Source organism: Neoarius graeffei, chromosome 1 (assembly GCF_027579695.1).
Source record: "Neoarius graeffei isolate fNeoGra1 chromosome 1, fNeoGra1.pri, whole genome shotgun sequence".
NCBI classification, from domain to species: domain Eukaryota; kingdom Metazoa; phylum Chordata; class Actinopteri; order Siluriformes; family Ariidae; genus Neoarius; species Neoarius graeffei.
In genome coordinates this window covers 5,177,457-5,321,635 of record NC_083569.1, presented here as the reverse complement: position 1 = coordinate 5,321,635, position 144,179 = coordinate 5,177,457, and the positions used below count along the sequence as shown (strand labels likewise).

At 41.1% G+C, this 144,179-nt stretch overlaps 2 protein-coding genes across 4 annotated transcripts; one reads left to right on the top strand and one right to left on the bottom strand.

Moving 5' to 3' along the window:
- Nucleotides 1-39,180: 39,180 nt before the first annotated feature.
- On the top strand, nt 39,181-65,052 carry shha (sonic hedgehog signaling molecule a). Its single transcript, XM_060921183.1, has 3 exons — nt 39,181-39,772; nt 55,260-55,521; nt 63,121-65,052. Exons 1-3 carry the CDS (start codon nt 39,482-39,484, stop codon nt 63,771-63,773), a joined length of 1,206 nt encoding a protein of 401 aa, XP_060777166.1. The 5' UTR covers nt 39,181-39,481; the 3' UTR covers nt 63,774-65,052.
- An 8,472-nt stretch (nt 65,053-73,524) lies between these two features.
- rbm33a (RNA binding motif protein 33a) lies at nt 73,525-139,833 on the bottom strand. Of its 3 annotated transcripts, none has more exons than XM_060928567.1 (19): nt 139,644-139,833; nt 119,856-119,943; nt 117,507-117,555; nt 117,342-117,415; nt 116,875-117,094; nt 104,366-104,494; nt 104,099-104,267; nt 102,170-102,378; nt 99,516-99,840; nt 97,998-98,059; nt 96,681-96,828; nt 96,214-96,509; nt 95,846-96,097; nt 95,461-95,754; nt 94,916-95,389; nt 85,328-85,489; nt 85,057-85,236; nt 84,603-84,691; nt 73,525-75,961 (listed from the first exon to the last, which is right to left on the bottom strand). In XM_060928567.1, exons 1-19 carry the CDS (start codon nt 139,660-139,662, stop codon nt 75,913-75,915), a joined length of 3,288 nt encoding a protein of 1,095 aa, XP_060784550.1. In that variant the 5' UTR covers nt 139,663-139,833; the 3' UTR covers nt 73,525-75,912. The 3 variants fall into 3 exon arrangements, with proteins under 3 accessions (XP_060784550.1, XP_060784552.1, XP_060784553.1); XM_060928569.1 differs by having other exon boundaries at nt 99,543-99,840; XM_060928570.1 differs by lacking the exon at nt 84,603-84,691.
- Between the last annotated feature and the right edge of the window lie 4,346 nt (nt 139,834-144,179).

Below are 144,179 nucleotides of genomic sequence, written 5' to 3'. Positions count from 1 at the left end.
TATTAAAGGCAACATTTTATTCACCATTTTTCATTCTGAGTAAAATTATATAAAAATTATTTCTTTTTGTAGTCAAGAACATTTTGTACAATTTTTACAAAGGGTAAAATTTTACCTGTTTTTTTCCCGTGATGTGTTTTTCCACCAATTGTAAAAATTTAATTCACCTTTCTCATATGAAGTATAACATTTTTATCACAACTTTCTAATTGAGAATATTTTAATTAGCACTTTTCTAATAAAGAGCAAAAAATGTTTTTGTGTTTTTTTTTTCAAAAAAAAATCCAAGAGTAAATTTTTTTACACTTTTTTCTGTGGTAAAAATGTGTTAATGGGGGCGTCGTGGCTCAGGTGGATAAGGCACCATACCATAAATCCGGGGACCCGGGTTCGATTCCGACCCGAGGTCATTTCCCGATCCCTCCCCGTCTCTCTCTCTCTCTCTCCCACTCATTTCCTGTCTCTACACTGTCCTATCCAATAAAGGTGAAAAAAGCCCAAAAAAAATGTGTTAATTTTTTTTGTCTACAAGGGAAAATTTTGATTTGCGATTTTGCTATTCAGATTACTTTTTTACTCAGCATTTTACCATAAAAGGTAAGACTTCATAATTTATTTTGCTGTTGAATGCAAAATCCTGTCTTTTTTCTATCAAGAGTAAAATATTATCCTTCCATTTCACAGCAAGGACAAAAAGTGTTATATTTTATTTTCCCTTGAAGAGTAAATTCCAAATTTTTTCCCCTACAATATTTATTTATTTATATTTTATTCAAGGTTAGATTTTTTTTCCCATCAAGGATAATTTTTTTTGTATCCCATTTTTAATAACTAAGTGATTTTTCATCAGGGATAAAATTTTATTTGCTTTCGTCTTTAAAACTTTTATCTGCTTTATCTGTATTTTATTGTTTATTTTCAATGTATTTATCTCTTTTCACTTTTCTCATTGAGAATACATTTTTCATTATCCCTTTTCTAACAATGCACTTTTTTAAACATGTATTCATCACGGGTAAAACCGTGGCAGCACGGTGGTGTAGTGGTTAGCGCTGTCGCCTCACAGCAAGATGGTCCTGGGTTCGAGCCCCGGGGCCGGCGAGGGCCTTTCTGTGTGGAGTTTGCATGTTCTCCCCGTGTCCGCGTGGGTTTCCTCCGGGTGCTCCGGTTTCCCCCACAGTCCAAAGACATGCAGGTTAGGTTAACTGGTGACTCTAAATTGACCGTAGGTGTGAATGGTTGTCTGTCTCTATGTGTCAGTCCTGAGATGACCTGGCGACTTGTCCAGGGTGTACCCCGCCTTTCGCCCGTAGTCAGCTGGGATAGGCTCCAGCTTGCCTGCGACCCTGTAGAAGGATAAAGCAGCTAGAGATGATGAGATGGGTAAAACTGTATTAATTTTTTTCACATCATGGGAACATTTTATGTCCTTTTCTGTGATACGTTACTTTTTTCTCGTAAAGACAAACCGTGTCTTACCCAGCCTTCATGTTTCTAAAGCCCTTCGTATTGTGTTCGTTCTCACACACATCTAACACACATTTCTAAAGCATTAGCATGTCGACAGCATTACAGTGTCTTGCAGAAGTATTCATCCCCCTTGGTGTTTGTCCTGTTTTGTCGCATTACAAGCTGGAATTAAAATGGATTTTTGGGGGGTTAGTACCATTTGATTTACACAACATGCCTACGACTTTAAAGGTGAAAATTGTTGTTTTATTGTGACACAAACAATAATTAAGATGAAAAAACAGAAATCTGGAGCGCGCATAGGTATTCAACCTCCCCCCCCCCTCCAAAAAAAAGTCAATACTTTGTAGAGCCACCTTTTCCTGCAATCACAGCTGCAAGTCTCTTGAAATATGTCTCTATTAGCTTAGCACATCTAGCCACTGGGATTTTTGTCCATTCCTCAAGGCAAAACTGCTCCAACTCCTTCAAGTTAGATGGGTCGCGTTGGTGTACAGCAATCTTCAAGTTATGTCACAGATTCTCAATTGGATTGAGGTCTGGGTTTTGATTAGGCCATTCCAAGACATTTAAATGTTTCCCTTTAAACCACTCCAGTGTAGTTTTAGCAGTATGTTTAGGGTCATTGTCCTGCTGGAACGTGAACCTTCGTCCCAGTCTGAAACATCTGGCTGACTCTGTTCTGGAAGGACCCTGACTCTGCAACACTACTAAGCAAGCAACATGAAAACCAAGGAGCCTCCAAGCAGGTCAGAGAGAAAGTTGTGGAGAAGTATAGATCAGGGTTGGGTTATAAAAAATATCCCAAACTTTGAATATCCCACGGAGCACCATTAAATCCATTATAGCAAGATGGAAAGAATATGGCACCACTACAAACCTGACAAGAGAAGGCCCCGCCCACCAAAACTCACAGACCGGGCAAGGAGGGCATTAATCAGAGATGCAACAAAGATAACACTGAAGGAGCTGCAAAAATCCACAGCAGAGATGGGAGTATCTGTCCATAGGACCACTTTAAGCCGTACACTCCACAGAGTGGGGCTTTATGGAAGAGTGGCCAGAAAAAAGCCATTACTTAAGAAAACACGTTTGGAGTTTGCCCAACAGAATGTGGCAGACTCCCCAAACACATGGAAGAAGATTCTCTGGTCAGATGAGACTAAAATGTAACTTTTTGGCCATCATGGGAAACGCCATGTGTGGCACAAACCCAACACCCTGAGAACACCATTCCTACAGTGAAGCATGGTGGTGGCAGCATCATGCTGTGGGGATATTTTTTATCTGCAGAGAGAGGAAAGCTGGTCAGGACTAAAGGAAAGATGGATGGCACTAAATACAGGGCAATTCTGGAGGAAAACCTGTTTGAGTCGGCCAGAGGTTTCAGACTGGGATGAAGGTTCACGTTCCAACAGGACAATGACCCTAAACTTACTGCTAAAGCTACACTGGAGTAGTTTAAAGGAAAACATTTAAATGTCTTGGAATGGCCTAATCAAAGCTCAGACCTCAATTGAGAATCTGTGGCATAACTTAAAGATTGCTGTACACCAACGCAACCCATCTAACTTGAAGGAGTTGGAGCAGTTTTGCCTTGATGAATGGGCAAAAATCCCACTGGCTAGATGTGCTAAGCTAATAGAGACATACCCCAAGAGACTTGCAGCTGTATCTGCAGCAAAAGGTGGCTCTACAAAGTATTGACTTTGGGGGGAAGAATACCTATGCACACTCCAGATTTCTGGTTTTCATCTTTATTGTTTGTGTCACAAAAAAAAAAAAACAACGATTTGCACCTTTAAAGTTGCTGTGTAAATCAAATGGTGCTAACCCTCCAAAAATCCATTTTAATACCAGCTTGTAATGCGACAAAACAGGACAAACACCAAGGGGGGTGAATACTTTTGCAAGACACTGTAGCATCTCTGCAACATATTCTCCTGGAAGAAGGATCTGAAAAGTGAAGATAAAGACATCTGAGAGCCAAAATGCTTCAGGGACGGGAAAGAGACATTCCTTAAAGTGAGCAGGCTGCAACCCACACACACACATGTAGAGACATAAATGTGTGCGTACACAGTTCAGTTTTGTCCTGATTTTTTTTTCCAGAGATTTCCCCCCCTCCATCATCATTGAGATCCTTTTCCGCTCGCTACGTTTGTACAGAGTGATTATGTGAGTTACTGTACATGATTGGCTGATTGGAAAACTCTGTGTCTACAGGTATTCCTATTAAAGTGGCCGGTGAATGTTTCTATAAATATAGTTATAACATCGATAATATCTGATTACCTCATATTGCATATCCGGAGGACATGAATAGTTTCATCCTTTTCCAACCAGAGATGAGTCGAGACCTGCTGGGAATCATAGCAACACACACACACACACACACATCAATCTGTCCAACGGTTTAACAAACCCACCGATTGAGTGTGCATCGATGTAATGTGGCTGCTAGCGCTCAGGCTAACTTCTCTTGATTTAGCACAGTCCTTCTTTCACTGCCGGGAAACGGGATCAAAGGTAGAGAGAGAACAAGACGAGAGAGAGAGAGAGAGAGAGAGAGAGAGAGAGACTTTCCCGCAGCCAAATTAATTAAAACGTTTGGCCCTCGTTCCTACCCATCAATTTCTATAATGTAATTGGTGCAGACAGCAGAGAGACTTTGTGAGAAAGTGGATGCGCTCATGGAAAAATCCGAAAGACCGAAAGGATAAATATAACACTATAACACTATAACACTATCACGCCGCAATAGATTGTATAGCCATTCCCATTTGCATTGCACATAGCTGAAAAAAAAAGGGAGGGATGACGTCAGTGCAAACGCTCGCAATAATGCTTTGAAGCCTCTGTGACGCGGTGACTCTGCATTTCTGCCCCGTCCATTTCTGTCTCGTCCATAAGTTTTGCTGCGCAGCGAGCATTAAAAAGTCTAATCCGTCTCGTTTTTTGGCTCCCGATAATTAGATCCGCTGAGTTTCAGAGAACCCAAAAGAATGACATCATCGATGCGTCTCTGCGTCTCCCTCTCTTTTTTTTCCCCTTCTGCTGACTCTCTTCAGAGGTCATCGAGGATGGACGGAAAATGGATGCATTTTTCAGGTTTCGGTGCCATTTTCTCATTAATAGATGCTCAGAAAGAAAATGGATGGTGTCGGCAGGCAGAGAAGCGCGAGACGTAGCCTCACTGCTTCTGCTTTAGACCTGCACTCACTTTCACTCACCAGGAAGAACTGGATAGATACGTGTTTTCCTGAAGAACTGAACAACCACATGTGGACATTTGTCCTTTGTCTAAATGGACAAATATGCTTTGCTATGCAAGTATTAGAGCTGGACAAATCAGAAATCCATTAGCTAGCAAGTAAAAGTTACAACATGCTGCGTAGCCCCATGCCATGGTTTGCTAATGAAGTTAAAAATGTTTGGCGAATACCATGAGATGGCCCAGTGTTGTAGTCGAGTCACTAAACCTCGAGTCCGAGTCCAGTCTTGAGTCCCCAGTGTTCAAGTCCAAGTCAATTCCAAGTCATTAAAGAAAATTTCGAGTCGAGTCCAAGAACAAGACTCCAACCGCACCAGTTGACGGTGGCTGTTGCTGCCTTTATGTGAAAGCGTCTCTGCTACTGTGTCGGACTAATGTTACTGCTCGACTGCTCCGTTTTAGTTAACAGGCTACAGATAAAAAGTTTGTTCATCGCTCAGCAAGCCCCGCCCACTATCAACAGGGCAGATAACATGAGAGAGGGTTAACACTAGCTAGTTCATCACTCAGCAAGCAAGCCCTGCCCACTATCAACAGGGCAAAGAACATAGCATGTCACTGGGTGGAGTCTTGCCAAATGACGATTGAAGTTCGAGGTCGTCCCCGTCGTCTCCTCGATAGTTCTTCTACATATGGAACACATAACAGTGCATTTTTTCCCACTGCACGAGAAGTCTGTATAAGCAAAGCGGACAATCCTAGGGGCGTTCTCTCCAGGCATTTTAGCGCCGTTAACGTTAGTTTCTTCCTGAACATGACATATGAACAGGTGAATGTGCATTCTCTTGCACAAAATTAGTATAAAAATGAATGTAGATATAAATATCTAATGTCAAATTATTATGGCATGTTGCAAAAATTTAAGTAAAAAATCCAAGTCCTCATCTCCAATTTACGAGTTCGAATGCTGTCAATGTGCAAGTCCGAGTCATCAGTGCTCAAGTCCAAGCCAAGTCCATCCATCCATCCATCCATTATCCGTAACTGCTTATCCTGTGCAGGGTCGTGGGCAAGCTGGAGCCTATCCCAGCTGAATATGGGCGAGAGGCGGGGTACACCCTGGACAAGTTGCCAGATCATCGCAGGGCTGATACATAGAGACAAACAACCATTCACAGTCTCATTCACACCTACAGTCAATTTAGAGCTACCAATTAGCCTAACCTGCATGTCTTTGGACTGTGGGGGAAACCGGAGCATCCAGAGGAAACCCACCTGGATGCGGGGAGAACATGCAAACTCCACACAGAAAGGCCCTCGTCGGCCACAGGGCTCGAACCCGGACCCCGGACAGATGCAAGTAGGGAGTCAAACTCTTGCAGTTACCAGAGGACTGGCCCCCCTGATGTAACCCTAGCAATGTAATAGGTGACAGGCCAGATCAGTGCCACCCAATGTGCTAAGTGCCTGGTTAGTACTGGGACAGGAGACTGCCTGAGAAGATCAGGTCCTGGCATGGGAGGGACTTTGACTTTTTTGATATTCCCTCCACTGGCCTCTTGTAGTTGCAGGCATCAGATTAAAAACAAAACAAACGTTTGTCTACAAAGCCAAAAACAGACCTGGCTAATCCTACGTGAAGATATCCATCCATCCATCCATCCATCCATTATCCATAACCGCTTATCCTGTGCAGGGTCACGAGCAAGCTGGAGCCTATCCCAGCTGACTATGGGCGAGAGGCGGGGTACACCCTGGACAAGTCACCAGGGCTGATACATAGAGACAAACAACCATTCATACCTACAGTCCTACAGTCAATTTAGAGCTACCAATTAGCCTAACCTGCATGTCTTTGGACTGTGGGGGAAACTGGAGCACCCGGAGGAAACCCATGCAGGCACGGGGAGAAAATGCAAACTCCACACAGAAAAGCCCCTGTCGGTCGCTGGGCTCAAACCTAGAACCTTCCTGCTGTGAGGTGACAGTGCTAACCACTACACCACCATGCCACATCACAAGTCCTTAAAATTAGAGAATGAGTTGGACTCAAGCACTACAAGCCTGAGCTGGCCTAGTGGTTAGTGTGTCCACCTCTCAACCGGAACAGTATAAGTTCTGATCATGGTCGGGTCATACCAAAGGCCATCATAAAAATGGCCATCTGGTGAGGTGCCACAATACAGATGTGAATAGGGAGTCAAACTTTCGTGGTTACCAGAGGACCACCCCCCGCTGTAACCCTAGCTATGTGAGAGGCCGAGGGTTACAGAAATGGAGATTGATGCTGCCTGATGTGGCACAGGAAGGATTGTGATGTATGGTGAGCTCGTTACTTAGCCAAAAATAAACTAGCAATTGATGCAACTGTTTCGAATCATATTTGCGTCCTTGACAAAAATTGGTTTTGTTTATTGGATTAGATGTATTTTGCTTGGATTCATCAGAAACCTGTGCTAAAAGATGCCCAGTCATTGTTGTGTGAGCTCAACACTGTCAACTAGATCTCGGCCAATGTATGTACAACCCCGATTCCAAAAAAGTTGGGACAAAGTACAAATTGTAAATAAAAACAGAATGCAATAATTTACAAATCTCAAAAAATGATATTGTATTCACAGTAGAACATAAACAACATGTCAAATGTCGAAAGTGAGACATTTTGAAATTTCATGCCAAATATTGGCTCATTTGAAATTTCATGACAGCAACACATCTCAAAAAAGTTTGGACGGGGGCAATAAGAGGCTGGAAAAGTTAAAGGTACAAAAAAGGAACAGCTGGAGGACCAAATTGCAACTCATTAGGTCAATTGGCAATAGGTCATTAACATGACTGGGTATAAAAAGAGCATCTTGGAGTGGCAGCGGCTCTCAGAAGTAAAGATGGGAAGAGGATCACCAATCCCCCTAATTCTGCGCCAACAAATAGTGGAGCAATATCAGAAAGGAGTTCGACAGTGTAAAATTGCAAAGAGTTTGAACATATCATCATCATCTACAGTGCATAATATCATCAAAAGATTCAGAGAATCTGGAAGAATCTCTGTGCGTAAGGGTCAAGGCTGGAAAACCATACGGGGTGCCCGTGATCTTCGGGCCCTTAGACGGCACTGCATCACATACAGGCATGCTTCTGTATTGGAAATCACAAAATGGGCTCAGGAATATTTCCACAGAACATTATCTGTGAACACAATTCACCGTGCCATCCGCCGCTGCCAGCTAAAACTCTACAGTGGTGCTTGAAAGTTTGTGAACCCTTTAGAATTTTCTATATTTCTGCATAAATATGACCTAAAACATCATCAGATTTTCATACAAGTCTTAAAAGTAGATAAAGAGAACCCAGTTAAACAAATGAGACACAAATATTATACTTGGCTATTTATTTATTGAGGAAAATGATCCAATATTACATATCTGTGAGTGGCAAAAGTATGTGAACCTCTAGGATTAGCAGTTAATTTGAAGGTGAAATTAGAGTCGGTTGTGAGTGGGCATTCTGTTTTATTTAAACAACAGGGATCTATCAAAGTCTGAGCTTCACAACACATGTTTGTGGAAGTGTATCATGGCACGAACAAAGGAGATTTCTGAGAACCTCAGAAAAAGTGTTGTTGATGCTCATCAGGCTGGAAAAGGTTACAAAACCATCTCTAAAGAGTTTGGACTCCACCAATCCACAGTCAGACAGATTATGTACAAATGGAAGAAATGCAAGACCATTGTTACCCTCCCCAGGAGTGGTCAACCAACAAAGATCACTCCAAAAGCAAGGGGTGTAATAGTCGGTGAGGTCACAAAGGACCCCAGGGTAACTTCTAAACAACTGAAGGCCTCTCTCACATTGGCTAATGTTAATGTTCATGAGTCCACCATCAGGAGGACACTGAACAACAATAGTGTGCATGGCAGGGTTGCAAGGAGAAAGCCACTGCTCTCCAAAAAGAACATTGCTGCTTGTTTGCAGTTTGCTAAAGATCTCATGGACAAGCCAGAAGGCTATTGGAAAAAGGTTTTGTGGACGGATGAGACTAAAATAGAACTTTTTGGTTTAAATGAGAAGTGTTATGTTTGGAGAAATGAAAACATTGCATTCTAGCATAAGAACCTTATCCCATCTGTGAAACATGGTGGTGGTAGTATCATGGTTTGGGCCTGTTTTGTTGCATCTGGGCCAGGACGGCTTGCCATCATTGATGGAACAATGAATTCTGAATTATACCAGCAAATTCTAAAGGAAAATGTCAGGACATCTGTCCATGAACTGAATCTCAAGAGAAGGTGGGTCATGCAGCAAGACAACGACCCTAAGCACACAAGTCGTTCTACCAAAGAATGGTTAAAGAAGAATAAAGTTAATGTTTTGGAATGGCCAAGTCAAAGTCCTGACCTTAATCCAATGGAAATGTTGTGGAAGGACCTGAAGCGAGCAGTTCATGTGAGGAAACCCACCAACATCCCAGAGTTAAAGCTGTTCTGTACGGAGGAACGGGCTAAAATTCCTCCAAGCCGGTGTGCAGGACTGATCAACAGTTACCGCAAACGTTTAGTTGCAGTTATTGCTGCACAAGGGGGTCACACCAGATACTGAAAGCAAAGGTTCACATACTTTTGCCACTCACAGATATGTAATATTGGATCATTTTCCTCAATAAATAAATGACCAAGTATAATATTTTTGTCTCATTTGTTTAACTGGGTTCTCTTTATCTACTTTTAGGACTTGTGTGAAAATCTGATGATGTTTTAGGTCATATTTATGCAGAAATATAGACAATTCTAAAGGGTTCACAAACTTTCAAGCACCACTGTATAGTTCAAAGAAGAAGCCGTATCTAAACATGATCCAGAAGTGCAGACGTCTTCTCTGGGCCAAGGCTCATTTAAAATGGACTGTGGCAAAGTGGAAAACTGTTCTGTGGTCAGACGAATCAAAATTTGAAGTTCTTTATGGAAATCAGGGACGCCGTGTCATTCGGACTAAAGAGGAGAAGGATGACCCAAGTTGTTATCGGTGCTCAGTTCAGAAGCCTGCATCTCTGATGGTATGGGGTTGCATTAGTGCGTGTGGCATAGGCAGCTTACACATCTGGAAAGACACCATCAATGCTGAAAGGTATATCCAGGTTCTAGAGCAACATATGCTCCCATCCAGACGACGTCTCTTTCAGGGAAGACCTTGCATTTTCCAACATGACAATGCCAAACCACATACTGCATCAATTACAGCATCATGGCTGCGTAGAAGAAGGGTCCGGGTACTGAACTGGCCAGCCTGCAGTCCAGATCTTTCACCCATAGAAAACATTTGGCGCATCATAAAACGGAAGATACGACAAAAAAGACCTAAGACAGTTGAGCAACTAGAATCCTACATTAGACAAGAATGGGTTAACATTCCTATCCCTAAACTTGAGCAACTTGTCTCCTCAGTCCCCAGACGTTTACAGACTGTTGTAAAGAGAAAAGGGGATGTCTCACAGTGGGAAACATGGCCTTGTCCCAACTTTTTTGAGATGTGTTGTTGTCATGAAATTTAAAATCACCTAATTTTTCTCTTTAAATGATACATTTTCTCAGTTTAAACATTTGATATGTCATTTATGTTCTATTCTGAATAAAATATGGAATTTTGAAACTTCCACATCATTGCGTTCCGTTTTTATTTATAATTTGTACTTTGTCCCAACTTTTTTGGAATCGGGGTTGTAGTGCAGCATCAGAAAAAACAGCAAGCGCTACAGTTACGTCGTCGCTACTACATCATTACGTTTCATTGTAGCTACATACCAAACAAAGGCTTTTGTTTCGCAAAAGTCAATAAGAAGCAGGATATTTTTTGAACCGACTTGTCTTTTGCGCAAGTACAAAATGTTTATTCGTGCACATTGAAATGTCGAGGAGATACGAAAGCATCCTGTGTTTCACAAATACAATACGATTAAATTACAATATATTTTATTTGTATCGTGTTTTTGTTGTTTTAGTTGTTTTTAAAGAAAAGATACAGGTCACAAGTTTACGCAATTTTGGCCTGGTTAAGCTATAAGTTATGCTGGGATCAGGATCAGACTACAGGATATTTTTGTCTTTCATGATGGTCAGTGTGTCAGATTAGACGATCATAGTGGCATAAATTTTTGTCATATCTTGGTGGTGGGGCGGCATGGTGGTGTAGTAGTTAGCGCTGTCGCCTCACAGCAAGAAGGTCCGGGTTTGAGCCCCGTGGCCGACGAGGGCCTTTTTGTGTGGAGTTTGCATGTTCTCCCCGTGTCTGCGTGGGTTTCCTCCGGGTGCTCCGGTTTCCCCCACAGTCCAAAGACATGCAGGTTAGGTTAACTGGTGACTCTAAATTGACCGTAGGTGTGAATGTGAGTGTGAATGGTTGTCTGTGTCTATGTGTCAGCCCTGTGATGACCTAGCGACTTGTCCAGGGTGTACCCCGCCTTTCACCCGTAGTCAGCTGGGATAGGCTCCAGCTTGCCTGCGACCCTGTAGAACAGGATAAAGCAGCGAGAGATAATGAGATGAGATGAGATGAGATGAGATGAGATGAGATGAGATGAGATGAGATGAGATGAGATGAGATCTTGGTGGCGGGCTGGGAGGGCAACACTACAAGTTTGACCTCGATCAATCATCGTTCACATCCTGAACGTTGGGGAGGAGAGTCAAGAAATGGTTAGTCATGGCAACAGAAGGAACGTCAAGGAACACGTCCGAGGGAGTTGTCAAACTAGGCGAGAAAATATAAAAATTCCAATGTGCTAGACTTTTCGTCTGGATGTTGTGGCGCGTCCCAGATGCCATATTGCTGTTCTTCGACCTCTTTGTAATTCTGAACATTCATGATGGAAATTTGTCAGCCACAAAATCGCATAAAACTGGCTGAATTCTTGTAGTTTGATCCCAGCATTAAAGGACAAAATGAAATTTTATTGTATGCAGAAAATCTGCTATAAAAGGAAACAAATGAAAGCGAACAACCCTCGATTTATTTCGCAATATCACAAGGGTTAGTTCTAAAAGCATGAACAAAAAAGTACTTATGAAGAAGTTCAAACACAATGAAAACACAAGATAGTCCAGAGCCAACCACAGAACAATACATGTCAAACAAATCCCACAAATCAATTGTGTAATGTTCACTCCCAAATCATTTACGTATTCCTTGCATTTTCAAATATAGCATTCAGAAATGTTTCATTTTTGTTTAAAACTGTTGCATTGTGCCTGAGATAAACACCTGCTATAACATGCACATGAACTGTGATTGGGAATCATTTCTTCAAATGGACTTCTGAGATTAAAAACAGCATCATCAAACCTAGCGCTCAATTAACCGTCTGACTCTCAGATGAACTAAGCGAGCGCTTCCTGCATTTAACATCTCATAAAACCCTGAAAACGAGATCGTCTATGCTAAACTTCACTACACTCAGAAAGCCACAAGAAAGTGTGCCAGTCTTTAATTCCAGGACATACCCCTGCATTAGATCTGCTTGGAAATTACTTCAAAAACATCTAAAGCTGATTAAAGCACAATGAAAGATGAGCAGAATCAGGAACTCAAGGTGTCTCACAGAGCAGGAGGGGTTTCCAAAACTGATGGAGCACTCATCATGGAAGCTGTATTCATCATTGGAAAAGATGCCTACTGGGTCATAATCAGACCATGATAGAACATGACTGAGTTGTGATAAGACAGTTATTTGGTGATGACCAGGTCATGATTAAACCATGAAATGACAACAATTAGACCATGATTGAACCACTATTGACCCACAATTGGACGATGACTTTATCATGACTGGAAAATGATTGGGCCAAAATTGGATCATGGATTTGACCACGATTGGGCTATAATTGAACCATGATAAGATCATGATTGGGACAGGATTGGGCCATGACTGGACTGTGCTTAGGCCAAGATTGAACCATGATTAGGCGCCAGTTGAACTATTATTGAACAACGATTGGACCATATTAGGATTGTGTTTGGACACTGATTGGGCCACAAATTGACCACAATTGGGCCAGTGTTGGCCCATGATTGTACTCTGATTGGATCATAATTAAATCATGATTGAACCACAATTATATTATAATTGAACAATGATTGGACCATGAATGGACTACCGGTATGATTGAACAATGATGGAGCCATAATTGGACCACAATTGAACCATGATTGAGCCACACTAGGACCATCATTGGGCCACAACTGGACCATTATAGCACCATGCTAGGGGTACATTACAACCATCATTCGGCCATGAATTGACCAAGGTTGGACTATAATTGGGCTGTGATTGAACCATGGGAACATGATTGAATATGACTTGTTATCGTGGCGATGTTAGGGACAGTCTTGGGCCACGATTGGACTTTTCTCAGGACCACTCCCATGATGTATGACTTTCATCGCACCCAGCACCCATACCATCTTTCAGAGATGCTAGACGTTTTGGTTTATGGTGAGTCCTTAGAACAAGTAAACCACTTTCATTATCTTGGCTCCATGATCTCCAGTGATGGCTCACTAGACAAGGAGATCAGTCTAAGACTTGGCCAGGCTTCTGGCAACTTTAACTCACTTAACAACATCTTTTGAGGAACAAAGGCATCCTGCTAAGCACCATGATAAAGATCTATGACAGTGGTGTTCTAACACAACTTCTGTATGGATGTGCTACATTATCCTTTAAACAGCAGCAGCTGAGTCATCTAGAGAGTTTCCACCATCCTGCCTTCGGAGAATCTTGAATATATGGCTCCTAGACCATGTACCAAACCAGGTAATTAGAAGTAAAACTGGTTGCTGTAAGATTGGTACAATCATAAGCCACTGTCGCCTCTGGTACTTTGGTCATGTGGTCCATATGCTGGACCATAGGCTCCCAAAAGACCTTTTCAGTGCAATATGTATACTGTTCCTACTTATTCAGGTGACATTGGGCATACCTAACAACCTTTGTTTTTTCTTCCCCCCCCCAAATTTGTCCCTCTGAGTTACATGTCGGTCCTGGGATCGAGATGCTGACCTCTTCTGCTCCTCGGACCTGCCTGATCCATCCTGATGCCCTGTGTCTGGTTGGAGTCTCATCGCATCGCTCCTGTGGAGGGCGGCCCCATGTGGACAGTTGGGGGTAGCGCCTGGAGGATGCTCTGGACTCTTGCAGTGGTGCTTTTGTGGCTGGGGACTGTAGTTGACTTGCTGACTTTGGGACTGCAGTTGTCGTGAACGGTTTTCTGCTTGGGTTTCCGTCAGTGGGGGGTTTATAGCATCAACGAAGCTGACTTTATGTTAGGACTGTTAATGTTAGTCATGTTGTCTGTTGTTGCCCGGATGGGGATGGGTTCCCTTTTGAGTCTGGTTCCTCTCGAGGTTTCTTCCTCAGGTCGTCTGAGGGAGTTTTTCCTTGCCACCGTTGCCACAGACGTGCTCGTTGGGGATAAATTAGGGATAAAATTAGCTCATATTTTAAGTTGTTCAAATTCTGTAAAGCTGCTTTGCGACAATGTTTATTGTTAAAAGCGCTATACAAATAAACTTGACTTGACTTGGCTTAATTGGACACCCTCCCACGGCACTCATAGTGAAGGCCAGTCTCAAATAAATCTACAGTACTCATTGGAGCATGATATGGAGGTGTTCCTGGGGGATCCCTGCAACCGGGACATGGGAATATGCTGCGCTAAAGACAGACACGAGTAGCATCACCTCCTGTCCCATTCTCTGGTGCATCTACGAAATAGTAAGCAGGCAGAGCTGCTCTCCTGAGCAACTATAGACCGCCCCATGATTCAAGGTTCAAGGTTCTGGACCACTCCCCGGCTCAAACACAGCTTTCACACTTCATCAAATGTACAGAACTCTCAGTGCACACAACCCCAAGTGTGAAAACAACATTAGAGATCTAACTGTGTACCAGAAACGACTCCTGACTATGAGTTCCCTCACTAAAGGTACCTAAAACACAAGTTCATTCCTACCCTGAACCTGTACTTTGGTTCCTGAACATTGGATTTTCATCTCCAACTGTTATTTTAGGGACATGCTTCATTTGTGATCCTTTTCGAAAAGAAAAAAAAAGAAAAGAAAGAAAATCCAGAAAATGCAGTGCATCCAGTAGTTCTGTTTTTCTTAGCCTTTTCTTTCGTCTCCGCTTGATCTTTCGCTTTTCTTCTCTTTCGTTACATTAAGAGCTTAGCTGCTCCGCTGCTTCGTCTGTCCACACCTAGTTCTCTTTCTGCACCGAAGCACGAGAAGCTTCCAGAACATCGTTATGGTTGTGACATTGACAGCGAAAGTGTGTTACTCCATGGGTCAGCTTTCACACACACACACACATTCCAATATCGGTGTAAAGAACTATGGATTATTTCTCATAATACATTTCTGTTGATGGTCAGACTTGTGAACTTGACAAAGCAGCATGCTTTCAGTGTGTGTGTGTGTGTGTGTGTGTATTCTGGCCCAGAATTACATCGAGCCAAGGTGTGTGAAGGGGTTAGACACGGGGAATGCGGAGCCGAGTGTGGTATTTCGGAGAATGCCAGCACCTGCGTCAGTCCTGCTCTCTTTTCTGAGATGTGAGGTTTGGACCTGACACCGCCATTGGAAGTGTGTGTGCATCCGTTCCAACTCACACACACCTTGCTGCTGTGCACACATCCTCTCCAGCTGCTGGAGGGTCAACTTTATCTAAAGTGGACAGTTTCCTAACCTGAAAAGGTTTATTAGCGATATTATTAGCAAAATGGTGCCTTGATTCGATCCGTGACATCATAGGTGCTGTGTGATTGTCCGGAATTACCCACAAGGCCGTGTTCTTCGAGGCGTTCTTCATTTCCTTGCTATCTTGTGTTAGATAGTTTGCATGTTAGCTAGCCAGGTAACAATAGATATAGCTAGCTCGCTAACAGTGCCATAATGGAAAGAATTAGCTGGATAAATGCAATTTGTTGTTGTCAGTGAAGTAAATATAGCGAGCTAAAGTGCTAACTAGCTTGGCATTTAGCTGCTATGACTTGGTAAATAAGTATTCAAGTGAAATGTTTAGCAATAGCTGAGCATTATTTACAGACACTAGATAGCTATGAGGCTAATGTAGTATGGGAAGCTCTTAGCATCCAAACATTTTAAGCACAAACTCTTCTCCTCAGCACACGGGGGGCGGGGCTTGAAGTTTGAAGGCGGGGCTTTATGCTTACTCTCACTTTTTTCTGCCTTTTTGGTTTCCAACTGTGCCTCTCCTTCCATCTCTCACTTTCTTTCCTAATTTTGTTCCTTCGTTCTCTCCCTTTCCTCCCTCGACTCCTTTTCCTACTTCCTTTCCATCCAGTTTCTCCTCTATCTTTCTTGTTCTCTTCTTCCCCCCTTCCATCCATCCATTACTTTTCTTTATTCATTCTCTTCTCTTCTCTTCCTCTAGTTCTCCCACCATTTTCTACCCTGATCTCCTTTTCATGCCCTCTCTCTCTCTCTCCTTTTGCTTGTCTTTTCTTCCTTTCTGTCACTCTCTCTCCTTTGTTGTCTCTCTCCCTTTGTCTCGCTCTCGCTTTCTCCCATCTTCCTCTTCTGTCTCATCTCATTTTGCCGTCTTTCTCATTCTCATTTTTTTGTCTCTGACCCGTCTCCTTCTTTCCTTTCTCATCTTTTGCTCTCCATTTATTCCTCTTTTTTTCCATCTCTCTATCTCTGTTCTCTGATTTTTCTCTCCAAATCTCTCTCTCTCTCTTCATGTATTTGTCTTTCTCCTACCGTTCCCTAATTTCCCTTCACCTTGTCCTCCTAACCTTCTCTCCTTCCTCTCCCTCCTTTTTTCCTCTCCCTCCATCCTTTCTTACATTTCTTGATTTCTTTTTGTCTTTGTCTTTGTCTCTCTTAAATTGTTTATTTTCTTTCTCTCTGTTCTTTTCCTTTACTCTGCCCTCCCTCTCTCTCTGGGTGAAGGACACTAGTGTCTCTATATTTAGAGCACTTTGGTTTATTTACCTGCTCCCTCCGTTAAAAGTGTCCTTGCTGAGCGCTTCACACTGTCTGTCACCAGTGTGTGTGTGTGTGTGTGTGGCTTCTCGAATTTGCATTTTAATCAGAAATGCACAGAATTCTCCTTCCTCAAGGTTTTTTTTTCCTCATCAGCTGGTGTGTGTGTGTGTGTGTGTGTGTGTGTGTGTGTGTGTGTGTGTGTGTGTAAAATATTTGTCCTTTCTTAACACAAAAAGTTATATGGGGGGGGAGGGGAGACTGCAAGAACTTCAAGGTCTCACTCTTCCTGTCTGTTCTTCTCTCCTTTCTGTCTTTCTCTATTGTTCCTCACTCTATTTTCCTCCAAGTCTCTCTCTCTCTCTCTCTCTCTCTCTCTCTCTCTCTCTCGCTTGCTTGCTCTCTTCCCCTCCATCACTCTCTCCTTCCCCCTCTCTCCCTCCACATCTCTCCTAATTTTGCTGCTGTTTTCATTCATTTGTGGGAAACAAGGGATGTAGGGATCCAAGAAAGAGAAAGAGAAAGAGGTCTTTAGGAGGAAGTCGATGCTGCCATTTTGGACTTGTCTGGAGATAAAATTGGTGTAATGGTTTTGATGCTAACATTGTGCGTGTGTGTGTGTGTGTGTCAGGTGTCAGTGCCAGTATAGAAGGGTTTTCTAAGCCAGAACTGGGGGAAACCCACCCGTCGCCCCCTATTGGCCAAAATATGAATAAATTAATAACTCTATCTATGCTCATGTTAACTGGGACTTGCTTGTGTTCCTTTTCTGTGCCTCTTATCTGTTATGTCTTTTTTTTTGGTTGATTTGTTTGTCGTTCTGTTTTGTCTTTCTGTCGACCGTTACTCTGTAAAGCGTCCTTGGGTTGGTGAAAGACGCGACAGAAATTACACTTATTGCTGTTATATAGCTATCATTTTTCTTTTGTTTCTTTTTCATCGCTTTCTCTCTCTATCTATGTGTATCTATTGTTTTCTCTCTCTATGTCTCTGTCTCTCTAGGTTTCTCTATTTCTTTCTTTTTTAGGTCTCTCTCTCTCTCTTTTGGTCTCTCTCTAAGTCTTTCTCTCTATCTCTTTCTTTCTATAGGTCTCTATTTTTTTCTTTTTTAGGTCTCTCTTTCTGTAGGTCTCTCACTCTATCTTTCTTTCTTTAGGTCTTTCTATCTCTTTCTTTCTATAGGTCTCTTTCTTTCTTTCTTTCTTTCTTTAGGTCTCTATCATTCTTTCTGTAGGTTTCTCTCTTGCTTTCGTTAAGTCTCTCTATCTTTCTTTCTGTAGGTTTCTCTATCTCTTTCTTTCTTTAGGTATCTCTCTCTATCTTTCTTTCTTTAGGTCTCTCTTTCTGTAGGTCTCTCTCTTTATCTCTTTCTTTCTATTGGTCTTTCTCTACCTCTTTCTTTGTGTAGGTCTCTCTCTATCTCTCTTTCTTTCTTTAGGTCTCTTTCTTTCTTTCTTTCTTTCTTTCTTTCTTTCTTTCTTTCTTTCTTTCTTTCTCTCTTTCTATAGGTCTCTCTCTACCTCTTTCTTTGTGTAGGTCTCTCTATCTCTTTCTTTCTATTGGTCTCTCTCTACCTCTTTCTTTGTGTAGGTCTCTCTCTATCTCTCTTTCTTTAGGTCTTTCTCTACCTCTTTCTTTGTGTAGGTCTCTCTCTATCTCTCTTTCTTTAGGTCTTTCTCTATCTTTCTTTCTATAGGTCTCTCGCTATCTCTTTTTTTCTGTAAGTCTCTATCTCTTTCTTTCTATAGTTTCTATAGATCTCTATCTTTCTTTAGGTCTCTCTTTCTTTCCAGTGGTCTCTCTCTCAATCTCTTTCTTTCTGTTGGTCTGTCTATTTCTTTCTTTCTACAGGTCTCTCTATCTCTCTTTCTTTCTTTAGGTCTCTCTCTATCTTTCTTTCTTTCTATAGGTCTCTCTCTTTCTGTAAGTATCTCTCTATCTCTTTCTTTCTATAGATCTCTATCTTTCTTTAGGTCTTTCTTTCTGTAAGTCTCTATCTCTTTCTTTCTATAGATCTCTATCTTTCTTTAGGTCTTTCTTTCTTATTTGTGTCTCATCCTCATTTTATGAATCATCTCTCTCTCTCTCTCTCTCTCTTGCTCGCTATTAATCTTGTCCTCTGTCTTCATTCACTCTGATGTGTGACTGCTGAGATCATCCCTCCATCTCTGCTGTCTTTTCCATTTTCCTCTGAGTGTTTGGAGTTTAATGTGGCTGTGACTCATATACTTTATATTCATTCATTCATTCATTCATTCATTCATCTATCTTCAGTGAATGTGGAGTATATCCCAGGAACACTGACCGTGAGTCTGAGCTCGAAAAATCAGACTGGTCTTTTTATAATAATAATAATAATTTTCAACACTGCTATTGTATTTCAAGATGATTTAACGGCTCAATACCAGTGATCATAGGAACATTCTCCTCGTAGCTCTGAAACATGTCTTGGTTAAAGAGGAACATTGCACACGTTCATTCTTGACCAATCTTTCTCTTCTGAGCCGCTCAGCTGAGGCTCTGACTCCTGCAGAACCCTTCAGGGACGTCGACTTCCTCCTAAAACTCGTTAGCTCAGTAACAGAGCAGGACCATAAATTTACAGCCATGTTTCAGTTCCTCCATAATTTTTTTTTTGTCGTTTTTCATATTTTAATGCCGGCTGCTTTTAGTTAGCTTTGATATTTTTTTTAAAACTATAATTGGCTCGTCACTTCCTCCTGCCCTGCACTGCGTCAACACACACACCGTTTCACCATGACCTCGAAGATCGACCTTCTGACCTCTGGTTTCAGAAACATGACAAGAGAGATGCGAAGTGTTCAGGCTGCTGATATGAGAATAGTTGTTTTTAATTCATTGGTTTATCTGAATAATGAAAAACTCATGAAGTCCTTCATTCTCTGATTATTACATCAAAACGTTTCACTATGGATTAAATCTTACTTTGAATTGTCATTCGGAGTTCATTTTTATAAGAATGATGTTTTTAGTGCTCTTCATTTTATTCTGATCGCTAATGAAGAACTTTGGTGTGTTATATATTTATATATGGGTCCGTCTCAGAAACCGGTCTCTCATTTGGGACATTATGGTCAAAAAATAAAATTTCTAATTTTACTATTTTTTTTGCATTTACCTAACACTCAATGTTTCTTTTGTCATGTTGAATAAGAATAAAGATAGTATCTTGCTTTATCTGGCCTCCACTGTGGAATTTTTTTTTATTCCAATTCAAATGCTTTTGTAAAATTGATTTCCATATAAAATAACTCCATCATGAAGAATTAAAGCCCCTCCTTCACAGATGAGTGAAAATATTGAATACATTTCCTCTTTTTGATTGCTTGGGTTAAAAATGCCAAGTTATGATGACTGAATTGATTATTCACTTAAATATGAATAATATGATACATTTTGGGTATTTGATATGGCGAAATAGGACACGATGGAAAAATCAAGAACACACCGGAAAGATGAGAATAACGGCGGTGGTAAAAGAACAGCGACTGTACCGGCTGAAGGTCGCGCGGGTCTCTGCTGCGGCGTGCGAGCAACGGGACATCACTACCGCACCGGACGGAGCGTGAGCGGGGCAAAATGACTGGCCGTAGATTCTATCAAAAGTTCGATCTAAATTGACCATGGTTGCAAAATATTGGCCAAAAATACGCAAACACTACGAAATATGAAAGTAAGATGAAAAAGAAACATTCTATTGCCTTATACTGCAAGACTAAAACAAAATAAAACTGTCAAAACTCACCTTTTCAGCGATAACGTCCGAACAGATCACCCGCGTAACAGAGAGACTGCAAATGGAAGCACGATCAACTTCTAACTGTTGGAGTGGAAAATTCCATTCTACACATGCAAATTGTTAATGTGTGTCCTTCCCTGCACACAAATAACACGCTACGGTAAAAAATAGACCACAACTCATTTTATAGCTCAGAAATTCATACAAGACCAGCTACCATCGTAACATATTCTGTAAGAAACATATTCTATACCTAACTTTCAGCTTTCGCTTTAAAAAACAAAATCGCAGATTTATAACTAAATTTTTATACGGCGTAGTGATTTTAAGTTACTATTTTTGGTGAGGTCGTGACCTCGACCCTGAGGCTTTCCGTTTAGATAAAAACACACGATCGTATTGGTTTTGGGTTTGCGGAAAACGGAGTTATGACGGCGATGAAATATTTTGCGTGATGTTTTATTACGGTTATGATTATTCTGCGAGCGCACCAATCCTTAGGTGTATAAAGTTACAACTTAAAATACAGTTAGTGATAACTATAGACTTTTCAGTGGACTACAACCTTTTTAAGGGAACGCGATGTAGTCGACCATTTATCATGCCCCAGATCAAGCCGCCATTTTTCCACAAATTTGCAGAATTTTTGCCAAATTCTGAATATTCACATCAAAGATTTAGTTTTATCTGTATTGTTTCTTTCATCATTTTATTTCAAATTAAAACCAACGTCACCATTCAAAACCGTATTGACTGTGAGTATATTTAGTGGGGAACCCCCACAGTACCCAGTTTCTGAGACAGACCCAGATATTCATTTATAGGTGATAGAATAATGTAAGTGGGATTAAAAAAAATCAAATATATAAAACATATTTCTTAATATTAAAAATAAAATATTTTTATTTAAAAAAAAGTGATTTTATTTTTCTATATAATTTAATATACACAGGGTCTGTGTATACACTGTATGTATGTATGTATGTATGTATGTATGTATGTATGTATGTATGTATGTATGTGTCTATATAATATGTAAGTATTGTATATTATATTATTACACATGTACTGTCATTTTTAAATATATAATTTCCCGTTAAAAAATGTCCACGTTATTAAAGTCGAGCTTGTCTATTTATAGCCGAAGCGCCAGAGGCAAGAAAAATTCAACATGTCTGTGACTGGCGAGTGTGTGTCTGGCCTTGTCATGTAGCGAGTGAGTGAGTTTTTACACACTGAGCTGCTACTTCTTTTGGATCCAACTGTATGTGTACGGGAATTCTTCTGAAGTCTGCTTTTCTCTATTACCCATAATCCACGGCAGGCGCCCTGAGCAAAGACTGGGGAAAGGATGGAACTCCAATAACACCAGCGTACTTTCATTAACATTCCTTCTTCCCGTGAAATGACTCTGATGTATGCGGTGCTTCACCGGTGACATTCCTACTGAATAATGTGTGGCCATGCCTTATTTACGCACAGGAACTTAGTAATATGACGGCGTGAGATAATTAATTGATGTGAAGGAGCAAGATAATAAAATCATGAGCACAATGTAGTGGTGTGAAGGAATGAGATAAGTCGTGGCCAAGACTTATCTCAGGAAGGAGATAATTCCATTATGGCTACAATCTAGTAACATGATGGAACGAGATAATTCTCTGTCTGTCTCTCTGAGCTACACGTCAATCCTGAGATCGAGATGCTGAACCTCTTCTGCTCCTCGGACCTGCCTGATCCATCCTGGTGCCCTGTGTCTGGCTGGAGTCTCATCACATCGCTCCTGTAGAGGACGGCCCCATATGGACAGACGAAAGTCGCACTTGGAGGATGCTCTGGACTCTTACAGTAATGTCTGAGGACTACAGTTGACTTGCTAACTTTAGGACTGCAGTTGTCATGAACAATTTTGCACTCAAGTTTCCATCAATGAAGAGTTCCATCAACAAAACTGACTTCCTGTTAAACCTGTTAAAAATGTTATAATCACGCTATCTGTTATCACCCAAATGAGGATGGGTTCCCTTTTGAGTCTGGTTCCTCTCGAGGTTTCTTCCTCATGTCGTCTGAGGGAGTTTTTCCTTGCCACCGTCGCCACAGGCTTGCTCATTGGGGATAGATTAGGGATAAAATTAGCACGTTTAAAGTTATTAAAATTCTCTAAAGCTGCTTTGCAACAATGTCTATTGTTAAAAGTGCTATAAAAATAAACTTGAGTTGACTTAATTAAGTTTTGGCCACAACTTAGTTACATAAAGGAATGAGATAATTAAGTTGTGGCCATGACTTAGTGACATGAATGAATAAGATAATTACGTCTTGGCCATGGTTTAGCGATGTGAAGGAACGAGATAATACAGTGTCTTGCAAAAGTATTCATCCCCCCTGGTGTTTGTCCTGTTTTGTCGCATTACAAGCTGGAATTAAAATGGATTTTTGGAGGGTTAGCACCATGTGATTTACACAACATGCCTACCACTTTAAAGGTGCACATTGCATTTTTATTGTGACACAAACAATAATTAAGATGAAAAAAAAAACAGAAATCTGGAGTGTGCATAGGTATTCACCACCTTTCATATGAAACCCCTAAATAAGAGCTGGTCCAACCAATTCACTTCATCTCTCATCTCATCTCATTATCTCTAGCCGCTTTATCCTTCTACAGGGTCACAGGCAAGCTGGAGCCTATCCCAGCTGACTACGGGTGAAAGGCGGGGTACACCCTGGACAAGTCGCCAGGTCATCACAGGGCTGACACATAGACACAGACAACCATTCACACTCACATTCACACCTACGGTCAATTTAGAGTCACCAGTTAACCTAACCTGCATGTCTTTGGACTGTGGGGGAAACCGGAGCACTCGGAGGAAACCCACGCGGACACGGGGAGAACATGCAAACTCCACACAGAAAGGCCCTCGCCGGCCCCGGGGCTCGAACCCAGGACCTTCTTGCTGTGAGGCGACAGCGCTAACCACTACACCACCGTGCCGCCCTCAATTCACTTCATAAGTCACATAATTAGTTGATTAAGATCCACCTGTGTGCAATCAAAGTATCACATGATCTGTCACATGATGTCTGTATAACTCAACCTGTTCTGGAAGGACCCTGACTCTGCAACACTACTAAGCAAGCAACATGAGAACCAAGGAGCCTCCAAGCAGGTCAAAGTTGTGGAGAAGTATAGATCAGGGTTGGGTTATAAAAAATATCCCAAACGTTGAATATCCCACGGAGCACCATTAAATCCATTATAGCAAAATGGAAAGAATATGGCACCACTACAAACCTGACAAGAGAAGGCCCCGCCCACCAAAACTCACAGACCGGGCAAGGAGGGCATTAATCAGAGATGCAACAAAGACACCTAAGATAACACTGAAGGAGCTGCAAAGATCCACAGCGGAGATGGGAGTATCTGTCCATAGGACCACTTTAAGCCGTACACTCCGGAGAGTGGGGCTTTATGGAAGAGTGGCCAGAAAAAAAGTAATTGCTGAAGAAAACACGTTTGGAGTTTGCCCAACAGCATGTGGCAGACTCCCCAAAGATTCTCTGGTCAGATGAGACTAAAATTGATCTTTCTGGCCATCATGGGAAATACCACGTGTGGTGCAAACCCATCCCCCTGAGAACACCATTGCTACATGGTGGTGGTGGCAACATCATGCTGTGGGGATGCTTTTCATCTGCAGGGACAGGAAAGCTGGTCAGGACTGAAGGAAAGATGGATGGCACTAAATGCAAGGCAATTCTGGAGGAAAACCTGTTTGAGTCGGCCAGAGGTTTGAGACTGGGATGAAGGTTCATGATCCAGCAGGACAATGACCCTAAACATACTGCTAAAGCTACACTGGAGTGGTTTAAAAGGAAACATTTAAATATCTTGGAATGGCCTAATCAAAGCCCAGACCACAATCCAATTGAGAATCTGTGGCATAACCTGAAGATTGCTGTACACCAACGCAACCCATCTAACTTGAAGGAGTTGGAGCAGTTTTGCCTTGAGGAATGGGCAAAAATCCCACTGGCTAGATGTGCTAAGCTAACACAGACATACCCCAAGAGTCCTGCAGCTGTATTTGCAGCAAAAAGTGGCTCTACAAAGTATTGACTTTGGGGGTGAATACCTATGCACACTCCAGATTTCTGTTTTTCCATCTTAATTATTGTTTGTGCCACAATGAAACAACAATTTTCACCTTTAAAGTGGTCGGCATGTTGTGTAAATCAAATGGTGCTAACCCTCCAGAAATCCATTTTAATTCCAGCTTGTAATGCGACAAAACAGGACAAACACCAGGGGGGATGAATACTTTTGCAAGACACTGTAAAATCATGAGCACAATATAGTGACATGAAAGAATGAGATAATTAAGTTGTAGAAATGACTTCATGACATAAAAGGACAAGATGCTTATTTTGTGGCCACAAAATAATTAAGTCATGGAATAAAATGTTTGTTTTTGTTTTAAATTATTTAAAATGCAAATAGTATATAATATACAATATAACAAGTACCACAGGGCTATACAGTCACCGTCCACTTTAATAGGAACTTGTTCTTGGCTGCACGAGTGGAACCCAATGTGTTCTTCTGTTCTGCTGTTGCATGCTGAGATGCTTTTCTGCTCACCATGGTTGTAAAGAGTGATTATATGAGTTACGATATCCTTCCTGGCAAAAAAGCTCGAACCAATCTGTCCATTTACCTCTGACCTCTTTTATCAACAAGGTGTTTGTTTCCGCCAACAGAACTGTCGCTCGCTCGTTCGATGTTTGTTTTTTGCACCATTTTTTTTTCCCCCTAAGCTCTACAGACTGTTGTGTGTGAAAACCCCAGGAGATCATCAGTTCCTGAAATACTCAAATCAAACCAGTCCATCTGGCTCAAACCAACACCCATGCCACAGTGAAAGAAAGTCGCATTTTGAGAATTGAAGAACTGCATCAAACAAAAGAGCAGGTGGATGTATGGGTGTTCCTAATAAAGTGGCCGGCGAGTGTACGTTACACACAGAACAGTTTTGGGGCACGATGCAATGATCACACTTTATGAAGGAATGGATATGTGGCCGTTCGTTCTTAATAATCTCTTTCCTTTGCGTTGATAAGTCATGGTCGCGCTTTATTTTTGATTTTGTCACCAGCACGGGTTGGTACACGTGGCACCTGTAATACTAGAAAAATAGCATTTTAAAAAATGGTTGGATATACGTGAATAAAGACATAAAGCTTCAGATTGGATTTAACTGTCGGTTCGAGTCCAGCGAAGTCCAAGCCATAAGCTAAGTGGCTGCTTTTGGCCACGAACCCTGAAGGGGAAAAAAATGGCTTAGAGGCATTACATCACTGGCGAGGGCTGGATCAATAAAAGCGATCGATCAGCCGCCAAGCTTTCTTCTGCTTCAGTCCGTGTGTGTGTGTGTGTGTGTGTGTGTCTTGGCATTGTGCTAATCCCACACACTTTTGTTGGTCTGCTCTCTGTGAGAGATTGCAAGGTGAAAGGATTTGTCTTTGATAAATGTCGCCTCTAGTTTGCGTTCATGTTTGGATGTTATAGCTATTAAAGCACATAGAGACCATCATTATTACCCATAATTCCCTGGGTATTAGCATAATATCTACATACATACATATTAACAGTGTATAATAATAATAATAAAAGGTTACCGGTATCACATATGTCCATAATATACAGCTAGAGTTCATGTGTCACAGTGTTTAGCATTTCTGGATTTATGTAGCATGCTAAGTCTTATGCTAACCGCTAATTGGCACATCAGCAAGTAAAATCACACATGAAATAAGCTAGCTGTGTTACCTCAGACACAGAGCGATCGGTTTTATATTTCTTTTTTTTTTAATCAACAAATGTACTAGGATGCTGTTTTATATATTTTTCTTCTCTGTATCAAGTTGTAGCTAACCGCTAATTAGCATATTAGCCGGCAGGTTGTGAATCCTGTCACACATGAAACAAATTAAGTTAGTAGTTTTTGCTTATGTTCATTCACTGTTTAGCAGATCAGCTAGCACGCTGGTGAAATAAGCTAGCTATCTTATTTGTAACATCGAGCTAGAACTCACCAACGTACAGTATGTATTTCCTGTTCCTGTATCTCAGTGAGGTTTTATCTGAGCATGATTTCTCCAGTATGCTAATAGCAGATCATCGTGCTAGCAGTCCGTTTCATACTCTACTTCATGAAATGAAATAATATATGAACTTCATTAGCTAGTGTGTTGTTTATACTATCAGACATGAAATAATAAATTTAGCTACGTAACATCGATGTCATAGCTCAATGTTTAGCATCTGTGGAGGCTTTTCTTGCATGCTAAACGCTAATTACGTCTTGGGCTGGCATGCTAATCGTACTTAAGTTGTAGCAAACCGCGACACAAGATTCCAGAAAGTCGCAAGTGTAAAAATGTTAACAAATGATAGCAAATGTTAAAGTGCATATCACGGGTAAATTCAGGCGCAAGATCAATGTAATTCTCCTATTTTATATTAAACTTTGGTCAAATATCTGTCACATTTTGTGCAATTTTTTTTACCAGAAAAATTCACTTGAAATCAAGCCATTTGAAGCAAATTCGTCCGCCTCTGAAAAAACTTGGCATTTGGATTTCCCGGCATACATTGATTTTCTTGACGTCGCGTGCGAGACGCCTCCTTCTGAATCCTACGTCAGCGCTGGTTTGTTTATGAGAAAACGACCTGGTGGTTTTCTGCAAATTTCTTCAACGTTATCACGTAATTATTAAAATGGTTAACAGATGTATCGTAGGAGGGTGTAGCAATACCAATCATGATGGGATTAGTACTCATCGTTTTCCAAAAGACCGGACAATGAGAGAGAAATGGGAGCGCTTCGTGCGAGGCACCCGGAAGCCGAGGACCAAAGCAGAGCTGAGAAAAAGACCAAGAAAATCGGTGATTCGCAAGTTGACTGTTGCCAGGGTAAGAAATAAGAGAGACTATACTCTAAATTAGGTGTTCCTGTGTTTGTGTGGTACACGTGGTACAGGTGGGACCTGTCAAACACATTAAATATACAGTATATACAACCCTGCTTAGCCGATTCCACGTGTGTAGCTTCTGAAATCTTTCTCCTACAGTAGCCAGTACTCTTCTAAATTAAGAAATATATAAATACATAATAGTAATTAGAAAAAATACGATTTATGTAACAATAGATAGATGAGCATTGATACATGAATCCATGGGTTTAGAAGCTCAGGCGACAATTCCCTATTTCAATGCAAAAGCGCTAGCTGCTAAACTTGGTCTACACAGACTGTGCACTGAATCCATGCCTGCTGGCGGATCCGCACATGACATCACGAATCTGGCTCCAGACTCCCTTGGGATTTTTCCAGTTGCGTTTTATTTTATTTTATTTTTTTCTGCTGATGGCCTTGTGCAAAATTACCCTTCTGGATGAGTGTGTAAATGGACATACTTTCATATAAAAAAAACACGAAACTGGTCCAGGATATGCACTTTAAGGCTAACAGAAATCTAATCCATGCAGAATCCATGCAAGCAAGAGCGTTTATTTTTGTTCAAGCAAATGTTCAACCGCGTTTGTCTGTTTAACATGTTTCATTGTGACCAAACACATTATAAATAAAGAGCTTTCCTACTTTTTAGCCCTAAACCCTCAACAAACAATGTAAAAAAATCATCAAGGCGTCCGTCAGCCGTAAACGATATTTTAAAGCGCGGTTCTCTGGAGGACTCCGTCTTTTTTCTTCAGCATCATAAACCAGTGTGTACGGTCGATACGTTGCTTTTGAAGTTCTTGCTGAGCACGGAACCTTAAAAGCCTGTAAAATATGAAAGAAAGAAAGAAAGAAAGAAAGAAAGAAAGAAAGAAAGAAAGAAAGAAAAGGCTTTTCATTTCGAGCACATTCTGAGGTGTTATTTCATTTTCCTTTTTCTTTTTTGGCTTCCTACTTCTGATGACAGCATTTTCTCTTCTCTATCATCATGACTCCAAATTACAAACTCCATTACTAAGTGCTGTTTTCCTTTTTTTTTTTTTAAACTTCAGTCGCTCAGATTCTTTTTGTTTAGATCCAAATCGTGGCTAATTCTCATCTCATATGCTAACTGCTAATCAGCTGGCTAACAAACAGACTGTTAGCTCGCTGCTAAAAAGTCCACAATAGTGCAAAGTTGTGATACTTTTTGACAAACAAACAAACAAACAAACAAACAAACAAACAAAACCCCAGCTGCTTGAAAGGAGATGGTCATATTTACTGTAGCAGCTAGCGCGGGTGGGAAATCATGTCGCAAAAATCTTTACCCAAGTTAAAAAAGTGGATATTAAATCAGGGTCTAGCTAAATCCTGAGGTAAAATTTGAAGTATAGTTCAATTAGAAAAACATAAACACGAAAACACTTAAATTTAATCAAGGTATGAAAGTTAAAGTACAGGAATTGCACTAATTTTGGTCAATGAGGTGGAACAAATGTTAGCTGAGGCTAACAGACAACAGCTTTATTCCTAACGTTCGCTAGCATGAAAATAACACTCCCCGTACAAACTAGCAGAACCTGAATCGCATACAAACTGCAGCGATTAACACAAAGCGCATCGAGATTAACGAATTTACAAATACATGATTTTCAAAAAGTATTAGGTGTAAAAAAAAAAAATAGTGATAAGGTGTATGTTTAGCATGTTTTGTATCTTTTTCGCCAGAATATTCGTAGCTGTCTGGTGAGTTTGGCGTCATCCACTTTGCCATCGTCCTATTGGTGGATTTATTGTAGCATCACTCATACTGACACATTATTGAAATTTTTTTTTTTTTTACAGAACTTTTCTGTCGGCCATATTTGGATTTGGATTCAATCGCCCACCGCCGACGATCACGTCAGTGCGTCGACTCGTGACCAAAGAATTGTTTACGATGTGTGATTTTTGTCAGTGTTGTGTTACCTCCTACCTCTGTCAGTAATATAAACATACGCATGATATGACTAGCGGTTAACGATTCGCGCTCTACGTATCTGAATTAGCTAACCGTAGCTAAACCTGCACACACGGTTATATGGATGTAAACGATGTGTCACAGCTATGACGTGTCGCTTTAGGGTTTTTTTTTTTAAAACATTGTGTTAAGCCTTGCAATGCATTATAGGTAATAATAATTACGCTCTGGTGAAAATTAACTACTATTAAGAATTCTTACTCGAGCATTCTTTCATTTTTCCCCCCTTTAAAACGGATAAATGCAAATGTCAGAGCACTCACTAGACGCAGCAGGTTGGCTCTCGTTGTAAGAAGTTCACTTTGTGCTGGTTCACTTTTTTTTCCCCTCTCATGTCACCGCAATTATGTTTTCATCTGTTGCTAAAGTGTCCATCACAACAGCGCCTGGTGCTTTGAAGTCTCTTTCTTTTTTTTTCATTCTCTCTCTCTCTCTCTCTCTCTCGCTCTCTGTCTTTCACAGGTGAGTCACTGCGTTTTTGTTAGGTTTTGTACAGCAGCCGAGATCCAAGTGTGCGTGACTTCGTATCGCTGCCCACACAATATAATGCGGCTAATATCCAAATAAACAAATGACTCATAGATGGCGGTGCTAAAGGCACAGATATCATACAGTGATTAGCTTGAGATTTGGCACTGATTTTGAGAGAAATCTGAAGACAAATCACACTTGTTCACCTTCGATCAACACGTTTCGCTATTGCGTTAAAGTAAATAATGATCAGCAGTTTCGTTGATACAAAATATTAAGCTCAGTATGAATGTAGACATGCTAAGGATCTCTGAACGGCTAAATTAACTCCGCCAAACTCAGTCAGCGTTAGCGTTCCTGTTCTCATTGATCAATATTTTCCCCCATTATTTTGGGTTGGTAAATTTATTTCAACCCTCTTTTATTCATTTTAACGTTTAATCTCAATGCCTAAACATTTTTTTGTCAATGAAATTTTTATGAAAGTTTTAAAATGTCACCGACCAATTAAAAAAATTTAAAAGGGGGGGGGGGGGGGGGGAGGCCAAGGTGAAGGCAGCACCCTTAGAAACCCCACCATACCAAGTGTGTTTAAGTAGAGGGAGCGGCTGAGAGGAGCAAATAAAACTCCTTTACACACTGCCAGGTTGGGCTGAGTGTGAACTTCAGGTACATGATTGTGAAATTCCAACAACGGAAACACGCCGTCATCCCTAAAACCATTCCATGAGAATGCGGCCCTTTTTGGCGAAACACCCACCATGCATTAAAAAAAATAAATAAATAAATCACATTGTATGGTATATTGGTGTTGCGTAATCTCCGATTGGGGCCCACCTGCAGGTTGAAAGCCGTGCCCTCGCTCCTGTTTGTCAGTCGGATGAAAAAGAAAAGCTCGGCTCTTCCCAGCAAAACACACCTGACCTGGTTAGGTGTGCGCCTGTGTGTGTGTTTTGTGTGCACAATTAATCCGCCGCTGTAATTCATCATGAAAGGCTCGCAAAGCTCCAGACAGCGGCGTGGGGAAGAGCCTAAAGCCACAGGTGCTCTTATGCTTTACAATCTTCCACCTTTCCATGTTACCCAGCATGCCATCGGGCTGAACACAATTGAAAAAAACAAAAACAAAGGAAATACCTTGGAAATGTATCTGGAGAGGAAAGAAGAAGTCAAATTTAAAAAATGGAGGCCTTCTAATATACCTTCTATTGTTGTATGTTATTATTATTACAGTCTCTCGCGTGCTAAATTCAGAAGTCTGGAGTCATAAATATTCGAATAAAGCGACATTTACAGCTTCAAAACCTCTGATATCGTACTGAAGCCATTCACAAGCAGACGCAGTGTTGGCTAGATGTTGTGAATCAAAACACTGATTGCTTTGATTCTCCCGATTCACTGATTCTGTTACAATCATCCTGTGGAACACCTTGATTCAGTTTGTGATTATAAATTAATGTGACACTGTAACTCGTGTCAGCGATTGTAAATAAAAATTCATTGTTCTTTTTTAAACGCTGACTTTGTTTGACGCTTTGACTCGCCTCAACACTGTAACTTGATTTAACATTGTGACTTATTTCAGCATTATGACTCAGTGGAATGATTCAGTTTATAAATGTGACAAAGAATGACATCATAGCTCACCTTTGTGTTTTCTGATAAAATTTGTTTTGTTTTAAAATAATGAATTACTTTGACACTTAGACTCAGCTGAACTTTGTGACTCAGTTTAACACTGTGACTCAGTTTAACACTGTGACTCAGTTTAATACTGTGATTCGGTTGAACACTTTGACTTGGTTTAATACTGTGACTCGGTCTAACACTGACTCGGTCGAACACTGTGACTCGGTGTAATACTGTGACTCGGTTGAACGTTGTGACTTGGTTTAACACTGTGACTCAGTTGAACACTGTGACTCGGTTTAACACTGTTACTTGATTGAACACTGTGACTTGGTTTAATCCTGTGACCCGGTTGAACACTGTGACTTGGTTTAACACTGTGACTCGGTTTGAACACTGTGACTTGGTTTAATACTATGACTTGGTTTAACAATGTGATTTGGTTTAATCATGTGACTCAGTTTAACAATGTGACGTGGTTTAATACTATGACTCGGTTTAACACTGTGATTTGGTTTAACACTGTAACTCGGTTGAACACTGTGACTTGGTTTAATACTGTGACTCGGTTAAACATTGTGACTTGGTTTAATACTGTGACTGAGTTCAACACTGTGACTCAGTTTAATATTGTCACTCATTTTAATATTATGACAGAGTTCAGTGCTGTGACTCAATTTAAAACTGGGACTCATTTGAATATTTTGACTCAGTTTCCCACTGACTGGGTTCAACACTATGACTCAGTTTAATACTGTGACTCAGTTTAAAATTGTGACTCAGTTTAACATTGTGAGTTTATGACTCCAAAGCTATGATTCAGATTAACACTGTGACTCATTTTTAACACTTTGACTCAGTGTAAAATTGTGACTCAGTCCAACACTGACTCAGTTCAACATTGTGACTTGGTTCAACATTATGACTCAATTCAACACTGTAACTCAATTTGTCATTCTGTTTCAACATAAAGTTGGTACTTGGTTGATCACTGTAATTCATTTCAACACTGACTGGATTCAACACTGACTCAGTTTAACACTGTAACCTGATTTGACATTGTGATTCAGTTCAGAAATGCAACTCTGTTTAACACTGTGACTCGGATTAACACTGACTCGGTTTAGCACTGTAACTCAATTTAACATTGTGACTCGGTTTAACACTGTGATTCAATTTAACACTGAGTTATTTTAAAACTGTGACTCAATTTAACACTGGTTTAATTTAAAACTATGACTCAATTTAACACTGTGACTCGGTTCAACACTCTGACTCAATTTAACACTGTGACTTGGTTTAACATTGTGTCTTGGTTTAACACTGTAACTGAGTTTAACACTGTGACTCAATTTAACACTGTGTCTTGGTTTAACACTGTGACTTGGTATAACACTGTGACTCAGTTCAACACTCTGACTCAATTTAACACTGTGACTTGGTTTAACACTGACTTAGTTTAACACTGTGTCTTGGTTCAATACTGTAACTCAGATTAACACTGACTCAGTTTAACATTGTGACTCAACACTGTGACTCGGTTTAACACTGTGGCTCAGTTTAACACTGTGACTCATTTTAACACTGTGTCTTGGTTTAAGACTGCATCTTGGTTTAACACTGTGACTCAGTTTAACACTGTGACTCAATTTAACACTGTGCCTTGGTTTAACACTGTGACTCAGTTTAACACTGTGACTCAATTTAACACTGTCTCGGTTTAACACTGTGACTCGGTATAAAACTGTGACTCAGTTCAACACTCTGACTCAATTTAACACTGTGACTTGGTTTAACACTGTGACTTAGTTTAACACTGTGTCTTGGTTCAATATTGTAACTCGGATTAACACTAACTCAGTTTAACATTGTGACTCAACACTGTGACTGGGTTTAACACTGTGACTCAATTTAACACTGTGACTTAGTTTAACACTGTGTCTTGGTTTAAGACTGCATCTTGGTTTAACACTGTGACTCAGTTTAACACTGTGACTCAATTTAACACTGTGTCTTGGTTTAACACTGTGACTTGGTATAACACTGTGACTCAGTTCAACACTCTGACTCAATTTAACACTGACTTGGTTTAACACTGTGACTTAGTTTAACACTGTGACTCAATTTAACATTGTGTCTTTGTTCAATACTGTAACTCGGATTAACACTGACTCAGTTTAACATTGTGTCTTTGTTCAATACTGTAACTCGGATTAACACTGACTCAGTTTAACATTGTGACTCAACACTGTGACTCAGTTTAACATTGTGACTCAGTTTAACACTGTGACTCAATTTAACACTGTGACTCGGCTTAACACTGTGTCTTGGTTTAACACTGTGAATCAGTTTAACACTGTGACTCAATTTAACACTGTGACTTAGTTTAACAATGTGTCTTGGTTTAACACTGTGACTCAGTTTAACACTGGCTCAATTTAACACTGTGTCTCAGTTTAACACTGTGACTCGGTATAAAACTGACTCAGTTCAACACTCTGACTCGGTATAAAACTGTGACTCAGTTCAACACTCTGACTCAATTTAACACTGTGACTTGGTTTAACACTGTGACTTAGTTTAACACTGTGTCTTGGTTCAATATTGTAACTCGGATTAACACTGACTCAGTTTAACATTGTGACTCAACACTGTGACTCGGTTTAACACTGTGACTCAATTTAACACTGTGACTTAACACTGTGTCTTGGTTTAAGACTGCATCTTGGTTTAACACTGTGACTCAGTTTAACACTGTGACTCAATTTAACACTGTGTCTTGGTTTAACACTGTGACTTGGTATAACACTGTGACTCAGTTCAACACTCTGACTCAATTTAACACTCTGACTTGGTTTAACACTGTGACTTAGTTTAACACTGTGTCTTGGTTCAATACTGTAACTCGGATTAACACTGACTCAGTTTAACATTGTGACTCAACACTGTGACTCGGTTTGACACTGTGACTCAATTTAACACTGTGACTTGGTTTAACACTGTGACTCGGTTTAACACTGTGACTCAATTTAACACTGTGTCTTTGTTCAATACTGTAACTTGGATTAACACTGACTCAGTTTAACATTGTGACTCAACACTGTGACTCGGTTTAACACTGTGACTCAGTTTAACACTGTGACTCAATTTAACACTGTGACTCGGCTTAACACTGTGTATTGGTTTAACACTGACTCAGTTTAACACTGTGACTCAATTTAACACTGTGACTTAGTTTAACAATGTGTCTTGGTTTAACACTGTGACTCGGTATAAAACTGTGACTCAGATCAACACTCTGACTCAATTTAACACTGTGACTCGGTTTAACACTGACTCAATTTAACACTGTGTCTTTGTTCAATACTGTAACTCGGATTAACACTGAATCAATTTAACATTGTGACTCAACACTGTCTTGGTTTAACACTGTGACTCCGTTTAACACTGTGACTCAATTTAACACTGACTTGGTATAACACTGTGACTCAATTTAACACTGTGACTCAATTTAACACTGTGACATGGTTTAACACTGTGTCCTGGTTCAACACTGTAACTCAGATTAACACTGACTCAGTTTAACACTGTGACTCAATTTAACACTGTGACTCGGTTTAACACTGTGACTCAGCTTAACACTGTGACTCAATTGAACACTGAGAGTTAGTTTAAAACTGTGACTCAGTTTAACACTGTGACTCGGTTTAACACTGTATCTTGGTTTAGCACTGTGACTCGGTTTAACACTGTGACTCGGTTTAACACTGTGAGTCAGTTTAACACTGACTCAGTTTGACACTGTGACTTGATTCAACATTTGATTGGATTTATGACTGCAATTTGTTACAGAAATCGTTACACGTCTGGAGGGAAAAAATGGACCTACGAGCAACACAAATCAAAACGGAATCTGAGCTTCACTTGCAGTAAGAAACATTTTGCTAATTAGAGGCTCAAAACCAGTTCAGTAACACACTACTCTGTGACGTTTAACATTTTGTAATATATTTCTTGTGCATCCATTTCATTGTTATACTTGCAGTGGTTGAAATGACAACAAATTCACAACAAAATCATTGTACTGGATGCGATTTTAAAGGAAAAATTCCTCAACAGCGGCTGAGACCTTCATAACGTTTCCCACTGTCTCTGAGAAAACACGAGAATGAGACGCATACCTCACCACGGCCGTTTCCATGGCTTAATCTGTCACTGAAGTGGAGTGTGTGCTGTTTCAGAGCTGATCCCCAAACAACATTGTGTGTGTGTGTGTGTGTGTGTGTGTGTGTGTGTGTGTGTGTGTGTGTGTGTGTGTGTGCAGAAGGAGCCCATTTGGAAACCTCAAACAGACAACAAGGGTGAAGATACCCAGAAGAAACCAATGGGATGGTTTCTTCAATGCGACATCAAGAGCGAAGAAGCGGTACACACTTTATCTTGCGGCCTATCCAGGGAACATTTTTTTTCCTGAATCGGACACAACGATAAATTCAGTGATGATACTAAATATCGCGGTGTATTTTATAATCGCATATTGAAACGTTCCTTGTTTATAATATATTCATCTATAGGTGCGTTTTAATGTTTCGCTCCTCGTCTTCATCATGTTAAATGTATCCGATTTCGATCAATCAAGCTCTTTATATAAACCTAAAATGTTAATGCACTGATTCAGCAAATAATTTGCACTAAAAAGACGTGCCCCCTCGTACACCCCCCCAACACACACACACACACATACATACACTTTGTTCTAAAAAGCAAACATTCGCCAAAAGTGTACTTTCTTTTGTGTCTCATTAACGATTTACAGTCATTTAGATGAAAACGTATCACTATTTTTGGAGACTCATCGCTCACTTTTTTTTTTCATAATTAAAAAAACACTGCATTAGTTGATTTAATGCCTGGAATTAATTGCATTAGATTATGTCCATTAGCTGAAGTTTAATTTATACACAGCATTATGTTACACTTAATCAAGGAAATGAAGGCAGATGAGGCAAAGTGTCACAGAGGACCTGTGTGTGTGTGTGTGTGTGTGTGTGTGTGTGTGTGTGTGTGTGTGTGTGTGTGTGTGTGTGAGATAACTTGTGTTGTCTTCATGCAACTCTTTATTTTTCTTATGTTTACTTTCACTCATGTTTAATGACCAGCGTGCTGTAAACTTAATGAGTGCACAAACAAACAAACAAACAAACAAACAAACAAACAAACAAATCACTACAAACTAATAGATTACTGAATAAATGCCTTAAATTATTTCAAGGTTTATGATATGGGTTTGTAAAAATCTCATCTTGATGAGTTTTATGAGTATCAAAGTGTTCGTTGCAGCTTCTATGAGGGTTTAAGTAAATATCAGTTTATATCTAGTGAAGAAATGAAATAATAATTTCCGCAACATTGCAGGAATAAAGTTTCTCTGATTAATTTAACAAAACTAATATTAATAGTAATAATACGTTTACAAAACATATTACATGTAAAACACTGAGAAAACGAGTCTATAAAATATACTGTGCATTATATATTTTTTATTTAATAGATTTTTTAAAAAATAATAATAACTTTTAATATTACTGCATCCTTATATACTAAAACAGCATATAAATTGAGTTTTATTATGATTTTTTTTATTTTTAAACATTTTATTTAGAATTAAGCATTCTGCGCTGTTACATTTCCATTAAAAAATCAAATAATAAATATAATATCTGATGTGTTTTTACACTTTTTGACATGATATGATTGATAAAATGATGTTTTTGTCCACAATAAAAACTAAACTGATACATGTCCAATTAAAAAAAACATTAAATAATATTTTTCATTAATATTAAATAGAGAAGTTGTATTGTTATTTTATGCTCATTTTTAAACATGTATTTATTATTTTTTTTAAAGAAATTTTTATTTGGCTTTAAATGAACGGTCCATCTTACAATTCTTTGAAAGAATGGGTGAGATTTATTTTATTTTATTTTTTAATGTTTTTTGGTATGGCGTGAGCTTTATAACAGATCGCAATACTTTGAAATACTGTGAAATATCCTGGTGGATTTTTTTTTTGTCCATAATAAGATGCATTGATGCATTTTTAAGGAATTTTTTTTCTTTAAAAAAAGAAATGTTTTTCTTTCTTGCATTTTTTTTTTTAGAATTTTAAGAATTTTTCAATTCTGCTCAGAAATCATAACAAAGTAAAAACTTAATCTCTTTTTATTTCATATACTTTTCCAAAAAAAACCAATAATAAATAATACGAATAAATATAATATGTTTTATTACCGTGTTAAATAGAATTGCTGTATCATTGCGATTTCATTTTATTCATTTATATGCATTGTTCCGGGAATAGTCCATATTATACGTTTTTTTTTCCCCGCCCACAATTCACAAAATTGTGACCAACTGTGACATCACAACCCTGGCCCCTGAGGAGTGTATGACATCACTGCAGGGCCCTTGTCCCGCTTTCTCATTTCATATCCAGTAAAGTGACACAAATAATCGTGTTCGCAGGATTTTATGACTTGATAACATACGCAGAGAAATATAATCCGGATATGAATACGATATCGACGTGTTCCGACGTGTGAACATTTCGCGGAAGAGAATTTTGTAAATTTTGCTTATTTGTGTTATAAGATCACTTTTTTTTCAGGATTTTATGAGACAAATATACAGATTTTTTTTAAAAAATCATTAAATGTAATGAAACTTTAGGAATGATTCGAACATCCTGGTTCAAGCTTTCTATGAATATTCTTCACTACACGATTAATAACACAGCCAGGATGTGATTAGCTTCATTCGCTGATGTTTCTTCCAGCTGTTTTTTTTTTTTCCATTTCCTTTTTGACCTGGACTGATGTTTAAGCCACAATCATGCATTTAGTCGATTAATTAATACTTCATTGAATGAATGCTGCTGGAAGACTGTCCAAGCGACACCTCACTAAGCACAGCGCCACAATGGCTCTTGGGGCAATATTGCATATACTCACTTGTGCAACACGTGTATATCTGCAGGCCTGTCTTTTTTTTTCTTTTTTTTTTTCCAAATCTCTAATTTCTTACTTTTGCACAAGCCTAATCTTTGTCGCTTTGTATATTTTAGGCTGTTCATTTTGATGCAACTTGTAGATTTTGACAGAAACCACTGCCATTTTCTTGGAAATGCATGTGCATGTGCAACCTGGATGTCGAGCACGTGACCACTGATTGGGTTTTAAATCTAACACACTGGAAAGGTGTGTGTGTGTGTGTGTGTGTGTGTGTGTGTGTGTGTGTTTAGTTTGTAGCTGTATTATTTCTTCTGTGATCCTTTTAGATGCATTGCACGTTGAAGGGAAAATGTCTAATTGGTGTGTGTGTGTGTGTGTGTGTGTCCCAGTGCAACCCCACCCTTCAGGTTTAAGGGTGGGTGGGTGGAAAAGACGCACACACACACACCATGTTTATTCCACACAAACAGCATCTTTTCACATCTGTGCGTGCGTGTGTGTGTGTGTGTGTGTGTGTGTGTGAGTGCAGGTCCCTCCCCTCGGCGCTTATAACGCTTTAGAGGCGCGCAGAGGAGCAGCATTTCTGCACCTGTACCGGAGAGGAGAGGGCAAGGACGCACGAGACAGTCCCGGTGCTTCTCTCTCTCTCTCTCTCTCACACACACACACATACACTCATACACACGCACACGCACACACAGAGACGCATACACGCGTGCGCGCGCATTACCGGTCCCGAAGCCGGTTGCAGGGGGGAAAAAAAGAAGAAGAAGAAGAAGAAGCAGGGGAAAAAAAAATCTCCAGGTGCTGCTGATTCTGATTTTAATTTCCACTTGAGGAGAAAAAAAGAAAGGAATAAAAAAAAAGAGAGAGAGAGAGAGAGAGGGGAGAAAAAGAAAGCAATGCGCGCGCTGTGGGTGAGTCTGTGCCTGTCGGTGCTGGTGCTGCTGCCGGTGCGCGCGTGCGGTCCGGGCCGCGGTTACGGCCGCCGGAAACACCCGAAAAAGCTGACCCCGCTCGCGTACAAGCAGTTCATCCCGAACGTGGCGGAGAAAACGCTGGGCGCGAGCGGGCGCTATGAGGGCAAGATCACGCGCAACTCGGAGCGCTTCAAAGAGCTCACGCCCAACTACAACCCGGACATCATCTTCAAGGACGAGGAGAACACCGGGGCCGACCGACTCATGACCCAGGTACCCACCCACCCACCCACCCACCCACTCACTCACTCACACTTTCTCTCTCAACACTAATCACTCCTGGAGCTCATTTTCTTCCAAGGGTGTCCCATGAATGAATGAATGGGCTCCAGCCCTTTACTGCTGCATGGAACCATACAGATGTTGAATGAATGAAGGAATGAACACCTTATATCTTCAATCTGGGTTCGAATCCAGTAACCACTTCCATCCATCCATCCATCCATCCATCCATGCATCAGACTGGTTCCATCCCCTTCACATTCTCGGTAGCTACAGGTGTTCATTCAGCCAAGAAGGCTTGCAGAATTCGAATGACTTCAAACACGAGCTCATTTTATCCCGAGCAAGCCTGTGGCGACGGTGCCGAGGAAAAGCTCGCTCAGACGACGTGGCAGGAACCAGACTCAAAAGGGAACCCATCCTCATTTGGGTGACAACGTGACTATAACATTAACAGTATTAACATGAAGTCGGTTTCGTAGATCAGGGTTTATTCACATTTATCCACTAACCAGTTGCATCCAGTAGTGTTGAATCTGAACTGCATCAGATTGGTTCCATCCCCTTCACATTCTCGGTAGCTACAGGTGTTCATTCAGCCAAGAAGGCTTGCAGAATTCGAATGACTTCAAACATGAGCTCATTTTATCCCAAGCAAGCCTGTGGCGACGGTGCTGAGGAAAAGCTTGCTCAGACGACATGGCAGGAACCAGACTCAAAAGGGAACCCATCCTCATTTGGGTGACAACGTGACTATAACAGTAACAGTATTAAGATGAAGTCGGTTTCGTAAATCAGGGTTTATTCACATTTATCCAGTAACCAGTTGCATCCAGTAGTGTTGAATCTGAACTGCATCAGACTGGTTCCATCCCCTTCACATTCTCGGTAGCTACAGGTGTTCATTCAGCCAAGAAGGCTTGCAGAATTTGAATGACTTCAAACACGAGCTCATTTTATCCCGAGCAAGCCTGTGGCGACGGTGCTGAGGAAAAGCTCGCTCAGACGACATGGCAGGAACCAGACTCAAAAGGGAACCCATCCTCATTTGGGTGACAATGTGACTATAACATTAACAGTATTAAGATGAAGTCGGTTTCGTAGATCAGGGTTTATTCACATTTATCCAGTAACCAGTTGCATCCAGTAGTGTTTAATCCTGTCTTGCACTCAGTGTTGAATCTGAACTGCATCAGATTGGTTCCATCCCCTTCACATTCTCGGTAGCTACAGGTGTTCATTCAGCCAAGAAGGCTTGGTGTTTATCAAGTCGAGTTTATTTCTTAACAATAAACATTGTCGCTTTGCAGAATTCGAATGACTTCAAACACGTGCTCATTTTATCCCGAGCAAGCCTGTGGCGACGGTGCCGAGGAAAAGCTCGCTCAGACGACGTGGCAGGAACCAGATTCAAAAGGGAACCCATCCTCATTTGGGCGACAATGTGACTATAACATTAACAGTATTAACATGAAGTTGGTTTCGTAGATCAGGGTTTATTCACATTTATCCAGTAACCAGTTGCATGCAGTAGTGTTTAATTCTGTCTTGCACTCAGTGTTGAACCTGAACTGCATCAGATTGGTTCCATCCCCTTCACATTCTCGGTAGCTACAGGTGTTCATTCAGCCAAGAAGGCTTGCAGAATTCAAATGACTTCAAACACGAGCTCATTTTATCCCGAGCAAGCCTGTGGCGATGGTGCCGAGGAAAAGCTCGCTCAGATGACATGACAGGAACCAGACTCAAAAGGGAACCCATCCTCATTTGGGCAACAACGTGACTATAACAGTAACAGTATTAACATGAAGTCGGTTTCATTGATGTTATAACGATCAGTGTTTATTCACATTTATTTGTATTTTTTTAAAAAGGGAGGTGCAGCACTTTTACAGCCTTCATTCATTCATTCAACACCATTCACACACACACAGTGTTGAGTGTTGTGTAGTTGCAGCATCTATGAATCAATTCAACACCACACAGCTTCACAGAACCCATCCCAGATCCAGTTGAGTTCCGTCACCTGCACCGTCGGTGTTAATCGAGCACCACAGCATTACTGCTTAATTCCCTCACATTTCCCTGAACTAACACTGCAGTGTGGGAATTATATTAACACCTACAGTTTGAAACGAATACCTACAGCTACAGATTTGTTGTAATAGGTTGTCGAATGAACACCAACACTGCATGAGTTCCGTGAGCCCTGAGGTTGGAGCTGATGTGGATGCGGCGTGATTAAAACAGGCTGTGTTGAGTTTGAATGTTGGATTAAAGCCTCGACTTTAGACTTTGAGTTAATGTTTTGGTATTGAATTAACACTTAAAGTGCGCTCGGACATGACGGATCACCGTTATCCCATGTTCACTTTAGTGTTTGATCCACAACTGAACACTGTTAATTGATTCAGCAGTGTTTGTTCAAGGTGTTGATTTGACGTTTTTGGACAATTGCGTTGATTCAACACCGTCAGGTTAATTCGATGTCGGTGTTCTTTCTCATGCTGCAGTTTTACAAAACTGTGAACTCTGCAAATTCAGTGTTAGATTAAATCACACAGGTGTTTAATCAACACCTGTTAAATGTTGCAAACCCCAAAGATTATAATCTGCTAACCTCAATTCATACAGTACCATTATAGCTCAGATAGTGTTTAACCATCTCTTCACCTAATTCACCTAAACTACTGTGTTGAAAAAGACCAAATTGACAAACAAGCAGTGTTGAATTTGTTCCATCGGTGTTTAGTCGTGTTCAGGTGGACTCCAGGTGTTCATTCAACCAGCTCTGATTTCACTATGGTGTTTATTCACACTCACTGATTTTAATCAGTTTAAAAGAACAGAGATGATTTAACACACTGCGGCATGGGAATAAACACCTACAATGTTAAATTAACACCCACAGGTGTTTTTTTTTGATTGAGCTCTAATAGTTTTATTTGAATTAACATGTACAATGTTAGTGAGTTATCTTTTATCAGGGTCTGTTTGTGCAGATGTTGATCCAACACTGTATGCTTCATTCAACACTACTTTGATTCAACACTACGTGGTGTTAATTCACAATCTCTGATGTTTTTTTTAAATCAGTCTACGAATTGAGCTGATAAAGAAACAGAGTGTTTAATTAGTGTTTCATTCTTTTATGTTGGGTGTTAACGTGTTTAAATTGTTAAACACTTGTACTATTGAAGTAACTTTACAGTGTTGAAAGTCCACCAGGATGTGACTGATCACCAGTATTACCTTTTTCATAGTGTTTGTTTGTTTAAGACTTGAGGTGTTAATTCAACACTGTACACTTTCTTTCAAGCAGTGAGTGTTAATTCCGAGTGTAGGTGTTGATTTGGTGCAAATTCAACACTGTGTGTGTGTTCCTTCACTGCAGTGTTAATCATTCGGCATCTATAAAGAATTTTCAATCTGTATTGAATTCGCCGTGATGTTTGCAGTGTTGAATAACACTAACCACCTGTTTGGGACCAACTTAACACTTTTAGTGCTAGCGAGCAGCTAAAGGATAACCAAACACTACTGAAGAACACTAGTGATTAACATCGTACGGGCTAAATCCTGGGCTCTGGCTCAATACCTCTTGCTTGATTAAAAGCAGGGACTGAATTCGTTCAACACTCATGTAGTGTTGAATTAACACAGTGTTCAGTGATACCAGGTTGAAATAGCAGTCAGAAGTGTTTGTTTTCTCGGTGTTCATTTGTCGTTTTTGGATAATCAGACGTCGATTCAACACTTCCGAGTGAATTGAACACCAAAGGTGTTTGCGGACGAATGCAAGACAGGGATTTTGTATATAACGCTATGAGTATTAAGACTGATTAACACCTGTGGTGTTTAGTGTTGAGGTATAGAGTTAAGGATGTCGTTTGAGTTGAGGATTAACGTACGTTTTTACGAGTTTAAACACTATCAAACACTATTAATCATTAGAACCTGTATCGTTGTACGGTAGGTGTTAATTCCCAGGATGTTCTATTGTTTTCAATCAAAAAAAAAAAAGTGTGACACAAGGCCCCAAGTGCACACTCTGTCTCACTCCCTCGTCCTGGCAGGTGGTTTAAAATATTAAACACGCCCCGTGTGCTCGTATCTATAAAAACGCAAGAGGAGAGAGAGAGAGAGAGAGAGACAGAAATAATCCCGTCATGCATATACATCATACACATGTACATATTCATTATACATTATACATATTCATTATACATTATACATATACATGAACGTCTCGTTGTGTAATTAATGAATCAGTTGGAGCTGCTAAATATAGTGACAGAACGAAGCGTCCAATTTCAGAGAGCTGCTGGATTGCTCAGAGTGGAGCTGCATGGAATTTTCTGGAAATTCTCCACAGGCTTCATTATCCAGAACGATTTTTTTTTTCAGGAATTATTCCTAAACAAACTTGGAGGAAGGTCGTGCTTTGATAAATCAGCCTTGCAAGGACACTCTCTCTCTCTCTCTCTCAATCTCTCATTCTCTCGTTTTTCTATCTTTATGAAGACCCTCCATCCCTCCATAGTCCTAATGACCAAAGTAGCGAATTAATGCTATGCTGCATATCAACCTTAAAGCAGATATGCAGAGCCTTTATTTTTAAATAAATGTCTGAGTGGATAGTATCTCCATCCTTGACTCTTGTATGCTGCATCAATGGGAATAAAAAATATATATATTTTTGAGAGTTAAAATCGACCGCAAAGTTGGCATTGGAGCTGCCCCGCTGAGCCAGCCAGCCCTGAGTGCGTGACATCACTGCGGTAACCGGTTTTAAGGCCTCGGCCTTTGACAGCGATAGACTAAAGTCATATAAATAAAAATTTATAGTGAAAGTAATGGTGATGATACACGGGGCAACTTTTTGGGCAATGTTGCCGAGCAATGTTGCCGGGCAATTGCGTTTTGACTCTTTTCTATTGAGATTGGGCAACATTGTTTCTTTCTGAATGGTTTTGATAATCTCTGGCAACTTTTTGAGATAAGCCAATCAGAACGCGAGTATCGAGTCATGTGACCTCCGGTGAGGTTCGGATCAGAAATTTCAAACAAATATGGCGGCCGCTCAGTGTCAGTGGAGTGAAGAGATGGAGAGACTCCTCATCTGTTTTTACGCCGGTAAGTTATTTTAATATTCTATATGGAGGAATTTACCTCACCAAAGCTCTAAAAAACAACAGACAGCTTGATTAAATGGTCACAGCAAAAATTAAGACATCGATATTTTTTTAGCTAACTGTAAACTGCCGTTGCTAACTGTTGTTGCCCATTGTTAGTTGCCCTGAAAAGTTGCCCTGTGTCTCACCTAGTTGCCCGTTGCCAGCAACATTGCTCGGCAGCATTGCCCAAAAAGTTGCCCCGTGTATCATCACCATAAGGGTAGTATCTCACTGGGCTGCGACAGCCTGCGACTAGTTGGACACACAACAATTGCGATAAAATATGCGAATTAGCGACAATTTTCACTTGGAATCACACTGAATTGATATTCGCATATTTTATCGCACTTGTTGTGTCTCCAACTAGTCGCAGGCCGTCGCAGCCCAGTGAGATACACTCACACTTCCTGTCTCACGGAAACTGACTTGAGAAGGGTTCGTGACGGATTTGCGACACCACGTGCGGCTATTTTGAGAGAAATTTTGTCACACGAATTTTTTTGAACACGTTCAAAATTTCAGCGACGAAGGAGCGACACTTTGCGACTCATGCGAGGAAACTGAGAAGCCCCGCGAATGTTTCAAGACACTTTGAAACTCTCTCGCGAATGACGTTTGCAATTTGTCGCATCCCAGTGAGATACTGGCTTAAGAAATACCGTTACCGACTTGCTCAACTAAGACTGATTTGACTTCATTGATTGTGGGTTGACTCTCATTAAAACAGGATAGGTGTTATAATTTATGCAACATACATGTACATGCATGCATTTTCACTGAAGGCGAACTAAATAATCAGACTAACTGAGACAGTCACATTTTGGAGCAAATTAAATCATCTTATACCGGTAACTTAAACACACAATACAAGTTACATGTATTTATCTAAATGCAGGTAGACAACAAGTGTTGTTGTTGTGATGTAACCAAATGAGAGTCGCATCTTACCCGTTTGTGTTCTCGCTTCTTGAAGGCCGACCTTGTGGCCGATTGTTTTGAAACAATCTGACTTTCAGTTCTTCCTTCAGTTCTCCGTTCATTCGCTTCTTCCACGTAAGGGCAAGATATTGCCGGAGCATATCCAGTGGAAAAATCAGACAGCTGGTCCACTCATTCTCCATTTTCTCCATACTGAATACTCCGCCATTACTGCTCGGCTCAGGCAGTTACTAAAACCCAGGACGGGACGGGACGTCATCGGGTTTTAGCAACAACCGCAGGGAGGTCACTGCCTGAGCGATAATATGCCACGTCCCGTTCCGTCCCGGGTTTTAGCAACAAGCCTCGGCTCACACTTCAGGAGAACTGGTACAACTGAACTTTTCTTGTAGTTTTCTTTTCCTTTAATTGTTGATGCTGCACCCGCTTTCAAAACGGGCTTATAGCCGATGCTCCTCAACAGATCAGAGGTTTCGTACGAGTCTTCAGTAAAATGTGCAAAGGAGAGACCACTTCGTAGGCGCCCAGTGTGCCCGTGAACTTCACACAAAACGCGTTCAAATCTTTGCAGTTTGAACATTCTTGGGCCATCGATGCAACGTAAATCCACCTTCTGACGTGTTGCTGCACCCGCCAGCAACACATCTACGTGGCACGGCGATAAATTAGCTCAAAATGGAAGCTTGAAGTTGCAGTCAGCTCCGTGTTTTAGTATAGCGGAAATGGCGACGAGACCGACAGCCTTACCGCGGTGACGTCACAGATGTCAAGGTCATTCACTCAGACCGCTACCTATATAAATCACTTTAATTGTAAAAATTATTATATTAGATTTATTGTTAACGCTTAAAATTATTCCTGTGCCATTCTTGAGGTCTCAAGGCATTTATAAACAAAAAGTCAGGCCATGGTTCTGCGTATCTGCTTGAACCTTAACCTCAGGAACCATAAGAGAGTGTTTTGGAGTCACTTAAATCTTCATCACAGACACGTCACACAAACGTTAACCATCGTGCAAAACAAACCATTGAACGAACAATTACGCAGCTAATTAAATTCAAATCCATACAGCATTGCTTAATTAAACGTACGACATAGCGTATTTAGGCTTAAATTCAGCGATTGTGAATTCAACATTCAATTTGTAATGATCGTACAAACAAATGTCATCATTTCTAGGTTAAATTGAATTCGCTAATTAATTTATTACTTTGCATATTAATTAAATCTTTTATTTATTTGTTTGCTGTTTTGTCAAATATTATTCTGATGTACAGAGCGTAAACTCAAGACGCTTATCCTCGGACATTTTTCATCTGGAAAGTCGCATTAGGTTCAAAGCTCAACTCTGATTGGTTGCACAACAACCAATCAATGGATTCGCCTTTAATTTACGCGCTTGAATGAGTAAAAGTTTGTACGGCTGAATCCCTCCTGCTCGCAGATGAAGTCATGTGGTGGTCAGTGGACCAGTTGGCAATTTGATACAAAATGGCGTCACTTTTATGCCCATATAAGGACATGCTGATACAATTCAACCAAATATGCTGCAGAAACTCATCTGGACTTTTCACGACGATTTTTGTCTGAATTTTCAAAACAACCTTGCCGCTGAGTTCTGAACTCTGATCGGTCAGAACAGAAAGGTGTTGATTTATTTTCTGTCACAGCAGCTCTGACAGTAATGCAGCTGCCTATCACAGGTTTGTATTAATGTGCTCGTTTGAATACGTTTCCTTGGAAGGAGTCTCCAGTGTCAGAGGGAAAGGCATGACATCATCAGGATGGAGGAGTTGACGCTTTTTTGTGGTTTCTCACGATCATTTCACGCATCCTTTTTTGACGTTCATGTACAGATTCGCCTCCAATGTTGAATCGGTTTTAAAAACGAATGAAAAAGGTGGTAAAAAATAAACACGGACCTCATTAAAGCGTCCAAGACAGAGAGCTGTAAGTATCGGCCGCTCTGTAATCCACTCACTGCAGGTGCGTTTTAAAGTCTCTCTTTTTAATTTTATGCTGCGTTCTTTTTTCCCCTCGTCCTTTAAAACAGAGGGATGAAACTAGCGTCTGGTGTGGTTTGGTCTTTTCTCAGATGTGTATCAAACGTCATTTACACTTATGACGGCGTGTGATGCCTCCAGGCGCTCCCACTCACCTGAACCACACAGAACACGCCCAGCTACACGGGGTACGCTTTACAAGCTCGCCGCTGTCTCGCATCACTACAGTCCGCAGATCACACACCCTGCAGGAGGATCCAACATCTGGCTTAGCGTTAGCATGCTATCAGTCTTGCCTTGTAGCAAACTGAAAGTGTTTAGCCGACCTCACTTGCATGGCAGGACTGTTGCTAGTAAAGTAATTAATTAGTTAGTTTAACTAAGCTTATCATTACCAAGTTGTTAGCATTGCTAATTTTCAAATCAGTTATCAAGTAAATGCTTAACTAATAAATAATGAGTAATTATTGGTTGTAATTGATTCCTTTAATTGTGATGAAACGGTTGATTTTGATTGGTTATTTGGTGGAGATGATGATAGAACTGTGGATTTCGATTGGTTATTTGGTGGAGATGGTGATAGAACTGTGGATTTCGATTGGTTAGTTGGTGGAGATGGTGATAGAACTGTGGATTTCGATTGGTTATTTGGTGGAGATGGTGATAGAACTGTGGATTTCGATTGGTTATTTGGTGGAGATGGTGGTAGAACTGTGGATTTTGATTGGTTAGTTGGTGGAGATGGTGATAGAACTGTGGATTTTGATTGGTTAGTTGGTGGAGATGGTGATAGAACTGTGGATTTTGATTGGTTATTTGGTGGAGATGGTGATAGAACTGTGGATTTTGATTGGTTATTTGGTGGAGATGGTGCTAGAAAGTGTGGATTTTGATTGGTTAGTTGGTGGAGATTGTGATAGAACTGTGGATTTCGATTGGTTAGTTGGTGGAGATGGTGATAGAACTGTGGATTTCGATTGGTTAGTTGGTGGAGATTGTGATAGAACTGTGGATTTTGATTGGTTATTTGGTGGAGATAGTGATAACTGTGGATTTTGATTGGAATATGGTGATAGAACTACGGATTTTTATTGGTTATTTGGTGGAGATGGTGGTAGAACTGTGGATTTCGATTGGTTAGTTGGTGGAGATGGTGATAGAACTGTGGATTTTGATTGGTTAGTTGGTGGAGATGGTGATAGAACTGTGGATTTTGATTGGTTAGTTGGTGGAGATGGTGATAGAAATGTGGATTTTGATTGGTTAGTTGGTGGAGATTGTGATAACTGTGGATTTTGATTGGAATATGGTGATAGAACTACGGATTTTTATTGGTTATTTGGTGGAGATGGTGGTAGAACTGTGGATTTTGATTGGTTAGTTGGTGTAGATGTTGATAGAACTGTGGATTTTGATTGGAATGTGGTGATAGAACTGTGGATTTCGATTGGTTATTTGGTGGAGATGGTGGTAGAACTGTGGATTTCGATTGGTTAGTTGGTGGAGATGGTGATAGAACTGTGGATTTCGATTGGTTAGTTGGTGGAGATGGTGATAGAACTGTGGATTTCGATTGGTTAGTTGGTGGAGATGGTGATAGAACTGTGGATTTCGATTGGTTATTTGGTGGAGATGGTGCTAGAACTGTGGATTTCGATTGGTTAGTTGGTGGAGATGGTGATAGAACTGTGGATTTCGATTGGTTATTTGGTGGAGATGGTGATAGAACTGTGGATTTCGATTGGTTAGTTGGTGGAGATGGTGATAGAACTGTGGATTTCGATTGGTTAGTTGGTGGAGATGGTGATAGAACTGTGGATTTCGATTGGTTATTTGGTGGAGATGGTGATAGAACTGTGGATTTCGATTGGTTAGTTGGTATAGATGGTGATAGAACTGTGGATTTCGATTGGTTAGTTGGTGGAGATGGTGATAGAACTGTGGATTTTGATTGGTTAGTTGGTGGAGATGGTGATAGAACTGTGGATTTCGATTGGTTAGTTGGTGGAGATGGTGATAGAACTGTGGATTTCGATTGGTTATTTGGTGGAGATGGTGATAGAACTGTGGATTTCGATTGGTTATTTGGTGGAGATGGTGATAGAACTGTGGATTTCGATTGGTTAGTTGGTGGAGATGGTGATAGAACTGTGGATTTTGATTGGTTAGTTGGTGGAGATGGTGATAGAACTGTGGATTTCGATTGGTTAGTTGGTGGAGATGGTGATAGAACTGTGGATTTCGATTGGTTATTTGGTGGAGATGGTGATAGAACTGTGGATTTCGATTGGTTATTTGGTGGAGATGGTGATAGAACTGTGGATTTCGATTGGTTAGTTGGTGGAGATGGTGATAGAACTGTGGATTTCGATTGGTTAGTTGGTGGAGATGGTGATAGAACTGTGGATTTTGATTGGTTAGTTGGTGGAGATGGTGATAGAACTGTGGATTTTGATTGGTTAGTTGGTGGAGATGGTGATAGAAATGTGGATTTTGATTGGAATATGGTGATAGAACTACGGATTTTTATTGGTTATTTGGTGGAGATGGTGGTAGAACTGTGGATTTTGATTGGTTAGTTGGTGGAGATGGTGATAGAACTGTGGATTTTGATTGGAATGTGGTGATAGAACTGTGGATTTCGATTGGTTATTTGGTGGAGATGGTGATAGAACTGTGGATTTCGATTGGTTAGTTGGTGGAGATGGTGATAGAACTGTGGATTTCGATTGGTTATTTGGTGGAGATGGTGCTAGAACTGTGGATTTCGATTGGTTAGTTGGTGGAGATGGTGATAGAACTGTGGATTTCGATTGGTTATTTGGTGGAGATGGTGATAGAACTGTGGATTTCGATTGGTTAGTTGGTGGAGATGGTGATAGAACTGTGGATTTCGATTGGTTAGTTGGTGGAGATGGTGATAGAACTGTGGATTTCGATTGGTTAGTTGGTGGAGATGGTGATAGAAATGTGGATTTTGATTGGTTAGTTGGTGGAGATTGTGATAACTGTGGATTTTGATTGGAATATGGTGATAGAACTACGGATTTTTATTGGTTATTTGGTGGAGATGGTGGTAGAACTGTGGATTTTGATTGGTTAGTTGGTGGAGATGGTGATAGAACTGTGGATTTTGATTGGAATGTGGTGATAGAACTGTGGATTTCGATTGGTTATTTGGTGGAGATGGTGATAGAACTGTGGATTTCGATTGGTTAGTTGGTGGAGATGGTGATAGAACTGTGGATTTCGATTGGTTATTTGGTGGAGATGGTGCTAGAACTGTGGATTTCGATTGGTTAGTTGGTGGAGATGGTGATAGAACTGTGGATTTCGATTGGTTATTTGGTGGAGATGGTGATAACTGTGGATTTTGATTGGAATATGGTGATAGAACTACGGATTTTTATTGGTTATTTGGTGGAGATGGTGGTAGAACTGTGGATTTTGATTGGTTAGTTGGTGGAGATGGTGATAGAACTGTGGATTTTGATTGGAATGTGGTGATAGAACTGTGGATTTCGATTGGTTATTTGGTGGAGATGGTGATAGAACTGTGGATTTCGATTGGTTAGTTGGTGGAGATGGTGATAGAACTGTGGATTTCGATTGGTTATTTGGTGGAGATGGTGCTAGAACTGTGGATTTCGATTGGTTAGTTGGTGGAGATGGTGATAGAACTGTGGATTTCGATTGGTTATTTGGTGGAGATGGTGATAGAACTGTGGATTTCGATTGGTTAGTTGGTGGAGATGGTGATAGAACTGTGGATTTCGATTGGTTAGTTGGTGGAGATGGTGATAGAACTGTGGATTTCGATTGGTTATTTGGTGGAGATGGTGATAGAACTGTGGATTTCGATTGGTTAGTTGGTATAGATGGTGATAGAACTGTGGATTTCGATTGGTTAGTTGGTGGAGATGGTGATAGAACTGTGGATTTTGATTGGTTAGTTGGTGGAGATGGTGATAGAACTGTGGATTTCGATTGGTTAGTTGGTGGAGATGGTGATAGAACTGTGGATTTCGATTGGTTATTTGGTGGAGATGGTGATAGAACTGTGGATTTCGATTGGTTATTTGGTGGAGATGGTGATAGAACTGTGGATTTCGATTGGTTAGTTGGTGGAGATGGTGATAGAACTGTGGATTTTGATTGGTTAGTTGGTGGAGATGGTGATAGAACTGTGGATTTCGATTGGTTAGTTGGTGGAGATGGTGATAGAACTGTGGATTTCGATTGGTTATTTGGTGGAGATGGTGATAGAACTGTGGATTTCGATTGGTTATTTGGTGGAGATGGTGATAGAACTGTGGATTTCGATTGGTTATTTGGTGGAGATGGTGATAGAACTGTGGATTTCGATTGGTTAGTTGGTGGAGATGGTGATAGAACTGTGGATTTCGATTGGTTAGTTGGTGGAGATGGTGATAGAACTGTGGATTTCGATTGGTTATTTGGTGGAGATGGTGATAGAACTGTGGATTTTGATTGGTTAGTTGGTGGAGATGGTGATAGAAATGTGGATTTTGATTGGTTAGTTGGTGGAGATTGTGATAACTGGATTTTGATTGGAATATGGTGATAGAACTACAGATTTTTATTGGTTATTTGGTGGAGATGGTGGTAGAACTGTGGATTTTGATTGGTTATTTGATGGAGATGGTGATAGAACTGTGGATTTCGATTGGTTATTTGGTGGAGATTGTGATAGAACTGTGGATTTCGATTGGTTAGTTGGTGGAGATGGTGATAGAACTGTGGATTTCGATTGATTAGTTGGTGGAGATGGTGATAGAACTGTGGATTTCGATTGGTTATTTGGTGGAGATGGTGATAGAACTGTGGATTTTGATTGGTTAGTTGGTGGAGATGGTGATAGAACTGTGGATTTCGATTGGTTAGTTGGTGGAGATGGTGATAGAACTGTGGATTTCGATTGGTTAGTTGATGGAGATGGTGATAGAACTGTGGATTTTGATTGGTTAGTTGATACTGATACACACTTTGTAACACTCACAAAAAGTTCCACCTTGATCCTGTATGTATCAGAATGCACCACAGTTTGATGATTTTATACACACACACACACACACACACACACACACACACACACACACACACACACACGTTGAAGCAGGTGTGTGTGGTCAGTAAAATGTTCTGTATCTTGGCTCCCTGGCACTAAGCGTTTCTTCTGCGGCGAGTCTTTGTTAGCAGATTAAGAGGCGACGTCCAAAGCGTCCATGTGTCCCGCTGCGCTTCACGCCCGCTGGCTTGATTTGCGGCACACGACCCGATGAATTAATAACGAGCTCTCGGCTCCCTGCCTTTTTCCCCTTTCATTCGAGTGCTACAAGTTCTCAGACCCGTCTCGTCTTTTGCGTCTCTGTGTGTTCAATGCGTCATTTTAATGAGATGGTGAAAAAACCCAACCTCGGTCACTGTGCTTGTGTTGCTAAGTGTGAGAGGGTTCCTTTTTAAAAAAAAGATGATCACTTGATATTCATCTTTTGATGAGTGTTTATATGATTGGGCAACGTGTTAAACAGAAAAAGAGCTTGTTGCTCAGTTCAAGCTAATTCTGATCATGCTGATCATTTTTTAAAAAAACACTAAAAACAGACCTTTAAATGATGTGGAAGGTTTGTGAAATAAAACAACACAGCGTTAGAGATGTGTGTCGCAGTTTCCAGCTCCTCGGCTGGATCTATACGTTTTAGAGCAGTGAAGCGAATACGGATGAGTTATCTATATTTAATGGCTTCTTCCTCAGAGAGAGAGATGCTCTTTTTTCTGAGGGAATGTTCCCCAAGACAGGGTAATATCCAAAGCCTTCAAGACACCACTCTTTTCTGCGTGTAAACTCAATTTTCACCTCCATTTTGAGTAGATTCACAAGTCAAGCCTGTTTTTCGAACGTTAGCATACACTGGCTTCTAAGATCTGAGATTAAAGACACGTTATACTTGAGACGTTCCATATTAGTGTGAACGTGGCTGCTGTTTGAGCACCATTGTTAACACACTCAACTACGTAACCTGCTATGTAGGCTATCTAAAGTCCTTCCCGTGCCATGCAATTGGGCGGCACCAATCTCTGTTTCCATAGCCCTCGGCCTCTCGCCAATACAGCTAGGGTTACAGTGGGGGGCTGGTCCTCTGGTAACCACGAGAGTTTGACTCCCCACTCACACATGTATTGCAGCGTGCCTTGCCAGATGGCAGTAGGCACCATTTTTATGATGGTCTTTGGTATGACCCGACCGCGAATAGAACTCGCGATCTTCCAATCGAGAAGCAGACACGCAAACCAGTAGGCCAACTGGCGGTTTATGTACTGTAGGCTATGCAAAGAGTAAAGGCCTCTGCATGCTCTTGCGACAAGGCTTTCGCAGATAGCTTTTCGCAGACAGTTGTAATTTATCATTGAGCGGGGAGTAATAGGCGTGCGCGATGTTATTCACCGCTACAACGCAAGGGAGCGCGAAGTCGCGAAGTCGCTAGGAGTAGTTGGTGGGTGTGGTTAGTGGAGTGTTTATCCTCCGGTTACTTATAATGACTAGAACTGGAGTCGTATAGATGTACGTACTTCCTCACTTCCTCGATCAACCGCTCTTCGTGCTGCTCCATCTTCACTCGTGTTTTTAAAAATGGCGGTCGTGAAAACAAACCAAACCGGGAAAGTAGGGAAGCGGAAGTGCGTGTACAGCGGATGTAGAGTGGACCATTCAGAGCCCTCTTGTCTGCGACGCTGTCTGCGAGGCTTCTGCGGTGGTCACAATTTTTGGGAGGTGCACGCAGAGCGTCTGCGAAGGTGGGGGGGGCTACGCAGACACTGTCTGCGACACTATCTGCGAGGACTGGGTTGTCAGCATAAATTGGCCTTAAGAAGATATGTCCACTAGGGGGCATCGCCAAAATATAGCCACCTGCCAAGTTTCAGCGTTACAATTTCGCACCAGTTCTAGTTTAGCGAGGATAAGCAGAATTAAAATGCTTGTTTAGCATTTATGGAAAAAGTCTCCAGTGTCAGTTTGAAAGTCTTCAGGAAAGAAGGAGGAGTTTATACGTTTGTAATGAGGTAAGTAAGCAAAATGCGTTTTATTTTAACCTCAAGAGAAAGAAGAAAGAGAGGCTGGTTAGGGAAGGGCCATTTATAGCTGCTATAATGTCAATGAGAACATGAACTAAGTTGTTTCGCTGATATTAAACGTAACTCTGAAAACGCAACTTGATAACCTACATTATAACGCATTTTGATCCAATCTCAGTAAAAACAAAACCCAAGGGTCCAGGTTTGCTCTCAGAACCGTAAAAGTGTCTTATTCGCTGATTCGTTTCCTGTTTCCTCTCTCAGAGATGCAAAGACAAGCTGAACTCGCTGGCGATCTCGGTGATGAACCAGTGGCCGGGTGTGAAACTGCGCGTGACCGAAGGATGGGACGAAGACGGCCACCATTTCGAAGAGTCGCTTCACTACGAAGGCCGAGCCGTGGACATCACCACGTCCGACCGAGACAAGAGCAAATACGGCACGCTGTCGCGCTTAGCAGTGGAGGCCGGCTTCGACTGGGTGTACTACGAGTCCAAAGCTCACATCCACTGCTCCGTTAAAGCAGGTAAGAAATGTACAGCCGATAAAAACAGAATGAGACCTGTCCATAAAACATGGATGAACTGAAGAGCGCGGAGATAAATGTGTGTGTGTGTGATTCACTCTGTAATAAGAGCCTCTGTGTTCTCGGGACTGGATGGCGTGTGTGTGTGAAAAGTGTGTGTCCTGTGTTATATTCAAACAGAAGAAGAGGCTCGTTCTCTGAAAAACCTCGTCATAGTTTACAGAAAATTTCTTCATCAACACACTAAAAAGAAATCAGTACAAAGGTATGATCCAGAATGACAAAAATAATCCTAAAATTCATGACGTTAAGTCGTTTTTTTTTCTTAATTCAATTTCAAAATATTACATTTTGATTTTTCTTTCATTTGAAATTTTTCCCGAAACAAATCTTTTTTTTTTCCGTTTCTGTACATGTGAAATATTTAGACAGTTTACTTTCTTTAATTTTAAAACGGCTTCTTTCATGATAAAACATTTTCTTTCTTTTTTTTTAATTCATACATTTATGTTCAGGTTGACATTTATCTTTATTGATCCCCCGCTTTTGAACAACTTTTTACAATCTGATTTTCTGTTCGTTTCCAAACCACGAATAAGTTTTGCTTCCTCAGTAGCTTCAAACATTAAATCAGTAAAACGTTTCCTCGTCATGATCCTTTTAACTTTATCCTCATTTCATCTTCGCTCAAATCCTTATTATTATTATTATTATTATTACATGTCCATTCTATCGTTATAATCCCTATCATTAGATTCCCAGGAGTGTGTGTGTGTGTGTGTGTGTGTGTGATGGTGATTAGTGAGCTTATATCGCCCCACTCAGTCTCTGTGAGGGAGAAACTCTTTATGGGGGAAAAATTAATTATCCTTGTGCTGCAGATCGAATCGGGGAAAAAAAATCCATTTGGCAATTTACTCATTTATTTTATTTATCATTAAGCATTAATAATCACTTTATTAGAATTCTTGACATTTTAGTATAGCAAATATTTTTGAAATGAATTAATAATTTTGTGACTTGTTAAAATCAAAATAATAATAATAAAATTATTTTTATCCAGTGTAGAAAAGGGTACCTTTTCTTATTTATTTATTTATTTATTTATTTTAAATCATTTTTTAAAAAAATTATTTTTATTCTTACTTTCATTCTTATTTGTTTATGTATTTATTCATTTACGTTTATGTTTTGTTGTGTAGTATTTGATATAATCTGGAATAGACTGCATCGTTTCATGGCTGTGGGATGCGATATAATTGAAAAGAAATGAATTCATACACAGACAAATTGTCAATCTGCTTGAAATCCAATTATGTCATATAATAGGATTATAATCCATTCAAATCTGTTCAAACTTTTTTCTCTCTCTCTCTCTCTCTCTCTCTCTCTCCTGTTCATTTGGGAAAAAACCGTGCGGATAAATCCCATCTCCTCTATTAGCACATCGTCCGCGTTTCAATCTGTTTAAAGACCGAATCTGTGGATTGCGATTCCAAACACACGTTTTGACATATTTACTGAAGTCTGTGTCACTCGGAGGTCACATGCCTTCACAAATAAAGGAGGATTTCCGTGGCCCAGGATCTGATGAGAGGATTAGGGTTTAAAAAAAAAAAGAAGTAGAAGAAGCACAAACCTTTAGCCGTGTTTGCCGAAAGTGTGATCCGAGAGTCAGGAATGTGAAGAGAGAAGCATGATGGGAAATTAAAAGGTGGCTTTGACGTTAGTCTGCCATTTCAGACCTAATTTACATTCAAATCTCCATCAGCAGAGAATCAGACAAGAGCAAATACCTATTCTTTCTTTTTTACCAGGCAATGTGTGTGTGTGTGTGTGTGTGTGTGTGTGTGTGTGTGTGTGTGTGTGAATTGTCACCCAGACGTTCCTGCACCTGAGCAAATATGAGCAAGTTGCTGGGAAAAAGGCCCAGAAGTGTCCCGTCTTTTATTTTCCAAGAGCTTCGTACACAAACTGTAATTAGAATGACAATGTCACCTCCTTTATTGGAGCTTTTTTTAATTAGAGCTGTCCGAGCCTCTTCCCGTGAACACACACACACACACACACACACACACACACACACACACACACACACACACACACACACATATGCAGGTTCTTTGGGAAGATTCTAACCGAATTCACACAAGCTGCTCTGATTGATCTTGTTTGCTGAAAGGCTGTGTTCCAATATGCGCCTTATTCCCTTCGTCTCATTCACTACACACAACATAAGATGTTTCTAAACACAAAAATACTTCACTATTTAACTTCAAACATGTTGAATTATCACTATTTAGCTCATATTGAATTATCACAACTTAGAACATGTTGAATTAACACTATTTAACTTAGAACATATTAAATTATCACTGTTTAACGTAAAACACGCTGAATTATCACTATTTAACTTAGAACATGTTGAATTATCACTAACTTATATTGAATTATCACAATTAGAACATGTTGAATTAACACTAACTTAAAACATGTTAAATTATCACTGTTTAACTTAAAACATTTTGAATTATCACTAATTAACTTAACCTCCTAGGGCTTAGCGGTCACATGCGTGGACAGCACTTTATGGAAATTCGGAACAAGAATCCACATATGTGGACATACTTTTTCTCTAAAAGTACATCTTATCAAAAGATGATGCTTAGTTTTTATTCTAATCAGGTTCTAATAAGCCCAAATAGCAAAGAGAAATAAAAAATGCATGTAAAAAAAGCAGCTTGGGCCTTAGGAGGTTAAAACATATTGAATTATCACTAATTAACATAGAAAATGTTAATTTGTCACTATTTAATTTAGAATCTGTTAAATTATCACTTTTTAACTTAAAACATGTAAAATTATCACTATTTAACCTAGAACTTGTTAAATTATCACTGTTTAACTTAATACATGCTGAATTATCGCTATTTAACTTATATTGAATTACAACAACTTAAAAGATGTGAAATTATCACTGTTTAACTTAGAACATTTTGAATTATCACTAATTAACTTAAAACGTTTTGAATTATCACTAATTAACTTAAAACATTAAATTATCACTATTTAACTTAGACAATGTTGAATTATCACTATTTAACTTGTATTGAATTATCACAACTTAAAACATGTTAAATTATCACTATTTAACATAGAAAATGTTAATTTGTCACTATTTAATTTAGAATCTGTTAAATGATCACTTTTTAACTTAAAACATGTAAAATTATCACTATTTAACCTAGAACATGTTAAATTATCACTGTTTAACTTAAAACATGTTGAATTATCGCTATTTAACTTATATTGAATTACAACAACTTAAAACATGTGAAATTATCACTGTTTAACTTAGAACATGTTGAATTATCACTATTTAACTTAAAACGTTTTGAATTATCACTAATTAACTTAGAACATGTTGAATTATCACTGTATAACTTAAAACATGTTAAATTACACCTATTTAACTTAGAACATATTAAGTCATCACTGTTTACCTTAAAATGTTAAATGATCATTATTTAACTTAAAACATGTTGAATTATCACTATTTAACTAAGAACATATTAAATTATTACTGTTTTACTTAAAACATGTTAAAGTATCACTAACTTAAAACATGTTAAAGTATCACTAACTTAAAACATGTTAAATTATCACTGCTTAACTTATATTGAATTATCACAACTTAAAACATGTTAAATTATCACAATTTAACATAGAAAATGTTAATTTGTCAGTATTTAATTTAGAATCTGTTAAATTATCACTTTTTAACTTAAAACGTACATTTTTCACTATTTAACATAGAACATGTTAAATTATCACAGTTTAACTTAAACATGTTGAATTATCACTGTTTAACTTATATTGAATTATCACAACTTAGGACATGTTGAATTAACACTATTTAATTTAGAACATGTTGAATTATCACTGTTTAACTTAAAACATGCGAAACTATCACTATTTAACTTAAAACATGTGAAATTATCACTGTTTAACTTAGAACATGTTGAATTATCACTATTTAACTTAAAACTTTTTGAATTATCACTAATTAACTTAGAACATGTTGAATTATCACTGTATAACTTAAAACATGTTAAATTACACCTATTTAACTTAGAACATATTAAGTCATCACTGTTTAACTTAAAATGTTAAATGATCATTATTTAACTTAAAACATGTTGAATTATCACTATTTAACTAAGAACATATTAAATTATTACTGTTTAACTTAAAACATGTTAAAGTATCACTATTTAACCTAGAACATGTTAAATTATCACAGTTTAACTTAAAACATGTTGAATTATCACTGTTTAACTTATATTGAATTATCACAACTTAGGACATGTTGAATTAACACTATTTAATTTAGAACATGTTGAATTATCACTGTTTAACTTAAAACATGTGAAACTATCACTATTTAACTTAGAACATGTTGAATTATCACTGTTTAAATTAAAACATGTTAAATTATCACTATTTAACTTAAAACTTGTTGAATTATCACTGCTTAACTTAAAACATTAAATTATCACTGTTTAACATAGAAAATGTTAATTTGTCATTATTTAATTTAGAATCTGTTAAATTATCACTTTTTAACTTAAAACATGTAAAATTTTCCCTATTTAACCTAGAACATGTTAAATTATCACTGTTTAACTTAAAACATGTTGAATTATCACTGTTTAACTTGTATTGAATTATCACAACTTAGGACATGTTGAATTAACACTATTTAACTTAGAACATGTTGAATTATCACTGTTTAACTTAAAACATGTGAAACTATCACTATTTAACTTAGAAAATCTTAAATGATCACTGTTTAACTTATATTGAATTATCACAACTTAAAACATTAAATTATCACTATTTAACTTAGAAAATATTAAATGATCACTGTTTAACTTATATTGAATTATCACAACTTAAAACATGTTAAATTATCACAATTTAACATAGAAAATGTTAATTTGTCACTATTTAATTTAGATCATGTTAAATTTTCACTGTTTAACTTAAAACATGTAAAATTATCACTGTTTAACTTATATTGAATTATCACAACTTAGGACATGTTGAATTAACACTATTTAACTTAGAACATGTTAAATTATCACTATTTAACTTATAGCTTGTTGAATTATCACTGCTTAACTTAAAACATATTAAATTATCACTGTTTAACATAGAAAATGTTAATTTGTCACTATTTAACTTAAAACATTTTGAATTATCACTGTTTAATTCATATTGAATTATCACAACTTCAGACAAATTGAATTAACACTATTTTACTTAGAACATGTTAAATTATCACTATTTAACTTAGAAAATCTTAAATGATCACTGTTTAACTTGTATTGAATTATCACAACTTAAAACGTTAAATTATCACTATTTAATTTAACACGTTAACTTATCACTATCTAACTTATATTGAATTATCACAACTTAAAACCTGTTAAATGATCACGATTTAACTTAGAACATGTTACATTTTCACTATTTAATTTAAGATATGTTAAAGTATCCCTATTTAACTTAAAACGTTAAATTATCACGATTTAACTTAACACATGTTAACTTATCACTATCTAACTTGTATTGAATTATCACAACTTAAAACATGTTAAATGATCATGATTTAACTTAGAACATGTTACATTACCACTATTTTACTTATACTGAATTACCACTGCTTAACTTGAACCATGTTAAATTATCACTATTTAACTTAGAACATGTTAAATAGCACTATTTAACGTTAGCACAAACAGTCAAACGATGTTGCGACAACAAAGACATTTACTTTTTACCATTTCCCAGAAATTACTTGACTTACAATTAAAAATTCCTTTTTTTCTGTTTTGTATAATGCACTTTTACCAACCATCATAAGTTCAACTGTTAGAAGTTTCTGCATTTTCACACTATTTGAAATTCAGTCTAAAGCTTCAAGAGACCATCCATCCATCCATCCATCCATCCATCATCTGTAGTCGCTTATCCTGTCCTACAGAGTCACGGGCAAGCTGGAGCCTATCCCAGCTGACTACGGGCGAGAGGCGGGGTACACCCTGGACAAGTCGCCAGGTCATCACAGGGCTGACACATAGACACAGACAACCATTCACACTCACATTCACACCTACGGTCAATTTAGAGTCACCAGTTAACCTAACCTGCATGTCTTTGGACTGTGGGGGAAACCGGAGCACCCGGAGGAAACCCACGCGGACACGGGGAGAACATGCAAACTCCACACAGAAAGGCCCTCGCCGGCCACGGGGCTCAAACCCGGACCTTCTTGCTGTGAGGTGACAGTGCTAATTACTACACCATTGTTCAACCAAAAGTTGATCAAGAAAATTTGATACATCAAACCAGTTCCTTTATTTATTCCGATGATATTTTGTCATGAGACAATGAATTTTATGTGGCTGAATAAGCCAGTCTGAGTGTCCAATCAGTAGCTTATACAGGTGTATGACACATAGACTCTGAATAGACATGGTAAGACAGTGTAACGTCTTGAAAAAGCGAAGCCACCACAGGTTTAGTGCCCCTGCTGGCTGGCTACAGTACAGTTTTTAGCACCACCCATGTCTCTGTGCTTCAATAACAAAATAGCTTACCGTCCATGTCACTTTTCACGTCTGATTGGAAGTGTTGGCTTTCTCGATGTGGATGTCCACGAGAAATTAGGCTTTTTAAAATGTTATTCCACTATATCGTAAGAAGATGTGGCTACACTTGGGAATAAAGTGATTGACAGCCTTGGCTGGAAGTGTACCATCATTTCCTTATCTACTTATTTGAAATTTTCTCGACAGTAAAAACTGTTAGCTATTCCTATGAAAAATGTTCAAAACATCGAGAGGTACAGCTATATTATTTCAGTTTTAAATTTGCGCACACTACCAATAACACTCGACTGTGAGTTGGTCAAGTGGTTATTGTGTCTGCCTTTTGACCGGGAGATCGTGAGTCCTACTAACGATTGGGTCATACCAAAGACCTTCATAAAAATAGTACCTATAGCCATCTGGTGAGGTACGCAACAATACAGATGTGAATAGAGAGTCAAACTTTTGCGGTTACCAGAGGACCCGCCCACCACTGTAACCCTAGCTATGTAATAGGTGGAGGGCTATAGAAATGGAGATCGGCGCCGCCCAATGCACCTTAAAGGCCTGGTTAGGACTGGGACAGGAGACGACTGCCTGGGAAAACCGGGTCCTGGCACGGGACGGACTTTGACTTTTGACCAATAACGTTCATAAGGATGTAATAAAAAGGCCACTTTTTTAAAGGCGGTGTGCGCTGAATAGGACGAGTAACGTTAATGACATCAACATCAGCGAGATCGCGTCTCCTTATTTCAGCTTGCATTGCATTTAAACCATCTTTCATTACCAGTTAAATAAGAAACCGGCATCCAAATGATCCAAACAGCTTGGACCCCGATTATCGCTGCTCGAGGCTACCAAAGTACCTCTGGCACATAAATAAAATTTACAATAAATATGGAGTAATATTTGGTTAAAAATGTTTTATATCTCTCTACAGAGAACTCTGTGGCAGCGAAGTCAGGAGGCTGTTTTCCCAGCTCGGCCCGCGTTCGCCTGAAAGATGGCGCAATAAAGGAGGTGAAGGACCTGAAAGTGGGAGACGAGGTTTTGGCAGCGGACGAATCCGGGAATCTCATCTACAGCGAGTTTATCATGTTTGCAGACCACGACAGCGCCAGAAGACGAGCGTTCCGCGTCATCGAGACCAGAAACCCGCCGATGAAGATCGCGCTGACAGCCGCACACCTGCTCTTCATCCTCCAGAACTCCACACTGACCGAGACATTCGCCAGCGACATCACACCGGGACAGGAAGTGATGATACTGGATGAAGGAGGACGCCGTCTTCGTGCGGTCACGGTGGATCGGATTTACGAAGAAGAACGCGACGGATCCTTCGCGCCGCTCACAAGTCACGGCACCATCATGGTGGACGACGTCCTCGCTTCCTGTTACGCCGCTGTACAGAACCAGAAGCTGGCGCACTTAGCGTTCACACCCCTCCGCCTTGTCCACAAGGTGGCACCGTTTTTGTTCAGCGGATCAGCAAATGACGGCGTTCACTGGTACTCTGAATTTCTGTACCGAATTGGGACACGGATTTTAGGCGAAGCCGCTTTTCATCCACTCAGCATGGAGGACAAGAGCTGAAAGGCAAAATGCCTATATATGTCTATAAATAAATATAAATATATCAAAGACTAATGTAGGACACAAGACAATATTAGAATATAAAGAAAAAGAGACAAACGGGCCCCCCTTTCTGGAAGAGGAAAAAGAGGAGCGATATTTATTATTTCACAGACACCATCTCAAAAAAAATGGAAAAAAGAAAGAAATGGAGCCTTAAAAGTGTCCTGAATAATTTATTCATAAGTGAACTCGGGCTGCTGATCTCTCTCTCTCACACACACACACACACACACACACACACACATATATATATATATCCAGGATTGTGTTTCCGCATGTGTGTGTACCCACCGGATGTGCAGAATCTATTTTTGTATACTTCAAGAACGAAAGAAAACCGAATGAAAAACGTCCTGTGCGTCGAAGGCATGTGCCGATCGTTTCGCGACAACAACAATTTCTTCACCTTTCGGCACTTTTTCCTTCTTACAGGCATCAACAAGGGGGCGGGGCTTAACTTAAACATTGTGTAATTGAAGCTAGCAGCCAGGTTCGCTTACGATCAGCCAGCTACCATTAAGCTAACTTTAATCGCATCTATTAAAGCCAGTATTTTGTGCTAAACACGCTGAGCTAAAAAAAGAACAGAAAAACTAATCTCAAATTTAACTTAAGCCCCGCCCTTTTTGGACTTCAGTCAAAATCGGTGTTCGAATTTCTCATTCAAATTTCTTCACAATAAAATAAAAGACTTTAAATTGCTGCCTCGTCCTAAATAACGACATTATTTTTAGACGTTATTTTATCGGCACATGCCTACGTGCATCTGACTGACTGACTGACTGTTATATATATTTTTCGGGATGGGGGGGGCCATAAATTATATTTTTCTACACAGAATTGTAAATTAGATGATTTTGACTGTTCGATCGTTGCCGAATCACTTGAAATAGTGTAAATTATGAGAATATATTTTAATTTAAACAGTCATATAGAGTTTCTTCGTGGTATTATCCTTAATTTTTATTATTATTATTTTTATTTTTTCAGCATTTTGCCTCATGTCCAGTCTGACTTTTTTTTTTTTACCTGTTTCTCTTGTTGTTGCTCTTTTTCGGAAAACAGAACTGCACATTTTGGACATTTCACCCTCCTAACTGCAGAGTTACAAACTGAATTAATACGTAACTTGTGTAAATTTACTAAAATGTATTTTCCCCCTCCATTTTTTTTTTTTTTGTAATAGGTGACTAGTTTTATAGGAATAAAATGTAGCAGATATGCACAGGCTCAATGTGTCAGGAAATGTATAGAGATGATTATTTATATGTTTATATTATAAAAATTGTGACAAAGAAATGATGTTTCTGTAATTTATTTATTTATTTTCCTCTTTTTTTGTGAAAAGGGTTTTCCATTGCCAAGTTACATAATGCTATACGAAAAAAACCACAACCATGCTGTATAAATAGTTATTTAAAAAAGTGCTCGAGCTGTAATACAGCTGTCACAGTGCACGATGTGTCTGAGGGACGGATGGATGGATAGACATTTTCCAACGATCACTGATAAGTTAACTTCATTTTTGACAGATTTATGAATAACTAGTTGGATGGATAGATGGACTGATCTCATCTCATTATCTCTAGCCGCTTTATCCTGTCCTACAGGGTCGCAGGCGAGCTGGAGCCTATCCCAGCTGACTACGGGCGAAAGGCGGGGTACACCCTGGACAAGTCGCCAGGTCATCACAGGGCTGACACATAGACACAGACAACCATTCACACCTACGGTCAATTTAAAGTCACCAGTTAACCTAACCTGCATGTCTTTGGACTGTGGGGGAAACCGGAGCACCCGGAGGAAACCCACGCGGACACAGGGCTCGAACCCAGACCTTCTTGCTGTGAGGCGACAGCGCTAACCACTACACCACCGTGCCGCCCCGGATGGATTGATATTTGGATGAATTATGAATAGACTCCTGGATGAACGAATAGATTGCAGATAGACTTGGATGGATGGAAAGATGAATTGATTGTAAATAGCATGTTGGTTGGATGGATGGATGAATGAATAGATAGGATGGGTAGATTTTATGATAATCTTCCCATGAATAGATATGGATACACTGTTGGATGGAGGGATGAAAGGATGGAAGGGCATATTAGAATGTGCTGGATGAATAGACTGTTTTCTAGCCCGTTGGATGGATGGGTAGATAAATGATCGGATTAAGGATAGTCTGTTTGGATGAATAGAGTGATGGACGGCTCATGGAAAGATTATGGATAGACTGTTGAAGGAACAAATAGATTGTGGATTGACATGGATGGATGAATAGATAGGATGGGTAGATTTTATGACAATCTTCCCATGAATAGAAGATTCAGAAGTGTCAGATCGAGGGATGAAAGGCTGGATGGGCATATTCGAGAGTGCTGGATGAAGGGATGAATGAATGGGTAGACTGTGAATAGTCTGTTTTCTGGCTTGCTGGATAAATGGATGGGTAGATAAATGATCAGATTAAGGATAGTCTGCTTGGAGGGATAAATTAAGGGTTGGATGAATAGAGGTGATGGATGGATAATTGAAAGATCATGGACAGACTGTTGAATGAACGAATAGATTGTGGATTGACGGGTAGATTTTATGATAAATCTTCCCATGAATAAATATGGATAGACTGTTGGATGGAGGGATGAAAGGATGGATGAGGCATATTAGAGTGTGCTGGATGAAGGGATGAACGAATGGGTAGACTATGAATAGTCTGTTTTCTAGCCTGCTGGATGAATGAATGTATGGATGGATGGATAAATGATCAGATTAAGGGTTGGATGATTAGATTATGGATGGATGGACAGATTCATTGTCGTGTAGCCGAAGAAAGGTAACTCTGGTTATTCTTTCAGGAGCAGAATCAGTTGGATAAACAGAGGGATAATGAATAGATAGGCAGATTGATGGACAAAAGGAACTGCCATCCGATGAAACATCATCTATTTGTGCACGTACTCTTGAACACGTTCTGTCCGTCTGTCCACGGTATAAGAGCCCGAATGTTCTCGGAGCTGGATGGTGTGTGTGTGTGTGTGTGTGAGAGAGACAAGTGTGTGTCCTGTGTTACATTTGCACAGAAGAGGATTCAGACTGTGTGTTTAAAACAGAGTGTTTATTGAACATAAACTGCGCACACACGTCACAGAAACAGATTTTTTTTAAAAACAGCTAAGAAATAAAAGGAAAGAATCAAAGAAAAAAAAGAAAGCAAGCTAAAATAGGGAAGTAATAAACAGTAAAATAATAAACAAAATATGACCAATAAATCAATTCAGAGAACCAAAATTTAATCTGATCTAACCAAGAAAAAGCAAAACAATAAATATGAAATAAATCTAAATAATATATACTTAATAGCAATTTTCTTTCTTTTGGAAAAAAACTGAACGAAGATAAAATCGGAATGAAAATTAAGTAAATGAAAAAACTTTAAAAAAAAAATTCAGATGAAAGGAAAAAGTGAAAATTAGAAAAGAATTTCAGAAGACATAAATAAATACGTTTAAAAAGACGATTTGAAATGAGCTGTGAATCATAAAATTTAAAATAGATAAAATTAAGAATTTAAAAAGCAGATGTAAAAGTGATCAGGTCAAAATGAAAAATGCTTCCAGGCAGTGTTGTGGATTTGAGACGAAAGGGAGAAATGTTTCAGTTTTCTGTCCAACATTAAACGGCCACATTTTACAGAACATTTAGTAAAATAAATACATTTTTATTGAAAAAAATAGTTTGTTTCGAGACAAAACCTGTGGTGGGTTTTTTTTTTTTGAATGTCCTATAAATGCTGATACACAAACTCGTTAGCTGCTCTGTGTGTGTGTGTTTAGAAAAGAGGTTTGAAAGCTTTTGAACTGTGTTGCAACATGAACAGAAATTCCACGGCCACTTCTCTGGAGCAGCTCTTCATTGTGTGTGAGTTTTTTTTTTTGACCTTGCACGCTTTATGCCAATACACACAAAAGCATCCAAAAAAGCATAAAAGCGTGAGCATTCCTCACCAAGCAGGTAAATAAAAGCAGCAAAGTCCTGCCAGCGGCCTTGTGCCTGAGGAACAGAGGGAGAAATGCGTAAGGCTGTCGAGAGGAAAAAAAAAACAAACTAAATAAACAAGAAAGAAAAGAACGATCGAAGGCCGCATACTACAACCATAAAAAAAACAACTTGAACAAGAAAATCCTAAACCTTCTGCCACTCCAAGAAAGTTTTACTGAACCAATTACATTTTCATTTTTCCTAAAACACAAAATTAGTATAACACACTCTCAGCTGAACGATAAGAGCCGGAGTAATGGTGGAGCTGAAGAGAATCAAAATCTGATGATCAAATAAGAAAGAAAAGAAAAGAAAGAAAGAAAACTGAGAACAAAATCAAAAAAGGAAAATAATACAAGAGGGGAAAAGACCTTTAAAAATGAGCAGAAAAATAAGAAAAAAAGAACGTTCTTGAAAAGGAAAGACTTAAAAGAAGGAACAAACTCATTGTAAACATCTCTGTCCACTGAACTGTATAAAGAGGGAAATAAAGCAACAATTCAAACATTATTCTCACGATTCTAACAATTCTCAGACACTGAAAACAATTCCAGTATTCCCAATACTATTGTCATAATTCCAATATTATAATTCCAAATCTATTCCAACAATTCCAATACTGTCATAATTCTAAAACTATTCCAATAATTCCAAGACTATGCTCATACGTACAACACTATTCCATCAATATTCCCACAATTCCAAGAACTCTCACATTTCCAAGACTGTTCTCACAATTGCAACAATATTCCCACAATTGCAACAATATTCCCACAATTTAAAGAACGCTCATATTTCCCAAACAGTTCCCACAATTCCAAGAACTCATACCTCCAAGACTGTTTCCACAATTCCAACAATATTCCCACAATTCCAAGAATGCTCATATTTCCAAGACTGTTCCCACAATTCCAACAATATTCCCACAATTCCAAGAACTCTCACATTTCCAAGACTGTTCTCACAATTGCAACAATATTCCCACAATTTAAAGAACGCTCATATTTCCAAAATTGTTTCCACAATTCCAAAACTGTTCCCACAATTCCAACAATATTCCCACAATTCCAAGAACTCATACCTCCAAGACTGTTTCCACAATTCCAACAATATTCCCACAATTCAAAGAATGCTCATATTTCCAAGACTGTTCCCACAAGCAACTCATATTTCCAAGACTGCTCCCACAATTCGAACAATATTCCCACAATTCCAAGAACTCATACCTCCAAGACTGTTCCCACAATTCCAACAATATTCCCACAATTCAAAGAATGCTCATATTTCCAAGACTGTTCCCACAATTCCAACAATATTCCCACAATTCCAAGAACTCTCACATTTCCAAGACGGTTCTCACAATTGCAACAATATTCCCACAACTCAAAGAATGCTCATATTTCCAAAATTGTTTCCACAATTCCAAAACTGTTCCCACAATTCCAACAACTCTCATTTCCCAAGCAGTTCCCACAATTCCATGAACTCATACCTCCAAGACTGTTCCCACAATTCCAACAATATTCCCGCAATTCCAGGAACTCATATTTCCAAGACTGTTTCCACAATTCAAATAACTCATATTTTCAAGACTGTTCCCACAATTCCAAAATATTTCCACAACTCAAAGAACTCTCATTTCCAAAACTGCTCCCACAATTCCAAACTGTGTTCACAATTCCAACAATATTGTCAAAATTCTAACCCTATTTTTAACACTATTCTCATATTCCCAAGCCTATTCCCCCCCAACTCCAACCACCTTCTTATAATTCCAAAACTATTCTCACAATTTCAAGACATTTCCAGCACTGTTCCCTTACTATTCCTACACTTGTCTCAGGTCAGTTTTGTTACTTGTGCGTGTGTGTTGCAGAAATACAGTGCGAGAGATTCACTTCCATATCCGCAATATTCCAACACTCCACGTTATTCCTGTTGTGTAAATGAGCAAAAACACACATTTGTTTCAGGTGGATTTATTGCTTCTGGATTTGTGCTTACATTTCATTGATATTTACATGATGACAGAAAGAGCATGTGTACACACTGATGCATCCATGACAGCAGTTTAGAAACACCGTTAACTCCACACAGTAACGAGTAAAATCACATGACTTTCGGAGTGTACAGTACATTGCTTCTTATACGGAGCTTTTCGCTTCATGTCCACAACAACACAGAAGTGTGTGCAAGCGTGTGTGTGTGTAAAAGACAGACAAATTGCTCGGCGCTCTGAGCAAGTGTGTGAATGTTCACTTGGGTGCAGCATCACTGATCCACGGTAAACAAACTAAGGAAATCCACGTGCCACGTCCTCCCTGCTTTAATAAAAAATAAATAAATAAAACATGTCATGTGAACATTAAAGGTGCAATCAGAAGCCGAGTCGATACGCCGATACAGAGATGAAAGAATACACAGATTTATCAGGAGTTTAGCAGGACTGCTAAGAAAGAGAGGACGGAGAGTGAAAGATGGTGAATCAGCTCATCCGCCCGGACCTGGTGAGAAAACGTAAATCACATTAGAGGTGAAACTCCTGCCGGGGACACGTGCTGTGGACAAACCCATCATTAGTTGGATCAAAACTGAAGCAGAATTTTTCATAAATCTGTATTAAAGGTGCGGTTCAGCAGTTAAAGGTGCAGTATGTAAAGTTCACAACCATTTCTACAACCAACCTTTAATGATCAGATCATTCCAAAGACACTAGAAAAAAAAAAATCATAAAACTAACTAATGGCTTTTATTGGCTCCTCATTTCAGGTTCCTGTTTATATTTTTCTGACCCGGAAATTAGACTCGCCTCCTGCTCAGCTCAGTGTTTTTTTATTTTGTTTTTTTCCCCCCTTACAAGGCAACTCATCAAGCATAATTGTTAAGGTTTTTTTTTGTTTGTTTCAGTTGTCTCACAGGTAACAAAGAGCTTTTAAAAAGTTACACACTGCTCCTTTAAGGTTCTAGAAGGTTCCAACTCTTAACCCACTGTAAGGCTCTGTGTTCAGACTGGATGCTGCTTTACAACCTGTACATTTTTTTTTTTTTAAGTTTAAAAAAAAAAAAAAATTTAGTTGATTTAACACTTCAGACTACATTTTTTTCTGGCCCAGAAATTAGCCCCGCCTCAGTCCTCATCCTTCAAAAAGGATTCTACTTAAATCACTTGATAATTTTTCTAACTGAAAGCCACCAAAATAAACATTAAGCTGTTTTCTAAGTTTAAAAGCAAACGATGGGTCTTACAGATTCCTGTTGACATTTTTCTGGCCCTGAAAATAGCTCCGCCTCCCAAGCCAAAACATCGCAGTTCAAGTCCATGATATTTTCTAATTTTTCTAAAAGGTAACTCAGATAATTTTAAAAGTTATGAGATAGTGAAGGTTTGGTGATGTTTAAATCTTAGTTGTCTCGTAGGCATCAGAAGGCTGAAGGGGGGGGGAGAAACCCACACACTGCTCCTTTAAAGGTTCTAGAAGGTTCCGACTTTTAACCTACTGTAAGGCTCTGTATTTAGACTGGATGCTGCTTTACAACCTGAAAATTGATTTAAATTTTTTTTTTAAATTTAATTCATTTCACATTTCAGACTCCATTTTTTCTGGCCCTGAAAGTAGCCCCGCCTCTGTCCTCATCCTTCAAAAAGGATTCTGTTTAATCACTTTATAACCGAAAGCCACCAAAATAAACATTAAGCTGTTTTCTAAGTTTAAAAGCAAACGATGGGTCTTACTGATTCCTGTTGACATTTTTCTGACCCTGAAATTAGCTCCGCCTCCCAAGCCAAAAACATCGCAGTACAAGTTGAATATATTTTCAAATTTTTTTAAAAACGGTAACTCAAAGATAATTAACAGTTATGAGATGGTGATGTTTAAGTCTCAGTTGTCTCGTAGGCATCAGAGGGCTGGGGGAAAAAAAAAAAGTTACACACTGCTCCTTTAAAGTTCTGAGCTCAAACCCACTGAAGAACTCTGATTAGATTGGGTTCTAAATCAGCTTTTAAGACATAAAAGATGTTATTAGTCCAATATTAGCTATGACGAAATAGCAGATGATGTGTAATAAAACGCTTTAAACGAAATGAATACTTTGCCAAAAAAAGTCAAACGGAAAACTCTGTTAGCTCAGGAGGAGTTGATCAGCTAAAACACTTGGTGTCTGATCGTAGCTTTTGCACTGGAGCTACAAGGCTAATATTTTCCCTAAACAGAGGCCCAAATCTGCATACAGCTACAAAAATATACATGTCTATATTTACACCACATCACATCTGGATTCCCCAAATCATCATTAGCCTTGTTGCTGGAGGGTGAAGAAGCCAAACCTGGACACCAAACCCATCTTAAGCTCGCTGACTACCTCTGGGGAACTGCTGCTGAACCGTTCCTTTAAAACAAAAACACGAAAACACGCCTCTTTGGAAGTCTCTGGAACATCTAACCTGGGGAAAAAAGGCTTAAATTAGTCAAGCAGATAAAATTAGCCTACATGACGAACCTATCCTTCAACAAGTGCGTAATTAGCTATACTACGGGATAAGAATAGCAATCTTCAGTGTAAACTGGTTTTAAAAAAGGGTTCCAAAAAACCACATTCAAATCAGATCGCCACACAAAAACATTCTTAAAAAAAGACGCAGCTGCTACATCTTTCGACCACAAACTTCTCATGAAGTTACTTTAAGATTCAATATGAACCCTGGGTTTTTCTCTTATAAAATAAGATTTTTTTTACTTTTGAAATGTATTAAAAAATGTGTCACGTGACACGGGTCAGCATGGCTGATACGCTTCGAATGCATGAGGATTTTTTTTTTTTTAAAAATCCGTATGAACAAAGACTTAAAGTGCACTCAATCTGCAGCTCAAAATTTAAAGAAATGAATAAAAATATAAATAAATAAATAAATAAATAAATAAATAAATAAAAATGAAAAAATGAAAACGAGCAAATTCAGCATGCATGGACAGAACGATAACGACATCTTACCAAGGTTTATGAGAATACCTGTGGACAAGATATGAATAAATAAGAATAAAACAATTGACATATTAACCCATATTTTCAAATCGATCACTTTTTACTAAAAACTGACATGGATTTGATTTAGAGTGATCAGGACATGTCAATTAAGTTGCTTTCACACTTGCCCTTTCTTTTTCTTTCCTCTCAAAAGGGAAAAATAAAATAAAATTAATAATAGCTGACCAGAGAAAGTGATGTAACCATATGGTAACCGTAGCAACACTCTTACCAGCCCTAGCTAGTACTACCTGACTGACTAGTACGTAAAAGGTGAAAGAAAAAAAAAAAAAGCACCAAAAATGAAAGCAGTTTTCTTCCTCTAGATTCATGCATTCATGAGTAGAAATATTTCTTTGAGTCTGAGCCCAAGGTGGGGGAAAAAAATTCAAGAAGTAAACCCAAAAAAGTACCTTTATAAAAAAAAAAAAAAAACAAACAAGACATGAGGTGGTAAAATTTAAAAAGCCCCCCCCCACCCCCACCCCACCCACCACACACACACACACACACTTAACCCAAAAAACATATGGATGGAGAAGTAGTAATTACGATGGTGAAATGATGGAGAGAGACATTTTTCCCCCCCTCACGCATTCACAAACCCTCCAAAGTGAAGTGCCTGCACGTATGCATCGTTACATCGTATACACATGACCATGGTTTATTTTTCCTTTTCCTTTTTTTTAATCTTTAAAACGTTTTCAAAATTATAAAGCTTGCCAAGGGAAACCTCGGGCCTAAGCGTGCTTCTTGAAACAGAACGTGTAAAAAAACAATCCACGTGTTTCGGTACAAAAATTAAATCCTGACAATTATAAATCGGGGAGGGGGAAAACCATAATAACCTGCCGTACTCCTCAAGCGAGAACTTGGCCACATCTTGGGTACATGAGCGTGAGCATTGATGGTGGCTGCTCCCGAGACACAGCTACTCCTGGACAAGCGTTGAATAGAGACGAGGGCAGTTGATCGAAAACAAAACGATTCGTTCATACTACGGGAAAATGGCGCTGTGATGAAGTGCAAAACACATCCATCGTTTAAAAAAACAAAAAAAAAAACAAAACACGCCTGTTTGTAATCAACCATAGCGCTAGTTTGCAAGCTGAGGAAAACAACATCGTAACTCAGGAGAAAATATTTCGCTCGCAACGCTACTTAGCAAAGCTAGCATGCAGAACAATTCGTCAATCCTGACGACTCGGAAGCACCAAATGTCCGGACTTAAACGGAAAAGGAATGAAAATGCACTGAAACGACTCTCTAAACTCTCAAGAGTCCACTGGAATAACAAAGACTGATCTATAATGAGCTCAAAGTAGTCGCGATGCTAGCAAGCTAATCCATTAGACTCACGAAGCAGATCATAAAAAAGTCAGCACGGCGAGGAGAAAGAAAGAAAGCTCAACAGACAAAAGAACTGAGGAAAAAAAAAAAAGTCTGATCCATCCATACTAGAACGCTAGCATAACAATCCTGTAACATTTGGGAAATGGAAGACTGCACTGAAGCAGCAAAATGGACAAAGTGATAAAAATAGGGACATTTTTACCTCAGAAAAAAAACAAAAAACAAAACCCTAACCTCTTAAAATCTCCTCAAATTGATCCATACAGGCTGGTTAGCACAGAGCTAGCAAAACAATCCCTCAGCCAAGCACAATATTTGGATGTAAAGAGCTGAAAAACTAGATAGAAATTAAACAAAAAGTGCACTTTCAAACTCAATCTTGTTAAAATCTCTCTTACTGTTTGTGAATTAAACGATGGAGTTGTAAATATTACAGTGGAAAATGTGCGTATCACTGAAAATCACAGGGGTGAGATATTAGTGTTCGTGGAATATTCCTTCAACGTTGCTGAACGTTTGGGACGTAGAAAACCTGTCAATACGTCGCGCGCTTTATAGCGAATCAGGGCACAAAACATCGACTTGTGTTGATAATTACGACACAAATGAGTGCGAGCATTTAAAAAAAAAAAAAAAAAAAACACCTCAGAGGAAAGTAAGCGCGAAAGGACGCTGCAGTTACAAAAATCTAACGAAACTAACCAGCAATGCTAGCTAGCTAAATTCCTGAAGCGTCAGCTCGCTGCTGTTAGCTTATCAAAAACGATGAAATGCTAACGTCTGAAAAGCCAAAACGGTGACTAACTTACAGATTATACTGAGCACAGTATAAAGCAGGACGCTGAAGCGCAGTTGTGTGTGTGGGTTTTTTTTTTTAAATGTATAAATCTCCTGTTTTTGAAAATATATTTCATAAAATATAGAGACAATGAGAGAACAATGACGATTATGTTTTTTTTTTTTAAACATCTGTTCTGGAAAAGTAGCCACTGAGGTATTCTGATGCTAAAATTAATATATTTTATTTAACCCTACAATCGGAGCTCCAAAATAAAAAGCAAAAGCTCGTTATATGCCGGATAATTCCGATGTGGTGTGAAATATGAACAGCGACTTAACGCGACCTCGATTTAAGCAAATGATGAAATAATTGCGTTTGAACGAATCTCTTGCCCGTTCCCGCTCACACGCCGCCCTCTAGTGGCGGAAAAAGCTACAACTCCAGCCTGCTTTTCTCAACTCGGGGGGGAAAGAAACATCTTGTCCAGGAGTGTGCGCTTAAAGAGTCTGAACGTGGACAGGAGCAACCATCATCAAAATTCAGATTCATAATTCTTAAAAACAGCCTTTCTTTTGCTTCACTTACTTGTCATTCAGTCAAAAGAAAAATAACAGACAAGAATAATATTCACAACAACAATTATAATAATTGTAATAATAATAATAATAATAAACAGCGTCTCTGCAATCTGAGCGACGTCCCCACCTTTGACTCAGTTTTGGGAAATATCACTGGAGTACATAACACAAAGCAGGAACAGCTGCTCTCGGTGAAATCACGGCTGTTTATCTCAGAGTCGTTCGCCGGTCTTAGTTCCTCCGAGACATGCTTTAGGTGTTCTGAGATCTTTAGAGTAAAATGCGGCCTCGATTCCAGGAGCTCGCTCCCATCTCTCGCTCAGCCGTCAATAATGGTCACGTCGATGTGGGAAAGATCGATCATGTGCCTGTATGAGTGATCGCAACACACACAAAGAAAAAACCTTAACTGCTAAGCCATTTACATCAGCGACACAGCGCAAAAACAAACCAACAAGTCTCATTCCACCAACAGCAGCGTTTTTCTTCCACTCATCACTTCTAATTAAACTTGCAGCAATTACAAAAACTTATTAATTAGCAGCATTACAGTTACATTTACAGTGTCCGACTGTCCGGGACAACCAAATGTTTGACCCAAACCTGCTGAAAAGTTGAATATTTGTTGAAAAATCATCATTTTTATCGGAACGATTCAAGAGTTACATCAATAAAAAACAGTTCCATCCACGCAGTGTTATTGCTTACGAGATTCCAAGGAAGCCAAGTACAGCAGGTGGTAGACTTGGCACGGTTATGGGAAAAAAACCGAACCGTACGATATGCCTGTTGCGGTGCAATACGCGTATAAACCGCGGTACCCCTATTTAAGACGTTCGCCAAAAAAAAAAAGCCGAATGCCCGTATGAAACCACGTGGTTCTCTTTCGCACGAACAGGGGTGATAGCGTTCCGGCGCCGCGCCGGATTTCTGCCGTACCGCAGCGCCGGAAAAAAATAAAATAAAATCTAGTTCGCCCATTATCCTGTGTCATTCTGAGATGCGCAGATAGACAGTAAAGGGAATTCGGAATTCCCTTTACTGTCTATCTGCGCATCTCAGAATGACACAGGATAATGGGCGAACTAGATTTTTTTTTTTTTTTTCCGGCGAGGGGAGGGGAGGTTTGTTTTAAACAGTGCAGTGATTGGTTTTATTGCAATATTTTATATTGGCTGTGTGTGTATTTTGTTATAAATCGTTCTAAGAATACAGTGGCACTTTAAGATTAGATAAGAAATCCAGCCATACGTTTCAAAACACTGCACTTTAATTTCAAGTGAAAAAATACATCCTCACTCTCAGGGATTAGAAGAGTTTTTGATTCGGTTTTTGTATATAGGTGGTTGGTTGGTCGCCACATAAAAGTTTAAGTTTTAACACACACATCTGTTCAAAAGTAAGCTTTAAGAACTCATTTTTATTTCTTCCAATTATGAAAACTCTGTATGTGACAAAAGACACCTGGTTCCTCTAGATGCCACAACATGGCAGCAAACACTCCTGACACTTTGTATAAATACTGTAGTAAATAAAAAAGCTGTTGAAATCATCCATGTCTTCCCTCTTGCTGTTTCAAAATACTACCTGGCTTTTCATCAGAGATTGTTCATAAAATGTGCTTATGTCAACTCAAACTCAGTTTGTGCATGATTATTTCATTGTAACTATAATTTTAACCTCTCTTAAATGCTGTATCCTAAACTATGTTTACTTAAGGTAAATAGTAGGCTATATGCCCAAATACAGAGTACTTAAGATTTAAAAAAAAAAAAAAAAAAAAAAAAAAACACGCAATACGTACCGAACCGCAGACCTCAAACCGCAATACGTACCGAACCGCGACTTTTGTGAACTGTGCCACCCCTAGCAGGTGGGCGTGTAAAAAAAATAACCGCGTCGCAATCTATAATCTAATTATTAGATTAGACTTTCAGAGAAATGGTGATGAGATACCGCAATGAAATAAACATCTGTGGCGAATCTTCACTTCATTTGGACATTCAGCGACCATATTGTTTTTTTGTACGGGTCAAGTGAACATTAACCATCACAATCGTGGTAAAATATTTCGGGGGAATTTCGTGACAGTAAAAGCCGGACTCACTTACGGTTTCTTACGCTACGTTCACACTGCAAGGCTTAATGCTCAATTCCGATTTTTTTGTGAAATCCGATTTTTTTGTGAGGTCGTTCACATTAACAAATATATGCGACTTGTATGAGAGCCTCAGTATGAACGAAAAGCGACCTAAAAGTGTTCCGCATGCGCATTGCAGGATACGACGACGTCACACGCAGTGAGCATGGCCAGTGTTTACGGAAGTAAAACCGCCCGGTTGCGGTATGACCCATCCAATCTAGCTTGAATAGCTGCATCCCCCCAAATGGAAATCAGCTCCCTAACCTCTGCGTCCTTCCATTGAGAAGATTCAGAACCTTCACAGCCCGAAGCGTCCCTCGCATTGATGTCATGCGCAGGGGCGCAGATACGTTTTTTGAACTGGGGGGGACAAAGCTGCCAGCAAACCAACCCCAAGATGCCTGTCAAACTTGTTGTGGGTTACCATAGCAACCAAGCTCGAGCTCGCAACCTGTGCAGTCTGCGCAGCTCAACCAACCGAATATCAGTCTTTGTTTTATGTGAATTGTTGCAACTATGTATACACTGCTGTGCACCTCAATAAACCGAATGGTAATTAGTCTTTTGATTTTTCCGTGAGGTTTGCCTTATGCAAAGAAAGACAGCATAGACGTTTTTTCCTCCCTATAAGTGGGGGGGACCGAACGAGGTGAATTTAAATCTGGGTGGGACGAGTCCCACCCTCTATCTGCGCCCGTGATTATGCGCCATGTTGTTGTAACTTTTTTTGAGAGACCCGCCGCCTACTTCAGCGCAGAATAGTGACGTTTGTGGCTTGTCGATGACGTGTAAGTCGGATGAATGCGACCTGGCGGTTCAGACTGAAGTCGCATATGAAAAGAGCGGATAGGGATCGGAATTAGGACCACATATCCAAACGGCCTGGGTCGGATTTGAAAAAAAATCGGATCTGTGTCGTTCATATTGTCAATAAAAGATCGGATACAGGTCACATATGGGCGAAAAGATCGGATTTGAGTCACTTCAGCCTGCAGTGTGAACGTAGCCTTAATTTCCTTCACAACCTGATCACGTCCAACTGGTTTTCTTGAAAATTTATACTTCAAGTTTGACAGGATTGAATCAGGATTTTCTCCAGAAGCTTTGAATTTGGGCGAGTCCGACTCTTAAAACTGCAGATCAGGTAAAGGGTTAGAACACACGCCAGTGTTGTAGTCGAGTCCGAGAACAAGACTCCCAACAGGTGAACGTGCTTCTCTTTGTCAGGGAGTGTGAAGTATTCTGTCAGAGACGGTTGGGAGATGGAAGGAAGTGCACACGGTGCGTTTATTAATGGGTCTGTCTCAGAAACTGGGTACTGTGGGGGTCCCCCACTAAATATACTCACTGTCAATAAACTATACGGTTTTGAATGGTGATGTTGGTTTTAACTTGAAATAAAACAGATAAAACTAAATCTTTGATGTGAATATTCAGAATTTGGCAAAAATTCTGCAAATTTGTGGAAAAATGGCGGCTTGATCTGGGGCATGATAAACGGTCGACTACATCGCGTTCACTTAAAAAGGTTGTAGTCCACTGAAAAGTCTACAGTTATCACTGATTGTATTTTAAGTTGTAACTTTATCCACCTAAGGATTGGTGCGCTCACAGAATAATCATAACCGTAATAAAACATCACGCAAAATATTTCATCGCCGTCGTAACTCCGTTTTCCGCAAACCCAAAACGGAAAGCCTCAGGGTCGAGGTCACGACCTCACCAAAAGTAGTAACTTAAAATCACTACGCCGTATAAAAATTTAGTTATAAATCTGCGATTTTGTTTTTTAAAGCGAAAGCTGAAAGTTAGGTATAGAATATGTTTCTTACAGAATATGTTACGATGGTAGCTGATCTTGTATGAATTTCTGAGCTATAAAATGAGTTGTGGTCTATTTTTTACCGTAGCGTGTTATTTGTGTGCGGGGAAGGACACACATTAACAATCTGCATGTGTAGAATGGAATTTTCCACTCCAGCAGTTAGAAGTTGATCGTGCTTCCATTTGCGGTCTCTCTGTTACGCGGGTGATCTGTTCGGACGTTATCGCTGAAAAGGTGAGTTTTGACGGTTTTATTTTGTTTTAGTCTTGCAGTATAAGGCAACAGAATGTTTCTTTTTCATCTTACTTTCATATTTCGTAGTGTTTGCGCATTTTTGGCCAATATTTTGCAACCATGGTCAATTTAGATCGAACTTTTAATAGAATCTACGGCCAGTCATTCTGCCCCGCCCCCGCCTCGCGCTCCGTCCGATGCGGTAGCGATGTCCCGTTGCTCGTGCACTGCAGGTGTGTTCTTGATTTTTCCATTGTGCCCTATTTCACCGTATCAAACACCCAAAATGTCTCATATTATTCATATTTAAGTGAATAATCAATTCAGTCATCATAACTTGGCATTTTTAACCCGAGCAATCAAAAAGAGGAAATGTATTCAATATTTTCACTCATCTGTGAAGGAGCGGCTTTAATTCTTCATGATGGAGTTATTTTATATGGAAATCAATTTTACAAAAGCATTTGAATTGTAATCCACAGTGGAGGCCAGATAAAGCAAGATGCTATCTTTATTCTTATTAAACATGACAAAAGAAACATTGAGTGTTAGGGAAATGCAAAAAAAAAAAAGTAAAATTAGAAAATTTATTTTTTGACCATAATGTCCCAAATGAGAGACGGGTTTCTGAGATGGACCCATAAACAAGTGAAGACAAACAGGCTATCGTAGACTCGGCAGAATCGATGACGAGAAACAGGAAACCAAACAAGGCTTGGTAATGTATCAGCAATGCAACTCAATACTTCGCAAAGTAAGTGTGTTTCACAGTTTTTATATCGGCGCGCTGATTGCGCCTTAATCCTGTGCAGGTGCAAGTCGTTTACGGCGCACCCGAGAGTCCACTTGGCGCATGCGCTGTCCGGAGCGCGCCTGAGAGTCTCTCTGATGCACGCGCAGATGGGAGACACTTGCACAAAATTAGTACAAAAATTAACGCAGATATAAAATATCTTGCGCCAAATTATGGTATGTTACCAAAAAAAAAAAAAAGAAAAAATTCGAGTCCTCGTCTCCAATTTACGAGTTGGACTCGAGTACTACAAGCCTGACACACGCACCATAACGGGACATTGGATAGTTTCTGTTTATTGTTATAGTTAAAGTTTGAGCTTCATTGAAAAATTATAAAATGCGAACTGAAGGCAAACTTTTTATCATTAAAATTCTCTCATTTTATTAAATATAGGAACGCGTTTTTGGTCGCTGCTATACCAAGTTATGAGTATGTCAAAGCGACGGCCGTAAACGAGATGCGTCGAGATCTGTGCGAAACATCGTAGGACGGGAGTAAAACGTATGGCGGAAATCAAAGTCGCTGACATCTGCCAACGTTGTCAAAAAATGCGCGCGCCCTCTTTCAAATGCTGACATAATCAAGCCGGAAGTTTTCCGTGTTCGAAATCGCTGTGATATAAAAGGCACGACAGCATTTTGTAGCGCTGTCCGAAACCTTAGTGAGGATTATGTTGGAAATGCGCTCAGTATAATATGGATTTATCAGGGGGAAAAAAAAACAAAACATGCATGCGTTTATTATTTTGAAAAGCCACCAGCCGACTGATCTGGCATGTTTTACCAGCACGACGGACTCGTCCTTATCCTGTCGTCTTTCCAACTCCACGTTGGGCCATTATTAAAAAATGTTCTGTTTCCGGTCCACCGGCCGGGTGAGTGCCGTTTGTGCGGCTGAAATTTTTTTTTTTAAAACGCCGGTTTTTCGACATTTTTTTCAGGTTCGTAAATCTAAAATCGAACTTGACATTTCCGCATTCCCAGGGCTTTCCACTAAGGCTCATACTAGCCAGCCATGACAAATAAGTAGCCAGCCGGGGGCGGAGCAAACACAAAATAAACTCCTGTGCATGCAGTTCCCAGGATTAAATGTATTTTCCACAGACCATTTATTTATTCACTTTACTCAAATACAAAGTAAAATGGCAGTAAATCATCTTTCTTTTCTTGCGTATTGCATCATGAGGCGTTCCTGGCTTGTAAATCTCTTATTTTCGGTGCATGACACATTCACGCAGCTGAGCATGCTATGAATTAACAACGACAACGGTCTGCAGTGGGGCGACACAATTAAACACTCAGCGAACATTTCTCCATTTGTGTATGAAAATACACTCCAACCACTCAGTTTGGCTTCATTTACAACCAACGGTGTCTTTTGATGCCAGCACGTAATTGAACGAGAGAAGACTGGTTTACCGGAGACAAAATAAGCGTCATCTCTGCTTCTGTTCCCTCCGACACACTACTGCGCGCGCGCACACCGCATGTCAGGGCGGCGGATGAGTTACTCTCCCTTGATCAACGAAGTCGGCGGGGAATTTGTGGTTATTATCGGTACAAACAGCGCGAATCACAACTTAAATGAGTGCGGTTCAGTTTGACATTATTGTCAGTCCGTTAGATAAACATTTAATTTAGAGCCTGTGGGCTACAATAATAATAGTCATTAAAGTAGCCGGCTGTACTTAATTGTGTGGCCGGCAGCCGGCGCTTGTGGAAAGCCCTGCATTCCGCGCAGAATATAGAACTGAATCAGCTCTGCGCATGCGCCGTGCGGCACAAAAAAACGGCAGCCACCATGAAGGAAGGAGATCCGGAGTTTTCAAACATTTGCTTAAGTGTGAAATCACAAAATGGTATTCTAGCGAACAACAAAATAGTAAAGATTCAGAAAAACAAATCATTCAGTGATCATTTTAATAGTGTAATCTCATCCGAACTAGGCCTAACAGTCGATTTAGAACTACAAAAAGTCCGTGTGTCGGACATTTTAAGTACCTTTGTAAAAGTTTTGCAAATGTTGCAGTCAGCATTTAAAATGCTCACTTAAAGTTTTTGTACAAGTTTCAGTTGATTAAACCGTCATATTTTATTAAATGTGTCTGCTTTTGTAATAAAAAAATACTGAAAGAAAACGCAAACACAGCATTGCGATTTCTTATCCATCCATATATATATATATATAAGAGCTGTAACGATGCACCCAACTCACGATTCGAATCGCGATTTTTGACCCACGATTCGATACGCCCATGATTTTTTTTTTAAATGTTTTTTTAAAGTAGTAAATTTGACTTAACATTTACTTACTTACATTAACTATTTAATAACAAATAATTCAGACCGCTGCAGAGAATGAGTAATATGTATGCAAAAATGAACAAATGTATATCCAAAGATTGTTTTATTTCTCAAAATAATACTGTTGAGCCGGAAGCTCTGTTTTTTCGGTTCTGAAAAAGTCATTTTTCCAAATCGTGTAAATCCGTTAAGATTTTTTTTGGGGGGGGGGGGGGGGGCTCTCTCTCACTGTCTCACTCTCATAGGGCCAATGATTTTCTGTGATTGCGGAAAACAGATGGAAATTACGGAATTTTTATGGTGAAACATTGCTCGCGTGTCAAAATGTAACTGCCGCAGAAGGCTTCCGCCCAAGCAGACATGCCTTCAGTGTTGCCAGATATTGCTAACGTTTTCCACCCCAAAATATGTTCAAAACCAGCCAAAAAGCACCTAAACCCGCCCAATCTGGCAACACTGCATGCCTTTCCGGTCAAGTGATTGTGATTGGCTTGTGGCACACCTAGCCAGCCAATGAGCTGCTTGTTTACAGATTCGCTCCCCGCGTCGCAACCAGAATGGCGACCGCTTAAAAGAAATGAATGCTCTGCCAGTGGCGAGTGTGGACGTTGCGTGACTCGCAGAAGATTGTCGCAGGTCGGCGAAAAAACGACTTACTAACAGATATAAAAAAATAAAATTTAAGTAAGTTTAAAATGTAATTTAAATAAAAAGTAAAGTATTCATAAATTGAAGTTTGGAAGCGCCTCTGTTTTTGGGCTGAGGAGAAGTTTGAAAGGGTGTACCGCGATTCTGCCTTCTTGTATCGCGATACGGTTCGTGGCTCTGCGTATCGCGATTTCGATACGCATATCGTTACAGCCCTAATATTATATATATATATATATATATATAAAAATCCCTCCCTCCCGACTGAAAGTTTTTTTGCTCACCCGGTGGACAGGAAACGGATTTTTTTTTTTTTTTAAGAATGGCCTTGGCTCGAAGTCGTATGGAATAATCTCCGTCACGGAATCTCGAAATTAATCTAAAATTGGAACGATGTGGCGATCTGACCGCTGTGTCAACAGTTTTCAAAAATGGCGGCACCGACACTTCACGTTTGAACAAACCTCGTGAAGATCGCGTGTACAAGCGACGCCTGCCGAGGACCAAACGAACTATTCAACGTGGGATATAAATTATTAAGGTTAATAAAACCCGAAATGTAATTGAAGAAAAAAAGCAAGTTCAGTTCTCCTTTAAAGCATAATGACCATCACTTTCTTTTCACTGAACTAATAAATACGCAGGAATAAAAACGAGTGAGAAATCTCGCGGCTTGTTCAAGTCGAGCTACAAAACCGTCATTCACGCAGCTTACCGATAAACGTCCTGAACACGTGGGAAACACTCACGGTTAACGTTCCGTCCATCAACGTCAAATAAACAAACACCTTTCAGAACGTTTTAATCTGTTACCGTACATTTATTTTGTGAACGGAGCAGCGCGCACACTTCCTTCATCACGTCTGCGGATGTGATGACTCGGGTTCCTTCACCACTTGATTTTTAAAAGGATTACGTTATTAGACACGACACGTTATGGATGCTGATTAATAACTAAGCTTGTTTAACATTCGGCAAGTCAAACGAACTCGAAGCGAGGACGCCGCTGCGGCGAATCGAAACCTTCCTCAAAAAAAAAAAAGTCATCTCCTGCACTCACCTGTGGAAACTGTGCTGGAAACTCTGAGCGTGCTGAGGATTCACAAACGTGGCGACGGCTTTCCTCTGCTGCGGCATCATCTTAAACATCTACAGAGCACAGAACACTGAAATCGCTCGTGCAGGAAGGTTTACTCGCCCGGTCCTTCGTTTCTACACAAACCTGCTCCGACTGTACATAAAGGGGACCTGGCCACAAGAGGGCGCCATTACATGATCATATCGCAGAGCCAGTTGCACCACAGACACACCGTGAGCGCCACTGTGTGGACTGAAGTGCTACTGCATCGTCTAACAGGAATATAAAATGTGATCTCTGCTCAAGCTGGGCTGATTTTATTTTATCATCAACTCAGTGAGACGTTCAATTATTTATGTCTTTGGAAATTAACTACTACAATCAGTAATGTATTCGAACTCTGACCAATCAGAATCCAGAGAGGTTTATGGGGTACCTGGATGGGGCCGATGGAGTTGAGCAGGTTTTTGATCTGTTTCTCGGTGGTGGAGGACGACAGGCCGTCTATGGACACCGTGCTGGGCTGAGGCTCCGCGACCCGGATACTCTGCCTGCTCTGCGGCGCCACTCGACCCCCACGAGCGCCACGACCACGCCCTCGACCCGAGACCACCACCTGCGCAGTGACACACACACACAAACTTAATCGGTTGAAAACACGTCGTACATCTGAGTTCCTCCGAGCTCAATTTTTTTGCTGGACGTACCCGGTTACTCTGGTTCACGTCAAGCTGCTGCTGCTGCTGCGGGGGTTGTTGTGGTCCAGCTGCTGCCACTGTGACCTTCCTGGTGGCACCCAGTCTCTGCTGAGGAGCGGCTCGACCAATCGTCTGCTGCGGCTGATTCTGGACGGGCGGAGCTTCCTCTCCCTGTAGAACAAAGAGAAGCCTGCTGATACGAGCTCAATATTAGCTTGAACAACGATACAGCATTTCAAACTGTTCTATAAAATTAAGATTAAACCGTTTTGTGCACTTAATCATCATCATCATCATTAACACGAAAAATCCCGTTGCTCTGAAACAGCCACCCCCATCCTCCATGTACAAGTTCAAATAAACTGACCCTTAGGAATATCTGGGACAATTCGCAGGTCCAACTGGAAACTTTCCCTTTCGCTCTTGATACACACGACTTCAGTTTCTCAAAATACACCACACGTTTTCGATGGAAGGAAGGAAGGCCGGCCAGTTTAGCGCCTGCACTCTTAGGGCCTCTGCATGCTCTTGCGACAAGGCTTTCGCAGATAGTTGTAATTTATCGTTGAGCGGGGAGTAATAGGCGTGCGCGATGTTATTCACCGCCACAACGCAAGGGGGCGCGAAGTCGCGAAATCGCTAGGAGTAGTTGGTGGGTGTGGTTAGTGGAGTGTTTATCCTCCGGTTACTTATAATGACTAGAACTGGAGTCGTATAGATGTACGTACTTCCTCACTTCCTCGATCAACCGCTCTTCGTGCTGCTCCATCTTCGCTCGTGTTTTTAAAAATGGCGGTCGTGAAAACAAACCAAACCGGGAAAGTAGGGAAGCGGAAGTGCGTGTACAGCGGATGTAGAGTGGACCAATCAGAGCCCTCTTGTCTGCAAGGCTTCTGCGGTGGTCACAATTTTTGAGAGGTGCGCGCAGAGCGTCTGCGAAGGTGGGGGGGCTACACATCTGCGAGGACTGCGTTGTCAGCATAAATTGGCCTTTACTTTAACCCGTGGAGAATGTGGCTTGCCATCGTCTTGCTGGAATAAAACAGGGACGTCCCTGAAAAAGACGCCATCTGGATGGCAGCATGCTGCTCCAAAACACGTATGGAGCTTTCACAGATGAGTAAGTTACACTCCCGTACTATGACACATGCTGGGTTTTGAACTTTGTGCCGGTAACAATCTGGATGGTCCTTTTAGTCTTTAGCCCGGAGGACACAACGTCCATGGTTTCCAAAACCAATTCGAAATGTGGACTCGTCAGACCGCAGCACACTTTTACGCTTTGCGTCATTCCACCGAGAATTCACCGCCGTTTCTGCATGTTGCTGATATTTGTATTCTGCTTTGCATGGTCGACGCAGCGACGAAATGGGTTTACTGATGGCGGTTTTCTGGAGTGCTCCCGAGCCCACAGTCGTGTCAGCTTTTCATGTCAGAGGGTCATGGTGACAAGTGCCCCCAAGGGGTCAAAGGTCACAGGCATTCAATGTTGGTTTTCAGTAGGGCTGTAACGATATGCGTATCGAAATCGAAATACGCAGAGCCACGATCCGTATCGCGATACAAGAAGGCAGAATCGCGGTACACCCTTTCAAACTTCTCCTCAGCCCAAAAACAGAGGCGCTTCCAAACTTCAATTTATGAATACTTTACTTTTTATTTAAATTACATTTTAAACTTACTTAAATTACTTTTTTTTTTTATATCCATTAGTAAGTCGTTTTTTCGCCGACCTGCGACAATCTTCTGAGAGTCACGCAACGTCCACACTCGCCACTGGCAGATTTCTTTTAAGTGGTCGCCATTCTGGTTGCGACGCGGGGAGCGAATCTGTAAACAAGCAGCTCATTGGCTGGCTAGGTGTGCCACAAGCCAATCACAATCACTTGACCGGAAAGGCATGCAGTGTTGCCAGATTGGGCGGGTTTAGGTGCTTTTTGGCTGGTTTTGAACATATTTTGGGGTGGAAAACGTTAGCAATATCTGGCAACACTGAAGGCATGTCTGCTTGGGCGGAAGCCTTCTGCGGCAGTTACATTTTGACACGCGAGCAATGTTTCACCATAAAAATTCCGTAATTTCCATCTGTTTTCCGCGATCACAGAAAATCATTGGCCCTATGAGAGTGAGACAGTGAGAGAGCCTCCCCCCAAAAAAATCTTAACGGATTTACACGATTTGGAAAAATGACTTTTTCAGAACCGAAAAAAACAGAGCTTCCGGCTCAACAGTATTATTTTGAGAAATAAAACAATCTTTGGATATACATTTGTTTATTTTTGCATACATATTACTCATTCTCTGCAGCGGTCTGAATTATTTGTTATTAAATAGTTAATGTAAAGTAAGTAAATGTTAATAAGTCAAATTTACTACTTTAAAAAAGCATTTTTAAAAAAAATCGTGGGCGTATCGAATCGTGGGTCAAAAATCGCGATACGAATCGAATCGTGAGTTGGGTGTATCGTTACAGCCCTAGTTTTCAGCCTTGCCATTTACATGTAGCGATTTCTCTGGATTCTCTGAAATTTGTGTTGTGTGTTATGTTATGGATCGTTGACGGTGAAATTCCTAAATTCCTTGCAATTGGATGACGAGAAACGGTTCTTAAACTACTGGACTATTTGCCCATGCAGTTTTTCACAAAGTGGCGAACCTCACCCTATCCTTGCTTGTGAACGACTGAGCCTTTCCCATTACCGGTGAACCTGTGGAATGTTCCAAACAGGCGTGTTTTCAGCATTCCACAACTTTCACAGTCTTTCGTCGCCCCTGTACCAACTTCTTTGGAACGTGTTGCCGGCGTCGAATTCAGAACGAATGTGTATTCATTAAAATAAATAACATTTCAGTTTGAATATTAAATATCTTTGGATTGTATTTAATTGAATAAAGCCAAGGGTCAGAAATGATTTGCAAATCACTGCATTCTGTTTTTAGTTACAGTGGTGCTTGAAAGTTTGTGAACCCTTTAGAATTTTCTACATTTCTGCATACAGTAAATATGACCTAAAACATCATCAGATTTTCACACAAGTCCTAAAAGTAGATAAAGAGAACCCAGTTAAACAAATGAGACAGAAATATTATACTTGCTCATTTATTTATTGAAGAAAATGATCCAATATTACATATCTGTGAGTGGCAAAAGTATGTGAACCTTTGCTTTCAGTATCTGGTGTGACCCCCTTGTGCAGCAATAACTGTTGATCAGTCCTGCACACCGGCTTGGAGGAATTTTAGCCCGTTCCTCCGTACAGAACAGCTTCAACTCTGGGATGTTGGTGGGTTTCCTCACATGAACTGCTCGCTTCAGGTCCTTCCACAACATTTCCATTGGATTAAGGTCAGGACTTTGACTTGGCCATTCCAAAACATTAACTTTATTCTTCTTTAACCATTCTTTGCTAGAACGACTTGTGTGCTTAGGGTCGTTGTCTTGCTGCCTGACCCACCTTCTCTTGAGATTCAGTTCATGGACAGATGTCCTGACATTTTCCTTTAGAATTCGCTGGTATAATTCAGAATTCATTGTTCCATCAATGATGGCAAGCCGTCCTGGCCCAGATGCAGCAAAACAGGCCCAAACCATGACACTACCACCACCATGTTTCACAGATGGGATAAGGTTCTTATGCTGGAATGCAGTGTTTTCATTTCTCCAAACATAACGCTTCTCATTTAAACCAAAAAGTTCTATTTTGGTCTCATCTGTCCACAAAACATTTTTCCAATAGCCTTCTGGCTTGTTCACGTGAGCTTTAGCAAACTGCAGATGAGCAGCAATGTTCTTTTTGGAGAGCAGTGGCTTTCTCCTTGCAACCCTGCCATGCACACCATTGTTGTTCAGTGTTCTCCTGATGGTGGACTCATGAACATTAGCCAATGTGAGAGAGGCCTTCAGTTGCTTAGAAGTTACCCTGGGGTCCTTTGTGACCTCGCCGACTATTACACGCCTTGCTCTTGGAGTGATCTTTGTTGGTCGGCCACTCCTGGGGAGGGTAACAATGGCCTTGAATTTCCTCCATTTGTACACAATCTGGTCTGACTGTGGATTGGTGGAGTCCAAACTCTTTAGAGATGGTTTTGTAACCTTTTCCAGCCTGATGAGCATCAACAACGCTTTTTCTGAGGTCCTCAGAAATCTCCTTTGTTCGTGCCATGATACACTTCCACAAACATGTGTTATGAAGATCAGACTTTGATAGATCCCTGTTCTTTAAATAAAACAGGGTGCCCACTCGCACCTGACTCTAATTTCACCTTCAAATTAACTGCTAATCCTAGAGGTTCACATACTTTTGCCACTCACAGATACATATCAGATCATTTTCCTCAATAAATAAATGACCAAGTATAATATTTTTGTCTCATTTGTTTAACTGGGTTCTCTTTATCTACTTTTAGGACTTGTGTGAAAATCTGATGTTTTAGGTCATATTTATGCAGAAATATAGAAAATTCTAAAGGGTTTGCAAACTTTCAAGCACAGGGTTAGAACTGATCACGCGATGTTGACTGACGAGGTCAATTTGAAGGTGAATTACGAATTAGAAATACATTTCAGATAAAATCATTCCAAGGTCCTTAACGTCATGCGTGCACCATTAGCACAGATGCTAACTGTCCTACAAACTCCAGCCTTTAATTGTTTCCTGCAGCGTTTGATTCTCTTTTCTTAATTTATTTTCTGTTTATTTAACCATCTTCATCTCTTTGCTGTACGAGCGACTGAGAAATCTGACCCGAGTTCCTGCGCTCACCGACGAGTGAATCTGTCCGTCGCTCTCTGAACCAAACGCTATCACGCCATCACACTTCCCGCCTGATTCGCTGACAGATTAACGCAGCTGAATAGGAAATCCAGAGCTGCTTGTCGGATGCCAAGCTGCATTATTCCCTCAGTCGCACCTCACCCTCTTCCTCCTCCTCGCAGCTTTTGTGAACATATCATTGACTCTTATCGCCAGCGCTAAGCTCAAAAGAATACCCCCCCCCGTTCTCCTGCAGGTATTATTACCTGCGACGAGGAAGAAGATTAATTGTGCTTGTCATTGGATTGACACCTATTTTAACACGGATCAACGTCAGACAGCTGGAGAGGGAGAAGATAACGACGTCGTCAGTGCATTTTCGAGGATGAGATGAGCGAGATTCACTTTCTTCCTTCCTCTTTTCACGGTTAAGACGTTTATTTACGAAGCAGGGTCCGTGTCAAATTTCAAGCGCGATAAACTTTTACGGTCCCGATGGAGCAAAAATGACTTAAAGACGACTCGCGAACCTTTAAGCCGCTGTCGAGATCTGAAATGCCAAACGGCTCACTCTGACGAGTGCCATTTCAGCGCTCGCACGGTAAAGAGCGTGCTCAATTAGAGTCGAGCGCCATCACGGAGGCTTTATGGATTTAATTCCGTCGGAACGACATTCACACTAAACTCTGACGCTCGCTCGCTTTGTTCAGACCCGAAGAAAGATGACAAGACGGAAGAAAAAATTAAACAGGACACAGCCGGATGTGAACTTTGTGTGTCGCACGGATGAAGTCTGACGCTTGACTTTTTTCCCTTAATATCATATTTTACGGACCTTACTGTTCATATCGACTGTTTTTTTTTTTTTTTGCTCGCCCCAGTAGTCAGTCAGTCAGTCAGTCATTCTACTACCCCACAGTGTGTTCATCTGTTTCAGTGTTGCAGCATGCCTTGCGTAAACATTTTTACAATCGCTCTATTCTGGAACTAAAATGGATTGATGCTACCACCAGCATGCTTTACAGTAAGCAAAAGGTGAATACCATTTTGGTGTGAAGGACAAAAAAAAAAAAAAATTAATTAAATTTTTGCTCCAAAATCAGGCCATAAATTTTTTTTGTTGAAACTTTTCTGGCAATGCCACGCCTTTTTATCATCAGCTTTCGCAAAGCTTGCTTTTTTTTTATATATATATAAAATATACGCAACACACTAATTTGTTCACAATCCAATACATGTGTGTTATTTACCAGCTGGGAGGTCCGTATCGTGAAATACCGTGACCGAGGTCAGTATTCAAGGCCGAGGTCACAGTATTTCACCATACGGACCGACCTTAAGCTGGTAAATAATATATTTATTTTTTTCTTTACCAAATTCTAACAGAAAACGAGAGCGCCCGAAAGGGAAAACCGAGCCGAGCCGCCATTTTGAATCCTCACTCATGGCTGTAATGCAAATGGCTTCCTCCTCGGTATACAAGTGCACTTCTATGGCAGGAAAAAAACTACGTTTTGCTGCCCATGTAGTCCCGTATTCATACAAATAGGAGTCATTCAGGATTCAGCCATGTTTTTGCTCAACGTTAGCAACAGTTACAGGTTTTTAGCTTTCTCCTGAAATGGTTTCTTTTATTTCTTCTTCCTCAGGGGAGTAAAACTCGCTTTCGCTGTGAACACTGTCGTTATCGCTATCCATGCTGTAAAATTAATGCTGTTCTCCTGAGAAATGCTGGCAAACATTTATAAGATTTTTGATAATCTTAGAAATAAATCTTATTAACAAAAAGATAAATGTTGACAAAAAATTCTACTATGTTTTTTGTTGTTGTGAACGAGTGAGTCGCCAGAGGTCCGTAATCGGGGTCCGTGCCATAGGATACAGACCCGCTTGCCAGCCAATCAGAGCGCAGGATTTGGACCGCAAAAAAAAAAAAAAAAAAAAACTTTATTTACCAGCTGGGAGGTCCGTATCGTGAAATACCGTGACCGAGGTCAGCATTCAAGGCCGAGGTCACGGTATTTCACCATACGGACCGACCTTAAGCTGGTAAATAATATATTTATTTTTTCTTTACCAAATTCTAACAGAAAACGAGAGCGCCCGAAAGGGAAAACCGAGCCGAGTCGCCATTTTGAATCCTCATTCACGGCTGTAATGCAAATGGCTTCCTCCTCGGTATACAAGTGCACTTCCATGGCAGGAAAAAAAAAAAAACTACATTTCGCCACCTATGTAGTCCCCTATTTATACAAATAGGAGTCATTCAGGATTCAGCCATGTTTTTGCTCGGCGTTAGCAACAGTTACAGGTTTTTAGCTTTCTCCTGAAATGTTCTCTTTTATTTCTTCTTCCTCAGGGTAGTAAAACTCGCTTTCGCTGTGAACACTGTCGTTATCGCTATCCATGCTGTAAAATTAATGCTGTTCTCCTGAGAAATGCTGGCAAACATTTATAAGATTTTTGATAATCTTAGAAATAAATCTTATTAACAAAAAGATAAATGTTGACAAAAAATTCTACTATGTTTTTTGTTGTTGTGAACGAGTGAGTCGCCAGAGGTCCGTAATCGGGGTCCGTGCCATAGGATACAGACCCGCTTGCCAGCCAATCAGAGCGCAGGATTTGGACCGCAAAAAAAAAAAAAAAAAAAAACTTTATTTACCAGCTGGGAGGTCCGTATCGTGAAATACCGTGACCGAGGTCAGCATTCAAGGCCGAGGTCACGGTATTTCACCATACGGACCGACCTTAAGCTGGTAAATAATATATTTATTTTTTCTTTACCAAATTCTAACAGAAAACGAGAGCGCCCGAAAGGGAAAACCGAGCCGAGTCGCCATTTTGAATCCTCATTCACGGCTGTAATGCAAATGGCTTCCTCCTCGGTATACAAGTGCACTTCCATGGCAGGAAAAAAAAAAAAACTACATTTCGCCACCTATGTAGTCCCCTATTTATACAAATAGGAGTCATTCAGGATTCAGCCATGTTTTTGCTCGGCGTTAGCAACAGTTACAGGTTTTTAGCTTTCTCCTGAAATGTTCTCTTTTATTTCTTCTTCCTCAGGGTAGTAAAACTCGCTTTCGCTGTGAACACTGTCGTTATCGCTATCCATGCTGTAAAATTAATGCTGTTCTCCTGAGAAATGCTGGCAAAAATTTAAGATTTTTGATAATCTTATTTAAAAAAAAAAAGTGTTGACAAAAATTGCTACGATACAGACCAGCTCGCCAGCCAATCAGAGCGCAGGATTTGATGGAAACCGGACGACAAAAAAAATAAACATGGTTAAAGATTCGTAATGTGATATTTTCATCAAGTCACTCACGCCCCTCAACTAGGGGTCGACCGATAATCGGCCTGGCCGATATATCGGGCCGATATTCTGCATTTTTAGGGTTATCAGTATCGGCCATAATTTCCACCGATATGCCGATAACGTGCCTTTTTGCAGCCATTTCGTTCCTAACGCGACTGTCACTGCATGTCCTTTCCTGCACTCGCCTCTCCGAGTTCAAGAACACGGTCCCGCCCACCACAACATCTGATTTGTTTGGCACAAACAATCGCCACGTGTAGCTAAACGCTGTGAACTGTTTCAAGGCGGCCGTACAGGCACTCGGGCAGAAGCGGCACAAGGGATACAGCCAATCAACACGCGTAGCTAAACGCTGTGAACTGTTTCAAGGCGGCTGTATGGGCACTCGGGCAGAAGCAGATCCCACTTCAAGGTAAGGACACGCTGCTTTTGCCGCAATAAGTCACAAACACACAAGTTGCAAAAGCACAACATCATTATATGCTTACATTCTTCATCTACTACTGGTTAAAATTGTCCGTTTGCATCTGTGTAGCCAGGCAAACTTAGCTTACGGAAGGAAGCACTTGAATTAACCTACAACCAACTAGTCTCGCTGAAACTACATGTAATGCTTCCTTCACTACAATATAATCCTCCTAAATTGGGAATATTAGGCTTGGGCATTAAAAGCATTAGAATGTAGACGGTTACTTGTTAAGTTGTTACAGAATAGGGAGTGATAGCCGACTTTATGTTTGATTTTACTTCTTAAAAAATGCTGCAGGCAGCTCCCTACACTTGATTTGTTATTTAAAAACTACCTGAAGTTGGTAAGTCTTACTTAGTTCTGAGTGTAAAAGAATCCAGAGTGTATTTTCATTTATTTTCCACTGAAAATGGTGAGCTGTAATATAGTAGGGAGGGATTTATTTTTTTATTGGTGAATATTTATTTTATTTCTCATTTTATTCTAACTAATGTTTAACTTTATTGTACAAATGCTGCTGGCATCTCCCTGCACAAAATTTCATGTTCAATTTTACAATTAAACATACATTTCATGGATATGAAGGTCTGGGTCAGTGTGTGCTATGTATAATTTCATGTGAATTATAATGTTTACATTTATTGGTTATCAGCATCCCAATTCCATAATAATCGGTATCGGTATCGGCCCTGAAAAAAAACATATCGGTCGATCCCTACGCTCAACGACAATTTTTTTTTTTTTAAATCATCATGGCCCGAGCACCTCAAGTTCAAGGTTCAGGTCAAATTTAGTTGTTAAAACACGAGGGGATTTTTGATATCTTGGAAGGCGTCTTCACTGGCGATACAATGAATTCATACATCTCGCCACGCAGACAGGAAGAAGCGCGTCGTAATTTCTCCTTGATACGGCTCAAACGTCACGACCGTTTCGACGTGCCCGGAGTGATTCTCGTTTTGCAGTTCTGCTCGACTCGAGATCGTGAACCATTTTGCGGAGGGTGAAGACTTGCGCACGGCACCGTAACCTGAGGATAAGTGGATACTCACGCCCGTTAGTCGTTTAACGACTCGCACTTTTTGCGGGATCTGAGGCGAGGCCAGGCTGCCGGTGTTAATGCGCTGCATGACGGTCCTCTTCCTCACGGCGTTGGTTTGCGTCTGGATGGGCGTGACGTCCTCTGGGGGCGCTGCGATGCTGGGACTTTGGAGCTGCGGGACGAGTCTCTGAGGGTTCTGCAGGCGCTGTTTTTGCTCCACGATGGGGTTCTGTAGGCGGGATTTCACACCGTTGGGAGCGACTGACGGGGGCGTCGAGGTGGTCTGGGGTTGAGTCGGGGTGGTTAGAGTCTGCACGGGGGTAATCTGGGGTACCGCTTGGCCGCCGAGGCGCTCCAGCAGCTCCTTTTTGCGCGCGCCTGCCTGCATTTGCCGACGCATTTCTTTACGTTTCAGGATTTCTTCACGCAGTCGCTTCTGCTCCTCGATCTTCAGCCGGTACTGACGCGTCTCCTCGTCCTCGTCCTACAACAGACGATATATCAGTTCCGTAAACTTGGATTTATCTGCCTTGGGCGTGTTAGGGCTGTATTTACCTGTGCAGGTGCGCTTGCCGCTGCTTTTTGGACAGGTGTGCTCGTCTGCGCAGTCGGGGTTTCGTTCTTAGTCTCTGGAACGCCTGGACGCGGGACGGCTTTGGCAAAACCCCGCCCTCGTCCAAGGGCTCCTCCTCCAACCCCCTGCCCAGGCCTGGCATTCGGAGTGGCCTTGACCATGGGCCTTGGCTGAGGGGGACGGATGGGGTCGCTGTTGCCAGGGGCGATGGGGAGCTCACGCAGGTTGCTGTTGCGCTGAGGGAGGCTCTGAAGCTGCTGCAGAGAAGGAGACCCCTACACACACACACACAATGTAAATCAGAAGACTCCAAATCGCCCATCCTGGCATTTTATCTCTATTTTTTTTTTAAACTACTTTTCATACCATTCTCACACGACCCATGTTGTTTTGTGGGCGTGGCTTCATCTGTCTAGGTCCACCCAGAATGGGCTGACGGAAGGGCGAGTGAGAGAGGTGCATGATGGGATGCTGCTCCCCAGGCTGGCCCTGGTGTTGATGCTGGTGATGAGGCAGAGGAGGAACTTCCTGTCTGTGCTGCTGCTGGTGGTGGTGTGGGTGCATCGGGTGATGATGCGGAGGTGGGGGAGGGTCGTGGTGCTGAGGCTGCATTAGGCCCTGTAGAAACCAGAACGCACAAACAAATGAATATATAAAATTACAATTTAAACAGTATATGGAATAAAGAAAATACTTGGCTTAAAAATGCTGTTTCGTCTGTGTGTGTGTGTTACCTGCAAGCCGAATGGTGCATGTTGAGGACTGAAGGGGGCATTGTGCTGCTGTGGAGGAAATGGCTGTCTGTGTCCCATGAAGCCGCGGGGCGCGGGCGGGGCAGGAGACGGTTGAGGAGGGGGCATATTGGGCCGAGGAGGAGGAGGAGGAGGAAGGTCTCTCTGGAACATTCCACCACCGCCTGGGGGGCAGAACCCCGGCCCCGGCTGAGGGAAGGACAGCGGGAGGATGCTGTTGTTCAACAGAGGGGCGGGGCCTGGTAGATCGAACAGGGGCTGGGCTGGAAAACGTGGCTCTGTGGACCAGACAATATATATATAGTGTTGTTCTTGCATCATCCTTGGAGAAACTACCAGCCAGATTAATTAAAATAAAAAATAAATTAAAAAAAAAAAAAAATCACGTCACGCGTTTAACGTCAACAAGCTAGCAGGCTACTGTGACGCAGCCACGTTCTCAGGTTTACCGCTGTTGTAGAACGGCTCCCTCTCCTGGTGAGGAGGAAGAGGAGGAGGAGGAGGTGGTGGCGGAGGTCCTCTCCACTGCTCCTGAGGGAGGGGTCTCTGAGGCTGGAGGAAATTACCCTGGAGGTGCTGCTGGAAATCAACAGGGCCCTAAAAGGAAGCATGAGGCAAATGAAAAACGGTAGCGTGATCTCATCGCGATGGAACCACCGCTGACGTTTTCTCCAAAAAAACATCCCGAGATAAAGATCCTCTAATCTCCCAGCTGAATACCAATCCCCTCATCACCGACTCTTTTATTCTCGTAAAGAAATTACACTTTGCTCGTAAAAAGCTTTTACGATCGAGCTTTTAATCCGGGCAAAAGGTTTGCTTCGAGAGAGGGAAAAAAGTTACTTAAGGGAAAGTCAATCAGCTGGATTAGCCACGCAGAGCAGGGAAGAATGGTGGACTCGAGGATTCAAAAAAAAAAAAAAAAGGTCAGCAGCTCAAACACAATGGGAGCTTAAAGACGGCCACAATGCCTCGCTGCACGATAAAAACACAGCGCTGCGCTAATCCTCGGCAAATACGCACCGAGATGGCCAATACGCGACCTGATATGATCTGCATGAGAGATAAAACAAAAGACCCAAAGACAAACGGAGGCCGTTTTGAGAGGCGTGGAGATAAATCTCATCTTAAAATTTAAGAATTCATCGAGTTTATTTGATAGCATTAGGGAAGGAGGAAAAAGGTTTGACAGAAATATCCAGAATGTTTCGAATATACAGGAAGTAAAATTCAGCACAGGATCCATCAAGTGCGTGGCTGTGATTAATATTCACAAAGTCAGGGTTAATATTCGTCAGAGAGCTGATATTGAGGCGAGACGTCCCTGTATGATAATCGATGCTAATCAGGGACCCAGAGGGCCGGCTGGAGCTGCTGCTGCGGCTCTGCATTCGCATTTTAAATAAAGTCCAAATATGAAGGGGGAAGAAAAAAAAAAAACTACAGGAATATAAAACACAAACGCTATCACACATCCTATCCGAGTGTGTATATATACACATACGCAGCTCAATTAGTCCGACTGACCCCTGTTCAAGCCGTGATCTAAACGTTTAGTTCAGTTTAACGGAGACATTTTTAAGACGTCTAAATTGGTCGTCTCGATAATTCCATAAGAGCACGAGATCAGATGTGTTGGGACTGATGAAAGGCTGCAGATAAACGCAGCCATCACCAGGGGGCGCTGTGGGCAAACACTCCGGCAGTCCGTCCTTACACAGGGCTACATTGATCGTGTGATTGTGAGGTGAAGTGTGCTAGCTTACCGGGAATCTCTGAGGGCCGAGGTTGGGTCTGGGCTGATTCGGAGCGGACGAGATCAGCGGAACTGCGAGAGACGGATAAACCAGTACATGTTCACTCCATGTGAATAAAACAGACACGATGTGATTCATAACCAGGGCTTTGAACCGGTTCAAGGAACGAAAACCGGGAACTTTTTCTATTTCACATGGAACAGAAACGAAACCAGAAACTTTATTATTTTTTATGTTCCGGAACAGAAACGCTTATTAAAAATAATGGTAACCGGTTAATACCGGTTTTTATTTCGTTCCTCAAAGTTTCCGTAGCCTACAAATAAAAAAAAGTCATTCTTCTCCTGCGCAAGTTTCTATGACCCGCTGGGGTTCACTTCCTGTGTGACGTTCGCTGACTGAATGGAGAGAGCGGGAGGGTGGACTACTATCACGTCTCCACGTGATAATAAGTGAGTAAGTGCATTACTCAGTGTCTGAGCAAAGAAGAGCCTGAACGTTGCAACCTCCCTATTGGCTGTTTGTAAAAATGTATCAGTTGTTGCTCTTCCCACGGGAATCATCGCGGGCTCGAGAGACGAGACCTGACGAGTTAGTTCGCTGGTAGCAGAACAAAATGTCTGGACACAAATCGGGTTTTCAGAAAAGGAAAGAAAATAAACGGAGGGTCGAAAATACAAAAAAGGAGGCAGAAAAAGCAAAACGAGTTTTAAGGTAGGACAAATGGTTACTTTTCTGAGGCAGCCCGCCGTGGCTGCCTGCAGGCTTATTTATTATAGCCCATTTAGTTAAAATAGTTGATCTAAAATGTTTATAGTTATGTGATGGTTGTCCTGATTTAGACTGGTGGTTTTTTTTTGGGCTGGGGGGGTTGCGCGATGTTGCACCCGGGTCCAGATTAGGGCAGAACCGGCCCTGGCTACATTTCAGGTGTAGTTTGTTTTATGTATGTATGTATGTATGTACTTGCATAGATGTGTACTTGGTCTTCCAATATGGCGCCTAACAAAATCTCGCGGTGCGGTGACGTCATGCGGTAGCCCTCTATAGGGCCTGACTAGCCTTTGGTAACACACTAAACGAATTATCTTTCATTTTTGGCACTTTTTCTGTTTGTGTAGATGGGAAGACGTACTGAGAATCCAAATCGCCAACATTTGAAATAATAATTGTTTTGAATTATTTCTTGTCTTATTTAATGAAGGTTGTAATAGAATTAGCCTACATTTGGCTTAAGCTGGATGAGACAGAGACATAATTTTATAGCCATTTGTTAAACAGCTGACAGGGAACGTAATTAACCGTTCCAGGAACTACATTTTTTTTGTTCTAACCGGTTCGGGAACGTCTATTTAATGGTGGAACCCAAAACCGGAAACGTTAAAATTCCGTTTCTGTTCGGAACGAACCAATAGGAAACAAATTCTGGTTCAAAGCCCTGTTCATAACACAATTTATTTGGCTAATCAAGAATTAAAAAAAAAAAAAAAAGTGAGATTGTTTGTCTGGTTGGAAAGCCACGCCTACTTTGGTTACAACGGTGAGGTCCCGTACCCTGTACAGGTGAAGAAGGTGCCGGCCCTCTGAAATGCGGGTTGATGTGAATGTTCTTGGGCTGCTGCTGCTGCTGGTTGGAGTGCGCGTGTGGAAGTGCGTGCGCGTGTCCGTGATGGCGTGGCGGGTGCAGTTCCTGCTGTGGCCTCTGGTGTGGCACCGGCGAGCGCAGAGGCATCAGGGGCTGCAGAGGCTGCTGCGGGATCGGGATGAGCGGTGTTGGGAAAAGACCAGGACCTCCGCGTGGGACGGAAGGGCGGGGCTGAGGACGATGGGACTGAGGAGGAATTATTCTGGGCTGAGACAGAGAGAGAACAAGACAGTACATATACACTTGTGTTCAAAATAATAGCAGTCCAACACGACTAACCAGATCAATCACTGCTTTTGGTGGAAATTATATTACTACATGGCAAATAATTTACCAGTAGGTGTAGTAGAGTCATAGAAAACCAACAGACCCAACATTCATGATACGCACGCTCCTGAGTCTGTGTAATCGAATAATTAAGTGAAAGGGGCGTGTTCAAAATAATAGCAGTGTGGAGTTTAATTAGTGAGATCATTCATTGTGAGAAAACAGATGTCAGTCAGGTGGCCCTAATTTAAGGATGAAGCCAGCACATGTTGTACATCCATTTCTCTCTGAAAACCTGAGAAACATGGGTCGTTCCAGACATTGTTCAGAAGAACAGCGTGCTTTGGTTAAAACGTTGATTGGAGAGGTAAAACGTATACTGTAAAGAAGCGCAGAAAATGATGGGCTGCTCGGCTAAAATGATCTCCAGTGCTTTAAAATGGACAGCAAAGCCAGAGAGACGTGGAAGAAAACGGAAGACTACCATTCGAATGGATCGAAGAATAGCCAGAATGGCAAAGACTCAGCCAATGATCAGCTCCAGGGTGATCAAAGACGGTCTGAAGTTACCTGTGAGTACTGTGACAATTAGAAGACGCCTGTGTGAAGCTAATCTATCGGCAAGAAGCTCCCGCAAAGTTCCACTGTTAAAAAAGAAGAGGATAGAATCTGCACATCGACTGGCCTAAAGAGAAATGGAAAAACATTTTGTGGACTGATGAAAGTAAAATTGTCCTTTTTGGGTCCAAGAGCCGCAGACAGTTTTTCAGACGACCCCCAAACACTGAATTCAAGCCACAGTACACTCTGAAGACAGTGAAGCATGGTGGTGCAAGCATCATGATATGGGGATGTTTCTCTTACTGTGGTGTTGGGCCCATTTATCGCAAACCAGGGATCATGGATCAATTTGCATATATCAAAATACTTGAAGAGGTCATGTTGCCTTATGCTGAGGAGGAAATGCCCTTGAAACGGGTGTTTCAACAAGACAACGACCCCAAACACACCAGTAAGCGAGCAGCATCAGGGTTCAAGACCAACAAAATGAAAGTTATGGAGTGGCCAGCCCAATCCCCGGACCTTAATCCGATAGAAAACTTGTGGGGTGACGTCAAAAACGCCGTTTCTGAGGCAAAACCAAGAAATGCAGAGGAATTGTGGAATGTTGTCAAATCATCCTGGGCTGGAATACCTGTTCACAGGTGCCAGAAGTTCTCAGAAACCGTGGTTATACAACTAAATATTAGTTTAGTGATTCACAGGAATACTAAATCCTTAAGATTTTTTCAGTTTATACAGTAAATATTTGGAGTTTGTCATGAAAAATGCAGACACTGCTATTTTTTTGAACAGCCCAATGTTCATTTTTCTTCATTTTCTGTAAAGTAATTAAAATATTCATACATTTTTCTTCATGTTTTGATGTAGAATATAATGTGCAGTGTTCCCAATGCATGGAAATAAAAACTATTATAAGGATTTTGAGCTTTACTCACGTTTTTAAACACACTGCTATTATTTTGAACACAACTGTATATACGCACAATAATGTCTAGTATATATGTGTGTTATAAATATAAAATGTCCAGATATTTAAAAAAAAAAAAATTTTAGTGTTCTTCAGAATATGAAACGTTACGGGAGGAGGAAAAAAACCCAACAAAAAACACATTTTTTCAATATCTCATCCTGGATTTGCCGAATATTCATCTTTATGAAGTTGTAGCTTTGAACTAATCCTTCTGAAAAAAAAAATTCTACTCCGTGTACGAAGGGGAGAAAATTTCAATTGATCTGTCATGCAACTCTGAAGTGTGTGGCATTTTTTAAAAAAATAAATAAATAAATAGAGACGCTCCCGGGACCAGATATGACACAGCTTTCCTCATCCGTACAGAGGAATTTAAAAAATTAAAAAAAAAAAAAAGGAAGGGATTACACTCTTGGATGGATATTTAATAATAAAATAAGCAAAGAGAGCCAAATCCTCAGACAAAGTGCAGATTTAATTTGGCGTAATGCTTTCTGATGGACTCCTGCCAAGTTGTTTGGGGTAATCCGTGTATCAACACGGATAAGAGCGCGAGTCGAGCTAATTGACTTTTCGAAAGCAAACCTACTCAGTTCCACTAAAAGCACGTGAACCTGAAAGGACGGACGCGTCCGAACCGAAAGGAGGGTTCACGTGCTACGGCGGGGTGTTGGCGAAAGACCAATCGGCACTTTTTGACCATAGAATTCAGGTGAACTTTAAGTAAGCGTTTACCTGCAAGTTCATTGGCATCAGCGGGGGTCTGGGTTCGTTCATCCTCCCTCGCCCTGCGCCTCCGTCTCGACGGAAGCCTCCCATCGCGAACGCCGGAGATCCTCCGCCTCTTGCTCCTCCTCGCCCTCGTCCACCGAAGCGACCTTGTTTCCTCAGCCGCTCCTTCTCCTCGAACTGCAGCAGGTCTGCTTTGGCCTCTTCGGTCAGTTCTGAAAGATTTTTTTTTTTAAATTATCACACACACACACACACACACACGAGTAACCCGAATGGTCGATAATAAACCAAATCGTCTCTGACGGACAGTTACAGTGGGGCAAAAAAGTATTTAGTCAGCCACCAATTGTGCAAGTTCTCCCACTTAAAAAGATGAGACAGGCCTGTAAGTTTCATCATAGGTATACCTCAACTATGAGAGACAGAATGGGGGGAAAGAATCCAGGAAATCACATTGTAGGATTTTTAATGAATTCATTGGTAAATTCCTCGGTAAAATAAGTATTTGGTCACCTACAAACAAGCAAGATTTCTGGCTCTCACAGACCTGTAACAACTTCTTTAAGAGGCTCCTCTGTCCTCCACTCGTTACCTGTATTAATGGCACCTGTTTGAACTCGTTATCAGTATAAAAGACACCTGTCCACAACCTCAAACAGCCACACTCCAAACTCCACTATGGCCAAGACCAAAGAGCTGTCAAAGGACACCAGAAACAAAATTGTAGACCTGCACCAGGCTGGGAAGACTGAATCTGCAATAGGTAAGCAGCTTGGTGTGAAGAAATCAACTGTGGGAGCAATTATTAGAAAATGGAAGACATACAAGACCACTGATCATCTCCCTCGATCTGGGGCTCCACGCAAGATCTCACCCCGTGGGCTCAAAATGATCACAAGAACAGTGAGCAAAAATCCCAGAACCACACGGGGGGACCTAGTGAATGACCTGCAGAGAGCTGGGACCAAAGTAACAAAGGCTACCATCAGTAACACACTACGCCGCCAGGGACTCAAATCCTGCAGTGCCAGACGTGTCCCCCTGCTTAAGCCAGTACATGTCCAGGCCCGTCTGAAGTTTGCTAGAGAGCGTTTGGACGATCCAGAAGAGGATTGGGAGAATGTCATATGGTCAGATGAAACCAAAATAGAACTTTTTGGTAAAAACTCAACTTGTGTTTGGAGGAGAAAGAATGCTGAGTTGCATCCAAAGAACACCATACCTACTGTGAAGCATGGGGGTGGAAACATCATGCTTTGGGGCTGTTTTTCTGCAAAGGGACCAGGACGACTGATCCGTGTAAAGGAAAGAATGAATGGAGCCAAGTATCGTGAGATTTTGAGTGAAAACCTCCTTCCATCAGCAAGGGCATTGAAGATGAAAGACCCAGCCACGTTTCAGCATGACAATGATCCCAAACACACCGCCCGGGCAACGAAGGAGTGGCTTCGTAAGAAGCATTTCAAGGTCCTGGAGTGGCCTAGCCAGTCTCCAGATCTCAACCCCATAGAAAATCTTTGGAGGGAGTTGAAAGTCGGTGTTGCCCAGCGACAGCCCCAAAACATCACTGCTCTAGAGGAGATCTGCATGGAGGAATGGGCCAAAATACCAGCAACAGTGTGTGAAAACCTTGTGAAGACTTACAGAAAACGTTTGACCTCTGTCATTACCAACAAAGGGTATATAACAAAGTATTGAGATGAACTTTTGTTATTGACCAAATACTTATTTTCCACCATAATTTGCAAATAAATTCTTTAAAAATCAGACAGACAATGTCATTTCCTGGATTTTTTTTCTCATTTTGTCTCTCATAGTTGAAGTGTACCTATGATGAAAATTACAGGCCTCTCTCATCTTTTTAAGTGGGAGAACTTGCACAATTGGTGACTGACTAAATACTTTTTTGCCCCACTGTATTATTGGGCATACCTAGCGTTTCTGGAATGTTCCGCCGCTTGCTGGTGGCGTCCGAGATACGGACCACGGTGCTGTCTTTGCGCTCGGTTTTGAAACGCAGCCGCCCAGATTCTTCATCCTCTTCTTCATCCTCATCGGATTCTTCCTTCGTGACGGTCTCGGGTACGGCCTCGGCCTCCATCTTAAGACGAGCGAAAACGAACCAAACACACGTTTTCACCTACAGGACATTAATTAACACTAGAAGAAGTGTATTGTGTACATTAAACATGCAGTCACCTCCTCCGCCTCTGTAACCTGTGAGAAATCTTCGACTTCCTCCTCAGGCTCCGCCCTGTCTGGCTCCGCCTCCGTCATTTCCTGTTGGTCAGGCTCTACTTCCTGCGGCTCAGCGCTGAAGTCCTCGACCTGCAGGAGGGGGGAAAAAAAAAAAAAGACAGGTAGATGGTGCCGGCTGAACGGAATTTTGGGTCGTCTCACTCCTTCTCCTCGAAATGGAGCACTTTTGTGGACAATTTTATTCCGTGAATTACCCTGGAAGCAGCGTACAGCTGTTGATTCCGGGTTATCGTGAACAAGCAGTGTCCTGTGGGTCGAGATTCCCAGTCAAGTAACTTCAGAGCATGTTGAATGAATATCGATCTAATACATGAATTAAACAGGGCTTTATTTCACGGCGTTATGCGCAAGTCGATTTGGAGGAGAAGCTTGACAGATTTAGAACGAGGTGGTCATGTATCGAGAGAAATATGTGGCAGATCACAGAATCCAGGGACACATGTCGGCCCGGGGGCATTTTGAGTTATTGACAGATTCAGAAAGTCCAGTTTCTAAGCTTTCCAATGATGCCTTCCATGTGGAGATCTGACAATATTTGAAGAATGTGTGGCCTTTTGAAAGTGTATACCTCTTAAAACAGAAAAGGGAGAAAATCGCCCTCAAAGTTTTCCATCTCAGCTACTCTGGGTGCAGGGCGGCCACATAATGGTGCTCATCTGCATGACATTAAGGAAAGCCCTACCCCCTATGAGCTAGCACGATGCTACTTTCATGTAAACAAAGATCACCACGTCAATTTTCCTTCCATGCAAAGTATGCCCAACACAATTATGAAGTACAAAAATAAGTCCTAAAGTATACTTTAACGTTTTGTGGTTGAAAAATTACTCACACCGTAAGAAAGAAAGATAGCACGATGATGACACAACTAACACAACGCTAGTTTCATGTAAAGCCTCGGTCACAACCGGCCGTACCGTACGTGCTCCTACGGCCGGTCTACATGCAAAAAACGCAAGAAACGCACGAGAGCGCGCGTGTGATGTGCTGATTTTCGAGCCGCAGAGGTTCTTTGTCATGTCAAACAAACTCTACGGGCGCTTACGTTTTTTTCAGGTTGCAAGACAAACTTACGGCCAACGCACGTCTTTCTCCGTGAACAAAAAAAAAACGCAGCGATTTGGGAAACGCCAAAAATCCCACGGCCAAAAAATCGTACGTCCGGTTGTGACCTAGGCTTAACCAAACCACAACACTCTCCGTTACATGCAAAAATAACCACACAGCCTTAGATTAATAAACTCACCCCATCAGAAAGAGAAACGGCGCCTTGCACACACCAATGCCTCCGATGGAATGTAATCCTAGAACGGTCCGTGTATCATCCGATCATTCAAGTATTCCATTCAATCTGGAAAACGAGGTTGCGGTTTTTTTTGCTAGAAATGGTGATCTCCGATGTAAATACCGTGTGTCTGTTTGCTTCGCGGTGTGTCAGCTCCTCTGCGCTCTGTTTAGCTTGCTCATTCCATAGTGAAATCACACGCCTGTATGCAGGTTAAGTAGCCACGAGCTCAGCTCGTATCATACAGCTGATTCGCAAAAAAAAAAAACAAAAGACTTAAATCATCATGTGAATGGCCCATATGGTAATTTAGCCACGCCCCCCAGCAGGCTACAGTCCTGACAAAAACGAGACAATTTGCAACAAAAAATGTATGCTTTTCCAACAAAACAATCTATTATCTGAAATACTGATTGCATTCTTCAAGATCTCACAGGGTTCCTACAAGTTTCTTCAAGTCAAATTCAAGGCTTTTTCAAGGCTTTTTAAGACCAATAATCCACAAATTTAAGACCTTTATCGCAGTTCACCATAATTCACCGGAAACAAACATCTCAAGTTGTGTGTACTCGTTTCTTAGAAAAATGTGAAAATGCGCAAAGGATGATGTACAGAGTACTCACCGAACACCACCACAATACAAAATCATGTAATGTTCAGCAGACGATGCTTAATTAAGAGACTGTTATTTATTTTCGGGGTCAATGGAGGATGTCCTTTTGTGTGATAACTTTGTGTGACACCTTGCTGAATTAATTTCTGTCTCTAAGTTGTCTTTGACGTTAAAAGATTCTGGATATTCTGAGTCACTGATAATACATTGCATAGGCTTCACTTCCAAATTCTGTGAATGAAAAACACATTTAAGTTTACCATTAACAGATTTATTAAAATTATTAACAACAGTTATTAACAACAGTGACTTACCACAAGAGCTATGCCTTTACATCCATTCCTGCCTAAAGCATCATAAAAAAAAAAAAAACCACTTGCTAAATGACAACCATTTTTGGGCAACACGTACTCCGGGAACATTAATTTAAATAGCTCGGAGACACCTTCGTTGCCATTGTAGGACTGGTGTTGGGCTACTGTGTGTAGCGCCCACAACACCTCAGACTAGGGTATTAGGCAGAAAAAGAAATTTACCAGTCAAAAATAATATTTTATATAATCCTGATAAGCGCCGCAGGTGCGAAGACGAGCGCTGCAGGCGCGAAGTCCCTCTAGGGGGGTCTGGGGGCATGCCCCCCCAGAAAATTTTTGAAATTTAGACTTCATTTCCTGCATTCTAGGACATTTTCAGGGTGAAATGGCGTGTAATTTTTGATCAGAAATATTGCATATTTTTACTTTGTATTTTTTTCAGTTTCACTCCTGAATGTATCAGATGTATGTATGGTGTTTGATTTGGTAACAAAAGTGAAAAGAAAAACAACAATGAATTGTATATAATCTTTTGATCTAGTTACAGTATTTAATAAAAAAAAAACCCAACAGTATTCTATTTTACCATACCCCAATGAAACCCCCTTGTTAATCAATGTATCACACATACCTTTTCTGTCTTTTTGTGGAAAAACGAATCAGTTTTTGTCACATTCAATTTGGGGCGTTTGTTGGGATTCATCTTGATCCAGAAGAGTGAGTCAGCAAAAAAAAAATGTGGTTCTCCCGCCAAGAAAGAGGAAACTACAACGCAGGGTGTTTGGCAATTTTCGACCAATCAGAATTCGCGATTTATTCAGTCCGCATGTTACAAGATTCAGTGCGGGCCAAAATGGCGGAAACGATGAAATATTCTGATTTTTCATTTCAAGTTTTCAGTATTTTTCGTATTAAACTGTGTTTCTTACGATTTGTAAATGATGGCGGAACCACACGGACTGGCCATCGGGAGTAGCGGGAGTTTTCCCAGTGGGCCGGTGGTTCAGTGTGGGCCAGCGGAGAAAAAAAAAAACAAAAAAAAAAAAAACAGTTGCGCGCTGGCCTTTAATATGATAAGCAATGTTAACAGTTTCTTTAACAAACTGTTAACATTGCTTATCATATTAAAGGCCAGCGCGCAACTGTAATAAGCAATGTTAACAGTTTGTTAAAGAAACTGTTAACATTGCTTATCATATTAAAGGCCAGCGCGCAACTGTTTTTTTTTTTTTTTTTTCTCCGCCGGCCCACGCTGAACCACCAGCCCACCGGGAAAACTCCCGCTACTCCCGATGGCCAGTCCGTGTGTGGGCGGAACATAACTGGATTTATCGGACGACATGTGGGAGTATTCATGTGCGAAAATTTTCGGCATTATCGTCCGTTTCAGTATCCGTCTGTGTGTATACTTGCCCGTTGAAATCGGCAATCACCCGTCAAATTTACGGGTGGACGGGTCTCTGCCTAATACCTTACCTCAGCCTTCATCGTAGGTGTTGAACCGAGTGTTGTCCGCAAATCAACTCTAGTACTAGGGACTACTGTAGCGGCAACAGACTGGCCATCCTTAGCCGTGCTAGGTAGTTGGCTAGGTACCAGCTGGCTAACGTCAACAGCTGGCCGAAACACAGATGAAACAGACGGCGTTTGCCGTTTATCATTGAGAAGAGCCATGTGTTTTGAAGACTGCGCGTGAGAATCCAGCGCCTTAACGCCCATTGTGCCCAATTTAAACGTCCTTTTGCAAACTGAACAAAAAGCTGCGAATATGTCACCATCCACTGGTTTAACCCATTCTCGAAATGAACTATGATGTAGCCATAACTGGTTAAACTTACATTTGCCCATTTTTACACCGTCGAGTTATCGTTTAGCCTGCTTCCACCTCCCTGACTTTCCGAATTTCCATTAATCGCCAGCTGTAAACTATTAGCAGCTACCTCAGTCGGTGTGCGCGCGTAATTGTTCCGCCCACAACTCCAGTTCCACCACTATTGGCTACTTGGCCACTCGTGCCTCATTTACTAAAACAATGACGAAAAAATAACGCCTGCTGGGGTATTTAAGTAATGAACAATGCTAAAATACAAATTATCATCGGTGCACAAATTTAAGACCTACACATTAAAATTCAATGCTTTTTCAAGGCTTTTCAAGGTATTATTTCCAAATTCTCGAATTCAATGCTTTTAAGACTTTTTAAGACCTCGCGGGAACCCTGTCTCAACTTGCACATGATGGAAAAAAACAAAAATCACAAATTTCGAAAAAAAAAAATGCTTCTTTTGCGATTATCTCGGATTCGTTTCGGCCGACATGTGTCCCTGGATTCGGTGAGGGGTCACATATATACATCTTTGCGAGTTTTTTTTTTAAACCAGACAAGCATGATAAAAACATATATCGGCGCAAACTTTATACTTTACACTTTCCTATCCGCCCACGGCCAAATAACATTCCAGTTTTTAAAATCCCCGAAATTAGATGAAACATAAAACTTGTCACTTTACTCAGCCAGCTATTTGGAGGTAAAACCTGTTGCGAGATGGCGCACGCTCGGATGATTCACGACAGCGATTCGGTTCAATCTTGAGAACTGCGACGCTGACAACGACTGAACTGCGACGCTCATGACGACCGGTGCCTTTTTTTTTGTTTCTTTTTTAACTTCGACTCGATCCAGCCAAAGATCAGCTTGAGTAAGTGTAAATATTTCTGGTTGATGTGTTCTCTCAGACTGGTGTTTGCGACACGGGGTCAGCGACCAGTCCACTGCAGCCCAGCCAATCGGACAAACCAACGACTACCGGCGTACCCATGAAGGAGGCAACATGTCGCTGGCCACGCCTGACTGCCGGAGCGGTGACTTAAAACTCGCGCGTGCTTGACAAGACAAGCGCTTACGATGAAGGTTACATGACGGAACTGCGCGTGAGCTTTTGAAATAGCTAGTCATTGAAATGCACTCCAGGTACGCTCGAAATGAACTTTGCGAAAATTATTGCCGCCGCGGAAACCTTGTGACCGCCTGGTGTGCCGTTACAGGAAAAAAATCAATCATACCAAAGTCATTATTTTCCTATAACGTGCTTTCTTCCTTTTATAACATGGTAGATATTTAAACGACTGACATTTTTATGTCTCACTGACAATCCGGGTTGGACTTTTTATCCGTTTATAGCTGCATTTAAAGTGAAACAAGATGGATGTGTGTTCAAGAAAAAGCCCTGTGACGATGACGACGACGACGACTAAAGCCTGCACGGGTGCGGAAGAGGATCGGAATGAACATGTTAACGTCACGTGAAAAAGGAAGAGCGTGTGCGAGTGTGGGGAGGCAATGTGAAATAGAAGAGGGGTGTTGAATTAGCATAACAGTGGGGATTCTTGGTCACATTTCTATGCCCCATTAGTATTCCTGCCTTCATCTGAAATTCAATGAGATGTAAATATTTTCAGCGCATCGCCTCAAAACTCCGCGCGCACGGCAACAACGTCGTTGACCCTGTCGTCTTTATGTGTACACACACCTCGGTGATAGGATCATCATCAGGCGAGTCTACACACACACACACACACACACACACACGTCATATATCCTGTACGTTTACTTTTCTCAACTCAAACGCAAAACCTACTGGTTAAGTGAGCTTGTAAACAGAGAGATCACACCAACGCATGCACACCGTGTGTGTTTATACGAATACAACAACCAGAAAACCCTCTGGTGTCTCCGTCGGTTTAAAATCCTTTGTATCGGAGACAAAAGACGTCTTTCAACGACCTACGCATCCCAGAAGCCGTTTCGCTGATCCTTCCCGCGCTCGATACACAAATAAATAAATAAACAAACCCGCGGCGAGAGATGGGAACAAACTCATCAATCATGTGGGCTGTGTCGAAGTTTAAAAGGCTGAGGTTAATGATCTTTTCCCCTCTTATCTGATCCAGTCTGAGGATGTGTGCGTGCGCGAGATGTGATGTGGCAGGACAAAAGAGGTTTGGAATGAAGGAAAAAAAAAAAAGAGGTGTTGTGTGTAGACGTGGCTTCCTGTCAAGAAGGAAATGTGCTGGAAGTAGAGATAACAGCGCTCACTTATATATCTTAACAGTAATGCACATACATATCTGGGTCTGTCTCAGAAACTGGGTACTGTGGGGGTCAATACGGTTTTGAATGGTGATGGTTTTAATTTGAAATTAAACGATGAAAGAAATAATACAGATAAAACTAAATCTTTGATGTGAATACTCTTCAGAATTTGTCGCAAATTTGTGGAAAAATGGCGGCTTGATCTGGGGCATGATAAACGGTCGACTACATCGCGTTCCCTTAAAAAGTTGACAGTTATCACTAACTGTATTTTAACACTACGTTCAGACTGCAACCTGAAACGACCCGTATCCGATTTGTTGTGAAATCCGATTTTTTTGTTAGGCCGTTCACATTACCAATTATATGAGACTTGTATGCGATCTCCAATATGAACGGAAAACGACCCAAAAGTGTCCCGCATGCACAAATTGACACGTAATAAGCACATCTACGTAATACGTAAAAAAAAAAAAAAAAAAGCGCATTCTTCATGTTTAATGATTTTTGTTTGTTTAATTATCTAGTTAAAGTGTGAGGTCTCGTGTGTGTTTTTGTTTCTGAACTGAAATGAAAACGTGTAGCCTGGTAACGAGGGTTGACTCCTAAACGTCTCTCTAATTTCTATATAAGTGCACAACATGTTACTAGGAAGTAATGGATTTTTAAACTCTATATAGTGCACTCGAGCTTCAGTAGGCAGTCATTTGGGATACGGCCGCTGTATTACCAAACTCTTAATTCAGGCTTAATAATTTGCACGTATTTATTTCGTCATATTAATAAACTTTTTCTACATTTTTATAAATATTTATTTAGATTGTTTATAGCCAGCTGAATTCTGCAGCTTCTCTCAGCGCTGGCTCAAGGTGCAGAAACACCAGTGCAGTTTGCGATGGAGATGAGGCGAGACCTGGCGATGTGGTTTTTGTGGCGGCGGCGGAACTCACACAATAATCTGATTAATGTGGGCAGCAGACTAATGAGACCGGAGGTGTCAAATTACTGGAAATTTCCAGAACAATCTTATAATCTTGTAATGCAGGATGGTTTAAGTTATAAATCAGTTATAGAAACTGTTTTATTTAATCAGGCTAACAGATCAACATCCAGGTCCCTACCAAATCCACCATTAGCTTGATCAATTCTATAAAAGTCTATTTAAATTCTGAAAACTGTACAAATGTTGTTGTTTTCCACCAAAGAGGCGGGATTAGCCAACGCAGAATAGTGACGTTTGTCTCTTGTTGATGACGTGTAGGTGGCATGAATGCGACCTGTCCGGTCAGACTGCAGTCGCATGTGAAAATAACGGATATGCATCGGAATTAGGACCACATATCCAAGCGGCCTGGGTCGCATGCGAAAAAAATCGGATCTGTGTCGTTCAGATTGTCAATAACAAATCGGATACAGGTCGCATATGGGCAAAAAAATCGGATATGGGTCGTTTCAGGGTGCGGTCTGAACGGAGTCTAAGTTGTAACTTTATCCACCTAAGGATTGGTGCGCTCACAGACTAATCATAACCGTAATAAAACATCACGCAAAATATTTCACCGCCGTCGTAACTCCGTTTTCCGCAAACCCAAAACCAATACGATCGCGTGTTTTGATCTAAACGGAAAGCCTCAGGGTCGAGGTCACGACCTCACCAAAAGTAGTAACTTAAAATCACTACGCCGTATAAAAATTTAGTTATAAATATGCGATTTTGTTTTTTAAAGCGAAAGCTGAAAGTTAGGTATGGAATATGTTTCTTACAGAATATGTTACGATGGTAGCTGGTCTTGTATGAATTTCTGAGCTATAAAATGAGTCGTGGTCTATTTTTTACCGTAGCGTGTTATTTGTGTGCGGGGAAGGACACGCATTAACAATTTGCATGTGTAGAATGGAATTTTCCACTCCAGCAGTTAGAAGTTGATCGTGCTTCCATTTGCGGTCTCTCTGTTACGCGGGTGATCTGTTCGGACGTTATCGCTGAAAAGGTGAGTTTTGACGGTTTTATTTTGTTTTAGTCTTGCAGTATAAGGCAACAGAATGTTTCTTTTTCATCTTACTTTCATATTTCGTAGTGTTTGCGTATTTCTGGCCAATATTTTGCAACCATGGTCAATTTACAGTAGATCGAACTTTTGATAGAATCTACGGCCAGTCATTTTGCCCCGCCCCTGCCTCATGCTCCATCTAGTGCGGTAGCGATGTCCTGTTGCTCGCGAGCCGCAGGTGTGTTCTTGATTTTTCCATCGTGTCCTATTTCGCCATATCAAATACCCAAACTGTATCATATTATTCATATTTAAGTGAATAATCAATTCAGTCATCATAACTTGGCATTTTTAACCCAAGCAATCAAAAAGAGGAAATTTATTCAATATTTTCACTCATCTGTGAAGGAGGGGCTTTAATTCTTCATGATGGAGTTATTTTATATGGAAATCAATTTTACAAAAGCATTTGAATTGGAATCCACAGTGGAGGCCAGATAAAGCAAGATACTCTCTTTATTCTTATTAAACATGACAAAAGAAACATTGAGTTAGTAAAATTTGAAAAAAAATTTTTTTGACCATAATGTCCCAAATGAGAGAACAGTTTCCATCGCTCGCTCATTTTAGTTAAAAGTGCCGTAAGCGATTTATTTTCCTCGCAACGTGGATACCTATGTAGAACGCGAGTTTAAAAAAAAAAAAAAAAAAAAAAAAAAAAATGCTTTAAGCCATGGCTTCAGGACTGGTTTATTACAAGACGGATAACACGAGCTCGTTTGTGTTTGCATGGGCCTTGTTTATACGCTCCTCAACTCCGTCTGAAATCATTAAGCGCCCAGCGCAGCGAGATAATCTTCCTACGAGAAAAGGATTCCTGGTGCTTTAAAAAAAAAAAAAAAAAAAGGCAGTTAGAACCAGAACACACTAGGGATGGCGAAAAAAAAAAAATAATCTTGACCGACCACCGAGCCTCATTAGCCGGTTAACCTACGAGTTTAAAATTCTAGAATTGGAATTATTAGAATCTATTCTAAATCTAACCGCGAGCATCCGCACATTCAGTCCCAGTCGCTGCCCTCCACTCACATTACCTTTTCTACAGCGCGAAACATTTAGTCAAACGCGGCACTGATGTCGAGGGGTTTGTATTGGAGCGGAGAACAAATGGCTCCAGCTTAGAGACAGTTCCAGTTGGCCATGATGGCGTTGAAAATAAAGTCAAGTGCTAGAAGAAGTACAGAACATTCAGTGATGGGAATAACGGCGTTAAAATAAAGGCTGTTATAACGCCGGGTTATCTAATTAAGGCCCTGTCCACACGGCAACGGATTCAGGTGAATCTGATAAAATTGTTTATCGTGTCGGCCTGGCGTCCACACGGCACCGGCGTTTTGGGTGCCCCAAAACGAAATCTTTTGAGAACGGGTTCCAGAGTGGAAAAATCTGGCAACGGTGCCGTTGCGAAGTCGTCTGGATGAGTAGAACGGATTTGTTTACGATGACGTCACAACCACATGACTGTCAGTCCTTCATGCCGGGTAGAAGTGTAACGAACTCGATGTGAGTTGTCAACAAATCCTATAACTTGGTTCATGAAACGCGCTTACAAAATATTTTCACTGTGAATATTTATTGTGTAATGGTGCAGAGTGAGAGAGAGAGTGAGAGAATAGCCCTTAGGGCAGAGTCTTTAGTCCAAACACTGCGGAAGCAGTACCAAACCGCGCACCGCCCGTGCGCTTTCCAAAAACAAAAACAATCCCGCCAGCAAAAATAGGGGAAAAAAAAAAAAAAGGAGCGATCTCACCTCTTCAGATTTTAGTTCAAGTCCGACAATACATTCCTCAAAAAGGGCGTAGAAGAACAAAGTAATCCATCAACGTGTAGCATTCAATTTATTCCAGACCATTAAAGAATTCTGGAGGATATCAGAATGTTGGCGTACCGGCTTCCATCTACCCCCGTTCATTCCTCTTTCCGCGTCTTTCGTTTTACGCTACTGATTAATAATCAGAACTTTATGTGGCTGATGCTACAGAAGGGGTTTATGCGCATGCGTCTACTTCTATTGTTCTGGTGTCTCCAATGGGACCGTCTTACAGCGCACGTAGAGGTGTGTCATGTGTATTGCATCGTTTTCAGCAAGCGTTGCCATATGAACCTGATATTTTACTGATCCGTTGCCCATGTGGACGCGATATTTAAAAAAAATTAAAAAATCTCGTTGCCGTTGTTGTGTGGATGTAGCCTAATTATAGCCTGGCAAGCCAGATTGAATGTGAATATTTAGTCTGGCCTCGATCCGCAGACATTTCTGAAGCGGGTAGGAGGAACAACCCGCTGTCTTTCAAACTGTCTCTGTGCGTATAGGCCAACGCTCTGACCAATCAGCGCAACAGTGACTGTGACGTAGTCAGAGCGACAGAAAGCAGTGGGGGAGGCCTTGAAATAAATAATTTTTCAAAATGCGTATTAATTAATAAACAGGTTCTAGATATTAAGAAGTTTGGAGATAATGACCACAAGTTTGGAGTCTGTACCGCATACACTCATTTTTTCCAAGTGTTTTTCAAGGGTTTGCTTAAACTGTTTTTGAGAGTTTTTATTTAGTGGTGTTTGGTGAAATAATTTCCCTGAAATTTAAAATAACGGGAAAATAAGAAAGAATCAAAAAGTAATGTTTCAAAGCTGTTTATTAATTCTTCGTACTGCACAAACTAGCCCCATCCTTTTGGCTACGAGCGGAGCCAGCTGGTAGATCAGACTTTTGCCATAGCCGGTCGGCAAAACAGCGAAAACGTCCTTCTTGAAAAGGAATGAGCGGAGAGCCTCTTCCTGCTCATGTTTCAACCAAAACTCCAAGTCTAATTCTTCTAAAACTGATTCCAAAGCGGAGTCAAACGCGCGCTGTTCACTAGCCGTAGCCATCTTTCCCGTTGTGCTTTCTCCAGTGTCGCGCAGCTTTGTCGTCACTCCTGCAAAAGCCTGCCCAAAGAATCCAAGCAAAAACCTTGCGTTGTGATTGGCAGGCACGATTTGATGCCCGGGGTGTGTTGTTGATATGGTCCGAGGCTAGACCCACTCGTAGGCAAAAATATTTTTGGCCGCTAGGCGGTTGGGTCTAGTTTACTAGGCTAGCCTAATTAGCTACAATCGTTATAACGCCGTTACCAATACCAACACGCCATTACTGCATGGTATTGAAGTTGCTCTGAAGCCGTCACCGACTTGGCTCACAGACATAAAAGCTGCGTTTGTCACTCCCCCTCCAGACACCGCTGTCATTTCATTCTCTCCCCTTCCCTCCAAAAGTCGGCATCTGCGCCTTTAGTTTGTGTGGAGAGATACGATCTGCAATAACATGCATTGTTGGCTACAGACCGAAACATACTTTCAGAATGCACTGGCCAAGGCAGGACTAAACTCCATGTGCCTTCTAATAATAATTTAAAAAAAAAAAAAAACAGAATAGTAATTTGTAAGCTAAAAAGTCTAGCCTGATACTTTGAGACTTTTCTTTCGCCGAGTGGCAGCTGTCTTCAACTGGGGCAGGAGGGCGGGACATGACTGAATGGGTGTTTCTGATTTGTCAGCTGTCGTCCTTACACCGCATGACACGCCCCAAGCATTTACAACACAGAATTCCAGGTTCTCCGCTCCAAAATCGGCAGCTTCAAAACGATTGTTTTTTTTTTTTTTAACTGATTCGGTCAACCATCGGTCAAACGGTCATCGGTTAACATCCCTAGAACACACACTGGCGGCGGGTTTCCAAAATGGAGGAATTTACACGTAAATGCATTTTTTTTTTCGCAAAGCAATGAATTGTTTGAGTGGGGAAAAAGGCGAGGGGTTTAATTTAATTAGCTGAGTGCACTTGAAAGTGATGGATGTCTAACTACTGGGTGAGAAAGACAGGCGGAGTCAAAGTTAAAAAAAAAAAAAAAAATTTTTATAATTGTATTCAACTCCGCCTACTTAACCGTTAGAAAGCAGATCTGGACAAATTTTACAGATAAACAAAGTTGCCAATCGCACCTTTAATATGTAGATATTAGAAAAGTTCACTCTACAACCCGAACAGCCCTTTCCACGCCTCATCAAATCTCCGGAAGTGAACAGCGGGCTCGAAAAGCGAAACGGTGCTCACTTGAAACTCGTCGTCCAGCGGCTCGTTGATCTGTAGGTCGAGCACTTCGTCTTCGTTTCCTCCAGTGTTGTAATCCATGCCCTCCAAGTCTCCGTACTCCTCCTCCTCGTCTCCCGCCGTCGCTCCGTACTCCTCCGCTGCGTATTCATCTCCTTCCTGGAGCTCGTAGGATTCGCCGAGACTTGCCGTTGCGTTCAAGCTCACCACGCAACCCTGCGCACTAACACACACACACACACACACTTACAAAAAAAATCTAATAATGATTTGTCATGAAAAATTCTCACAGAAGTGCTGTCAATTTTTTTTTTAAGCTTCCAACCAATCAGGTGGCAACTCCGAGGGCAGAGCAGGATCAGGCCTTTCGAAACGATTCCCAAGGCCGCGTGAACCGCATCTACACACAAGAGTGCCGCCGTGTGAGCAGTTCCGTTCAGCGAGCACTGAGCAGCAGATTCGGATCGAACCTCGTGTCCTGGTCTTCTTCGTCACTTCGCAGCAGGTCATCGTTCAGCTCTTCGTCCGATAGCTCCGACGGATTCTACAGGACGATCAGAAACCGTTACTGTCAGCCACTGCAGCTTTCTGTATCTGACGTAGGCGTTGTCACGGTTACACAACAGCGCACTTACCTTCTTGGATGAAAGCCAGTCCTCCTCGAGCAGGTCGCCTTCGAAATCGCTGTCGAGTGACACATCGGGTTAGAAACACTTTTTTTTTTTTTATTTAATTTAACCCAGCACACAAACCTGTAGGTCTACGGCAGAGACGGGAAAGGTAAAGACGTTATCATGCGCCGGGCTTCGAAATGTTAAATCAATTCCTGAAAAGTCACCAAAGGAGGACACTCGTGCGTCTCTCGTTCCACCAGAGACGAGAAACAAAATGTCATCATCGGACACCGAAAGTCAGTTTATCATTTTAATCAAGTCTGAAGTTCATCGGGGTTTTTTTTTTTTACATGTAGTTCTCATTATTTGCCTATTACTTTCAGACAAAAGTTTTCATATAAAGAATTGCTTCCTGTTTTCGTCGCTGCGTTTTTAATCCCGCTTCCTTTTCCTGTCACATCTTTATATTATTTTTATATAGTATCGCGCTAGTTTCTATTTTTATTATGCAATTTAATTTTATGTCTTCATGTCCCTACAATTACGTTGCTACGGAAGAGCGATAGTTCCACTAAGAAATACATTTTTTTTTAAATTTCTGAGAAAAAAAACCCCTCAATTTTCGAGATTAAAGTAAAAAATTTCAAGAAACAATCTCAAAACTTTTGAGAAAAAAGTCAAATTGAGAAAAAAGTAAAAATTTGAGAAAAAAAGTCATAATTTTCCCATGAAAGTAAGAGTTCAGCCACTCCCACTGACCTTAATGAAACAAATGAAAAAAAAAAACTCAGAATTTTCGAGATTAAAGTCAAAACTTGAGAAAAAAAAAAGGCAAAACTTGAGAAAAAAAAAGTCAAAACTTGAGGGAAAAAAAAAGTCAAAACTTGAGGGAAAAAAAAGTCAAAACTTGAGGGAAAAAAGTCAAAACTTTCCCATGGAAGTAAGAGTTCAGCCACTCCCATTGACCTTAATGAAACAAATGAAAAACAGAATTTTCGAGATTAAAGTCAAAACTTGAGGAAAAAAAAAGTCAAAACTTGAGGGAAAAAAAGTCAAAACTTGAGGGAAAAAAAGTCAAAACTTGAGGGAAAAAAAAGTCAAAACTTGAGGGAAAAAAAAGTCAAAACTTGAGGGAAAAAAAAGTCAAAACTTGAGGGAAAAAAAAGTCAAAACTTGAGGGAAAAAAAGTCAAAACTTGAGGGAAAAAAAAGTCAAAACTTGAGGGAAAAAAAAGTCAAAACTTGAGGGAAAAAAAAGTCAAAACTTGAGGGAAAAAAAAGTCAAAACTTGAGGGAAAAAAAAGTCAAAACTTGAGGGAAAAAAAAGTCAAAACTTGAGGGAAAAAAAAGTCAAAACTTGAGGGAAAAAAGTCAAAATTTTCCCATGGAAGTAAGAGTTCAGCCACTCCCATTGACCTTAATGAAACAAATGAAAACAAACTCAGAATTTTCGAGATTAAAGTCAAAACTTGAGGAAAAAAAAAGTCAATTTTCCCATGGAAGTAAGAGTTCAGCCACTCCCATTGACCTTAATGGTCCATTTTTTACACAGCAATGGCGGCTCATGGAGCCTTTGACACATAGATCGCCATTGACATAGTTCCACTAGTTCCAGGAAGTGGCCGTAGAACACAAAGTGCGGTAAAGGTAAATGTAATTCGTTTCTACTTAATCTTTGCTTGTTATGTAGTGGTTCTGTGTTAGTCTCTCGCAAACAGAAAGCCGCTGCCTAGAAGTATTTGAATCTACGTGAATCACATCACCAACCGACTTCCTGTACCCCGGTTGTCACAACTCTGAATTCCATGGCTCTGGTCTCAGCCATTCATGTCTACCGGCCGCGAGTGAGTGTCACTTCCGTATGGAAGCCCGCCTTCTACAGATTTCTGACTTTTTTTTCCTCGAAAATTTTGACTTTTTTTCTCAGAAGTTTCCAAATAAAATATAAAACCCTGGCCCTATTGCTCTGCCGTACGTTCCATTTATTTTTGACCATCATGTTTTAATCACCACACCACTTTTGCATGATAATTCTATCCTCATTGTATTTCTAATAATTCCTTTATTTTTAAACTGACTTTCACGTTCAGATTTTCATTTTTTTCGACTTCAATTCTATTTTTAACATGCATCCTTACTATACTTGATAGCCGAGTTTTAATTTGGCTCTTTTTTTATTTCGACCGTCACATTGCTCTTATAATTATTTTAACGGTAATATTATGTTGCTTTTTTTTTTTTAACTTGAGACTGAAGCACTTGGAACTGGATTACTGGAGTAGTAGTGAAACAGACCACTCTCAATAAACAAACATCGAACATCGCTTAACCACATTACTAATCATTTTGAACCAAGTGTTAACTTCCTCACCTGTCCAGATCGTCGTCGTCGTCATCTCCTCCTCTTCGCCTCCTCGATCTCTCAGCTCCTGGTTTATCGTACTCATCAAACTCCTCATCTGGAATCAAATCAGACACAACGTATCCGAAATCAACTCCTGAAATCAGCGATACGCCACGTCATATCATGCTGGCTTCAGTGTCGATTTTATTTCCATTTCACACGCATGCAGCTGTTGTAATATTTATTTTTCGTTACATCATCCACCTACAGGTTTAAAAAAAAAAACCCCGCGCTGCGTCATGACAGACAGGATAACGTTTGAGTCTAAAATTGTTTAGTGTGTAGGTGGTGGGTGTTTTATACAGACCTGGCAACCTTTTAAGTTTGGACACCCCTGCTTTCGAGGATACAGCCGAAACAACTGGAACAGTCAAATCTACAGTGGTGTGAAAAAGTGTTTGCCCCCTTCCTGATTTCTTTGCATGTTTGTCACACTTAAATGTTTCAGATCAAACAAATTGAAATATTAGACAACGCAAAATGCAGTTTTTAAACGAAGGTTTTTAGGAACAAAAATAAATAAATAAATAAATCCAGACCTACATGACCCTGTGTGAAAAAGTGATTGCCCCCTAAACCTAATAACTGGTTGGGCCACCCTTAGCAGCAATAACGGTAATCAAGCGCAGTGTTTCCCACAGACCAGGTAGCAATTTGTGGTGCTCCACTGTGCCGATGAGGGAATCGTGCGCGGTGGTGTCGTGGCGGTCGGTGGAGTCGGTCATTGGGGTGTATGCAAAGTGTTTACAGCGGGCGGTGTTCAAACACACAATATTTTTCTTCAGAGTCACCTGCTGGGACTATTTTAAAGCTACAAGAAGCATTTGAGATTATTCAGTTCAATCTAAATTATTTTAAAGTTCTTTAAGAGAAGACAGCTAAAACAATTTTTACCAGAACCCTGCCTGGTTTCATTCCTCGACCCAACTTTATATTACAGGGCAGGCCATTAGTTTGCTGGGCTTGATGTTGGTGGAAAACCTGTCTTTTAAATTTATGAAAATTATTCACCAAAATTGAAGTTAAAGTTTAGTTTTTACTAGAGATGCACCGATTGCAATTTTTTGGGCCGATTTCCCATGGAGCGTGACCTGCCGATGGGCAATTCCATGTAAAGGTCAACCTCACCATGCAAAAATAAAGCAACATGCAATACATCAAAACCACTCCCAGAGATATCACCTAGGCCTGTATTTTACAGATGTGAATAAGTTGAACCAATTTGTAACCAACCTAATCTGTCACTGTCAGTCTTTCTTTCTTATAATGTAAAACCCAAGCTAAAATCAACTTTGATGATGTACAATTCTATATTATTGCCACAAGCCACAGAAATGTATGCTAAAATCCACAAAACAGCAAAACAATAGCCATCCTAAATATTATTTAAGAACTTTGATAGTTTTAGCTGATATTTAGAGAGTTTTTCAAAGGGTTATGGTGGTTAAATTGCTGATTTTCTAAACATACGCCATGTCTATTTCAGACGCGTCACATCCGTAACGGAATTTCGTCACATCCATAACGCTGACTTTTCCTTCCGAAACTCTGCATGAAATACAAAATATTTTAAACAAAGATTTTTTAATATTCACCTTGGACCCCTCTATCAAATGGATATCTCCATTTCGACATTAGGTTTACAATTTCACAGAGTTTGATAAAAATGTACAGTCACCCAAGAAAAGTGATACTTTTTCTGTCACCCATAACGCATCTTTTATTGGTGTTTTCTGGCATGCCCTAGATGTACTATGGGAATTGTTCTTGTTCTATCACTTCTCCAGTATGGTACAGCCTTAAAATATGCAACACCTGTTTAAATACTGGGAGACAATAAAACATGCACTGGGTCATTTGTTGCCATTTTGAGTTCAAGTGTCACGTCCATAATGCTGGAATTGCTCCGATACCGATTTTGGCCGATTCTGATTTCATTTTTTTCAAACCGCTTCACAGCACACACAAAGACTATTTTCTTTTCATCTTTTCTTTAATAGAACATTCTGCCAGATTTTCAGTAATAAATTTTCAACACCTCAAAGGTTGAAAACAAACAAAAAGACATTGTTCTTTGTAAAATCTTTCTTCATGTTTGGTATTAACATATTAATTCCTGAAATAGGAAATTCACACAAACATTTTTTCTTTTCCCATCCAATATCTGGCACAAAACAACTTCCCTCTCATATATTATTTGCCCACTGCTATGGAACACACTTTCATAAGCCTATTTAGATCTGAAAACTTATGCCTTATAGCAGGGCTTTTCAAAGTGTGGGGTGCACCTCCCCTGGGGGGGGCGCCAGAGTTCATTCGGGGGGGGCGCAACGTGAGGAAACATAAACCAGAATAAGTTACTATTGCGGACATTTAGCGAACTTCAGCTAGCCTTTGCCAGAGACAAAATGGATCGATTTTTAGTACCTAAAGCTACAGTGAGTGAGGAGACAGAGTCTGGGCCAAGCAAAAAAAACAGAGCCTCCAGGATTTCGCGATGTTGCGATTTGCAAATTCAACCAATCCCTGCGAATTCAGGGCGGTGTTGCAATTATATCCAATCACCGCAACTTTGACCAATCGTTGGCGTCGTCTTGAGGTGACATCGACAAACTACCTTCCGCCTTACTTCCGTGTTTCTGTTCAAGAGAAGCAGCATGTGCGAGTCAGTGTTTATATAGGCTTAAATTCTGTTACTGAAAGTGTTATGTTTACTGTGTGCACTTTACATTATTTTTTACTTAATACAAGAAATTAATGGATGCCAACATTTTTGCCAAAATGGTATTTTATTTTCCATTGTTTAGGCAGCTTCAGCATCATACTGTGAGATTCTGTTCAAATTGTTTTTTTTTCTTCTATGAAGCCTGAGCCATTTATTTTATTAGTTTATAATTATTGTTTAATTTAGTCTTCAGGAGAGACTGCCTGCACACAGTACTAGTATTAATAGTGTTTTTTCTTACATGAAAGCTGAGGCGTTTATATTATATTTTAAGGTAACTTCATGTTGTGCTGTGAGGTTCTCTGCACTTTAACTTTTGAACCAACAGGTGCATTTGGATAAGTAAAGCCTATTTTTCTGCATTTTTGTAGTCCTGGTAATCTCAGTGTCTTTGTTTTTTTAAACAGTTTTTCAGTAATAACTTAATATTTAACACATCGCTCAATTTTAATCACAAAAAGAGAAAATCGCAACAATTCCTCGCAACTTTCACTTCCTCCCGCAATGTAATCGCAACAAAAACCTAAAAAAACACCGCAACTTTTTGGAAAACCCCCGCAACATCAGACATTTTAGCCCGCAACAATCACAAAAAAGGCCCGCGGAATCCTCGGGGGACTGAAAAAAGAAGTATGACCACGATTATTTAAAGTTTGGATTTTCATGGACTGGATCTGAAGATGCTCCACTGCCACAGTGTGTTGTCTGCCAAGAGGTGCTAGCTAACGATGCTATGAGATGTTTAAAATGTGTAAAAAAAGATGTTTTAAAAAGCACAGACGTTTAAAATGTGTAAAAGAAAAAAATAAATGTGTACAACAACCATTTTTTTTTAAAAATACGAATGGAACATTAAGTATAGCAACAACAAAAATTGTGAGGGGGGCGCTGTTGTTTGTTTGCTCTCTGAGGGGGGGCTGACTCTCCTACACTTTGAAAACCCCTGAATTATGGAACAACCCATTTCTTCATTCAGTATCAAAATACAAAAATAATTTCCAGTCATACTTATACCATAGCCATTCTATCATCTTTGTCAGATGTGTATTTGTAGAGTAATTTCCAATGGAATCAAGTGCAACCAAGGCTGTAAAACAAACAAAAAGGCATTTTTTTTCTTTCTCTCTTTGTACAAATCTAACTAGATGTTTGGTAATAGGCTAACGTATTAATTCCTGTAATGGGAAATTCACACAACCACAAACGTTTTCTTTTCACATCCAATATCTGGCACAAAAAAAAAAAAATCACTATATTTGGATATCCAAATATAGTGATTTTTTTTTTGTTAACGGCGCACGTGCCGGAGCTCGTTAGGCACGCAGGACTGACACTGTTCTGCGCAATTGCAACACAATCGCACTAGAAAGCATGTTCAAGCTGCCAGTGTAGCTGCAGTCTTTTCAGTTGCGAATTACGAGTATTTCCACTTTCACCTCTATGTGATACACAAGTTTTGATCGGCAGAAAATCGGCATATTTTAATTTTGACCGGCCGGTCGCCGGTCATGGCCGATCACGTGAAAATCAGCCGATTCCGATCGGCAGCCGGTCAATCGGTGCGTCTCTGGTTTTCACCTTAGTGTTTTGCCTTTTTGGTGGCAATCTTTCAATCATTCTTTAGTTGACATTCAAGGAAGAAATTGCAAAAAACAAGCTGGAGGTTTTTATTTTAAATATTGAACTCAACACTTACCTCAACCAACACTAAAATGAAATAAATAGTCGAATGTAACAACAAAATAATAAAATATCATAATTAAATGTAAGAAGCCACTTAAGGTAACACCAAGGCAACTAACAATAATGAAAAAGCATTACCCTAACTGGTGCAAAGCCTGCATGCCCTATCAGAACATTTCATTCTGCGTGGCTTCCTGAAAAAAAACTCCAGTGCCCTATCATAAGGGAAGTCATTGCTGAAGCGGGATAAATGGGATAATGCAATAAGGCCGGTTCCTCGCGTCAAGCTGCTACTGATTGGTTTATAGCCTGACTCAGGGATGTCCGTTTCCTGTAAGCCAAGAAGGCTATGATAAAGCTCATCACGAGCACGACGTAGGCTACCTTTTAAAATAAGCGGTCGGAAGGTGAATCAGGAAGGCTGCGTTATTTTTAATTAGCTTAACAGGCCTACTTGCAGTCCGGGTATATGCGCACCAGCAGGCCTGTGTACACGCCTCTCCGTCTCTCTCTCTCTCTCTCTCTCTGTGTGTGGGTGTGCGCGCTAGGGATGTTAACCGATGACCGTTTGACCGGTGGTTGACCGAATCAACGTCAACCGGTTAATTTTTTTTTGGTTGTCGGTTAAAAATAAATAAATAAATCGTTTTGAAGCGGAGGACTTGGAATTCTGTGTTCTAAATGCTTGGGGCGTGCCATGCGGTGTAAGGACGACAGCTGACGAATCAGAAACACCCATTCAGTCATGTCCCGCCCTCCCGCCCCAGTTAAAGACAGCTGACAAATCAGAAACACCCATTCAGTCATGTCCCGCCCCAGTTGAACACAGCTGCCACTCGGCGAAAGAAAAAAGTGTAGAGACAGGCTTTTTAGCTTACAAATTACTATTCTGTTTTTTTTTTTAATTATTATTATTAGAAGGCACATGGAGTTTAGTCCTGCCTTGGCCAGTGCATTCTGAAAGTATGTTTCGGTCTGTAGCCAACAATGCATGTTATTGCAGATCGTATCTCTCCACACAAACTAAAGGCGCAGATGCCGACTTTTTCACGGCTGAATCGTGCAGATCCGATTGCTTTCCTTTGAGCATATAGAATTTACTCTGATGAAATTATTCAGACACTCCAACGCCCCCCCTAAAAAAAAAAATCGGATCTTTGCACGATTCAGCCGTGAAAAAGGCGGCATCCGCTAAAAGCCGCGCCGTTTGCATCCCTGTTTAAACTCATAGGTTAACCGACTTTAACCGGCTAATGAGGCTCGGTGGTCGGTCAAGATTTTTTTTTAGGTTTTCGCCATCCCTAGGGCGCGCGCGTGCGTGAACGAGAAGAAAGAGCACTATGAATGAACGGAACGATACGCAACGGAATTTTTTTTTTCTCCAAAATCGCGAGTCTGATTGTGTGGCGATAGGAATCCACTGTGTGGCGCTGCGCCACACAATAGTCTATGTATGGGAAACCCTGAAGCGTTTGCGATAACTGGCAAGGAGTCTTTTACAGCGCTGTGGAGGAATTTTGGCCCACTCATCTTTGCAGAATTATTGCAATTCAGCCACATTAGAGGGTTTTCGAGCACAAACCGCCTTTTTAAGGTCACGCCACAGCATCTCAACCGGATTCAGGTCAGGACTTTGACTCGGTCACTCCAAAGTCTTCATTTTGTTCTTCTGAAGCCGTTCAGAGATGGACTTGCTGGTGTGTTTTGGATCATTGTCCTGCTGCAGAACCCAAGCGCGCTTCAGCTTGAGGTCACGAACAGATGGCCGGATATTCTCCTTCAGGATTTTTTGGTAGACGGCAGAATCCATGGTTCCATTTACCACAGCGAGTCTTCCAGGTCCTGAAGCAGCAAAACAGCCCCAGACCATCACACTACCACCACCATATTTTACTGTTGGTATGAGGTTCCTTTTCTGAAATGCTGTGTTACTTTTACGCCAGATGTAATGGGACATACACCTTCCAAAAAGTGCAACTTTTGTCTCGTCAGTCCACAGAGTATTTTCCCAAAAGTCTTGGGGATCATCAAGATATTTTCTGGCAAAACTGAGACGAGCCTTTATGTTCTTTTGGCTCAGCAGTGGTTTTCGTCTTGGAACTCTGCCACGCAGGCCATTTTTGCCCAGTCTCTTTCTTATGGTGGAGTCATGAACACTGACCTTAACTGAGGCAAGTGAGGCCTGCAGTTCTTTGGATGATGTTCTGGGGTCGTCGCTGTGCTCTTGGGGTAATTTCGGTCGGCCGGCCACTCCTGAGACGGTTCACCACTGTTCCATGCTGTCACTATTTGTGGATAATGGCTCTCACTGGAGTCCCAAAGCTTTAGAAATGGCTTTATGACCTTTTCCAGACTGATCGATCTCAATTACTTTGTTTCTCATTTGTTCCTGAATTTCTTTGGATCTCAGCATGATGTCTAGCTTTTGAGGATCTTTTGGTCTACTTCCCTTTGTCAGGCAGGTCCTATTTAAAGGGCACATCTTGGGTATATTTAGGAACAAGAGCAATGTAATTCTCCTATTTTATGTTAAACTTTGGTCAAATATCTGTCGCATTTTGTGCAATTTTTTTTTTACCTTGCGCAATACCAGAAAAATTTAGTTTGAAATTAAGCCATTTGAGGCGAATTGGTCCGCCTCTGAAAAAAACTGCCATTTGGATTTCCCGGGAAACATTGATTTTTGTGACGTCACGTGCGGGACGCCTCCCTCTGAATCCCACATCAGCGCTGGTTTGTTTATAAGAATATGACCTGGTGGTTTTCTGCAAATTTCTTCAACGCCATCACGTAATTGTAGGAGGGTGTAGCAACACCAATCGTGATGGGATGAGTACTCATCGTTTTCCAAAAGACCGGACAATGAGAGAGAAATGGGAGTGCTTTGTGCGAGGCGCCCAGAAAAACTGGCAACATGCAACAGACCACAGCATCATATGCAGGGCTCGCTTCATAAAACCTGATGACTTTGAGAACTATTTGCAGTGGGAAATGGGCTTCAAGAAGCAACTTGATCTGAAAAAAGACACAGACAAATGGAGCAACACCGTCTCCATTTGTGTCAGCGTCACCAAAGGAGCCAGCCGCGTTTGTCTCCCCTGACAGAAGGCGAAGTGCTGCATTCACTGAGGCTCTCGAAGCCGAGGACCAAAGCAGAGCCAAGAAAAAGACCAAGAAAATCGGCGATTCACAAGCTGACTGTTGCCAGGGTAAGAAATAAGAGAGACTGTACTCTAAATTAGGTGTTCCTGTGTTTGTGTGGTACACGGATAATGTTATTTATTGACACACAAAAGTAAACACGAAAGCGCCGGGCAATAATACACTGACTTCACATGTATCAAGGGATGTGTGTGTCAGGGCTTGAGATCTTAGGACCTGTCAAACACGTTAAATGTACATGAGTCCGTCTCAGAAACCGCGCTCTCATTTGGGACATTATGGTCAAAAAATTAATTTTCTAATTTTACTCTTTTTTTTGTTGCATTTACCCAACACTCAATGTTTATCATGTTTAATAAGAATAAAGATAGTATCTTGCTTTATCTGGCCTCCACTGTGGAAAATGTTTTTTATTCCAATTCAAACGCTTTTGTAAAATTGATTTCCATATAAAATAACTCCATCATGAAGAATTAAAGCCCCTCCTTCACAGATGAGTGAAAATATTGAATACATTTCCTCTTTTTGATTGCTTGGGTTAAAAATGCCAAGTTATGATGACTGAATTGATTATTCACTTAAATATGAATAATATGATACCCAAAATGTATTTGATATGGCGAAATAGGACACAATGGAAAAATCAAGAACACACCGGAAAGATGAGAATAACGGCGGTGGTAAAAGAACAGCGACTGTACCGGCTGAAGGTCGCGCGGGTCTCTGCTGCGGCGCGCGAGCAACGGGACATCACTACCGCACCGGACGGAGCGCAAGGCGGGGGCGGGGCAAAATGTCTGGCCGTAGATTCTATCAAAAGTTCGATCTAAATTGACCATGGTTGCAAAATATTGGCCAAAAATACGCAAACACTACGAAATATGAAAGTAAGATGAAAAAGAAACATTCTATTGCCTTATACTGCAAGACTAAAACAAAATAAAACCGTCAAAACTCACCTTTTCAGCGATAACGTCCGAACAGATCACCCGCGTAACAGAGAGACCGCAAATGGAAGCACGATCAACTTCTAACTGCTGGAGTGGAAAATTCCATTCTACACATGCAAATTGTTAATGTGTGTCCTTCCCCGCACACAAATAACACGCTACGGTAAAAAAATAGACCACGACTCATTTTATAGCTCAGAAATTCATACAAGACCAGCTACCATCGTAACATATTCTGTAAGAAACATATTCCATACCTAACTTTCAGCTTTCGCTTTAAAAAACAAAATCACAGACTTAACTAAATTTTTACACGGCGTAGTGATTTTAAGTTACTACTTTTGGTGAGGTCGTGACCTCGACCCTGAGGCTTTCCGTTTTGGGTTTGCGGAAAACGGAGTTACGACGGTGATGAAATATTTTGCGTGATGTTTTATTACGGTTATGATTATTCTGTGAGCGCACCAATCCTTAGGTGGATAAAGTTACAACTTAAAATACAATCAGTGATAACTGTAGACTTTTCAGTGGACTACAACCTTTTTAAGGGAACGCGATGTAGTCGACCGTTTATCGTGTCCCAGATCAAGCCGACATTTTTCCAGAAAATTGCAGAATTTGCCAAATTCTGAATAGTCACATCAAAGATTTAGTTTTATCTGGATTATTTCTTTCATCGTTTTATTTCAAATTAAAACCAACATCACCATTCAAAACCGTGCAGTTTATTGACGGAGTATATTTAGTGGGGGACCCCCGCAGTACCCAGTTTCTAAGACAGACCTACATACAACCCTGCTTTGCCGATTCCACGTGTGTAGCTTATGAAATCTTTCTCCTACAGTAGCCAGTACTCTTCTAAATGAAGAAATATATAAATACATAAGAGCAATTTTGAATTACTATTGAATACTTGAATCATCATCAAATCCAAACAGATGAAGCCCCAATTCGGACGTCTCATCATATTCTTTATCCAACGGTTGCGCTCAGGCGACAATTCCATATTTCAATGCAAAAATCGCGAGCTGCTAAACTTGGTCTACACAGACTGTGCACTGAATCCATGCAGGGTCTTTCAGCCTACTGGCGGAGCCGCCGCACGTGACGTCACGAATCTGGCTCCAGACTCCCTTGGGATTTTTCCAGACGTGTTTTGTTATTTTATTTTTTTCTGCTGTAGACAGATGGCCTTGTGCAAAATTACCCTTCTGGATGTGTGTGTGTAAAGGGACATACTTTCATAACACAAAACTGGTCCAGGGTATGCACTTTAACTGAGGCCTGCAGTTCTTTGGATGTTGTTGTGGGGTCTTGGATGAGTCATCGCTGCGCTCTTGGGGTAATTTTGTTCGGCCGGCCACTCCTGAGAAGGTTCACCACTGTTCCATCCTGTCGCCATTTGTGGATAATGGCTCTCACTGTGGTTCGCTGGACTCCCAAAGCTTTAGAAATGGCTTTATGACCTTTTCCAGACTGACTGATCTCAATTACTTTGTTTCTCATTTGTTCCTGGGGGGCAAGTAGCAAACCTTCATGTGGTGCCCCCTGTTAATCCTTCGCGGGAGACCAATTGCTACACAATGTGCTTACTGCAATAGCTAGGGGTGGTAAAAGGATAAACCCCAAGACATCCTCTACACCATTACCAAGATATAAGACGACGACTCAAGTCCAGAAACAGCTTCATGGTTGTACGGAATCTAAACCCTGAGGACTCTGCCAAATACCAACTAGACCGTTGGAAAGCTTCCGACACGAACACCAAATGAAGCTCTTCAGAGTCCTTGCGAGTCCCTACCTCATGGTACTCACCTGCCCAGAAGGGAACGGGTTGCCCTGAACAGAGCCAGGAGCGGAGTAAGTAGAACTAAAGACAACCTACTGAAACGGGGACGGGTGAACTCAGCCGAGTGTTGATGTGGTCATCCTAACCAAACTATGGGACACATTCTCCGTGAGTGCGAACTGGGTCCAAAAGTCACCAATCAAGACCTAGATTGCCCTTTTTCCGCCAAATCAGTTCCAGGGCTGGTTCGGGGCTAGTGCTTAGTTTGGAACCGGGTTTTCTGTTTCCACTGACAAAGAACTGGCTCTGGGGCCAGAAAAACCAGTTCCAGGATAGCACCAGCTCTTTGCTAGGCTAGAGGAAAGAACCGCTTATGTCAGCGGGGGGCGGAGTTGTCAAGACCAACAAGACCGTGAAAGGTCAGTGTAAGTAAGAGTCAAAACATTATTAGGTTATTACCTGTCTTTTAGAACGTAATCGCGGTCCACTCAAAACCTGTCGATCAACGCAAACATATTGGATCTGATCCCAATGAAGCACCAGCTGTACAAATGCGAAGTCATCCATTATTGTTGTTGCTTCAATGTTCGCGTCAAGGTTTATGCAAACACAGTGACGTAATGACGTGGCTCCCCTTAGCACCCCGAGCCATGGAAAAGCAAACTGGTTCTCAGCTGGCTCGCAAGTTGAACGAGTTGTGAACCAGCACCGGAACCGATTTGGTGGAAAAGGGGTTTTTGAAGCTAACCAAGAAGCTCTGAACTGGCACGACAAGATATGATGAGGAGTTCCTGAATTTCTCTGGATCGCAGCATGATGTCTAGATCTTTTGGTCGACTTGACTTTCTCAGCCAGGTCCTATTTAAGTGATTTCTTGATTGAGAACAGAACAGGTGTGGCAGTAATCAGGCCTCAGCCAGAAACTCAACTCAGCTTTCCAAACCACACTTAATTTATGGGTTGTTTTACAATCAGGGTACAAAGTTTGTGTCCCAGGGGTCCAACATTCAAATTGATTCAAACTGGTTCTTGTACCAGTTTTTAAGTGAAGGACAAGTTAAAGAACAGATTTCAGGTCATTTTTTGATGTGTGTATGGTAGTTTTGTGTAATCTGCTATAAGATAAAGAAGATTAAGTGTCGCTTTAAGCAGGGCTTGGAGAAACAAATGAAGTGATTCTCGGAGAGGACTTTTTTTTTTTGACAATTCAGAATCCACTACTTCCATAGTGCTTTTAAATATAAGGCTGTAAGCTTTGTGTTAGTTGTCTCTAATATTTATGTCCCAATATCCTGACCACATTTTAGGATGAAAATCATTTTAGATATGTTATTTTATATTGAAAAACTAGCTGTCTCCGAGAGGACATTTTTTTGACACAATTACAGACTAATTTGATCAAAATAGTCTGAAAACTTACTGGCATTCAACATTAAAACTTAACTATGTTTCCAATGATATGGAACCAAATATTTGTTTTATGGTATAAAGAATGATTTAAAGTGCCATTCCACCATTGGATGTATTTTTTTGGCATAAAATACAATATATTTTATGACAACATGACTAGACAGAGAAATCTTTTAGCTTCAAAATGATATATCAAACATAATTTTTTGACAACGACAAGTATATTAATTTTGCGACCAAAGTCACCTACCCTTTTAATTTCCGCGGGGTAGTGAAACGTGATGTCATCGGCAGGTTCCCCTTCTTGTGTACATGGCACAGATTATCAGCAATGGCGGATAGAACGCGATTGTCAGCTTCGGAAAAGAAGCGAAGGAAAATAGCAAGTGATGCCCAAAGGAGACGGTCGATGGTGAATATCGGCACAGCAATCGACAAGTGGAAATCGCGTTCTATCCGCCATTGCTGATAATCTGTGCCACGTCACACGTGACGTGGTACACAAGAAGGGCAACCTGCCGATGACATCACGTTTCACTACCGCGCGGAAATTAAAAGGGTCGGTGACTTTGGTCGCAAAATTAATATACTTGTCGTTGTCAAAAAATTGTGTTTGATATATCATTTTGAAGCTAAAAGATTTCTCTGTCTAGTCATATTGTCATAAAATATATTGTATTTTATGCCAAAGAATACATCCAATGGTGGAATGGCACTTTAAGTGCATCCCTTTTGGAGCTACCTGTGGTCAAAAAAGCACTTTTTCTAAATGACACGAGTAATTTTGCTAAATATGACATATACTGCCATACATTCACCAAAAATAACGTTATCACCAAGTTTTTTTTTTTGCATGGTAAATAGAGCCATCACAGAGCTACAATAAACAACCAAGTTTATTTAGTCAAGCCTTTTAATATTGAAGATAATAAGTGTTAAATGTGATTTTTAGCTTGCGTACCCTGATTGTAAAACAGCCCTTATGTTTTTAACAGAGGGGGCAATCACTTTTTCACACAGGGTCATGTAGGTTTGGGGTAACGTGACCAGACGTCCCGATTTGACCGGGACAGTCCCGATTTTGAGTTGCGTGTCCCCAGTCCCGACAAAGGTCCGTCGGGACGCTGAAATGTCCCGGTTACAGCGATCATACTGTATACAGCCAACGAGATGTCAGTAAAGCTTCTAGCAATTCAGCATCAATATGCGTGTGTGCGCAGTCAACCTTACAATGCATCTATTTGTACAATGTTGCAATATAGAGGCTGCGTTATAACGGATTTTTTTTCGCTAGCGGCTGTCAACTACTACGCGACAATGCCGAACGGATGAGCGCTGGGCGGAGATGTTCGCGCACTTCAAGAGTAGGGAGATTCCTTACAGCAATGTCAGCCAGCTTTGCCATGTACCTACCTGGCACCAATGCTCCAGCTGAGCGAATATTTTCACTCATGAGCAACACCTGGACTGATGAGAGGAATCGCATGACCGTGCCTACTCTCAAAGCCTTGCTCATTACCCGGGCCAATTTCGACGATACTTGCTCGCAGTTTCCCAACAGGCTCTTGGGCAATAAAGCGCTACTGGAGCAAATTCACTCATGTAAATATATGCAATAAAATGGCATCTTCTTTAGGGTGGGTGGGTTGTGTTTCTGAAACAATTTTTTGTTGTCTTTCATCTGTCTTTAATCTGTAGGGGTGTTCACACGGCAACTTTTACTCCGGTGTAGCACCGGGGCTGCCCCGGTAGAGCGTTCACACGGTACAAAGTTATACCGGTGTAGCCCCTGAAAGCTGCTTAAATCTAACCCTGCTCGAGAGGTGGTTTAAGAAATTTACTCCGGAGTAAACGCTAGTTTGCGGGGCAGCACCGATATAAAATCGGACGTCTGAACGCTACAGGGGTAGACTCGCTACGCGTGAGGAGAGCTGATTACATACAGGCATTGCATAATTTGCATCCTGGTATTTTGCGCTTCCAAAATGGCGAATATCAACAACAGAACTGCGTGTCTTCCAGTGTTGCCAGATTGGGAGGTTTTAAGTGCATTTTGGCAGATCTGAACATATTTTGGGCTGGAAAACGTCAGCTGTATCTGGCAACACTGGTGTCTTCATCCACGTTGTTTTCCCGGCGCTTGGTGATGCCATGACAACCGGGAAAAGGAAGTACATTTATTTCCGCATTATTACTATCGTATAGCACGGTCGCAAAAACTGCCGTGTGAACGCAAGTGGGGCTGCACCGGTGCTAACACACTTCTCTCTAGTAAGCAGGTTTGTGACGTGTGAACGCTCCACAAAATTTACACCGATGTAAGATATATCGCAACAAAATACATCGGTGCAGCATCCATGCAAATATGTGCCGTATGAACACCCCTTGTATCACAGATTGTCTTGACTTGTTTGATGCTGTTGTCAACTCAGGGTTCACGTTTTCAAAATAGTTAAGATTAAACGGAGGCATTTTGGGTAAAGGTTCGGAGACGACAACGATTAAGGCCAATTTATGCTGACAACCCAGTCCTTGCAGATGGTGTCTGCGCAGCCCCCCCACCTTCGCAGACGCTCTGCGCGCACCTCCCAAAAATTGTGACCACCGCAGAAGCCTCGCAGACAAGAGGGCTCTGATTGGTCCACTCTACATCCGCTGTACACACACTTCCGCTTCCCTGCTTTCCCGGTTTGGTTTGTTTTCACGACCGGCATTTTTAAAAACACGAGCGAAGATGGAGCAGCACGAAGAGCGGTTGATCGAGGGAGTGAGGAAGTACGTACATCTATATGACTCCAGTTCTGGTCATTATAAGTAACAGAGGATAAACACTCCACTAACCACACCCACCAACTACTCCTAGCGACTTCGCGCCCCCTTGCGTTGTGGCGGTGAATAACATCGCACACGCCTATTACTCCTAGCCTGGGAAATCCCATGCTGCTTTGCACAATCGTTCCGATCTGAAAAGACAGCATGGAAACTATGGTCTAAAGGCTCGCCTGAGTTATGGCCCTTTTCCACTACCCTTTTTCAGCTCACTTCAGCTCGCTTCAGCCCGACACGGCTCGCGTTTCGACTACCAAAAACCAGCACGACTCAGCTCATTTCAGCCCTGCTTAGCCCCTAAAACTCGCACCGTTTTGGAGTGGGGCTGAAGCGAGCCAAACCGTGCCGACTGAGGCTGGGGGTGTGAGCAGACACTCCCCTGTGCACTGATTGGTGAGGAGGAGTGTCCTCACATGCCCACACACGCCCCGCGAGCGCGCTGGGATCTGTAAACACCGCAAACCCGGAAGGAGAATAATTATGAATTACGAGAATTTCTGAAGCCTTATGCGCCTCGCCTCATCTATACGCTCTTGCCAGTATCTGTCTGCGTTGTCGGTGACAACAAGCCACAGCACCAAGACCAGCAACACTAACGACTCCATGTCCTCCATGTTTATTGTTTACTATTCGGGTCGTGAGACTACCGCTTAAAAGATCACTGAATCAGTGACATACAGAGCATCGTGCACGAGTTCGCGGAGCGCAAGGCTCGTCGTATGCCCTTCAAATAATGCGCGCAGTAGGCTATTGATGTTTTATTATGAGCCATGTACAGTATGTCGCCTAATGTTTTTTTTTGTTTCTGAGTTACATGTTCGTTTGAAGGACTTAATGTACAAAATAACATAGTTGCACCCCGTAGTGTTGAAATTGGTAAACACAGTGCATTCAGTGAGGTTTGCACCGCCCTCCTTTTATTTCTGACTCTTCCTGTCACCGTTGCAACCTCTGAGCGCTCATTCGTATGCCCTTCAAATAATGTGCGCAGTATAGGCTATTGATGTTTTATTATGAGCCATGTACAGTATCCTAATGTTTTTTGTTTCTGAGTTACATGTTCGTTTGAAGGACTTGATGTACTAAATAACATAGTTGCACCCGGTAGTGTTGAAATTGGTAAACACCGCAGTTGCGGACATTTTGTAGCCTAAAATGATGTTATGATAAGCTTTAATAAAGGGCCTGGTCATTTGCCCCGCCCCCGGCCCGGCTCTGACTTGTTCCGCCACTGTCACTGATGTCACTGTTTGCACTGCTTAACGACATCACACGACGTCCACCCACTTTCGCTAACTCCACCCAATGTGTCCACCCACTTCCAGCCAGCACGGTTCAGCGCGGTTGTAGTCGAAATGCAACTCCAACAGCCCCGCTCAGCCCGACTCAGCTCGACTCGGCACGGCACGGCTCAGCCGCGTTTGTAGTGGAAAAGCGGCATTAGGGAGCCAATCAGAGAGTGGGGAGGGGTGGAAAGACGGTGACGCGTACTACTCGACAAACGGAAGCTTGTAGTTTATTTGGGACTGTTTACGGATCACATTTAACATGGCGGCGAGCGATACGAACCAAACCAGCTTCTCTCATATTTGTCTTGCACAAACAGCAGTAATCGTTCAGTGCCATTGTTTTCCTATTTTTGTTTCGCCTTCTCTTTCCTTCCCTTCTTCGCCTCTTCGTCGCTCTAACTACGTCACCGGGTACAACTGCCATGATTGGCCATGGGCTATGTATACGCCAAATGATAGACATTCGCAACGTCCAATAAACGGCCGTTGACAATCGTAAACCACACCTCCCCTACGAGAAATTCAATAGACCCCTTTCACTGACGTCACCCGAAACTGGAAGTAAACAGACCCTGCGCCATTTTGGAAGACCAACAAACGGGGGAAATAACGGCAGCGGTATGTGAACCCACGAGAATAAAGTGGAGTGGCGAACGACTTAAACAAACAAATCTGAGCTGTTTTATTTATGATTTATTGGCCCAACAGTAGACTTGAAAGAAACCTGTGTGAGACTTGGCAAAAAACTGTGGATATAATGGATAAGTCTGTGCATGATCTGCGGACACTTTGAGGTAAGCAAACGCAAGAAATTCAGATTTAAAACATGCTAAATTGGCCCCAAGTTGATAACTGTATGAGGAGCAAGCCTCCCAGACTTCTACAATTTAATAATAATAATAATAATAATTTAGGATGGTTTGGGGCTTGCTCGCTGCTGCCAGGTTGGTTGTTGAGTAGCCTGACTGTTTTTTTTTCTTGCGTGTGATATTGTTGACGCGAGGTTGTTTTTTGAACATGCCAATGCGGACACGATTTCCCCTGATGAGTTATGACTTCAGACGCGATGCGTGTGTGGAGTCCGCGTGATATGTGCATAAGATAGGCTTCTCATGTGTTTGGAGATCCGCGCTCCGAGACAAGCACAAGCACCCCCCCCCCAAGGGAAAAAAGGGTCCCCCGAAAATATCGGCATAGTTCGAACACTGAGTGTAGGCACTGGGTGTAAACAACAAATAGTTTACAATGTCTGGGTAGCAAACAGATGGCAGAATTGGTGTCCGGTCCTCCTTATGTTTCCATTCTCCCTTGCCGCGAGTCTTATCATATGGGTCAAACCCATCAATCACAGCCAGTTTCTCCACATACCGTGCCCTTTCTGCAGCTGGTAATGTACTCACATAACCAGAATTATCATCCATCGTGTCACTTTACTCTCGCTTGTACTTTGTTTTATATTGTGAGTGCATGTACTTGGTCTTCCAATATGGCGCCTAACAAAATCTCGCGGCGCGGTGACGTCATGTGAAAGGGGTCTATAGGCGGATTCCAGACCATATTTCGCTTGTGATATGGTCTGGTGTTAACCAGACTATATTACTCCCCGCTCAATGATAAATTATAACTGTCTGCGAAAGCCTTGTCGCAAGAGCATGCAGACGCCCTTAGGTGGGGTTTACATTAGACCGTATCAGCGGATCATCAGATTAACGTTTTTAAAATGATTAGTGTGCACACAGCAACACCAATACATGATTCGCGTGCACATAGCAACGCCAATACACGGATACGCTCGGCTCCGCAGGCATCCTGCGCTCCAAATCACTCCACCCTGAACAGCGAGTGCCCTCTGGAGGGTGCGCCCTCCGGCCCTGCGCAGCTCACAGAGCGCGCCAGTGAAGTGCATGAGCAGTGATTCAGGACTGAGCCGCTGTGTGTGTGATCTCAGTGCATGTCGGGCACTTACCACTTGCAAGTGGAAGGATGGCAAGCCTAAAGACAATCATAACTACACAATGGGCAGTATTTGCATCAGTATTTGCAGTATTTTCATACTTTTATACTCTTTAATGAAAGGTGATACAAGGCGGAAGTCCGCGCCGTTTTTCAGCAGTCGCGTCACATGACCAACGCCAGCGAATCAGGAAGGTGGATGTCACAGTGACGTTGTCCAATGACGACGCCAGCTAGAGCTCAGCACAGCGTATCCGCGTATTCTCAATGTTTACACAGCACCGGACCAGACACGATCTGGATTGAATACGTGGACCCTGGCGGATTCCCGTTTCCCGGCGTTTTAATGTAAACGGACAGTGCATCCGCGAAGAAAATGAGACAGATACGGTCTAAGGGCAATTCCATGTAAATGTCAACCTCACCATGCAAAAATAAAGCAACATATAATACATCAAAACCACTCCCAGAGATCTCACCTAGGCCTGTATTTTACAGATGTGAATAAGTTGAACCAATTTGTAACCAACCTAATATGTCACTGTCAGTCTTTCTTTCTTATAATGTAAACCCCAAGCTAAAATCAACTTTGATCATGTACAATTCTATATTATTGCCACAAGCCACAGAAATGTATGCTAAAATCCACAAAACAGCAAAACAATAGCCATCCTAAATATTATTTAAGAACTTTGATAGTTTTAGCTGATATTTAGAGAGTTTTTCAAAGGGTTATGGTGGTTAAATTGCTGATTTTCTAAACATATGCCATGTCTATTTCAGACGCGTCACATCCATAACGGAATTTCGTCACATCCATAACGCTGACTTTTCCTTCCGAAACTCTGCATGAAATACAAAATATTTTAAACAAAGATTTTTTAATATTCACCTTGGACCCCTCTATCAAATGGATATCTCCATTTCGACATTAGGTTTACAGTTTCACAGAGTTTGATAAAAATGTACAGTCACCCAAGAAAAGTAATACTTTTTCTGTCACATCCATAACGCATCTTTTATTGGCGTTTTCTGGCATGCCCTAGATGTACTATGGGAATTGTTCTTGTTCTATCACTTCTCCAGTATGGTACGGCCTTAAAATATGCAACACCTGTTTAAATACTGGGAGACAATAAAACATGCACTGGGTCATTTGTTGCCATTTTGAGTTCAAGTGTCACGTCCATAACGCTGGAATTGCTCCTAATGTAAACTTGGCCTTAGGCTCAGGCGCTCATTCCTGTTACAATGCATAGCCTATTGTTTAAAAAAAAAAAGGTTAATCGCATAAAATGATGTTAATATGCAAGCAATGCATTTTCTTGGCGTTTTCACAAAAGTGAAATAAATCAGTTGAAATGTAGGCTCTTGGCCCATTCCCTATCATCACATCTGCTGTCTGATTTTCTTACTTTAACTGAATTGTGATAGAAGTACATGTAGATAACAAGAAAATACTTGATTATTCTCTGAAAATGTTGATAAAAGTGAGCTTCTACAAAATGACGAAACCACAAATCTGGCCACCCTACCTTAAGAATAAAAACCTTCATTTGAAAAGTGCATTTTGTGCTCTCTTTATCTGATGATCTGAAACACTGAAGTGTGACAAACATGCAAAGAAAAAACAACTAAGAAGGGGGCAAACACTTTTTCACACCACTGCAGGTTATAACTCGCCTGTTCTATGGATTATAAACTGCATCAAGCTAGTTAACATTAGCAACCCAAGCTAACCTCGAACAGGTTTATTTACAACTAAAAACACAACTTGGACAGATTATTGCATAAATATTCTCTCTCTCACACCCACACACACCTCTGTTTTCTTTCTTTCTTCGAGTTTAATATGATTAACCTTCTTTCTATCCGGCGTTAGAGAAAAAAAAACCCGTCATGCTAACCAGCTAGCATGAATCTCTCACAGACTCCGTGTCAGTAAAGCCCTTTAATATGTCATACCTCGAGCACTGGCCGCCATCACAGAGGACGGCGGATGTCTTCCAAGTGTTTATTTCCTTTAAAACGTGAATAAATGCATTGAGCCGGCCGCTATCGGTGTGTTTTTGGGACTCGGAGTAAGAGTGAGGGCATTTATTGAAGTGAAAACGGCGCTGAAGTCCTACACAAACATGGCGGACTGCACTGAGGCGCGCGTTGCATTCTGGGTCCCATGAAAGGCGGAAGTGCTCAATTCAAAATGTCCGCCGCGTCACGTGAAATAAATAAATAGTTATCTTTTTTTTTTTTTTTATTTCCAAAAACATTCAAAATACAAACAAATAGAGCACCATACTCTCGAGTTCCGAATAATAGCGCAGTTGGGAATAAGAGTGTAGGGCGGCAAAATGGGCAAAAATTAATAAGAGTGTAGGGTGGAAATAAGCATCTCATCTCATCTCATTATCTCTAGCCGCTTTATCCTGTTCTACAGGGTCGCAGGCAAGCTGGAGCCTATCCCAGCTGACTACGGGCGAAAGGCGGGGTTCACCCTGGACAAGTCGCCAGGTCATCACAGGGCTGACACATAGACACAGACAACCATTCACACCTACGCTCAATTTAGGCTACGTTCACACTGCAGGCCGAAGTGACTCAAATCCGATCTTTTCGCCCATATGTGACCTGTATCCGATCTTTTATTGACAATATGAACGACACAGATCCGATTTTTTCAAATCCGACCCAGGCCGTTTGGATATGTGGTCCTAATTCTGATTCCTATCCGCTCTTTTCATATGCGACTTCAGTCTGAACCGCCAGGTGACATTCATCCGACTTACACGTCATCAGCAAGCCACAAACGTCACTATTCTGCGCTGAAGTAGGCGGCGGGTCTCTCAAAAAAAGCTACAACAACATGGCGCATAATCACGGGCGCAGATAGAGGGTGGGACTCATCCCACCCAGATTTAAATTCACCTCATTCGGTCCCCCCCCACTTATAGGGAGGAAAAAACGTCTATGCTGTCTTTCTTTGCATAAGGCAAACCTCACGGAAAAATCAAAAGACTAATTACCATTCGGTTTATTGAGGTGCACGGCAGTGTATACATAGTTGCAACAACTCACATAAAACAAAGACTGATATTCGGTTGGTTGAGCTGCGCAGACTGCACAGGTTGCGAGCTCGAGCTTGGTTGCTATGGTTACTAACAACAAGTTTGACAGGCATATCGGGGTTGGGGTTGGTTTGCTGGCAGCTTTGTCCCCCCCCCCAGTTTTTTGTCCCTCCCAGTTCAAAAAACGTATCTGCGCCCCTGCGCATGACATCAATGCGAGGGACGCTTCGGGCTGTGAAGGTTCTGAATCTTCTCAATGGAAGGACGCAGAGGTTAGGGAGCTGATTTCCATTTGGGGGGATGCAGCTATTAAAGCTAGATTGGATGGGCCATACCGCAACCGGGTGGTTTTACTTCCGTAAACACTGGCCATGCTCACTGCGTGTGACGTCGTCGTATCCTGCAATGCGCATGCGGAACACTTTTAGGTCGCTTTTCGTTCATACTGAGGATCACATACAAGTCGCATATATTTGTTAATGTGAACGACCTCACAAAAAAATCGGAATTGAGCATTAAGCCTTGCAGTGTGAACGTAGCGTTAGAGTCACCAGTTAACCTAACCTGCATGTCTTTGGACTGTGGGGGAAACCGGAGCACCCGGAGGAAACCCACGCGGACACGGGGAGAACATGCAAACTCCGCACAGAAAGGCCCTCGCCGGCCCCGGGGCTCGAACCCAGGACCTTCTTGCTATGAGGCAACAGCGCTAACCACTACACCACCGTGCCGCCCGGAAATAAGCATGCAGGCCGGAAAATTCTCGAGTTTCGAATAATAGTGCAGTTGGGAATAAGAGTATAGGATGGCACATTAGGACAAATATATAATAAGCGATAAGCACACTTGTAGTCTAGAAAATTATGCTGAACAGATCTTGGAGACCAAATATCAATTCAGTAAACAGACAAATCATATCATGGCTGTCAAAATGTCTTGTTCGTGTTCTTTTTCTCTAAAACAAAAAGAATATCTGGATACTAGTAGAGTACTTTTGCTTGAGAAACTCAAGTATGCAAATTGCTTTAATTTACCTTTATTTAAGGTCTTAAAACATCTCATCTCATTATCTCTAGCCGCTTTATCCTGTTCTACAGGGTCGCAGGCAAGCTGGAGCCTATCCCAGCTGACTACGGGCAAAAGGCGGGGTACACCCTGGACAAGTCGCCAGGTCATCACAGGGCTGACACATAGACACAGACAACCATTCACACTCACGGTCAATTTAGAGTCACCAGTTAACCTAACCTGCATGTCTTTGGACTGTGGGGGAAACCGGAGCACTCGGAGGAAACCCACGCGGACACGGGGAGAACATGCAAACTCTGCACAGAAAGGCCCTCGCCAGCCACGGGGCTCGAACCCAGGACCTTCTTGCTGTGAGGCGACAGCGCTAACCACTACACCACCGTGCCGCCGTCTTAAAACATCAAAATTCTAATTTAAAAATGTCAAAATTCTATTACAGAGGCAGAGGAAGACTTTATTGCACCATTTGAATCCAGCAGGTGAAAGAGCATGAACCGTTAAGTCTTCATCCGATTCTTTAACAATATCACAATTAGAATATGAAGGGATGATCAGCCAATAGATACAAACGCCTCTTAATTCCAATTAATATAATATGACTTAAGGAAAAAGGCTATATCTTAATGCTTTATTACTTCACTTCTGTGTTTAGTCCCAATCAGTGATGTACGGGGGATTTGGAGAAAATTTTTGACATGACCATGTCAAAAAATTGTCTCCGGATCCCCCGTACATCACTGATTGGGACTATTCTGTGTGCAGATATGCACTACAAAATATATGTACATAGCCAATGGACATACAGTCGGCACACATCATTGCATTGTAATTCACTTCTATGCTATTATATCTCAAGAATATGCTACCTTATGGAACTGGATGGGTGAAATTCATGTCAATTTTCGGTGGATTGAAATCGATCATAGATACCGTTGTTTACCACCGGCAGTGTTGTTGGTGCATCGGCGGTGCTTCGTTGTGTCTGTGCATGTGCGTAGTGAGTCGTCTGTGTTCAGGTGTTATTTTCGCTCATTCGTCACACGTGCTTGTATTGACAAATAGAATAAGCGTGTAGGCCCGAATAAGACCGTGCAGGCGGGAATTTTTCGCAAAAATAAATAGCCGTGCGGGGTGGCACGGTGGTGTAGTGGTTAGCGCTGTCGCCTCACAGCAAGAAGGTCCTGGGTTCGAGCCCCAGGGCCGGTGAGGGCCTTTCTGTGCGGAGTTTGCATGTTCTCCCCGTGTCCGCGTGGGTTTCCTCCGGGTGCTCCGGTTTCCCCCACAGTCCAAAGACATGCAGGTTAGGTTAACTGGTGACTCTAAATTGAGCGTAGGTGTGAATGTGAGTGTGAATGGTTGTCTGTGTCTATGTGTCAGCCCTGTGATGACCTGGCGACTTGTCCAGGGTGTACCCCGCCTTTTGCCCGTAGTCAGCTGGGATAGGCTCCAGCTTGCCTGCGACCCTGTAGAAGGCTAAAGCAGCTACAGATAATGAGATGAGATGTTTTTATCATTCTTTTTGAAATAGGGAGGGAATACGCAGGATAAATTAATCTAGAGAGACTCTCCATTTTGGTCAGTAATATCCTGCCAAATAAATAGTTATCTAATAGATAGAAGCTTTATCTGTTGACATATCAACTCTGTCCCTACCTACAATGCCTGAAAAGTCTTTTTGTTTTTAAATATAAAATCAAACAACTTCCTCTGGCCAGCCTCAGGCCGCTAATAAAATCTTTATTGAAAATAGCAGCAACAAAATGCAAATAAAGTTATTAATACACACAAACAACAAACGGTGGTGTAGTGGTTAGCGCTGTCGCCTCAAAGCAAGAAGGTCCGGGTTCGAGCCCTGTGGCCGGCGAGGGCCTTTCTGTGCGGAGTTTGCATGTTGTCCGCGTGGGTTTCCTCCGGGTGCTCCGGTTTCCCCCACAGTCCAAAGACATGCAGCAGAGGTGGGGACTTGGGGACTTGGACTTGAGTTGACTCGAGTCACTGTTTTCATGACTCTTGACTTGACAAAACATGAAAATACTTGAGACTTGACTCGGACTTGGAAGTTTAAGACTTGGGACTTGACTTGACTTGACTTGACTTGACACACAGTGACTTGAGTGTTATTTCCATCGTGTTTTTATTGTGAAAATAAAATGTAATATGCACATACTTCAGTAATTTTGATTGCACTGCCGTTGCGTTGTCACCGCCCTGTCCATCAGGCACGCTCTCTGCGTGGGCTATATACCACGCCCCATGCCACGATGTGTTCACAGATTTCACATCATATCATCATGTCAGCCATCCCAAGAGTAATCACTTTCGGCTTCAAGGGCTGGCGCAGTGCAAGATTTGCAACGTGACGATCTCTGACAGCCAGACCACGACCTCCAATTTCGTCCGGCATTTG

Excerpts from the sequence above, each read along its gene's own strand:
- shha (XM_060921183.1), top strand. The coding sequence starts at position 39,482 with ATGCGCGCGCTGTGGGTGAGTCTGTGCCTGTCGGTGCTGGTGCTGCTG. Across the intron at positions 39,773-55,259 it reads CCGACCGACTCATGACCCAG|AGATGCAAAGACAAGCTGAA; the intron begins GTACCCACCCAC and ends TTCCTCTCTCAG. Across the intron at positions 55,522-63,120 it reads CCACTGCTCCGTTAAAGCAG|AGAACTCTGTGGCAGCGAAG; the intron begins GTAAGAAATGTA and ends ATCTCTCTACAG.
- rbm33a (XM_060928567.1), bottom strand. Across the intron at positions 117,556-119,855 it reads GACGACGACGATCTGGACAG|CGATTTCGAAGGCGACCTGC; the intron begins GTGAGGAAGTTA and ends GTCACTCGACAG. Across the intron at positions 104,268-104,365 it reads AGGTTACAGAGGCGGAGGAG|ATGGAGGCCGAGGCCGTACC; the intron begins GTGACTGCATGT and ends GCTCGTCTTAAG.